The sequence below is a fragment of the Sorex fumeus genome, unplaced genomic scaffold, assembly GCF_029834395.1.
Source record: "Sorex fumeus unplaced genomic scaffold, SorFum_2.1 ptg000018l, whole genome shotgun sequence".
NCBI lineage: Eukaryota > Metazoa > Chordata > Mammalia > Eulipotyphla > Soricidae > Sorex > Sorex fumeus.
In genome coordinates, this window is record NW_026606075.1 from 4,484,830 (window position 1) to 4,629,008 (window position 144,179).

Here is a 144,179-nt window from a genome sequence, read left to right on the forward strand (position 1 = left end):
AAGGTGGCTTAATATCCTCAGGCAGTCGATAATTGAAAACAGAGGACTGGATGAGAAGGTTGGATTCAGAAGAAACTTTATTTAAGAATAAAAAGGGAGGAAAACGAGCAATAGAACAGTTGGTAGGGTGCTTGCTTTGCAAACATCCAACCTGAGTTCTGTCTTTGGCATCCCATATGGTACCCTGAGCACCATCAGTATTAATTCCTGATCACAGAACCAGGAATTACCTCCCTGTGATTCTCCAGGTGTGGTCCAAAAACTAGAGAGAGAGAGAAAGGGAAAGAGAGAGAGAGAGAGAGAGAAAGAGAGGGAGAGAGAGAGAGAGAGAGAGAGAGAGAGAGAGAGAGAGAGAGAAAAGAGTAGGAAATCTGCCTATGGGGCATCCTTAAGTAGGAAGCCCAGAGAAAGGTAGAAAACCTCTTTTCCCATGCTCTTTACTGGGGAAGATGGGTGAGCTCTCTACTTTGGGTTCAAGACATACAAAATGGAAGGGTTGGGAAAGAGTAGGGTCTTTTATCTATACCATAGGCCCATTCTCAGAAATTTTTCTCAGGGGCCTTTCCTTCTAATTCTAATCTCTCCCTGCTTATTTTCCTCTTGTCCATATGTCTCTAGATTTTAGATTTAGTCTCTTTGCTAAACTGACTTACTAAGTTAACTCCCAGATTCTTGAGGATATTTAAATCACATGCCTAACACATAACAGTAGTTTCACAGAAGGTAATCTCTAGGAAAGGCCTAGAAAATAAATACCTGAAACCAGTATTATTCTACTATTGAGGAATCTATATGAACAGGAGAACTAGAACATTCCTTCTGCCTTTGAACTGCAGATATTCATGCACATGGCACAGTAGGACTCTCTCTCACCTCTGTCGTATCAGACCAGGAGCCTCTCCATGGCTAGGATAGTATCTCCACAGCAAGGAAGCTGTTTCCAGGGTCCTTGAAATCCTACTGAGTCCCCCAGTGTTATCTTTGTTGCATCGAAGGTTCAGAGCTGCACTCCAGAAGATTCAGAATGCACACTTGTTAATGGGTAAGTCCCACATATAAGTCAACAGATAAAGGAAATAATAATAACTGCAGAGTGTAACTGAGTACTTGCTCAATACTAAATGTTGATTCATTAACATACTACAACTTACAGCTCAACTAAACCCTTAAGGTACGTCTTAGCCTTCTCCTGTTTAAAGCATTAGACCACTTCACCACTGTGCTTGTGGGTTGTTTAAACAGTAAAACTGCCAACAAAATGCACATAATTGCCAAAAGTGTGGAAATAAATAGACCACAGAAAAGACTCTTGTTTACAGCATAAGAGCTGAAACAAGAAGACAGAGCATGGCCAAGTTCAAGCTCCACTAGGAATCTGGGCTTTTTTTTTTTTTTTTTTTTTTTTTTGCTGCTCTGCACATGTCTGCAAATGGTTTCCCGTATCTCAAACACTGAATATTGATTTGAGAAAAAAGTAAACAAATTTTAGTAACAGAGAGATTTTCAAATACAGAATCTGTGAATAAGGATTGTCAACCAGACATGACAAAAGAACCAATTGTAAGGAATGTAAGGAAAAAAACAACCCAATATAAAACCTAAAGGACATGGCATACTTCAGCTGTTTCTGTTAGCTCAACCTTCCCACCGAGAACACTCACATGTTTTAAGTGATAATCAAAGTAGAATTAAATTTTATAAAAATGATTAAATGGTACTAGAAAATAAAATATATGTTGAATGTTTATTTTGCAGCAAAATAATTAGGGGAGGGTGGTCTGTTTGTTTCCTGGCCCATTTGCCTTTCCCTCTAACAGCAAATATTCACCATTCGCCTGGATTTGATTCTCCTCCACTCCTAGACCCATGGAAGGCTCATTTGTCCCAGATGTGCTATGGCATGACCATGCATGTTTCTGGGTCATAAATTATAAATAAGGACCATTGTCTTTTCCATTTGTAGGCATTTGACTCTATACTTAATCAAACCACTGCCCTCTCTGCCACAAAAAGTTTCTATATCTTTCCTTCAATGTGCACGAATTTAGGAATAGCATTAACTTCGATTATCACATCTACATCTTCCCCTTCCTCCACCTCTTCCTCCTCCTCGTCGTCCTCCTCCTCCTCATCATCATCATCAATACATGACTAAACAGCCTCATCTTCAAAACAGCAGCCAGTAATATCATAGAGTCCAGCCAAATTTTCAACCCATAAAAACAAGTGCCTCTGAATAAGAGTCTACTTAACTCAGAGAAACAAGAATTGCAGAGATAGTCTAAGGAAATAATCTGCTTTATGAGGATTCTACGATTTATTTTCCTTTAATGTACCTCCTGCATAAAGAGTTATTCTTTAAATTTAAATTTTAATAGCTTACACTTTATATGTTATGTGAGAAAGTAAAGTATTTTTTCCAATATGAACATTTTTATTGAATAATGACTGTTATTATTCATTTACTGAATAATTAATGTTACATACCTAATAACTAATTTTATTCCTTAATTTGGGCTGGAGTGATAGCACAGCAGGTAGGGCGTTTGCCTTGCACACAGCCAACATGGCTGACCCGAGTTCAATTCCTCCACCGCTTTTGTAGAGCTCGGCAAGTTACCGAGAGTATCTCACCCCCACAGCAAAGCCTGGCAAGCTACCCGTGGCATATTCGATATGCCAAACACAGTAACAAGTCTCACAATGTTACTGGGCCCGCTCCAGCAAATCGATGAACAACAGGACAGTGATCAGTGATCAGTGATTCCTTAATTTATTAAGTTCCTATTTACATGAGTTTTAATGAACTATATTGTATTTCATCAATATTATCCTAACATTATATTATCCTATCCAAAACAATATAGCTTTACAATAATTATTATTTTCTGATTTTCCTTTGTTTTTCAAAAACATTTGAGAATGCCTGATTTTTTTTCTGATTCCTAATCAATTTTACCATCAGCACTCTATATCTGCTTTCACTGTACGTATTGGTTAACACATGCACTATTATATATATTTTTATATATTTGAGCATCACTTTTAATCAGTTTTCTGTGAACCTCCACTGTGAGTGAAAACTTGCCATTTCTCTTCGTAAACTATATTTTCTGGTTTTCTTCACAAGTCTAAAGTACTGAGCCTAACTGAAGAGAATTTTTTTAAATTTTCAAATATTATGGTATAAGTTATTTATCTTTTCTGTTTTAATGATCAGTGCTGCACTGGTTCTGTGTTTCATTATGCTTTCACATTGCATTTTTATCACACGTATCCTGGAAATAAAATTTCTCAATCATAAGTTATTCCTATAGTCAAGACGAGTAAACACTTTCATGCAATTTTCCATAGTAATTATGCTAACAGGTGTTACCAGCAAAGCTGGCATATGAGAATTTCAGTTGTTTCATTTCCTAGTCATGGTCAACTTCTTAAATTTAAAATATTCTGTGGATATTTTATGGTTTTAACATATGTATTTCTAAAATTGAGGCAGAGTATAAATTATATCTTCATTACATACTTGAGCATTATCTTTGGGTAGGAGAATCAAACCCCTTGCCCATTTTATTGCTGGAAAATCTATACTTTTAAAACCTGTTTTGTTTTGCAATCTTTTTCTATATCATATATACAAATAGACTTAGTTATGTATGTTGTGAAATATCTTTCCCCTTTATGTCTTGCCTTTATGAAGTCCTCTGATTATTTTTTTAAAAAAGCAAAGAAGCAACAACAACAATAATAAAACCCTTCAATCCTATATGCAGTTCAACATGTCTTACTTTCTCACTCTGTGACAGCGTATGTATAGCTATCTACATCAATTTTTCTCTCTAGCATTTTGTATCCATATTTTTCATAATCTGATCTGCCAAACAGTCAGAAACAATAGCCCCTTTTCTTAATTTCTTTTTTTAAAAATTGTGATCAAAATTAAGAAGTCATAATTTATTTCACAATAGTAGAAGTTTCAGGTTGTAATCTGACTGAGAAGGTGATCCTGGATTCAACTCTGTCCTGTCTCACTTGGCTCGCAGACCCTTGGCCACTTGTTTTATTTGAGGAATTGCCCCTGTACCAGCTCCACCCATTTCCACTCATAGCCAACACACAGTTGCTAGATTTCTTGTTTATATAAAACACTGGCTTCCTGCCCCAGAGTTTCTCTGCTGCTGTGGAAAGACAAGGGAATTATACCAAGGGTGACATTTTTTTACCAGCTGGAGGCAAAAGACTGTAGTAAAAGACAGGTCTTTTTCTACCTCTGGGAAAAAAAATGTTTCGAGAAACATTTATTCAAATATCCCCTCAGAATATAGTCCTGCAAAAATCAAGCAGTCTGTTTAACTGAGTACCAAGACATGACACATTCGGTACCATCGTCCCTCCTCTGTCCTTCTCTGACATTTCGCTTCTCTGATATCTCACCCCCCACCAAAAAAGTGGTATTTCATAAACTTGTGTTTCAGGCCCCATGCTTTGGAAGGTAGCTAGACGCTTAAGTACCCCATAAAAGAGAATCTGTTTTCAAACATGACCAACCAAACAGAAGGGTTTGTTCCTTTTCCTTCCAGGTTCAACAATTCTTTCTTTTGGAAAACAAAACTCTAGCGGTTCCACCCCTCGTGTGCTATACCAAACAGACTTTGGAAGCCACTGAAAGAGAGAGCATAGCAAAAAGGGAAAGGGGTTTTAGAGACATAGAAGATGGTGAATTGGAGCCGATTCTCCAATCACCAATAGTTCTTAAATATAATCCCTCTTATGTCAACATTTTGACGTATTAACTAGAATAGTTATCTTGACTAAGAGGTAACAGTCATACCGACAGAACAAGCATGTATATGTTAAGACTATATATCGTCTATGTTCCCTGCCTTGTGATCTCAGTTTTGGAAAAAATCACAGACACTCATATTCTGCTTTTTGGTTCACATCCGGTAAAGCACAGGGTTGCTCCTAGCTCATGAACTCAGGAATTACTCCTGGCAGTGCTTGGGAGACCATATGGAATGCTGGGAATCGAACCTAGGTCGGCCGCATGCTCTCACTCATATTCTAAACCAAAGATATGGTTCACCGAGCTGAGCACAAGCTTTATGTGGTAGGTTTGGATTCTATCTCAGCACTAGGTGATATCCTAAGCACCACTAGGAGCAGTCCCTGAGCACAAATTTTGGAGTAATCCCTGAGCATCTCTGCATGTGGCCAAAAGAAAGGATTTTTTTTTAATTACATTACTACTTTTTTTCTTAATAAAGGCATAGCTTTAACTGCTTGCCTGGTTAATCTTGATTAGAATAATTGCAGTAGAAATTCGCTAAGAATTTTCTACATTCCCAGTGCTGCTTCTGGGATAACCAACTTGATCACCTGGGCTGCTTGTCTTAATTTAGCCCCTAGTCCTCATGAATCAATAGTTTGGAGTTGGTGCTTAAAACTATGCACGAAAGAAAAGCCTGATGTCAATTTTTTTATGGAGTTGAGAACTTGCTATCCCCAAATAGGTACCTTAACATATTAAATACTTTACACTGAAGGAATTTCAGGAAATGGAGGGGGGAGAAAAGATTCTGATATTTTCCTGAAGTGGCCAGAGAAGTGTCATCTCTATATTCTGAGCAAAGAAATGCCCTAATCTGAACAGATCTTGCAGTTTCCTGAAGTTCATTTCACATATCTCCGACTCATCATGTGATTATATCTCTCCAAGAAATGATCACAGCTAACATAAAATAATATAATTAACCTTTTTTAATGTAGAGGCCATATAAAGACATATCATGTCGCATTATGATTTGCTCCTGTAAGTCTAGCTCTGTCAATTCACATTTCAGAACCAGCCAGGGACCTTCGTAGGATCAAGGAAAATGTTTCATACCTCCCTATACTCTCACACATTAACGTTTCTGTTTATTGAAACCTTCCTTCCAGCATACAGGTTTTTATAATCTTCAAACAGCCACAAGTCAAAAGTTTGGTTCCTCTTATCAGACAGTCATCTTCCTGAGCTGGTATTTCGGGCATGGTATGAAGAGGTATTTGTTAGACTGGCAACAATTACAGTGAATCCCCAAAAGGCTTGGAAGCTTGCATCAAAGAAACGCAGCACCGGGCATTTTTGGATTCACTTCACAGGATTTTTTACTAAACCAAAAACAAAGAGAATGTATTTTATTCCAAAATAAGTGAACTTTGCTAGAAGAATAAGTGTTTTCAAAGAAAACAGGTCTTGTATTAGTCATATTAATTTATTAACTGTTTCCTTGAGATTTTTCTTTCAAAATAAACTTTTACTATCTTGTCGCATATTTTCTATATAAAATTTAGTTAAATCACTAAGATTTCTAATCATATAAAGAGAGAGAAACACACACAAATATAAAATGGGGTAGAAGAAAGTTTCAAAGGTCATTTTCTCCTGATTAAAATGCATAATAAAATTATAACAGCTATGGTTTTCATCAAGGAAGTATTTAAGCAACTAATTTTTATATAAATACATCCCATGCTAGTTCAATAAATTAGAAAAAGGGCCATAATCTTGTTAAGATTCAATTCAGAGGGAACAATGGGTGGATAGCTATTAGCATGTGAAAGCAATGAATAAACGTACTGAATAAATAAACTATAAATTACTCACAGCTCACCCAAGAAAGAATTTAAATGTATTTTTTTTCATAAGTAAGACGAAAAGTAAAAATATTTTTCACATGACAGGCAAGTCTCTTTATTGCCTACTCAATGACAGTTGAGTTTCACAGTAGCTTGGGAATGAGAGCAAAGACCACAGACCAATTAGGAGCCTGTGACAGTCCCAAGCATCGGATCTGTTCTCAATGCTTGTGTGGAAACACCACACAAAACACTACAGTTCCTCCAATGATTCCACACAAACATGAAGGCAGAGCATTTCCCCCGATTTTTCCTTTAAGTATTATTTTCCTGCATTTCTGCCCCCACCCTTGATCCCGGTGGCCCTTAATAGCTATTCAATTTAATTTTTATGAGTTTTTAAATTTTTTATAACAAAATACCCCATTTATTTTATCGCTTTCTTAAAAACTCCTGTCAACCACAAAATGCCCGTTTTTCCATTTGGATTTGGACTTGCCGTCATCATTAACAACAAAGGATGCCTGTGTCTCATTTCTTAGCTATAAGATGTGTCTTGAGCAACTTGGACTAACAAAGTTATGTAATTTCATCTTTCACATGTAATATCAAGACCTTATTGAGTTCAGCCTAACTGGATGAAATTACAATAGCAGCACTCACTGTCAAAGGAAGCATCATCAGAGAGAGTCCCCAGAGATAGTCTGGTCTTCACGCTTTTCATGCCATGCTCAACCCTCCAGTGACTAAAGGAGACAACTGCTGTCTTCTCAGCCTGATATCCCAGCATCGGTTTTCATTTCAATGCCCTAAACAAGAATACTCTTACAAGACAGCTATTTTTAATCTATTTTATTTATAATTCTGAAAAATATGTATTTGTAAGATGTGTGAGTGAGAAGGAGATGGGGGAGGGGTTTACTTTGGGAAGATAAGCTCAATGTATTCATTGCTGACAACCATAGAAATGTTTCAGTAAATGATTTTGATTTAATAAGCTGTGAGAAATGGGAATATTCTTAAAAGTTTTGCAGAAAAAAAATAATTTGACAATCACAAAGATGTTGTTTGTCCCCAGGTAACCAAAGTAAAGTAAAAGTAAAGTAAAGGCCCTCCCGTTGATCATCGATTTGCTCGAGCGGGCCCAGTAACGTCTCCATTGGAGACTGCACGCAGCCAACATGGCCGACCCAAGTTCGATTCCTCCGCCCCTCTCAGAGAGCCAGGCAAGCTACCGAGAGTATTCGATATGCCAGAACCAAAGTAGTTTAGGATTTTATTTTTTTCACACATACCTGCCAGTGAAGACATATCTTCCTTTGTTTTGTCTTGTTTTGTTCTCTTAATTAGCTTACAGAAGACTGGCACAGCTAACACGCATAGTAACTAGAACCTCATAATAGCAAAATAACTCTGAAGGAGAAGGACAAATACTAGACTCCTTTGATCTGTGGTATATCGAGACAGAACAATGCTACGGATAGTTAAGGTATTTGCCTTGCACCCAGCCAACCTGTGTTTGGTCCCTGGCACCCAGTTTAGTCTACAGAGCTCATCAGGAGTGATCCCTAAGCAGAGTCCAGAGTAAGCCCTGAGCACTGCTGGATGGAGCACTGCTGGATGTGGGCCAAAAACCAGAAAGAGAGAGAGAATAAGGGAACAAAGAGCATGGAATGATAATTAACACTTGACCCTGAATTATAGAACTGAGAATACCAAGCAAGGGGGACGTATAAATGAGGGAATGAAGAAGTGGACTGAAAGGAGTAAGGGTATTAGTGGATAGTCTTGAGCACTTTGGTGTAGAGAGTAACTGTGCACATAAAAAACTGTAAATGCTAATGCTATAGTAAATACATGAGCTGAATTTAATAATAAAAGGTAAAGGCCCTCCCGTTGTTCATCAATTTGCTCGAGCGGGCCCAGTAACGTCTCCATTGGAGACTTTGTTGTTACTGTGTTTGGCATATCGAATACGTGACAGGGAGCTTGCCAGGCTCTGCCGTGCGGGCGAGATACTCTCGGTAGCTTGCCGGGCTCTCCGAGAGGGGCGGAGGAATCGAACTCGGGTCGGCCATGTTGGCTGCTTTTTAAAAAATAAAATAAGGGGGGCTGGAGACATAGTACGGAAAATAGAGTGTTTGCCTTGCATGCAGATGTTTCATTCCAGGCAACCCATACCATCCCCAGGACTGCCAGGAGTGATTCCTGAGTACAAAGCCAGGAGTAACTCTGAGTAAAATTGCCAGGTGTAACCCCAAAGCAAACAAAACAAACAAAAAATTAAATTAAAAGTTGATAGCTCAAGTAACCTTTCAAATAGAGAACACTTTGTGATTTTCTATAGATCCTTTTGGGGTGGTGGGGAGGGGGTCAGAGAAGAAGGGGTGTTGGGCCACACTCTGCAGTGCTCAAGGATTACACTTGGCTCTGAGCTCAGAAATTACTCTTGGTGGTGCTCGAGGGGGCCATATGGGATGGAGAGGATTGAACCCTGGGTGGGTAGTGTGCAAGGCAAATGCCTTATCAGCTCTGATAGCATGGTGCGCTGTATTGATTGTTGCATTTAACAATAAGTTTCACGGGGACACACAGCAATAAGTACACTGTTGCTCTTGACTTTCTTGGAAGTCCAGACAAGGCGCTAACAATGACCTAAGCCCGTCGTTGACCATGTTTCTCTAGGCCTTAGCAGTGGAAGGTGAGGAAGTAGGACAGGCCTAATTTGGTTCCTGCTCACAATTTACAACTATCTGCCAGCTTTTCTCTTTTAAATTACAAAAAAACTATTCTCTGAGATGTTTAGAAACATAGAACCTCATTCAAAGTCCTTGTCCAAGTATTAAAACAAAGTGTTCAGTAGACAAAATAATTATGTCCAAAAGTAAGTGCCTCTTAAGGTTCTCAGGACTTAATTCTTCAGAATTACTTGATCACTTGATCACTTCACATCCCATTATTCATCAATTTGTTCGAGCGGGCATCAGTAACGTCTGCATTCATCCCTGTGGCGGTCTACTGTAGCCCAGTAGCATCTGCTCACTCCAGGAACATGAAAGAATCAAACTATCTGTTCAGGGTCTTGACTAAGAGTCTGACCATCTTGTAAGTGGGTGACCATGTGATCTTTTGAATTCCCGTGGAATCCAGTCAGTAATGGCTCTAGTCCAACGGTCGTCTCCAAATCGCAATAAGTGTCCAGCCCATCTGACTTTCAATCCCTTGATTCGACAGAGTTCCTGATTCTTGACTATCAATGGAGTTCAGAACTCCAGATTCCTTCTCACTTGAGTGAAGCATGATACTACAAGCATAGGAATCTTTTGATTCCTCTTTGAGAGACGCTAATAGCATTCTCATCCTGTTTTCGCAGGGACCAGGTCTCTGAGGCGTATGTTAATGCAGAAAGAATGGTGGAGTCGAAGAGATGTGCCCAGAGCTGGAGGTTCTTTGTCCTCTTAGCTATTTCTTCCATGCTCTTTGAAGACATTCAATGTTGATCTCTTCCTCCTGCACAACTCAAGTGCCAGGTCTTTCGTCATGTTGACATCTGAACCTAGGTACACATAACTGCTGCATTTGGAGAAGTTCGTTCATTGAGTGAGAATAAAATGTCAGGAAAGAGTTTAACATTGTCTTTGTGAGATTCAGCTGCAGTCTGATCTTTCCACACTAACGATAGAAATCAGCCAGTATTTGTGCTGCTTGGTTAATATTTGGTGTTATTAGAACGATGTCATCAGCAAAGCAGAGGTGATATAGTTGCCAACCATCTATTTTCACTTTCATTCCTTCCCATTCCGGTCATTGCATGATGTTCTCGAGGGTAGCACTGAAGAGTTTCGGTGAAATGGTATCACCCTGCCGAACCCCTCTCTTTATGTCGATGATCACCTCCTTGTAGAATGGTAACATCCTGGTAGTGAATCTGTAATACAGCTCATGGAGGAGCCTAATGTATTGAGTTTGAATGCTCTGTTTGGCTAGGGCTTCAATGACTGCTTCAGTCTCAACAGAATCAAAGGTCTTCTTTAAATCAATGAACGTTAGACAGAATGGCATCTTGAACTCCCGAGATACCTCATTGAGCTTGTTTACTGTGTGGATATGCTCGATCGTGCTATATCCTTTTCAGAACCTAGCTTGCTCGCATGGTTGTTCTTTATCTAGTGTCCTGCCAATCCTATTCAGGATTACTCGAGTGAACAGATTGTAGACGATGAACAACAGGCAGATCAGGCGATAGTTGTGGATGTCTCCCTTCGTGTACAGTAGAACAGTCCTGCTGGTTTTCCATTGGGACAGAACCTTGCATTCAGACAGGTAGCATGCGAAGAGCTGAGCCAATGTATTGAGGAGTACTCATGGCAGATTCTTGAGGTGTTCAGGTCTGACCTTGTCTGGGCCAGGTGCAGTTTGCTTCTTTACCACTGAAATCGCATGTCGGATTTCAAAAGGGAGAACTTTGGGAATGACACATCCATCCTGCGGAATTTGGTATGTGGGCAGATGGATGTGGCTGTAGAAGAGATCCTAGATTCGTGGATAATCTTCTCCATTGCCCTTCCTGGAGATATGATAGATCCATCAGGATGTCAGAGCACAGTCATCTTGGTCTTGCAGTTGGTGAAGGACAGGCAGGCATGGCTAATGCTTTTCCCGGCTTCTGCCACATCAGCCAGAACTGCTCCTCTTCTCTCTTTAAGGTCTTCCTTTATTGCTTCTCTGCACTGCTTTGAGAGCTCAGATGTTAGCTTGTGGTTGCCTGAGGCTTGTGCCCAGCCACATTGGCGAATGAGCTAGAGAGTTTTCGACAGGCATCTTTTTGTGGCTATTTCTCCCTAGGCGTTCCTCACACAATCGTGGAGGTGCTGAACCAGTTGATCGTATTCTTCGTCAATGTCATCAATGACAGCATCTTCCCATGCTGCTGCAATAGTTCCAAAGAGCTCCCAGTTGGTGGTCATTCAGGGACTTCTCTTCTTTAACTTTGCAGCTCTTTCTCCCTGCTCCAAGCAGTGACGGTGGCCGATCCTGTTTGGAATTTTGGGACAACAGCCAAATCAGTCAGGCAAAACTGTTGATTGAATATTCATGCTAGGGGGAAAGGGAGCTCAGATAGAGAAGGGAGCACCAAATAAAGGGTGTTGGGAGGATCCTCCCAGGATGGAAGAAGCATGCTGAAAGTAAACTCTAGACCGAACATGATTGCCACTCAATGCCTCTTTTGAAAACCACAGCACCCAAAGGAGAGAGAGAACAAAAGGGAATGATCTGCCACAGAGGCAGGGTGGGATGGGAGGATGGGGGGGTGGGAGGGATACTGGGATCCGTGGTGGTGGGAAATGGGCACTGGTGGAGGGATGGGTATTTGATCATTGTATAATTGAAACCCAAGCACAAAAATTTGTAAGCCTACGACTGTACCTTATGGTGTCTCACAGTTATGATCACGGACCTCCAGTTGTTCACCAATATGCTTGAGCGGGCCCAGTAACGTCTCCATTTTGAGACTTGTTGTTACTGTGTTTGGCATATCAAATACGTCACGGGTAGCTTGCCAGGCTTTGCAGTGCAGGTGAGATACTCTCGGGAGCTTGCTGGACTCTCTGAGAGGGGTGGAGGAATTGAATCCGGCTCAGCTGGGCCAGTCACGTGCAAGGCAAACGCCCTACCACTGTGCTATCACTCCAGCCCAGACCAAAAAAATAAAAAAATAAAAAAGAAGAAGAAAAGAAAAAAGTCACTTAAAAAATGTAATGATCTTTCGATTCTTTTCTCTTTTTTAATTGTTTTGTTTTTTGTTTGGGGGCCACACCCAGCTGTGCTCAAGGCATATTCCTGGCCTTTCAGGGATCATTCCTGGCAGGTCTTGGTCACCATATAGGGTGCCCTCCCTCTTCCACTATGGCGGATAGAACACTGGTCAGGGTATGTGCATGCCATACTATTGCTCTGGCCCCTTTGATTTTTAGTTTCTACTGAGATTGTTTTTTATGGTGTCAAAGATAGTATGGGGCTAAGGTGCTTGCCTTGCCTGTGGCCAATCCCCTGTGGTCGCCACAGATGAGCTCCCAATCACTACCGAGGTTGATCTCTGAGCACAGAGCCAGGAGTAATCCCTGAGATCCACCATGTGCGAACTTTCCCCCCCACCACCACCACCACAACAGCCAGAAAAATGAAATCACTGTCCTGAAAAATCAGAGAAAAGTGGACATTGTAGAGTAGGAAAGTAGGCTATACTATCAATTTAGTTAAGCTCTAAGATGGAAAATTGGTGGGGTTTGACTACAATTTTAATTAGATAGGTTAGTAATGGAATCAAATTCTTACTTGTTATATATACTTGAAGCTTAAATAAGCTGTCTTTTACTATTGTTCTGTGTTTCCGCATCATCTTTACAATCATCATTTTGTCTTTTTTTTTTTAATTGAATCACCATGAGATACAGTTATAAAACTTTCATGTGTGAGCTTCAGCCATACAATGATCAAACCCCCATCCCTCCACCAGGGCATATTTTCTACCACCAATGTCCCCAGTATCACTCCCCTCCCCCATTCCAGCCCTCCCCCTTCCTCTATGGCAGATAATTTCCCCCATACTCTCCCTCTATGTTGGGGCTTTATAGTTTGCTCAAATTTTCCCACCACCATTCAAGTCTGCCTGCCAGGGGTAGACACTGGATAATTTATTTTGTATTGCTCACTTTGACTATCATGAAAGTTTTCATGGCCACCAAAGCGGTTCTGGAATTCTAAAATTGTAAATGGTTGGTTCCAGAGACATCTCTGTAGGGCCCTAATCTACTTTGGGATTCATTTGGGAGTCAATGCTGTTTCTCTGGACAAGGCCCATTGGTGCGCTGAGATGGGGCCTGGAGGCAGATTGTGGGTGTGACACCCAGGACCCCCAAGCAGGGATATGGGGAGGGTCAGCCTGACTCCTCTACCACCCCCAAGAGGCCTGGAGTCTTAGTTCTGGAACCGACATACCTGGGCCTCGCTTCTGGGAGCTCTTGGTCACGGGGGTTTCATCTGGAGCAGAAGGAAAGGGCACACCTGCTCCATCTGAGGTGTCTTGGTGAAATTGGCTGGGTGCGGGGTCCACAGAGATCTCAGGTGCTCTGCTCTCTCCTGGGACTCACTGCTGCTTCTCTGTGAAATCATCATTTTAAAATGGCTTTTACAAATTGGTTATGCCAAATTTAGTTAAGATCTACTTAAATTAAATAATGACAATACTGCCTCCTTCAAGAGTATAAATAACACTAAAATGAACATCTTATAACACACTTTCTCTTTTTTTCTGTTTTTTTTTTTGTTTAGAGACACAACTGCACATGCATGCACACACGCACACACAGACACATGCACACACACCCCACTTTCTTTTCTTCTTTCTATCTTTTAAATTTTATTTTTACCTTATATTTTATAGAAACACTGTGGTTCACAAAGTTGTTCCTGATGCTTTGTTACAGACATTCAATATTCCAACACCAACCCTCCCACCACTATTACTTCTAATTTTCTCAGTCACCCCTTAAGCCTGCCCCCATAGCAGGCCTTCAAGAATTTATTTTATATTGCTTGTTATAAATAATTTGCTAAGAAGAGTATTTAAAAAAATATTTCCTTAGGAAAAAGTGAGTGAAGATTATTGCATCCCACCATGGAGGTCGGTTGCCTTCTACGTTACATCCCATCCAATCTGGCATAGTACTCATGGTTTTTCAGTGTTGTAGAGTTTGAGATGTCACATCAGAAAGTCCAAACTTTCACCGGGTGATATAGCTGAAGTGAAATTTTTAACTGGGTGGTGGCTTTGGGGTGACACACCACACTTTCACTTTTTAAATCTATTGTCCGTCCTAAGGCAAGTTCACTGTTTCTATATTGTGACCATTTTAAACAACACTGCAGTGAACACAGGTGGTATATATCTTTAAAAATTAGTGGTTTTATGTTATTTTGATTGATATTTACATGTGTAATTGCTAGATCTTATAGACTATCTTTAATGTTTTGAGAAATTATTGTAAGATTTTTCAATGGTTGATTTCCCTTTTTATTCTATGGTGATACAAAAAGATACTTGATTTATTTTGTATTTATGAATATATTAACATAATTTTTGTATCTCAATTTGTATTCTAACCTCCAAACTATTTCTCATAAAAGGCTGTTGCTTCTTTGTTGATTTTCTGTCTGCATAATCTCTCTATTGTTTAGAGGCAGCCGTGCTCTGTTTCACCATCATATGCACACTTCTGAGTTAAAGTCTCCTGCTACAGTGTTTCCACTGTATTAATTAACACAGGTCAACTAATAGTTGCTCTCCTTCATTTGGATTGTGTGTGTGTATGCGTGTGTATTAATGAATATTATGTCCTCTTGAATCATTATGTAGTGCCCAGGCCTCTCTCTTTTTTTACTTTAAGTATATTTTTATCTGTTCTAAGCATGGCTGTCTCTGCCTTTTGGTAGGTCCATTTCCCTGTATGACTGTTTTCCGGTCTTTTACTTCTCCCCTGTGTTTATCTTTTGTAGACAGTGGAGATTGGTCTTTGCTATCTGATAAATTCCATCACTCTGTGACTTTTGATTGAGTTCAGGCACTGGACTCCAAGTGAAAATGCTAATGATGCCCTTTATCTGTTATCTGTCTTATTTATGAAATGTAACCTTAATTGTTTTGTACTCTCTTACTCTTGTCTCTTCTATTTTGATAATTGTTTTTCCATTTAGTGGTCAGGGTTTTGCTTCTTCCTGTTTGTTTCTTGTAAGTATCTTTATATTGAGGTTATCAGAAGTTTTATGTCTAAGTTCTCAAGCTTATATATTGCCTATGCTCAATTAAGTTTGCCAAACTTGAATTTGATAGGAAAGTCCCACTCCTCACTTTAAGTTTTGCACATGTTTAAGACAAGTGGAGGCAACCAAAGACCTAACTCAAGACTGGCAGAAAATTGAGCCTGGATGGCCATGTGAGAAGAGAGCCCAGTGGTTCAGGGATGGAGAAGGCCCAGAGCAGAGGAGAGGCTGCCGTAGCATGTGTCTGGAGACCCCTGCGTGTTAGCTTGGCATGGCCAAGGCCTCAAGTTCAAAGAGGTCTGGATGAAACTGAGGGGGTTCTAGTTTGGGAGTGTCCAAAAGACAGCAGATGGCCGAGGGTGTAAAGTTGTGAGCGATGCCTCCTGCACTCACACAGGAGTAAGGAGCAGCTTCACAAGTGCCATTGGCACCTGTGCTGAGGCCAGTGCTAGGGGATTTTAAGGTTGTGGGTTCCAGAACTCACAGAAATCCTGCTGACACCTTTGTATAGAGGCTGAAGCCTCGGTCCCAGTAAGCAACAGAGCATGAATAATAGAGTTGATAGAAAGCCAACTGACTGACTTAGGGCCAGCAGTGGACAGAAGTAGGCCCAGCACCCCCCTCGCTAACTCTCAACATTTTCAGAAGCCCACTGGAGACTTTCTGTTCATAGGGTGTAGTCATATATGATCTGGCAATTTGTCTGTCCAAAGTAAGCTGTATTGATAACTGTCATTCAGCTCCCAGCTAGTAACTTCAGAGGGTCAGCTCCAAACTGGTGTCTACCAACACTGTTATCAGTTCAGCAATGAGAATCACCAAGATGGCACACACAGAGACTTCCAGCTCCTGTGGTAGCCCTTGTTGTAGTCTCCACTCGCCAGGGATGTTTAGAGAATCTGGTGCCTGGGGTCAGGCCTCTGGCACAAGCCACTGCTCTCAGGTTAGTTTTATACATAACTGCAGCTCATGACCCTGTGATGGAACTTCTCTTCTTATTCAGTGATGTGGGTCTCTCTCTCCCATCCACCTGAGTGCTAGCATTTGGTTGCTATTGAAGTCAGTTTATTCATGCAGGTTTAGTGGACTGACTTCTGGGTGGATTGATCCAAATTTTGGAGTTGAAGTGCTGGTAGGAAGTAAAGACAAGTTCTCCCTGTTGGACCATCTAGGCCTCGCTACTGCAAGAATTATTCTTGCACGTTTTGCATGTCTTCCTCAACACAGGTATATATCGAGGAAATAATGGACAAGACAGAGTCTAAATATTTTCATCTTGATGCCTGCCATAAACATGGACACTGATATTTTATTACTTGTTTGATCCTGACTTAAAAACTCTGACTTTGTTTGAACTATATTTCTCAGATATTGGTAAAGTTATATAGTTCCCATATATTCTACCTCATCTGTTTACTAGATGTCTAAAATGCTTTATCATGCCCTTGGACCTTTCATGTTGAGCTCTAAGGCCCTTTATTATGTATGCTGAGATTTTGGCATCTCTTCCTCAGTACCACCAGTCTCATTGCTCAGTGAAGAAGACCTACATCTGCCCTTTAAATCACCATGTTTCTTGAATTGTAATGATTACTGTATGTAATTATTTCATCAAGTAACAATTTCTATGATCTCTTTCCATAATCACAATTTTATCTCCATGAAAAAGAAATCATATCTTGGTGTGCTACAAATACTCAGCTACTTTTTCTATTACCTGAATAAAATCTATTTTCTTTGTAACATTTGCAGTGGTGGTTGGGGGGGGGGGGGAATTCTCTTAAATATCATTTCATCAAACCATACACATCTCCCCAGAAGTCATTTTTCCAAGCTTTTGTCTTGTTTTTCTGATTTTTTTCATGATCACTACTGAAATCAAATAGATCTGTCCAATTTCACCAATAGATAAGATGATGAAAACTTGTGTCTTCTTGAAAGAGAAACAAGCAAACAAACAAAAACATGAATACATTGAAGGGAACCTTCTATGAACCAAGAGGCAGTCCTCATAAGACACTGAGTCCCAGCCTCAGTTTTTCAGAACTGCCAAAAATAAAATTTTATCTTTTAAATGTCACCCAATCTGTGATCCTTTTTATAATGCCTGAATGTATTAGGAGACGGAATTTGGGTGGGATATTTTTAATGAATAAAATAAAGCATCTATACCTTTGTTTTGAAATGTAAACAGCTATGGCAGTTAAGGAACTTTTACTTTTGACTAAAAACTTTTAATTACTATTATTAAAGTTCTACTTTTGTCTAGTAGCAGTACTTCAAATAAGACTAGAACATAACCTAATTTTAAGACTAGTCATGCATTGATGTTCCCCAAGGACTAAAACTATTTTGTGAGAATTTTGTATGCATTGCCATATTTGAAATGTAGGTTTTTCCCCCTCATATAATTTTTTCATTGGACTAAAGTATTAGATGTTTATTTGTATAAAATAAATGCAGTATTTCATGGCTATGAATCAATCTAAGATTTCCATCCAGTGGAAAAACATTCTATGTAATCAATTTACTATGGGTTATTTATTGTCATAAAAATTCTTGGGAACCACAGTTACTAAATCTCCAATATACCCTGATATTTTTCAGAGTTATGAAATGAGGCCATGTAAAACCCAAAATATACATTTTTAGTCAGTGTGACAAATGACAAATTACAGGATGCCAATGATTTCTCTCTCTCTCACTGAATTATTTCTGTGTGTGTGTGTGGTGGAGGGCGGAGTGGTGGATTGGGAAGGGAAAGTTGAAGGCATTTACAGAGAGTTACAGACATGCCAATTTCCATATTTTTTTGGACATTGAAAGAATAATTACTGGCCCTCTTAATAAGATAAATTCCAATGCTACCATAAGAGGAATAGTTGGAGATTGTAGCTTAAGCTTTAATGCTGAGATTGAACAATTCCAACCCAAATGATTTATTTATTCAGAATAAAATGATTCTGAATATTTTATTCAGAATATCCCTTGTTTATGATGGCACAGTAGGATACTTCCTGGGGAGAATCTGTTTCAGGTACTCCAAGCCAAAGGTAATTAAAGCAAATAATAAAACCATAATGACTGGTTGTATATATATATTGATGTTATTGTCTTAGAATTTTGATGATTTTAAAATATTCCCCAGTTAAATATTCCAGCTACCCTTTCTGGATGGAGACTTGCACTGCAGTAGCAATGGGTCTCGCTGGCATCCATTCAGCTAACTCAGCGGGGAGCTGACCCTCACCAATTTGGACTGTTGGACTAAGTGAAGAAAATTCTACAGGCCTTCTGGGCTCAAGAGAAGTTACTCTCACCTCATTGTAGACAAACAGACTCAACGGCCATTGGGACTCAGCAGGCAGATTTAAGGTGAGGAATTCACACTAACATGAAATTAACATTGATGAGACAAAAACAAGTTTCACCTGGATACTCAAATCAATATACTTTTAACTTCTAATTGCATTCCTAAAGCATTCTCAAATTATGGACGTCCAGTTAAATGAGGGTAGGGGGAGTCCCTAACTTTAACCATTTAAGAGTAGCAGCTTTTACTACTTTCAACCTCAAATTATAAATGGAATACTAGTTATAGAAGACATTGTAGACATGATCATTTCTTACAGACTAAATAGAAATGGATTCATTATTGTATCCCCTAATTCACCTTCAGTGATATTCAGCATAACTCTGAGGTGAGCAAACCCTGAACTAACAAAACCAAAGGAAGTTTTCTGTGAAGTTTAATTACATTGAACTTTATACTTAACCCATAGGTTCAGCAACCTAATTTTTAAATGGGGGTCTAGTTGATATTAAGAGAAAACAGAACTTGTTATTCTAAGCAAATGTTTAGCTCTGGTGGTGCCAGTGGATTAGAGACCCATGTGGGCAAATAAGCCACCTTCATGCACCAGGGCCAGGCTGCTGAATGACTCAATTGCTCCTAGCTAAAATATCAAAGGGGAAGCAACAGAAAAAGGTCTTTAATCATGTGTATGTGTGTGTTTTATTTTAATGTCAATCAAGCAAAAAGTACAACATTGCACAGATGGGGAGGGAGGGTGGGAAACAGGAAACAAGACGGTCTCTGATATTCAGATATTATTGTTCTCTCTTTTAGAAAAGCTTCAGTGTTGGGAAGGAAATATTCAGCTCAGAAACACAGTGACCCTTTACAAGTAGCTGGAAAGAGCACAAAGAAAGAAGACTCAGAAACAATTTTGGCACCGTGGTTTAAAAAACATGTTTAGCTAAAGTTTTATGTCATAACCTAACTCAATAACTCCCTTGAAAAACTGTGATGAATATGTAACATAAACTATAACTGATGGAACCCATTTTAAATGACTAAACTGTTTTTATAATTCCTAATTGTTGAAATAATAAGGAATAACTCTGAGTGCTTTATCATTAAGAGAAGGCATTTTTATCAAAAATATGACAAATATACATAAAAATATAACATGTACCTGTACAAGATTTTATGCATGTTCCAAGGAACAATTCTTTTCCAATGTCTTGCTGATGACATTGTTTTAATAACACCAAACATCAGCCAAGCGGCACAAATGCTGGCTGACTTTGACCGTGAGTGTGGAAAGGTCGGACTACAGCTGAATCTTACGAAGACAATGTTTATGAGAAACAGCCTCGTTCCTGACGCCCCATTCGCTCTCAATGGAACGACCATCTCCGAATGCAACAGCTATGTGTACCTAGGTCGAGAGTTCAACATGACAAATGACCTGGCACCAGAGCTGCGCTGGAGGAAGAGAGCGGCTTGGAACGTCTTCAGGAACGTCGAAGAAATAGCTAAGAGGACGAAGAACCTCCGGCTCCGGGCACATCTCTTTGATTCCACTGTTCTTCCTGCATTAACATATGCCTCAGAGACCTGGGCCCTATGCAAACAGGATGAGAACGCTATTCATGTCTCCCAAAGAACAATAGAAAGAGCTATGCTTGGAATATCACGTTTCACTCAAATGAGAGAAAGAATTCGGAGTTCCGACATCCATTGACGATCAAGAATCAGGGACACTGTCTCGTTTGCCAAGGCATCAAAAATCAGATGGGCTGGTCACGTAATGAGATTTAAAGACGACCGCTGGACTAGAGCTGTTACCGACTGGATTCCACGGGATGTCAAAAGACCGCGTGACCGCCCACCTTCCAGATGGTCAGACTTCTTCGTCAAGATCATGAATGATCAGTTTGAGGCTCTTCATGTTCCTAGAGCGAACAAACACCTTTGGGCTACACTAGCACGAGACAGGGACAAATGGAGATGTTACTGGCACCCGCTCCAGCAAATAGATGATTAACGGGAAGTTAAGTGATCAAGTGATCAAATGACCTATGCAAGTTTGTTATTTCTATATCAAATGAGAGAAAACTGTTTTCCATCTTAAGAATATTATGATGCATCATTCTAATCAGGGAGCTCAGAGGAGTTTTGTAGTTTTCTTACTCCTTTGAACTATTTTTGGGCTGGAGCGATAGCACAGAGGGTAGGGCGTTTGCCTTACAAGCGGCCAACATGGCCGACCCGAGTTCGATTCCTCCGCCCCTCTCGGAGAACCCGGCAAGCTACTGAGAGTATTCGATATGCCAGACACAGTAACAACAAAGTCTCCAATGGAGATGTTACTGGGCCCGCTCGAGCAAATCGACGATCAACGGGAGGGCCTTTACCTTTACCTTACCTTGAACTATTTTAAGATTCAGGCACTGAGTTGGCAACAAGCTTCTACTATGTTCCATTACTCAACAGCAGCCCATCTTCAGAATGAACAAAATCCTGGAGCCTTAGGAAAGGAAAGAGAATGATATTTAAAGGTAACAGAGGACAGTATTGAATAATGAAAGCCCCTGGTGTTTGAATAAAGAAGCAAGTTTTGGGGCTGGAGTGATAGCACAGCAGGTAGGGCGTTTGCCTTGCATGAGGCCAACCTGGGTTCAATTCCCAGCATCCCATATGGTCCCCTGAGCACCGCCAAGAGTAATTAATTCCTGCGTGCATGAGCCAGGACTAACCCCTGTGCAACACTGGGTGTGACCCAAAAAGAAAAAAAAAAGAAGCAACTACTACATTTGATGTGGGGGGAGGGAATAAAAAAGACCAAAGGAGAAGGGAGATGTAGGGGCAATGGTAGAGAGTCATGTATTCTTTATGGTGGGGACTTATAGTAATTTTGTGCATGAATATTATCAATTTTAACACATTTGTAACTTCCTCAACTATTAGATGTTTTGAAGAGGGACCCCGTTGTTCTCAGAAATTATCACTGGCTCTGTGCTGAAGAATCCACCCCTAGTGGGGTTGTGGGGGCACATTTTTTGAGCACTATCAACCTGGCTTGACTGCATGAAAGCCAAGCCCTTACTCTGTACTATCTCTCCACCCCACTCCAACTAGTTAAAAAAATCATAAAATTGAAATTAAAAAGGTTTTATCCTAATAAACATCAAATAAATAAAATATAAAGGTTACAAAGGTAACTGCAGAAGTAACTGAAAGGTTAAGTAATGAAAATGTGAATTTCATAACATTTTTTCATGAGCTTCAGCTTTGCCATCATTTGGGACCCATGTTTTTTCTTTCCATTGAGGGGAAAGGATAATAAAGCAATAGTTCTGTGACTGACTTCCTACTGCAAAACTTTAAAAGTAATTTCTAGCAGCAAAGAAAATTTGTAGAGTCCTAAACCTTCAGTGTGTTAAATGAAAACAAGTTCGTACCTCATCTGACAGCTACTTCCTGTTCACAGACTCACAGTGGAGCTGGGAAGGTGATTTTTCGTGTTGCAACATCTCAAATTGAGCAGCTGAAACAGGTACCTTGTGCTGTTGATTTTCTGATGGAGTCAAAGCGTCAGGTGAATCTTGTATATGTGCAGCATTGATTTCTAAAACTCTAACAATGTTCTTAAAGGTACTTTATGGAGCTTCCCCTTTCGGGTTTACAAAGGAGCAAAGAACAACTGCAGAATGTAGAGAAAGCATTTATTCTCTGCAGAATAAGTTTATTATTGACACCTGAAAGCTACCAAGATAGTTAGCATTAGGGTAATAAGTCTTTCTTAGAGTGTTTAATAAAAATTAAGTTTGTAAATATCTGTGTAGATGTGTAATGAAGCATTGTTTTATCTGATTTGATAGTTTTGCCTTAAAACTGAAATGAGACATCATTTAGCTGAGAAAAATATTGTTTTCTAAAATAATAAATTGTATTTGATTTGACATTTTAATATCTTCATTTGACAACCTGAGCACAAAGTCTGGCATACGATAGGACCTCAAGTTTGCAAAATCAAGGAAATTATGTTATTATCAATATTTCAACTCCATGGATTCTATTTCTTTTCTTTCATTATAAGTAGCACTGTAGCACTGTCCTCCCATCATTCATCAATTTGCTCTAGTGGGCCCAGTAACATCTCCATTGTGAGATTTGTTTCTGTGTTTGGCATATCGAATACGTCATGGGTAGCTTGTCAGGCTTTGCCATGCAGGTGAGATACTCTCGGTAACTTCCCAGGCTCTCCGAGAGGGGCAGAGGAATTGAATTTGAGTCAGCCAGGTCGGTCATGTGCAAGGCAAATACCCTACCTGCTGTGCTATCACTCCAGTCCTATAAGTAAAGTCCTTATATCATGATCACAACCATCCTGTTGTTCGTCGATTGCCTCGAGCAGGCCCCAGTAACGTCTCCTTCGTTCTAGCCCTGAGATTTTTAAAAAGTGCCATATTCAAGGCTCTTTCAGGAGAATAAGGAGAATAAGAATAGGAGAATAAGACCCATCATTGTTACTGGTATTTGGCATACTGGGTACACCACGGGGAGTTTGCCAGACTCTGCCCTGTGGGCAGGTTACATTCGGACAAACCTGCCAGTTTGTCCAAAGTCCTTATATATGATGTATTTTTCAAAGGAAATATTAATGACTCAGCTTTGACTGTGTTTTGAACTTCTGATCATTATAGGGAAGCTAGAAATAAGAAGTGAAACCTAGAAATCACCAAGATTAGATATTTTTCAAAGATCCTAAACTGATATGCTAAACTGATATGCTAAACTGATTCTAAACTGATATGTTCTTGAGGTAAAGCTAACATACAACACTGCCATGTTACAAGATAGAATAAAGATGTGTGTAAAAAAAAGAAATGGAGGAATTTGTTACCTGCTATCTAGTTACTTTTTGCGTACTAACATCTTGTATGAGGAATAGGGAAGAACAGAGCAGTCAGAGGCTAGCAAACTTGACAACAGTGCCATGAATTTTCAGGTGAAAAATTCTCTTTTATTTTTGAAAACACAAATGAAAAAAAGATCCTATGACTTCTGTCCCTTGTGCCACTAGTTAAATATTTCTCTTCATTTTATTTATTTATTTTTTTATTTTTGGGTCACACCCAGTGATGCACAGGGGTTACTCCTGGCTCTGCACTCAGGAATTACTCCTGGCGTTGTTCAGGCGACCATACGGGATGCTGGGGATCGAACCTGGGTCCGCCACATGCAAGACAGAGGCCCTACCCCCTGTACTATAGTTCCAACCCCTCTTCTTTATTTTAAACTTCATAAAAACCCTTTAACCTCCATCGGCTTTCTCTTTGCCTCTCTCACCATTCATTTACTGCATCAATCAGGCTTATACCTGAAAATTTATTTTAATGTCCCAAACATCTCCCTCTGACAATACTAGAGAATGCTTTCTCCACTCCTCTGCTGTTGAAAATAGTACAGATGCTACTCTTTCTATTATTTTTCTTAAATTCTTCCTCTAATATTTTTCCTTAAAGTAATGTGTATTTTTACATTTGTGTTATATATATATATATATATACATATATTAAATTTTATACAAGCTTTCATGTTTGGGTTACAATCACACAACGATCAAACCCCCATCCCTCCACCAGTGCACAATTCCCACCACCAATATCCCCGGTATGCCACCCCCTTTCCCACCTCCCCCTGCCTCCATGGCAGACATGATTCCCCATAATCGCTCTCTACTTTGGGGCATTATGGTTTTCAATATAGACACTGAGAGGTCATCATGTTTGGTCTTTTATCCGCTTTCTTCACACATCTCGCTTCCCGACCAATTCCTCCAGCCATCTTTTGAAACGGTAATAAAGTCTCCCCAAGCACAAAAGTCCTGGCCCAGATAGATTCACTAGTGAATTCTTCCAAATCTTTAAATAGGACTTACTCCCAATCCTCTTTAAGCTTTTCCATGAAATTGAAGTGTCAAAAACGCTTCCAAACAGTTTCTATGAAACAAATATCACCCTGATACCAAAAGCAGACAGAGATACCACAAAGAAAGAGAATTGCAGGCTGATATCCCTGCTAAACAGATGCAAAGATCCTCAATAAACTATTAGCAAATAGAATCCAACGACTCATCAAATTCTTCCTCTAATAATATCCCTTCCTAAACATTAATCCTATTTACTAGCAACTTGGAGTAAGTAAATATTACCAAATACAGGCTACAAAGTACAAGAGCAAACTATCACTATCATTATTACCCCGTTGTTCATCGATTTGCTCAAATGGGCACCAGTAATGTCTCCATTCATCCCTGTCACGTGCTAGCGTAGCCTGGTGGCATATTGGGGGCTCTTTCAGGGTCAGGGGAATGAGGACCATCATTGTTACTGTTTTTGGCATATCGAGTACCCCACGTGTAGCTAGCCAGGCTCTGTAGTGTGGCGGGATACACTTGGTATCTTGCCAGGTTCTATAAGAGGGATGGAGGCTTTTGGGGCAGCCTCTAATCACCTTTACTGGTGTTCCCAGTTAGGCAAACTAATAGTACAAATTTCATCTCATCCTGATCCTCAATCTGTTGATAAACTGCAAATGAAAGGATAGATTAATCTCATATACCACCCAAATGTGCCCAGTCATTTAGTACCGCTTCCAAGAGTTCCCAAACCCACCTATGAGTTGCTGGAATCTGAGAAGTAAAGTGCACACCCCTCTTACTCCACTTCTGAATTGACAAATTCTATGAGAGGAAGATTCTGTAGTAGGCAGGTGACCAAATATATCGATCCTTAGTAACACTGATTCTGCAGGCATGGCTCAGCTCAACAGGACCAGCAGGCATGTCGCCTTGAACTAGTTCTACCCAGTAGCAGAGGATGATAACCTCAGTCCATACTCTAAGCCCCTGTAGACCTACATCTCCCTTCCAGAGAAGGAAATAGAATGTATCCTTCCTCATCAACAAATTGAGGGAGGAGGAAAAGGTGACTGACACAAACTCTGACCCTTCTATTAATCAATCAATTATGCATTTCTTCTTTCAGGGAATATATTAAATGAGAATGTATAAAAATAAATGATTATGGCACCTGAAGCCTTACCTTAGCATAACACACCAAGAGCCTGGGCTCCGAAATAGCATCCACTGGAGTTGTATCCCAGCGATATCAATTAGCAGTTCTATTAGTTGAAAACTGTTCCCTAAATTCCCTGGGGCTCAGCTTTCTCATTTCTGAAATGGGGAATTAATAGGACCAACCTCGTAAGAGAGAAAAGAGCACTGAAGGAGACATCTTTATGAAATATTCAGAACAGTGTCCCTAATGAAATGCAATGTAAAAAAATATTAATCTGGGACAACTTTTAGAACAGTTCCAAAGAAAACTATAGCATATGCCACACATCTATGGAAAAACACAGTAAAGGAATAGATAGTATCAAATAATGTCAAACCCTTGGACTTTGATGATAAAACTGAGGTTACCAAGCAATGAGAGAAGGCTGGAGGAAGAAAGACCTGGGTTAGAAGTTATACAAGGACAATGCTGAAGAGTCTTAGACACTTGGATGGTGGTGAAGGTACAATAATTTGTACATCAAAACTTTAAACATTAGCATTATTATAATCATGTCAACTAGAGTGAAAATAAAGTAAAATAATGCATATTTGTATGCTTTTATTCCAGTATAAATTGGTCATTCAAATTAAATTATAAGTACTTTTAATTTGATGCTAGATTTTCATTTTTTGTCTCTGTAACTCCTGATTCACAGTGTATATTCAGCTATTTATTTAATTAATAAATGCATTAATTTTAAAGTGTCTTATCTTTTTTTTTCTTTTTGGGTCACACCCGGTGATGCACAGGGGTTACTCCTGGCTCATGCACACAGGAATTATGCCTGGTGGTGCTCGGATGACCATATGGGATGCTGGAAATCGAACCCAGGTCAGTCTCATGCAAGGCAAACACCCCACCTGCTGTGCCAGCCCCTTAAGTGTCTTATCATTAAGCCATGTTTTTTTAGAAGATTTGCATACTTGAATAATGCCTTCAATAAGTAGTTCAATTACATCAAATCTGTAAGTATCAATGCTTTAATGAAAATTAAATTCCATTAACTGAACATTCAACAGAATTATATTTTAAAACAGAATCACAGTAAAAAGTATAAATCAAAGTTATAATGGCAGTGTAATAAATTAGAACAGTTGAAGGAGAGTTTTTTTTAACCTATTCACTAGAAGAATGAAGGCAGAAGTTAAAAACTACAACAACTAAGTTGTTGTCATCAGGAAAAAATGAGCACAAGGGAGACAATGGCATGTTGGGAAAGAAGGAGCCACTTTCAGGTGCATGACAGCAAACACTTGGCAACTTCCCCAGGGAAGTCATGGCAAAGAATATTCCAACCTCATTCTTGTGCCACAACATCTCCGTGACCAAACACAATGGAAAACAACAAAGCAAGGAGATCCTATTGATGTCACCATACAACTCAACACGTAAGAGCAAAAGTAAATTAGGAAAGGGTAGGGAGTGGTTCTATGGGTGGGAGATGGAAGGTGGGCACAATAACTAGTACAGTGTTAGAAAGGAGAAATGAGCAAAATAGCACACTTGGGGCTGAGGAGATAGTTTAAAAGTCTGGAGTATGTGCCTTTGCATAGAGAGAACCAAGTTAGATCCCAGGACCTCAGAGCCCTGTGAGCAAAGCTGGAAGCAGCCCCAAACACAGCAGGTGGGGCCCAAATGTGTTTTAAAGGGAAAAAAGTCAAATACTTTATTTTTCCGAATACATATACTTCAACAAGTAACTCATCATCCATCCAAATTAATGTCACTCATCAACAATTTCTTGAGATTTAATCACGATCACAGTCACGACCATCCTGTTGTTCATCGATTACCTCGAGCAGGCCCCCCCAGAAAAGTCTCCTTTGCCCTAACCCTGAGATTTTCAAAAGTGCTATATTCAAGGCTCTTTCAAGATTAGGAGAATGAGACCCATCATTGTTACTGGTATTTGGCATATTGGGTACACTACGGGGAGTTTGCCAGACTCTGCCGTGTGGGCAGGTTACATTTGCAGCCTGCTAGGTTGTCCAAAGTAAGAATGAGATAGTAAGATGTCATGGCCCAAATGCGGCCATGCGCTTTTGAGAGCTGGGTTTTATAGTCTCTGGGTCTTGGCCGTTGATGGGATTACACAGCGCCGGGGGGCAGTTGGTGGGTGTGATCCCTGCCTACTGGAAGATGGAGGATCTGGGTGGAGGATGGTCAGCCCCGATCCAAGCAGGTTTGGAGATCTCAGCCCCGGGACCCGCATGCCTTTATTCCTCTGCCGGTATCTTCATGCATGTGGAGAGTGGTCTCAGCATGGTTGTGGCTGGTTCTGGAGGTCTTCTGCTGCCGGGGTTCTATTCAAGGTGGGGAGCAAAGTTCAACCAGCCCCCCTCCAAGGGGCCCCGGAGAGGACAGCCAGGCACGGGGTGTAATGTAAAAAGAGAAAATATATTACTGAAACAAAATTAAATGAACTGAATTTTCTCCACCCAATCAATATGGTACCATGCAGTAATGTTAAAACAAATGCAATGGATAAAGCTTTTCAGTTTTAATTTAATTTTATTTTTTGACTTTTTTGGAGTCATACTCTGCCATACTCAGGGGTTACTCCTGGCATTAATTTCAGGAATTACTCCTGGCACTGCTCCAGGGACCATATGGGTTGCCAGGGATAGAACCTGGGCCAGCCACATGAAAGGCAATTTTCCTCTCCACTGTGCTATCGCTCCTGTCCCATCAGTTTTAATTTTTAATGCAATTAAATGTACTATCATTTTTACAGAAAGTATTTAGCACACAAATGTCCTTCTTGATAAGGTAATACCGCAATATGGGGCTGAAGAGATAGTACAATGGGGAGGGCATTTGCCTTACACACAAGTGTGATCCTCAGTTTCCCATATATCCTCTGAGCACTGCCAGGAGTTATTCCTGAGCATCACTGGGTATGGCCCAAAACAAAATTTTTTCTTAAAAGTAGTGCCCTACTATAGAAACTAATTTTAAAAATATCAAAAGTGGGGGTATGGTGCCACCAGCAGATCAATCTGTACCTGTGAGGCGAGTGCATCAGCAGCCTCATGGCGCCTTCAGACTTCCAGATACCCCAAAATTGCTTCTATGCCTTTGGCCAGACCCTAAAAACTTGGGGCAAAGTTTACCAAGAAAGTAAACGGCCAAAAGTTAGATATGTGGGAAACACACCCACAAACCACCTCCGGCTCAGCTATATAATTGGAGGCATGGCCTCTCTGGTTCCTGATTGAACAGCTTAATAGCCATGATCCCAGAGACTCAGAAACAAATCTCAAAACCCAGCGGCTTTTGGCAGAAATGCACCCAGTCTCTGCAGTAGGTTACTGGGACTGGGCCAACCCAGGTGGGAATAGGTTTCGTGCCTTGACCTGTTCCCCCTGGCGGCCCAGTGGCCGCCATTCGTCTGAGGCCACTGGATAGTCACATTTGGGCCCCCAGTGACGAGACACACAGGGCCTCGCAGGATGGGGGTGGAGCCGGGCTTGTCCTCCCCACCCCAACGAGACCCCAAGTCATCGCCCATGATTGGCCTCTCTGGTTCCTAACCAAGCTGTTTAACGGTCATGTTCCCTGAGACTCAGAAACAAATCTCAAAACCGAGTGGCTTTTGGCAGAAATGCATCCGGACTCCACAGTACATTACTGTCGCCGGGCCACCCCAGGGAGGAAAGGGTGTTGTCCCTCCTCCTGCTCCTTCTTGGCGACTTGGTGGCTGTCATCCTCCAGAGGCCATTGGACAGTCAGGCTTGGGCCCGCAGTGATGAAACTTGTTGGGCCTCACGGGATGGGGGCGGGGGGAGCCTGGCCTGTCCTCTCCACCCCAACGAAACCCCAAGTCATCGCCCACGAACGGCCTCTCTGGCTCCTCATCAAGCTGCTCAACGGCCATGATCCCAGTAGAGATCAGGAGCAGATCTCTAAACCCAGTGGCTTTTGGCAGAAATCCCTCCAGATTTAAATGTTAAAATTTCGGAATTTCAAAATCGCATGGCCCTACTGCAGCCACACGACATCATATGTTATTCATAACCAGCAATAGAACACAAATTGTCTATTGTTGCCTTTTCAGCAGATCTGAGTGTTGGGGTAAAATCTCAAATAATGGTGGGTCTGGTGTCGAAATAGTGAATGTGATCAAAGTAGAGAGAGAGTAATGTGGAAATCATCTGCCCCACAGGTAGGGGGAGGGTGTGGGATGGGAGTATACTGGGATTGTTGGGGGTGGAGAATGGGCACTGGTGAAGGTACGGGTGTTTCATTGTATGACCAAGCCTTAGACCCAAAAGCTTTGTAACTGCTCTCACGGTGATTCAATAAATAAAATGATAAAAAATGGAAAAAAAAAGTAAGGTGGAGTTCATGCACAATTCAATCAGCTAATCAGTGGCTGAATAAATAGCAGTACTCCTACAAAAAAAAATAAATAAAAAAAATAAAAATATCAAAAGTAATGATTTAGTGCTGGAAATATAGTACTTAATCACTTAATCACTTAACTTCCCGTTAGTCGTCGATTTGCTCGAGCGGGCGCCAGTAACGTCTCCATTTGTCCCTGTCGCGTGCTAGTGTAGCCCAATGGCATCTCTTCGCTCCGAGAACATGGAGGGCCTCAAACCGATCGTTCATGATCTTGACAAAGAAGTCTGACCATCTGGTAGGTGGGCGGCCACGCGGTCTCTTGACATCCCGTGGAATCCAATCAGTAACAGCTCTAGTCCAACGGTCGTCTTTAAATCTCATTACGTGACCAGCCCATCTGATTTTTGACACCTTGGCAAATGAGACAGCGTCCCTGATCCTTGATCGTCGAAGGATGTTCGAGCTCCGGATTCGTTCTCTCATTTGAGTGAAACGTGATATTCCAAGCATAGCTCTTTCTATTCTTCTTTGGGAGACCTGAATAGCGTTCTCATCTTGTTTGCGTAGGGCCCAGGTCTCTGAGGCATATGTTAATGCAGGAAGAACAGTGGAATCAAAGAGATGTGCCCGGAGCTGGAGGTTCTTCGTCCTCTTAGCTATTTCTTTGACGTTCTTGAAGGCGTTCCAAGCCGCTCTCTTCCTCCTGCGCAGCTCGGGTGCCAGGTCATTTGTCATGTTGACCTCTCGACCTAGGTACACATAGCTGTTGCATTCGGAGATGGTCGTTCCATTGAGAGCGAATGGGGCGTCAGGAACAAGGCTGTTTCTCATAAACATTGTCTTCGTAAGATTCAGCTGTAGTCCTACCTTTCCACACTCACGGTCAAAGTCGGCCAGCATTTGTGCCGCTTGGCTGATGTTTGGTGTTATTAAAACAATGTCATCAGCAAAGCGGAGGTGGTGTAGTTGCCGACCATCTATCTTCACTCCCATTCCTTCCCATTCCAGTCGTCGCATGATGTTCTCGAGGGTGGCACTGAAGAGTTTCGGTGAAATGGTATCACCCTGCCGCACCCCTCTCTTGACATCAACGATCACTTCTTTGTAGAATGGTGAGATCCTGGTAGTGAATCCGCAATACAGCTCACGGAGGATCCTGATGTATTGGGCTTGAATGCCCTGATTGGCTAGGGCGAAATATAGTACAAGAACACATAATACTTGTACATTGCTATTGCAACATCATAAATAAAAATTTATGAGACAGGCCGACTTACATCAAGAACTGCTCTGCTTTCAATTAACAGCATTTGTTTCTGTCCAACAAAATAAAACTTTGGCTTTATTCTAGAAATAGATTAGTCATATTAATATAATATTTCCTAAATAACAAAACTAATTGTCAATCAAAAATTGGCCAAAAAATGAGAGAGAAAACAATCAATTATCTAGCACAAACTGAATTTGCTGGTCAGAAGATACAAAGAAAAAATTAAAGTTTATTTATTTATTTGCTTTTTTGTCACACCTGAAGAGATGCACAGGGGTTACTCCTGGCTCTGCACTCAGGGGTTACTCCTGGACATGCTCAGGGGACCATATGGGATGCTGGGATCGAACCTGGATCAGCCAAGTACAAGACAAATGCCCTATCTGCGGTGCTATCACTCCAGCCCCATAAAAGTAAAGTTTTATATTTCCATAAACATCACATACATATAAAGAAAAATTAAAAGAATAAAATTTATGCAAGCATCTGATGGTATATATTTAGTTAATAAACATAAAATGGCAAGAAAATTAGAAATTATTCATTTAAAATTTTTTCACATATGTGTTTTGTTATATTCTATAACAAAATATTTACAGAAAGATTAACTTGATGTTAATAAGACAGAAAAACCTCTACATAAAACCTTAAAACATATTCTGTACTTTATATGCTAAAATAATGTAACTAATAATGTGTTCCATTTTCCAAAAGTGCAACTAATATAGGAGGAACACGTTTTTTCAGAAATACAATATGAATCATACTCATTATTCTACTGTCAAGATGTAATTTTATCTAAATGCTTCAGTTCCAAAGAGAGGCAAAAGAGCAACAAAGTAGATCGATCTTAACAACTACATAAATGTAAGGTTTAGAAAGTTTAGAACTTATACTAGTCTTAATTTTGACTATTTCCTCTACTTTTTATATAACTTGCAGAAAACTGTGCTTTCGATGACAGGGCCTCCTCATGTGTAAAATAACAGCATAATTTTTATATCAATCATCATAGAAATCTTCACAGCATTGCAACTGAAGAATGAAAGTGCTCAAATATATGTATTTGCACAGTACAGGAACTCAATTACAACAAAAATAAACATTCAATATTACTTATCATGCAGAAGTAGCATAAATACAATATTTGTGTGATTCTGGAAAGAGGAAGCCATAATATGCTACAACTGAAACAATGCATTACGAAGGCCTAACTGTACAGAGCACATTATGGGCGATTCTAGTGGCCTTTGTCAATTTCCTCTGTGGTTTGCTTTCTACGGATTTTTTTTTCATTTTCTGCCACTTAAGGTGCAATTTGTTCTTTCATTTCTAAAGTTAGAAATGTAAACCACTGTAAATATAAAGTTAACCTTTATGATTAACTTAAATTTTTAACCTTTATTAGAATAAAGCTTTTTGTTTGCTTTTTAATTTAGGTACCATAATTTACAAAGCTATATTAATACTAGAGGCTCCAACTCAAATCCTTCCAATAGTCTCAGCTCCTCTCCACGATGTCCCATGTTCCCTCCTACCTTCCAGTCTGTCTCCTTAAACACATTTTGAAGTTTAATAAATAAAGTTTGGGTCCTATGAATATAGTACCAGCATTGGCTGTAAGCATTTAGATATGCAGATACCTCATTTTTATACCACAGATAAGTCCAAAGCATCTCACCCTTGCCCTATGCCACCTGCAGGTCACCTGTTATTATTTCCCCTTCCTTTTATCCATTTATCTCCTTTCCTGGCCTTTTCATTTTTAGAATCCAGGGTCAAAGTTTTTCTCACCTTAGCTACCTTCCACCTTTGTCTTATTATTCTATAAAATCCAGCTCCCGGACGAGACCAGTGCAGTCTCCTGCCCCTGCGCCTGGCTGTTCCTCGCCGGGGTCCCTTGGAGGGGAGCGGGTTGAGCTTTCCTCCCCGCCCTGACCAGGGCTCTGGCAGCCGAAGACCTCCAGTACCAGCCACCACCATGCTGAGACCACTCTCCGCACACATGAAGGTACTGGCAGAGGGACAAAGCCACGCGGGTTCCGGGGCCGAGACCTCCAAGCCTACTCGGATTGGAGTCGAGCATCCTCCACCCAGATCCTCCAAATTCCAGTAGGCGGGGGTCACACCCACCACCTGGCCCCCTGGCGCCGTGTAATCCCATCAGCGGCCAAGACTCAGAGACTATAAAATCCAGATCCCGGACGAGAACTGTGCAGTCTTCTGCCCCGTGCCTGGGTGTTCCTTCCCGGAGCCCCTTGGAGGGGAGCGGGTTGAGCTTTCCTCCCCGCCCCGACCGGGGCTCCGGCAGCCGAAGACCTCCAGGACCAGCCACCACCATGCTGAGACCACTCTCCGCACACATGAAGGTACTGGCAGAGGGACAAAGCCACGCGGGTTCCGGGGCCGAGATCTCCAAGCCTACTCGAATTGGAGTCGAGCATCCTCCACCCAGATCCTCCAAATTCCAGTAGGCGGGGGTCACACCCACCACCTGGCCCCCTGGCGCCGTGTAATCCCATCAGCGGCCAAGACTCAGAGACTATAAAATCCAGCTTCCGGAACCGCTTGGCCTCATTCGCGGCCGCGCGACATCTTATCAGGACATCTTTTTATGACATCTTATTATCTCATTCCTACTTTGGACAAACTTGCAGGCTATCGAATGTAGCCTGCCCACAGGGCAGAGTCTGGCAAACTCCCCGTGGCGTACCAAATATGCCAGATACCAGTAACAATGATGGGTCTCATTCTCCTAAAGAGCCTTGAATATAATCTCAGGGCTAGGATGAAAGAGACGTTACTGGGGCCTGCTCGAGGCAATCGACGAATAACAGGATGATGAATGAATGAATGTTATTCTATATATAGAATATATGTATGTGTATATATATATACATATATATATATACACACACATACCACAAAAAATGACATCATCTGGTATTTGTACTTCTGGTTTACACTTAACTTGACATTCTGCAGTTCCATCAAGTTGCAACAAGTTTCACTATCTGCTCATATGTCCTTGGGTGCCTTGGTTGGGTCCTCATCTTAGCAATTCTGTGAACTTCTACAATGAACAATCATGCACACTTAGATTCTCAAAGGAACATATTTTGCATCTTGGAGGTAGGTTATAAGAAACAGAATCTGGGCCATAGGAAATCTCCATTCTTACTTTTGGAGAAAACTCTGTAGGAGAACTAAAAACATTCTCACCAACAGTGAATACGTTTTACTTTTTTAAATCAAATACTCCCTGTCCCAATACAAATTGTTTCTAGCCTTATTTTATATTTGTCATTCCCACTGGTTTGGGGTGATACCTCATTGTCATCTTAATTTGGATTTCCCTGATCATAAGTGATGATGAACACTTTGTCATACACCGACTGGTAATTTGTCTTTTTCAACAAAGAGTCTATATATCTCCTTTCTCCTGTTTTGAGTACAGTTATTAGATATTTTGTTGTTGATTTTTATGAGTGCTTTATATGTCTTGCCTAGTCACTATCTGATGTCTTGAATATAAATATTTTCTCCCATTCAGTAAGGTACATTTCCATTTTAACCTGCATTTCTTCTGCCATGCAGAAACTTTTTTTTTTTATTATTGAATCACTGTGGGAAAAGTTACAAAGCTTTCAGGTTTAGGTCTCAGTCATGCACATATCAAACACCTTTCCCTTTCCCAATACTTATTTTTTACCACGAAGAACCCCAATAAAACCCCGCCCCCCAACCCCTCCCAATGCCTGCGAGGCAGATGAATTCTAGTTGACACTCTATCTGCTTTGATTAGATTCATTGTTTCAATAAAAGATGCACCACTATTATTTAGAGTTTACCCCCCCCCAAATCAGACATGCTGAAAAAGCATTGCGAAATGATTCGCTTTCTACAGCTGGGTTCAAGAATTAAATGTTGGTTTTGGATTTCCGCTATTTTGCTAATTAACCCTGGAAGTATTTCTACTGAGAGTCAGATAATTAAGAGATTGGTTTCTGTGCTCTGGAGTCGTGGCCATGCTGGAGAGCCGCTTGTGGGGGGCAACTGGCGGCCTCGGTAGGGTGTGAAGGACGACTGGAATGGCCCCCTTCCCATGAGGTTTTTGTCGCCCCCACACCCCTGATTCACACCTGCTCTCCACAAGGCACCCATGTGGCTGCCATCTTCTTTCCAGAGAGGAGAGGGCGAATGGGGCAACACCCTTTCCCCTCCGGGCAGACATGATGGCCTGGATTAACGCATAGTCCATTCACTTTTCTGCTCCAAGCTGCTGGGTTCTGCATTAAGTCCTTGTGCTTCTGAGGCCGTGGTCGTGCTGGAGAGCCGCTCGTGGGGGGCAACTGGTGACCTCGGTAGGGCGTGAAGGATGGACCGGAACGCCCCCCTTCCCATGAGGATTTTGTCGCCCCCACACCCCCGGCTCACACCTGCTCTCCACAAGGTGCCCATGTGGCCGCCATCTTCTTTCCAGAGAGAAGAGGGCGAATGGGGCAACACCCTTTCCCCTCCGGGCAGACATGATGGCCTGGATTAACGCATAGTCCGTTCACTTTTCGCCATGCAGAAACTTTTACATTTAATGTAGTCCTATATGTTTATTATTTTTTACATTGTCTTTGCCAGTAGAACCATATCATTCAAAACACCTTTGAGATTCAAAAATTGAAGTGTTCTGCCTGTTTTTTCTCAAATTTATTTTATAGATTCTGGTGAAACCTCTAGGTCTTTGACAAATTTTGTATCAACTCTTATGATCACTGTCTTCTCTGATCTTTTTTTTCTTCAGTTAGATTAAATCAATCATTCTTTAATAGAATGGTATTAGCAACTTTTTTTCAATTTAATGTTAATTTTAGCACAGCGGTAGGGCAGCTTGCATGCAGCTGGCCCGGCTGAGCCGGGTTCAATTCCTCCACCCCTCTCAGAGAACCCTGCAAGCTCCCTAGAGTATCTCACCCGCATAGCAAAGCCTGGCAAGCTCCCCATGATGTATTCGATATGCCAAACACAGTACAAACAAGTCTCACGATTGAGGTGTTACTGGGCCCGCTTGAGCAAATCAATCAACAACGGGAGGACAGTGCTACAATGCATGGTGGGGGAAGGAGCCCAAACAGTGTTTAGGGGCCAGGAACCACTTAATCAACTGGGTCAGACAATTCAATAGTAGACTGTGAGGATGAGCAGCTGCTCTGGGTCTGAGGTATCAGGAACCAGTGAGGCCACCCTTGCAGTTCTCAGAACTGCAGGAGTCATACCCAGAAGTACTCAGGAAAGTTTAATTTTTGATAAAATTATATGTGCACACAGGTTAATAGAAGATTGAAATCACCCCTACAGTGAATAAGGGGAATGTCAAAAACCTTTGCTCTTCCCTCATTTGAGTCCTGTCTTCATCAATTAGCAAATTTTTATTTGTTTATTTATTTCAGATAACTCCTGAGTGTTTACTTCTCCATCCACATGCACACATAAATATTTTGCCATCAGAAGATGTCTTACAGTTTGCAGGCCAGAAGCAAAAATCAGTCTCTCTGGGTAAAGTGAAGGTGTGAACAAGGCTGATTGTTCCCAAGAGGTTCTGGTCCTAATCTATATCTTTGTGTTATCCGATTTGGAGGCACCAGAGTTCCTTCCTCTTCCTTTCTCCTCCTGCACAGCACAGTGCAATATCAGAGCCCGACTTGGGCCTTTGCTGAGGCTTAGCTGCATTCCTGACGTGAACACTTCCACCCCTCTCCTCTATAGAAATCTTGCAGTAGGGTCTAGAGAGCGTGCCACGAATAAGGCACTTGCCTTGCACACAGCCAACTTGGTTTGATCCCCAGCACCACCAGGAATGATCCCTGAACACAGAGCCAGAAGCAAGTCCTGTGCACAGCTGGCTGAGCGCCCCCTCCCACCACCAGCACCAAAAATAAGTGCTATGTGATTACATTGACTCCCAAGGCTAATTGTGTATCTCCGGAGGCTTAACTTAATCACACCTGCAAGTCCCTTTGCCAAGTCTATGAAGACTATTACAGGTTCCAGGGACCATTATGTGGCCATGGGTGGTGGAGGAGGCAGGACAGCAGGCATCATTTCACCTACCACACTAGGGTTATGTAAATATTTTCTATAGATGTGTATCCACACATGGTATATGCTATGAATGCATTCTCATTTGTTAAATATTTTCGGTAGTCTTGATCTTACTTTGTTCTCTATTAATTTGTTTCTTGTGGGAAGCCAAGAGCCCTCTCATAGACCCTGGCCATGGTTCCCATGTTAGGAACTGCTTGGGAGAGACATTGGTGACAGTCTCCCAGGACTTCCTGATCTCAGCGGATACCTGATCTATAGCCACACATCAGGCTGACAGCTTATCTGGCCTTATCTATAGTAACCTCCAGGATGCATCTACTCCTTAAGACCCTTTGATATACAAATGTAAAGCTCAGGATGCACCTACTGCCACAAGACCCTTTGATGTACAAATGTCTACCTTGAATGTTAGGTAAAGCTCTTGTTGCTGACCTTACCATAGGTAAAGGTAAAGGTAAAGGCCCTCCCGTTGATCGTCGATTTGCTCGAGCGGGCCCAGTAACATCTCCATTGGAGACTTTGTTGTTACTGTGTCTGGCATATCCAATACTCTCGGTAGCTTGCCGGGCTCTCCGAGAGGGGCGGAGGAATCGAACTCGGGTCGGCCATGTTGGTCGCTTGTAAGGCGAACGCCCTACCCGCTGTGCTATATGGTTATATTGCTTCTGCTCCTGACTGAGCTGCCCGGACCCTATATAAACAGCCTGTATCCCTCAATAAAGCCTGTCCCTTTTTCTCTCTGTTTCTAAACTGTACTCTGTCTCTTGTGTCTCGTGTTCATTCCGTTGGTCCCTCCTTGCACCATCGGATCAATCCTCCGGCCACCTCCGCGGGCCGGAGAGTGGTTACCGGGGACCCCTGCAGTTTCTATACACCTTCACCTTTCCTACGTCTGTTAGAATAATAAAACTTTTAACATGTCAAAAATTCTGTGTGGACTATTAGCTTCTGTGATACTTCATTTAATATTACCTTGGTTAGGTCATACTACCTATGACCTTGGTCAAAATTTCTGTGAAAATTAACACAGATTTCCCTCCTAGTATAAGAGGGTGGGTGGGTTCCATCTAATTTACTGAAAGAATTAGAAAAGTCTGTTTTTCTTGGCGGTGTGGAAATTTTCCCTGAAGATTGTTTTTGAGTTCACATCACACCTCTTGGGCAGAGTCTGGCAAACTCCCCGTGGCCTACCAAATATGCCAAATACCAGTAACAATGATGGGTCTCATTCTCCTAAAGAGCCGTGAATATAATCTCAGGGCTAGGATGAAAGAGACGTTACTGGGGCCTGCTTGAGGCAATCGACGATTAACAGGATGATGAAATGAAATGAAATGAATCACACCTCTTCCCTGAACACCAGCCTGAAAATTTACCTTACCTTGAAGATGGTTCCAAGAATTCGCTAACTTGGGGAGCTATTACTTTAAAATTGCTTCTGCCAAACACAGTAGTAACAAGTCTCACGATGTATACGTTACTGGGCCCGCTCAAGCAAATCAATGAACAACGGGAGGACCATGACCATGACCTCCCTCACCACCACCAAACATGCTCCAAATTTAGTTGCATTTATATATTTTAAAAATTAGGTAAAATTGCTAAAAAAAAGTCATATAATTTTACATTTAATATTTCTCATCTGTGACTTGCACACATTCAAAAGAACAAAAGCAACCAGTGCTGGTATGGATGTGGGGGAAAAGGAACGCTCTTTCATTGTTGGTTGGAATGCCCACTATTCCAGCCTTTCTGGAAAACAATATGGACAGTCCTTCAAAAACTAGAAATTGAGCTTCCATATGACCCTGCAATACCACTTCTGGGAATATATCCCGAAGATGCAAAAAAGCACAGTAGAAATGACATCCATACCTATATATCCATTGCAGCACTGCTCACAATAGCCAAAATCTGGAAACAACCCAAGTGCCTTAGAACAGATGACTGGTTAAGGAAACTTTGGTATATCTACACAATAGAATACTATGCAGCTGTTAGGAGAGATGAAGGCATGAAATTCACTTATAAATGGATAGACATGGAGAGTATCATGCTGAGTAAAATAAGTCAGAAAGAGAGGGACAGATATAGAAGAACTGCACTCATTTATGGAGTATAAAATAACATAACATGAGGCTCACACCTAAGGACAGTAGATACACGGGCCAGGAAGATTGCTCCATAGCTGGACGCCTGTATCATGAGCAGAGGGGAGAAGGCAGCTGGACTAGAGAAGGGATCACTAAGAAAATGATGGCTGGAGGAATCGGTCAGGATGGGAGATGTGTACTAAAAGTAGATAATAGACCAAATATAATAACATCTCAGGATCTGTATATGATAACATCTCAGGATCTGTATTGCAAACCATAAAGCCCAAAAGTAGAGAGAGAGAGAGAGAGTATGGGGAATCATCTCTGCCATGGAAGCAGGGGATGGTGGGAAATGGGGGGTACACTGGGGATATTGGTGGTGGGGAATGTACACTGGTGGAGGGATGGGTGTTTGATCGTTGTGTGATTGTAACCCAAACGTGAAAGCTTGTAACTATCTCATGGTGATTCAATAAAATTTTTAAAAAAAGAAGAATAAGAATGAGATCTACCTCTGCTCAGTGTAAGCATTGAGGAAGACCCATATCAATAGGATTGTGCCCAGAGCATGTGCCTCTCACATCTTCATCAGCATTCCTGGGATGGAGCAGATTTTATCATGGAAACACTTTGGCTTTAATCTTCATACTTCTTCTTGTTTGATGAGGGTTTTGGAAAATGTATTTTCTTATGAACCTCAATAATATACATTGGCATTTGGAAAAAAATAAAATAAAATTCCTCATGTGTGTGATGGCAGATGAAGAAACTTGGCTTTAAAAATCTGTTTGGGGACTTACTTCTCTTTCTGGGAAAATTGTTTAATTTCCCATATTGATTCCTCTTTTAATTAGCACATTAGGTTTTAGAGTTCTCCACTCCATTTTAAGTGGCGACCAAAGAATATATTTTCCCACCATATGCTTGGTCCTCTGGAAAAATACACCTTATGGAAAAAGGTATCAAATTTCATCTGGCAGTGCCAGAAGACAGTTAACACGCTTATGTAGCTGCTTAGAACTCATTCTGAAAGACAGAATGTGTTACTTCAAAATACTAGCTTGAAAAAGCCAAAGCATTTTCAATTAAGTTCTGAAAACAACATTTTATATAATTGTTTCAGCAGTTTTTCCCCCAAAAGCTAAAATAAACTTAACAATCACGGTCCTCCTGTTGTTCATCGATTTGCTCGAGCGTGCCCAGTAACGTCTCCATTGGAGACTTTGTTGTTACTGTGTTTGGCATATCGAATACGGCACAGGGAGCTTGCCAGGCTCTTGCGGGCGAGATACTCTTGGTAGCTTGCCGGGCTCTTCGAGAGGGGTGGAGGAATCGAACTCGGGTCGGCCATGTTGGCCACTTGTAAGGCAAACACCCTATTGCTGTGCTATCGCTCCAGCCCAAACTTAACAATATTCTAATCAGACGGTGGTAGCAAGGCATAAGTTAAATGCAGTCTGAATACTTGTCACAAAACCACCATGAAATTAGACTAAAAATTGGGTAATCTAAAACTTGTGAAACCCCTAAGTTGACAAATAATGAGTGTTTAATTAATACCATATCCCTCTGACATTAGGTTAAAGAGAAATGGCTATTGGGCATCCTGATAGGCTTCAGATCTGAAAAGATACTAATGTTCAACATTAATAAAACTTTTCAAAAATCTCTCTTTCAATGGAAACTTATAATCCATGTCTAAATTGTTAAATTTAAGTTTGGGGGGGTCAATACTAGTATGCTTAACATTCTTGGATGATTTACACCGCTTTTTGTGTATTGCTCATACATTGGTCTGAGAGATCATCTAAGGGTAAGGCATTTTCCTTGCATGTGGTCACCCCAGTGGGATCCCCAGCACCACTTACAATCCTTTTGACATTGCCTGGAATAAACCTTGAGCACCTCTGGGTGTGGTCCAAACACAAAACGAAGCAGAAATTTAACTTGAACAAATTTACATCAGATTTTATACTATGATTGAAATAACAAAAAAACAACAACAAAACAACAACAAACTAAAAATGTTTGATAATTCTAATATAATGTTCCTTAATAAGTTTCTACTATAGAAAGATACTATTATTGTAGTGCATCATTTGTTTGAGTATTGTACTCACAAATAAAATTAACAAATTTCATTTTTGCTTTAACAACTCAGAGAAATTAATATAGGTCTTATCCCATCCCTAGTTATTAAATTGTATGCTACATGATGACTCATCTGTATTTTTTGTAAAGGTTATTTATATTAAATAATTTATATTTTGGTATTTTAATATCCAAATGCAAGCACTGCACTGCTTGAAATAAGAAAGATCATAAATAGTACAGTAGGTAAGGTGACCCGAATTCTGTCTCCAGCTGCACATATGACCACCGACCTCCTCCAAGAGTGACCCAGAAACACAGAGTAAAGAGTACACCCTGGGCACCGCCCGGTGTGACCCCAAAACAAACAATCAAAAAGACCACAAAATACCGTCTAGAAGAATTTGGTAAAAACATAATACCCATGTGGTTTCCTTTCAGATTTAAGAATAGATGAGTTTACAGGTATTGTTACGTGTGCAAGTAGGACTTTATTCTTACTGAAAGAAAACAAAATTTACATGGGCTTTTTGTTTACTTTTTGGTTTGGGTTTTGGGGCCATACTTCTGGCTCTGTGCTCAGAGACCACTCCTGGCAAGGTATGAGAGAGAGAACCTTATGGGGTACTGGGATTCCAACCCAAGTCAGCAGCATGTAAGACAGGTGCCATACATCCTATGATATCTCTCTGGACCCATACTTAGACTTTATGAGCCAGAATATGCAAAGAGTCATAATAATTGGAATCCAAGTTGTCTTTATATTTTACAAATAACTTTTATTTAATTGCAATAGGTCATATATTATACGGATGACAGTTGTTTTTGAATTTCTACAAAAGCCACGATAGCATTGTTATTTAATTTTGTGATTTTTATTGCATCATATTTTTTCATTTTAGCCATATTTTATCAATAAAACTTATCTTTTTGTCTTACATAGTCTGAATTCAACACATATATGATGATTGATTAAATAAGAATAGAGAAATGACTTTCTGTCCGACAATTTTTTAAAAAGATGTCCACATCTTAGAAGTAAAATGTTCTTCACCTTCAAATAGCTATTCCACCTTCAAATAGTCATTTCACAAACTCCCTGAAGAAGTGGACACTCGAAGTGTCTGTCTAAGCTTTGCTGATAGTCTCTGCTAACTGATTTATTCCACTTTCAGAATCATCAGCTACAACACCAGGTCATTCAGGATAATGGCCCATCACCAGAATAACCCAGTTTCATTGACTATGAATATGAATTTCACTTTTTCTCATGAAACTTATAGAAAGTGAGATTGGTTAGAGACTTGTGCCTCCTGTTTTACTTAAATCTATATAAGATTAGATTATTGGGAAAGCGTCTTGATTATAATGCTATGTGGAATGCATTATCATTCTAATTGTCATGCTTCAGATAAAATAATGAGGATAGAGAGCTAGTTAAGGTCACACAGTTGAAATATAAATCAATGGAAGATGTGTATGTAAAGCTTGAAAAATTGCGGTGAAAAGTATCTCTTATCTAGAAAGCATGTTTATTTGCTGTTTACAATAATTGAAAAGACTTGGCAATCCATTAAGTGATGAAGGTAAATTACTGCAGTTAAACACTGCTACTGTTAAGGAACTTATCAAGAGGATTCTGATTATCCTTTCTCTCCACAATTCACTCACACCTTCAGCACTGGGCTGAACTTAGTAGGAAAATCTTAAGTGTACTTTTTATAATAAAGTGAGTGCTAAAATATTGGAAAACTCTGAAACAGCTAACGTTCAGCTTTCTTGACATATATAATGTATCTGTACATTTTTCACATGTGTACCATATGGCAAGCACTACTTTAAGTTTTTGCTCACTAGTGTTACTCAAAGGGTAGAAATTAACATTTTTCTGTGAAGCACAAAAATTAATATTTAGAAGACATAATTGAGACTAGTATGCTTTGGTTTTCTAATTCATTGCACTATGTTCTATAAAAATATTAGTAACATATTGAAAATTTTTAAATATATAGATCGAGGGCTAGTGATAAAGGTCAGCAATAAAAGTCTGTAGCTGTTAGAAAAGATGAAGTCATGAAATTTACATACAAGTGGTACTACATGGAAAGTATCATGCTAAGCAAAATGAGTCAGAAAGAGAGGGATAGACACAGAAAGATTGCATTCATCTGGGGAACATAAAGTAACAAAATAGGAGACTAACAACCAAGAAATGGCCAAGATTCACTTATCACTTAATCACTAAATCCCCGTTATTCATCGATTTATTCGAGCGGGTGCCAGTAACGTCTCCATTCATCCCGGTTGCGTGCTAGCGTAGCTCAATGGAATCTGTTCGTTCTAGGAACATGCAGAGCCTCAAACCGATCATTTAGGGTCTTGATGAAGAAGTCTGCCCATCTTATACGTGGGCGTCCATGTGATCTTTTGATGTCCCATGGAATCCAATCAGTAATGGCTCTAGTCCAGCGGTTGTCTGTAAACCTCATTACGTGTCCGGCCCATCTGATTTTTGATGTCTTGGCAAATGAGACAGCGTCCCTGATTCTTGAGCGTTGACGAAGATCAGAACTCCGGATTCTATCTCTCATTTGAGTGAATCGTGATATTCCAAGCATAGTTCTTTCGATTCCTCTTTGAGAGACCCGAATAGCGTTCTCATCCTGTTTTCGTAGGGTCCAGGTCTCTGAGGCATATGTTAATGCAGGAAGAATAGTGGAATCAAAGAGATGTGCTCGTAGCTGGAGGTTCTTTGTCCTTTTAGTTATTTCTTCAATGCTCTTGAAGGCATTCCAAGCCGCTCTCTTCCTCCTGTGTATCTCATGCTTATATTTATCTCAGATTCTTTTCTGCCCTCCCCAGGAATCTCCTCCAGTTTTTTTTTAATTGAATCACCCTGAGATACAGTTACAAAGATTTCATGTTTGAGTTTCAGTCATACAATGATCGAACATATCATCTCTCCACCAGTGCACATTTTCCACCACCAATATTCCCAGTATCCCCCTCCGTGCCCTGTTGTCCTACCACTCCCACTGCCTCTATGGCAGACAGTTTCCCATACTCTCTCTCTACTTTTGGATATCATGATTTGCAATATAGATACTGAGAGGCTATCCAGTTTGGTCCTTTATCTACTTTAACACACATCTCCCATCCTGAATGATAGCACAGCGGGTAGGGCGTTCGCCTTACAAGCGGCCAACATGGCCGACCCAAGTTCGATTCCTCCGCCCCTCTCGGAGAGCCCGGCAAGCTACCGAGAGTATTCGATATGCCAGACACAGTAACAACAAAGTCTCCAATGGAGACGTTACTCGGCCCGCTCGAGCAAATCGACGATCAACGGGAGGGCCTTTACCTTACCTTTACCTCCCATCCTGAATGATCACTCCAGCAATCATTGACTTAGTGATCCCTTCTCACTTCCAGCTGCCTTCTCCCAGCTCATGAGGCAGGCTTCCAACTGTGGAGCAATATTCCTGGCCCTTGTGTCTACTGTCCTTGGGCATCAGTCTCATATTCTGTTATTTTATATTCCACAAATGAGTGCAGTCATTTTATGTCTGTCCCTCTCTTTCTGACTCATTTCACATAGCATGATACTCTCCATGACCATCCACTTATAAGCAAATTTCTTGACTTCATCTTTCCTAACAACTGCATAGTATTCCATTGTTCAGATGTACCAAAGTTTCTTCAACCAGTCGCCTGTTCTTGGTCACTCAGGTTGTTTCCAGATTCTGGCTATTGTGAACAGTGCTGCAATGAACATACAGTTGCAGATGTTGTTTCTACTGTGCATCTTTGTACCTCAGGATATATTCCCAGAAGTGATATTGCTGGGTCATATGAAAGCTCCATTTCTAGTTTTTGAGGGAATGCCCACATTGTTTTTCAAAAAGACTTGACCAGTCCGCATTCCCACCAACAATGAAAGAGAATCCCTTTCTCCCCACATCCATGTCCAAAGTGATGGCTCTTGTTCTTTTTAATGTATGCCAGTCTCTGTGGTGTGAAATGATATCTCATTGTTGTTTTGATTTGCATCTCCCTGATGATTGGCAATGTAGAGCATTTTTTGTATGTGCCTTTTGGCCATTTGAATTTTTTTTGAGAAAGCTTCTATTCATTTCTCCAGGTCTAATTCTCTAGAGAGAACTAAAATCCAGGTGCTTCACCGTTAATCATTGAAAGAACTGTGAAATCATTTATATAATAGAAACTTTAAAGGAGCAAAAAGAGGTGGATACACTCAAAAGGAGAGAGATAACAAAAGGGAATGCCCTGCCACAGTGGTAGGGTGGGATGTGGGATGGGGGGAAGGGGGGTGGGAGGGATACTGGAACTGGTGGTGGTGGAGAATGGGCACTGGTGGAGGGATGGGTATTCGATCATTGTATAACTGAAACCCAAGCACAAAAATTTGTAAGTCTACAACTGTACCTCATGGTGTTTCACTAATAAAAATTTAAGGAAAAAAAAGGAAAAAAAATAAAATAGAAATTATCATGAAAAAAGAAGAGGTGGATAAGTGAAAAAAATCTAAAAGTAAAAATTTCTAGTGAATATTTCAATAATTAGTCAATTTTAATTCACTATCAAGTACCACTTTATTTTTAATTTTTTTGGAAGAAAAGTCAAAATCAGGGATAACACCTGGCCTATACTAAGTTTTGAACATGAGGGAAAAAAGAGATCCACAGAAAAGTGCAAATATTTTATGCAATTATTTAAAAACTGCATTTCAAAATCAGTGAGCCAGACCAAAGCTCACATGCCAAGGATTATATCCTCCTAATACTTAGCTTACATATTCAAGGGATTTTAGCTAATGACTTTCTCACACGCTCTGGCTGAAACATCAATAACCTAAACATTCCAGATTAAGCAGTTCAGACCCTGAATCACTTTAAGACGTAGAAAGCAATAAACCATCAAGATAAAAGACAAATAAAATGACAGAGTTTGCGAAAAAGCCATGTGCAGACCATGTTTATGTGTGATTTATTGAGCAAAGGGTACATGCTAAAAGTCCCTTTTGTTACCTTCTTTTGTAATATTAATACAGAATTAGTAAGTCCATACACTGTTTGGTGTGAAGAAATAATATTACCTATTTCCCTGACAATGCAGAATGTAGGGAAAACTCAATTTAGGGTATATCAGTAAAAGCTAACAATCACAAAAGGAATAAAATGACATCACAATGTAATACAAATGTGCTTTATTACCTTACATATGTAAGCATGCTGGAAGCTCGTAATGATATAATATTTAATGCTTAATTTTGTTTTCTGTGCTATTCCTATGAGCCATCAGTTTTGAAAAATATTAAAGAGCACACATTTTAGTAGCAAGTAATTAAAATAAATGTTGGTCTCTGTGTTTTGCTTACTTTGCATTTGTGATTTATGTAGGTTTCTGAAAACATAGTTAATGCAATATATGCTCAGGAGGAGAAGCAATATCACCCCTGAGTGCCACACAAATCATGTGCCAAAGGGTTACATGTTTCACCATTTGCTGAGAGCAAATGACTGTTTCTATATAAACACGTTATTTATGAGAGGATCAGATGCAATCTGCATACTAATAAAGCCCTGTATTTGATAGAATTTCTCACATGGCTTAAATGGTCTCTTTGCCAATTCCTCCATCCCGACTTTTATCTCTATCACCCAAGTATCTATAAAAAAATTATTGAAAAAATGACACAGAGAAATAATTTAAATGACAAAAAAATTCTAAATTCTAACAATTCCAATCTTTAGTCCATTAACTTAGCCCCACAGACTATTGTCACCCAAGCAACTTTAAAGGCTCCAGAATAGATCTATGAAAAGAAAACTGCTACCAAAACTACACAAAGTAGGCTGCGAAATCCATGTATACTAAATTCAAATCATTGATACTTACATTCCAATAAAACAGCTCAAATCGAAAAACAGAACTTAGATTACCTCCAAATACCAGGATAGTCCATTGTTTTATTTATCAGTCTTTATAAGATTATTTTTAAAAAGGTAAAGGTAAAGGCCCTCCCGTTGATCGTCGATTTGCTCGAGCGGGCCCAGTAACGTCTCCACTGGAGACTTTGTTGTTACTGTGTCTGGCATATCGAATACTCTCGGTAGCTTGCCGAGCTCTCCGAGAGGGGCGGAGGAATCGAACTCGGGTCGGCCATGTTGGTCGCTTATAAGGCGAACGCCCTACCCGCTGTGCTATCGCTCCAGCCCATAAGATTATTATGCATCAAATAATCATGGGTCAGTTGTAGCTTTACCCAGAGACACACAACTTGACCCAGAGACATACAACTTGAGAGCTTAACTTGTCTTATGTGTCTTAGATTTGATGTTGAGAAAACGGATATGCATTGCAGAGGCTGGTAAAGACACAACTCAGTGACTTGTTGCTTCAGACCGTGACACTGCCGAGCAATCTCTCCATATCACAAAGAACACAGTAAGAATACAACAATGCAATGCTGACTTGAGGAAAGGAAAAAAATCACATAAAATAGTGCTGGAGAGATAGTACACGAGATAAGGTACTTGCCTCGCCTATGACGGACCCCTGTTCCACCTCTGGCACCGCAGAAGGGCTCCCAAGCAGAGAGCCAGATGGAAGCCCCGAGCACTGCAATGTGTGGCCCAACAGCCTCCCCAATTAGTGAAAAATGAATAAATTTAAAATGATGAAATATTCAGCCACTTAATAAGCTAAAGTCCACTAAAAATTTTATAAGCCAATAAAAACTTGAATTCTGAAGACTAGAAAGTCATTCCATGTCTGATACCTGACCTTTATCATTAGTGTGTATGTGTGTGTGTGTGTGTGTGTGTGTGTGTGTGTGTGTGTTTGTGTCTTGGCTCTGAATGCAATGCATGTGCTCTACCCACTGTACTATTGCTCTGGTCTCCAATTTTTATTTTTAGTGTCTTTTTAAAGATATGTATGTTTGCCTTGCACGCAGCCAACATGGCCGACCCGAGTTCGATTCCTCCGCCCCTCTCGGAGAGCCCGGCAAGCTACCGAGAGTATCTCACCCACACGGCAGAGCCTGGCAAGCTCCCCGTGATGTATTCGATATGCCAAACACAGTAACACAAAGTCTCCAGTGGAGACGTTACTGGGCACGCTCGAGCAAATCGATGAACAGTGGGAGGGCCTTTACCTTTACCTTTACCTTATGGCATCCTTGTATTTTATTCTGTAAAAACTGTGATTTCCCCCAATATATTTATACAATAACATTAAAATATACTATAAGAGATAAATTTTGGTAGTCCAGAGAGATAGTACAGTTGGTAGGGGTCTTTTTTTGCCTTGCATGTAGCTGATCTGGATTTGATACCTACCACCCCATATGTTCCTCCAAGACCACGAGGAGTTGTCCCTGAGCATAGAACCAGTAGGAAGTCCTGAACAATGCTGGCTGGGGTCCAAAAATCAAAAACAAAAACAAAACATTTTAGCAACTAAACAGACAAGAGACCCCTAAGCAATTAATTAACTCAGCTGAACTAAGAAATCATTGATTTCTTCTGGTTTGTGTGGTTCCAGAAAATCTATTAGGAACTATACTGTTTACCCTCTAAATTCATATGTTGGGGGGGGGGGGGGTATGGTGCTGCCAGCAGGTCAATCTGTACCTGTGAGGCGAGTGCATCCGCAGCCTGATGGCACCGTCAGACTTTCAGATACCCAACATTGCTGCTGTGCCTTTGGCCAGACCCCAAAAACTTGGGGCAAAGTTTACCAAGAAAGTAAACGGCCAAAAATTAGGTATGTGGGAGACACACCCACAAACCACCTACGGCTCAGCTATATAATTGGAGGCATGGCCTCTCTGGTTCCTAATCGAAATGCTTAATGGCCATAATCCCAGCAACTCAAAAACAAATCTCGGAACCCAAAGGCTTTTGGCAGAAATGCATCCTGTTCCTGCAGTAGGTTACTGGCGCTGGGCCACTCCAGGTGGGAATAGTTTTCGTGCCTTGGCCTGTTCCCCTTGGCAACCCGGTGACCACCATCCTCCAGAGGCCACTGGACAGTCAGGTTTGGGCCTGCAGTGACGAGACACCCAGGGCCTCACCAGATGGGGGTGGAACCAGCCTTTTTCTCCCCATCCCAGCGAGACCCATGAACAGCCTCTCTGGCTCTTGATCAAGCTGATTAATGGCCATGATCCCAGAGACTCAGAAACAAATCTCGAAACCCAGCGGTTTTTGGCAGAAATGCATCTGGACCGCATACAAGGTGGCAGCCGCCTCAGAGCTTATTGGAAAACCAGGTATGAGCCGGCAGTGACGGGACAACTGCAGTCTCTCACGGGAAGGGGGGCAGTACCGGCTCTTCCTTCACTCCCTACTGAGGTCACGAGTTGCACCCCACAATTGGCTCTCCAGCACGGCCATGGCTCCAGAGGCAAAAGGACTTAATCCAGAGCCTGGCAGCTTGTGGCAGAAAAGTGAATGGACCATGCGTTAAACTACACCACCATGCCCCCTGGCAGGGAAAGGGTCTTGCTCCCTTCCACCTTTTTCCTCCCTGGTAGCAAGGTGGTCATCGCCTCAGAGCTTATAGGAAAGCCCGGTATGAGCCAGTGGTGATGGGGCAACTGCCATCTCATGGGAAGGGGGGCGGTACTGGCTCATCCTTCACACCCTACCGAGGTCTCGAGTTGCCCCCCACGAGCGGCTCTCCAGCACAGCCATAATACCAGATGTACAGAAACCAATCTCGTAATTATCTGGCTTTTTGCAGAAATCCAAAATTGCACGGCCGCTATTGTGACAGAGCGACATTATATGATTCTCATAACCAGCTATAGAAAAAAAAGTATTTCACAATGCCTTTTCAGCAATTCTGATTGTTGGGGGACAAATTCTAAACAATAATGGTGCATCTTTTGTCGAAATAATGAATGTAATCAATGTAGAGAAGAGTTAAGTGGAAATCATCTGCCTCCCAGGCATTGGGAGGGGTGGGAGGAGGGTATATTGGGGTTCTTGGTGGTGAAAAATGAGTACTGGTGAAGGGAGAGGTGTTTGATCGTTGTATCACTGAGACTTAAACCTGAAAGCTTAGTAACTTTTCCCACAGTGATTCAATAAATATAAGAAGAAAAATAAATAAATAAATAAATAAATAAATAAATAAAACTATGAAAAAAAAAGTAAGGTGGAGTTCATGCCCAAATCAGTCAGCTAATCAGTGGCTGAATAAATAGCAGTACTCCTACATAAAAAAAAATAAAAAAGAGTGAATTCATATGTTGAAGAATAGCACTGTAGCACTGTCCTGTACCACTCTCCTCCCATTGTTCATCAATTTGCTCAAGTGGGCATCGGTAATGTCTCCATTGTGAGATTTGTTGTTACTGTTTTTGGCATATCTAATACTTCATGGTAGCTTGCCAGGCTTTGCTTTGCGGGCAGGATCCTCCCAGTAGCTTGCCAGATGGAGGAATCGAACCTGGGTTGGCCACATGCAAGGCAAACACCCTATCCACTGTGCTATACACCCAATAAATTTATACATAAGAATATACTCTAAAAGTGCCTTGGTAGAAATCATCAGACCTTGTAGAATGAATAACCATCCTAGTTTACCTGGAAATTCCCTGGGGTTATAAAACTCAAAAGTTCCAAATCCTTAAAACATTGAAGTTCAGGATAAATTAGGACAGGTTGTCACTTAACCAGTATTTTGTGTTATTTTTGCCTATGAACTATCTATGGCTCAAATTCACTATGGACTTAGAGAACATAGATATTTTTACATAGTTCTAGATCTGAGTAAAGATGATAGAAGATTGATTGATAGATAAATGTATAGATAGATATACTGCTAAGTAATGAAGTATCTTTTATTTAATTTACTGTGTCCAGAGAAAATAGAGTTTTTATACAGTTCTTTATCTGCATGTAGATTATAAATAGATAAATAAAATATTGTAACTAGCCCCTTTTCTAATAAATGTAAGAACCTTAAGAGAGAGAAAGAAAGAGAGAGAGGGAAATTATTTTTCCCGGTACTTAGAATGTAACAGACTACAGTTTAAAAATGATTTTCTGGGCCGAAGGGATAGTGTAGCTGGTAGGGCATTTGCCTTGCACACGGCTGACCTGGTTTTGATCCACGACATCCCATACAGTCCCCCAAGCATTGCTAGGAGTAATTCCTGAGTGCAGAGCCATGAGTAACCCATGGGCATCGCTGAGTGTGACCCCCAAAAATAAGCCAAAAAAGAAAAAGAAAGAAACGATTTTCTGGATCAAATTCTGCTCACGTTGGAGTCAGTTTTCAAGGAACTTATTGCAAGTAGACAAATAAAAACTAAGCTTGGGAAAATACCTGATAGATTCAAGATGAGGAGAAAATTTATGGTCCTGCACTTCAAAATTTAATTTTAATGCAATTAATTGTATATAAACAAGAATTTTCTTTAACTTCTATAGATCATATGCACAACATGTCCATATTGAATCTAAATGGTGGGGAAGGAATTTTTTATAAGATACAGAGCAGATATGAAGTCAATTTTATGTCATTTAATTACTATTACAAATTAGGAAAATGTGTTCAGGGGAATAATAGTATTTGAGTATGTGAAAAGTAAGAAATTTTAAAAATTGATAACGTAACAGGTGTGGGATACAAAACTTATCTCATTTTAAGGAGCATAATGGGTCAGAGAGATAGTATAACAGTTAAACCACTTGTCTTACACAAAGCTGATGCTAGCTCAGTCCCCAGCACTATAAATGCCACCCCAAGTACCACCAGGGTGGAACCCTAAACAGAGTCTGAAGTAAAACCAAAATCCATGCCCAAAATTAAAATAATAAAAATATAGAGATTGCATATTAACTTTATTTTCTTTTTATTATAGGCTTTTCAAACACATAGCCCTAAAGATATATTTGTTCCAAAATGAAAAATTAATGAATACATTTTTATTTATCTTAACAGTTCCTGAGGAAGAATGTAAGCCATCCAAAAGTCTGAATATTCTCTTACTCAAATTTTCCTACTTTATTTTTCAAACACATTGAACAAATACTTCTAAAATTTGTATGGAACCATAAAACTCCCAGAATAGCCAAAGCAATTCCAGTAAAAAAATAATATGGCATGTTTACCATTTCTACAGACTTTAATCTTTGCTGGATTAAAACATAGTATTAAGACTGAATGATACTGGAATAAAAACAAACCCTCAAATCAATGGATAAGAATTTAGAGTCCAGAGATAAAGTCTCATATGTTTGACATTTAATATATGTCAAGAGAACTAGGTGAGTGAAGTGGAGAAAGGTGAATCTCTTCAAAAACTGGTGCTGGGAAAAGTCAGTGACCACATGTAATAAAATAAAATTAGACCCCTCTCTCATACCATACACAAAGTTCAATTCAAAATGGATTAAATACCTTTTTATCAAACCTGTTCCTTTAAATTATACTGAAGAAGACATGAGTAGGACTCTTTAATATCTTGAATTGAGATGTCAGAAATGAGACCTAAAATAAAAAGACACTCTATTGATTGGGGGCTGGAGCGATAGCACAGTGGTAGGGCATTTGCCTTACAAGCAGCCAACATGGCCGACCCGAGTTCGATTCCTCCACCCCTCTCGGAGAGCCCGGCAAGCTACCGAGAGTATCTCGCCCGCATGGCAGAGCCTGGCATGCTACCCATGATGTATTCGATATGCCAAACACAGTAATAACAAGTCTCACGATGGAGACATTACTGGGCCCACTCGAGCAAATCAATGAACAACGGGAGGATCGTGATTGATTGGGAGAAAATATCCACACATCACACAGATAAGACTATCAAACTCTCTCAAAGCTCAACATCAACAAAATACCCCATCAAAAATGAGAAGAGGAAATGTGCAGATAATTTCACAAAACTGACATAAAGCTAGCTAATAGGTATATAAAAATGGCTGTATCCTGCCCAACTTCAAACTGTACTACAAAGCAATAGTAATTAAGACAGCATGGTACTGGGCTAGAAGCAGACCTGCAGACCAAAGGAACAGAGTTGAATATTCTGTCACAGACCCCCAAATATATGAGCACTTAACCTTTGACAAAGGAGCAAGAAATGTGAAGTGGAACAAGGAAAGCCTTTAAAACAAGTGGTTCTGGGAAAACCGGATAGCTACCTTCAAAAAAAAAGAACTCTGACCTCTGTCTAATGCCAGGCACAAAAGTCAGATCAAAGTGGGTTAAAGACCTCAATATCAGACATAAATTCACAAGGTACATAGAGGAAAATGTAGGCAGAACTCTGCATGACATCAAAGCTAAAAGCATCATTAAGGATAAAACAACACTGACCATGCAAGTGGAAGCAAACATAAACAAATGGGATTGTATCAAACTAAGAAGCTTCTGTGAACACGCCCCAGGTGTCCTCTGGAACCCTGGGCCGTCCACCATCCCTGAGCCCCTTCCTGTTTATCCCAAATGTTGCGCCCTGTTTTCTCCTGTACTCAGGTCAGGCAAAATTTGAACCCAGGACTCCGCCTTCCCTGTGCACACGTCCCAGGCATCCTTTGGGACCCTGGGTCATCCACCATCCCTGAGCCCCTTTCAGTTTGTCTCCAGTGCCGTGCCCGATTTTCTCTTGCTCCCAGGTAACCGTAATGGCCATGGCCTCTACAGTAGTGGGCATGGCCTATCTTTGGGCCGGCGGATGCTCACATGGCCACAGGTAAATTACCCCTACCCAGTAATCTCATGTAATATCTCGGTCTCCATACCAACACAATAACATGAAGAAACAATGCAAATCCCCACCACGAGGAGAAGACGATAAAAAGAGTCCAGAAGCCTCAATATGTGTTACTCACATAAAGGAGCTCTCTGATAAAGAATTCAGATATGAAGTAATGAATATGTTCAATGAACTCAAAGAAAGCATGATACAGATATTCAGTAAATTAAAGGAGGACAAGAAAGAAACAATCGAGAAAATACAGGAAGAAATGAGAGCAGAAATTAGAAAGCTACGCACAGAAATGTCACGAATAAAGGATTCGGTAGATGAAGTAAAAAAAAAAAACTCAGTGTGTGCCCCAAAAGTAGAATGGCTACAGCCAAGGACAGAATCAGTGAGCTGAAAGGTAAGCTGCAGGAAGCCTATAGGCAACAACAAACCAGGGGAAGAGACCTCAAAATAGCTCTAGAGTGAATCAGAGTCCTACGGGATGATTTCAAGAGGAAAAACATTAGAATCATTGGAGTACCAGAAAGTCAGGGAAACATTCCCAATAAAAAAAAGCCACAGTTAAAGAAATTATTGCTGAAGTTCCCAGAGCTGGACAATGCAGGCATCCAGATTCAAGGAGTCTGAAGGATACCCGCTATGAGAGATCCTAACAAAAACACTCCAAGACATATCATAGTTAGAATACTGGATGCCACAAATAGAGACATAATACTGCAAGCAGCGAGGTCAAAGAAGGAATCCACATACAAAGGAGCACCCCTTAGACTTACAAAAGACCTATCGGAGGAAACCCTCCAGCCCAAAAGGCAATGGTGGGATTTAGTGAAAAAACTCAATGAAATGAACTCTTCACCAAGAATACTTTATCTAGCTATACTCTCGCTCAAACTCGAAGGAACAGTGCACTTTTTTGAGGATAGACAACAGCTCAGGAACTTCATAGACTCTAAACCAAACCTAAAAGAAGAGCTAAAGGGGCTACTGTAAGACAGGACAAACCCCTACAAGCACAACAAACCAAACAAAAGATGATATAAAACCCCATGACAATAATCTCTCTGAATTTCAACGGTCTAAATTCACCAATTGCGAGACACAGAGTGGCAAATCAAGGAAATTGAAACTGTAATCTAAAGTCTTCCAAAAACCAAAGGCAAGGTTCAGATGGATTCACTAGCAAATTTTTCCAAACATTTAAAGAGGACCCATTGCCAGTTCTTCTCAAGCTTTTCCAGGAAAATGGAGAAACAGAAACTCTCCCAAACGGTTCCTATGAGTCTCCTATCTTTCTAATACCAAAAGGAAACAAAAGCATCACAATAAAAGAAATCTACAGGCCGATATCCCTAATGAACATGGATGTGAAGATTCTCAACAAAATACTAGCAAATAGAATTCAACAACTCTTCAGAAAGATAATACACCACACACAACCAAGTGGGATTCACCCGGGGATGCAAGGATAATTTAACATTCAGAAATCAATCAACATAATCCATCATATCAACAAAAGAAAAGATAAAAACCATATGATAATATCAATAGATGCAGAGAAAGCATTGGACAAGATCCAGCACCCGTTTATGATGAAAACCCTCGACAAAATGCGTATAGAAGGGACTTTCCTCAATACAGTTAAAGCCATATACCAGAAGCCTATGGCAAGCATCATCCTCAATGGGAAAAAACTGAGAGCCTTCCCTCTAAGATCAGGGACGAGAAAGGGATGCCCCCAGCCTGTCTCTATGATAGGCACTCTATGACAGGTACTCTATGACAGGCACTTCTCTCTATCTCCCTCTGTCTGTCTGTCTGTCTCTCTCTGTCTTTGTCTCTGTCTCTGTCTGTCTCTGTCTCGCCCCTTTGGGTAATTATGGTTTGCAATACAAGACCCTGAACGATCGGTTTGAGGCTCTTCCTGTTCCTAGAATGAGCAGACACCATTGGACTACATGAGCATGTGACAGGGAATGGAGATGTTACTGGCGCCCGGTCCAGCAAATTGATGAGTTGAGTGAGAATCATTAATGTCACAGAAAGTTGTTTATCATACACTATGAAGTGAAAAGCAGGTTGCAAACATACAAACATGCATATATTTTTGTATTCATCCATATATATTTTGGACACATTTGTACAAGTATTTCTGAATGCACACATTTGGAATGTCGAAACTATTAATTATAGTTTTATTTTATTTTAAAATTAAAAATGTTAATATAGTATGCTACTTTTTAAACTCAGAAGAATGTTATTTTATTTTTTTTCTAAATTCGGATATTCCAGGATTGTGTTTTAAAATACTACTGACATCAATTCTATTTCAAATATCAGTCCAGGAGCTGGAGAGATTGTACAGTGGGTAGTGTACTTACCTAGACCCTTCTGATCTGATTTTGATCCCAGACGCCTCATATAGTTTTCTGAGTCCAGATAGAAATGATTCTTGAGCACAGAGCTAAGAGTAATCCCTAATCACCACCACGTGTGGCCCACCAAATCAAGTATCAGTATATAAGACTAAGGTAAAGGTAAAGGTAAAGGCCCTCCCGTTGTTCATCGATTTGCTCGAGCGGGCCCAGTAACGTCTCCATTGGAGACTTCGTTGTTACTGTGTTTGGCATATCGAATATGTCACGGGGAGCTTGCCAGGCTCTGCCGTGCGGGCGAGATACTCTCGGTAGCTTGCCTGGCTCTCCGAGAGGGGCGGAGGAATCGAACTCGGGTCAGCCATGTTGGCTACGAGCAAAGCAAACGCCCTACCACTGTGCTATCGCTCCAGTCCTGAGTATATAAGACTATTATAATCAAACTCGGGTCAGCCGCTTGCAAGGCAAACACCCTACCCGCTGTGCTATCTCTCCAGCCACAACAAGATTTCTTCTTAATAGCAACAGAATGCAGCTCCAATTTATATATGTGTAATATAAAAAATACAGGGATTTGGTTTTAAAAGGAGAGATGAGAGCATTCAATGATCAATAACACACTTATTTAGAGCCAAGTATGAAGGGCCAGGCGTGGCTGACCAGATCACTGCCAAAAGTATCAGGAATATAGAGGACACCGAAATTTCCTACCTCAAGATGATGTTTCTAAAGTGAAATATTTATGATCACTTCCTCACTTTCTGAAGACTCAAAGTCTCTAGAGAGAATAATTTAAAAGAGCAAAGTTTAGACCCTATAATTGTGTCCTTTCATGTTCAGGTTAAATACAACAAATAACTGGGCAGCATGGACACCCATGTAGCACTGTCTGTCATAGTACTGTCCTCCTGCTGTTCATCAATTTGCTCAAGCGGGCATCAGTAACGTCTCCATTGTGAGACCTTGTTGTTACTGTTTTTGGCATATCAAATATGTCCCGGGGGCTTGCCAGGCTCTGCCATGTGGGCAGAATACTCTTGGTAGGGTAGCTTGCTGGGCTCTCCGAGTGGGATGGAAGAATCGAACCCAGGTCAGCTGCATGCAAGGCAAAGGCCCTAGCTGCTGTGTTATCGCTCCAGGGCTGGTAGGGAGCTCGCCTTGCACATGGCCGACCCGGGTTCAATTCCTCCATCCCTTCTGAGAGCCTGACAAGCTATTGAGAGTATCTCGCCCACATGGCAGAGCTTGGCAAGCTCCCTGTGGTGTATTCGATACGCCAAAACCAGTAACAACAAGTCTCACAATGGAGATGTTACTGGCGCCTGCTCGAGCAAGTTGATGAACAATGGGAGGACAGTGCTACGGTGCTACAGTGAAGATGGACACCCACAGCCAAAAGAATATCAGGGTACAATTAGGAATGAGAAAACCTGCTGAGTAGCCAGCAATGACTTCTTCAGAGATTCATATGTGACCTCCCTTGACTTATTAGATACTTATTTTAGTCCTTTACAAGCTGAAACGACAACAAATCAGTGAGTCATAAGATCAGCTTAGTAAATCATGTTTGGGCTGGAGCGATAGCACAGCAGTAGGGCGTTCGCCTTGCAAGCGACCAACATGGCCGACCCAAGCTCGATTCCTCTGCCCCTCTCGGAGAGCCCGGCAAGCTACCAAGAGTATCTCACCCACACAGCAAAGCCTGGCAAGCTACCCATGACATATTCGATATGCCAAATATAATAACAAGTGTCACAATGGAGACGTTACTGGGCCCACTCGAGCAAGTCGATGAAGAACATGAACAAAGGGAGGATAGTGACAGTGACAGTGACAGTGAATCATGTTTATTTGTTTAAAAGCAGAATTGAGAGTCAGGGAGAGAACAGATATTCAGGCATTTGCCTTGTACCCTGCCCACCCTGCTTTGAATCCCTGGTACCCCAAAGAGCCCTCTGAACACCACGAGGAGAGATCCCCAAGCACAGAGCCAGGACTAAGTCCTGAGCACAGTCAGAAATTATCCCTGAGCACCACTGCAAATGCTTCCCCAACATATGCCTACTTAATTAATTAATTAAAATAATAAAACTCTGGGGCTGGAGCAATAGCACAGCGAGTAGGGCATTTGCCTTGCACGCGACTGACCCGGGTTTGATACCCAGCATCCCATATGGTTCCCTGAGCATCGCCAGGGGTAGTTCCTGAGCGCAGAGCCAGGAGTAACCCCTGTGCATTGCCGGGTGTGACCCAAAAAGCAAAATAAATTAATTACTAATAGTAATAAAACGCTTTAAAGAAAAGCAGGATTAAATTAGCACAAAATATAAGATCATAACATATATAGGGGTTGGAGCGATAGCACAGCGGGTAGGGTGTTTGCCTTGCATGCGGATGACCTGGCCAACCCAGGTTCGACTCCTCCGCCCCTCTCAGAGAGCCCAGCAAGATACCTAGAGTATCTCACCCACACAGCAAATGCTGGCAAGCTACCCGTGATGTATTCAATAATGCCAAACATAATAACAAGTGTCACAATGGAGACGTTACTGGGCTGGCTTGAGCAACTCGATTAATAACGGGAGGACAGTGACAGTGACAAGGACAGCATATATAGGAAATTTGTATAAGTTCTGTTTATATATGTATGTGTCTATAAGGTACAAACCTTGTCTTTGTGCTTCTGTGTGACTATAGGTTGTAGTCAAAGGCATTTTTAAAAGGTCTGAAGAGGGAGGTTGGAGTGATAGCACAGCGGGTAGGGCGTTTGCCTTGCACACAGCCAACACAGGTTCGATTCCCAGCATCCCATAGGGTCCCCTGAGCACCGCCAAAAGTAATTCCTGAATGCAAAGCCAGGAGTAACCCCTGAGCATCACAGGGTGACCCAAAAAGCCGAAAAAAAAAAGGTTCAAAAGAGGTAGATCAGGTAAGGCAATTGTTTTGCGTGACCTCAACCTCCTAGTTTCATTCCCTGCATGGCAGAGGGTCATCTGAGCCCCACCAGAGTGACCCCTGAGTAGGGAGACAGGAATAAGCTCTGATTACCACTGCGTATGGCCTCAATTTTTTTAATTTAAAATATCGAAAGAACTATAAGGAATGGTAACCACTCCTTATCATCACTCTGAAGAAACAATTATATGTACTCCCTAACCTAGACTGAAAACCCTAAAAAGAGCAAATTCAATGCATTAAAGTATAATTATGAAATCTCCATGAAGAAACACTGCACAGTAAGCAGCTTATGTTATAAAGTACTTTAATCACTTATAAAATCACATATGGCCATTAAATTTTATTTAATTAGGGTCATTTGCTTGATCACACGTATTTACCATCTTGTCTGAAGTCTCAGTGGTGCTGCGAATGAGAACAATCCCAGTGTTAACATTTTTCATCATGAATATTTTTATATCAGAGTGATTGCATTAGCTCCTGTTGAGTCAATAAACTTTATCTTCTCCCATGAGATTTTTTTCCAATTACCATAATCCACACTGATTACTCTCCTTTTATCAAATTCCATTGATACTTAATCCATCGTATAACTGTAATGCTTTACTCAAATAAACATACTTCAAAACTAAGGATGGGTTAAAACTTGAGTGGACCAAGGAGAAATCACAAATCCCATAGAATAAGCAATGCATTTAATTCATAAGAAAACCTTATCAACATCATTTCTGAAGCTCATTTTTCTTGCTTTATTCTAATAAGCAAGCGATAGCACAGTGGATAGGGTGTTTGCCTTGCATGCAGCCGACCTGGGTTCAATCCCTCCATCCCTCTCCCATAACCTGGCAAGCTACTGAGAGTATCCCGCTCGCAAGGCAGAGCCTGGCAAACTACCCGTGTCATATTCCATATGCCAAAACACAGTAACAACAAGTCTCACAATGGAGGTGTTACTGTTGCCTGCTAGAGCAAATCAATGAGCAATGGGACAATAGCACAGCGCTACAGTGCTATTCTAATAAGTATAGTACCTAATATATGTGAAAAAAATAAATAATTGCCAACTAAGTGAAATAATGAGGGAGACCGAAAAAGAGACAGAGACAAAAAGGAGACAGGGGTGGGGAGGTAAGGGGTAGGACGCCATGGAGATAGATTTTTACATCAGAAGCAAAATCCCAAAGTGGGAAATAGGAGTGAGGTAAGTAGGGGCTGAGTGGGAACTGAGCATCAATGATCAGTTTATACTCAGACACACAAGAGCACTTGCACCGAAGATCACAAAATATCATAATACTCTAGGGTTTTTATAAGGATGAGCAGCCAGAGCAAAAACTTTCAACAGCGCCATGTTACATTTACCAATGAACAAATGCTCACATTAAGACCTTGGACCTTCAAGGAGATTAATGTGTGTTTCAAATATTCTATTTAAAGCAAGAAATGGTTGAAAGTATTCTAGAAACGTTAACATCCATGGTTAAAAGTAAAATATTTTGTTTCCTTTGACTGAAAATTTTAGTGCCCCAAAGTGCTCTTTCCCCAAACAGTTCTTTATAGCTAAAATTTACTGCTATTATCTCCTAAAATACCATTTTATTTCTGAGGCCTGGTTGTAAACAATGTGATGGCAACAATAACCCCTTAAACTTATTAACTATGGTGCTTCACAAAAGTCAAAAAAGGGAGAGTGTGAGTAAAAACTATGAAAGGAAAAGGGGATAAAGCGAGAGGGGTGAGAGGAATGCGTAGAACTGAGGAGTTGGTGGTAGATGTGGTGAGTCTTATAGAAATACAAAGATGCAAATCTATACCCCTGAAATTCTATATTATTGAAAAATAATAAAGGTAAAGGTAAAGGTAAAGGCCCTCCCGTTGATCATCGATTTGCTCGAGCGGGCCCAGTAACGTCTCCATTGGAGACTTGGTTGTTACTGTGTCTGGCATATCGAATACGTCACGGGGAGCTTGCCAGGCTCTGCCGTGCGGGCAGGATACTCTTGGTAGCTTGCCAGGCTCTTCAAGAGGGACAGAAGAAATAGTAATAGAAATAATTATTATTAAAGGTAAAGGCCCTCCCGTTGTTCATCGATTTCCTCGAGCGGGCCCAGTAACGTCTCCATTGGAGACTTTTGTTGTTACTGTGTCTGGCATATCGAATACGTCACGGGTGGCTTGCCAGGCTCTGCCATGCGGGCGAGATACTTTCGGTGGCTTGCTGGGCTCCCCGAGAGGGGCGGAGGAATCGAACTCGGGTTGGCCATGTTGGCTGCGTGCAAGGCAAACGCCCTACCGCTGTGCTATCGCTCTAGCCCCAAAGGTAAAGGCCCTCCCATTGATCATCGATTTGCTCGAGCGGGCCCAGTAACGTCTCCATTGGGGACTTTGTTGTTACTGTGTCTGGCATACGAATACTCTCGGTAGTTTGCCGGGCTCTCCGAGAGGGGCGGAGGAATCGAACTCGGGTCGGCCATGTTGGCTGCTTGTAAGGCAAACGCCCTACCCGCTGTGCTATCAATCCTCACATTGAAATATAATGATAAATTAAAATATGTTACAAACAAAAAGAAAAATGGGAATCCCATACATTAGCAATCTATTTATTGATAGCAAACATATTTCATGAAATGACTCCACAGTTTATGAGCATTAGCCTTCGAATTTATTTGAATTACAATATCAACAGCAAGGCCGGTACAATGCTGACATGGCGTTTGCCTTGCCTGCACCCGACCATGCTCCTGTGTGTGCTGCTCAGGTGCCTGAATCATGTAACTCAAGACTCATGTTAGCCACCACACACAATCTCTCTGCCCCAGTATGTGCATTTTTTAACTTGGCAATCAGGGAAGAGAATCTCTGTAAACCGAAGAAACTTTTTCTTCATTTCACAATAAATTTATGTTAACTAACAATGGTGGTTTCTAGTGTTTGACTACAAGTATTAATCCCAGAAGCTCTTTTTACACACTGTCAATCTCTTTCTAGAAATAGTGATGGAAGACCAATGGGTTTTAAAAAAGACAATATTGAAAAATTAACGTTTCGTTGAAAATAAAAAGACATGAATTTTTTTAATATGCAAAACAGTCATCACTGTCATCACTGTCATCCTGTTGTTCTTTGATTTACTTGAGCCGGCGCCAGTATCATCTCTATTCCTCCCAGCCCTGAGATTTTGGCAGCCTCTCCTTACTAGTCTTTCCCAACGATTGGAGGCTCTTTCAAGGTCGGGGAATGAAACCTGTTATCATTACAACTTTTCGTGTATTGAATACGCCACAAAGAGCTTGCCAGGCTCTTCCATGCAGGTGGGATACTCTCGAAGCTTGCCAGACTCTCCGAGATATATATATATATATATATATATATATATATATATAGAGAGAGAGAGAGAGAGAGAGAGAGAGCCTGGCAAGCTCCCTGTGACGTATTCGATATGCCAAACACAGTAACAACAAGTCTCACAATGGAGAGGTTACTGGGCCTACTCGGGAAAATCCATGGACAACGGGAGGACCATGAAATATATATATATATATATATATGTTTCTCTTTATGATTTGTTGCCTACTGTCTGAACCCCATCAAATATGGTGTGGTAGTTATGGAAAATAGGTAGGAAATGTCTTATGATGTGTCCGGAAAGTGGCCTGGAGTGTGGCAGAGGTTGGGTAGTGGAGGTTGGCTGCCTGAGCTGGGTCCCTCGGGGTGGGAATGACTCTCACCTGACCCCCTCTGGGGTTCCCTGAGTGAAAACAGCCTGGCGTGGAATCCGTTGGCATGGTCATGGGAGCCTCATTTTATGCTTCCTTCCAGGAGAAGCAGCTGCAAATTCTGGAGGATGACTGATGAGGAGATTATCTGGGTTCTGATAGTACAGTACATAGACAGTACAATTTTCTATTCAAAATAGTTTTAGATGTGTACCATTGTAACAACTAAAATATAACCAAAAACATATATTTATATAGAAATATATAATTTTTCTATTATTATACTCAGAAACATTACCAGCATGTTTTCCAGAAGATCTCTTTATTGAGAATTGAATCATTCAAGGTATTTTATTAGAAGAATAAGGAAATGCCGAATGTAGCCTGCCCACACGGCAGAGTCTGACAAACTCCCCGTGGCATACCCAATATGCCAAATACCAGTAACAACGATGGGTCTCATTCTCCTAAAGAGCCTTGAACATAATCTCAGGGCTAGGATGAAGGAGACGTTACAGGGGCCTGCTCGAGGCAATCGACGAATAACAGGATGATTTGTGATTTGTGAAGGAAATGCTAGTCTAGTTACAACTAAAATTCCCAAAGGGACAAGTAGTCAAAATATGTGTAAAAGAAACTGTGGGAGAGGTCTGGAATTGATGTGTTTGAAAGCAAAATTATAACCTCTATTAGACCAACTCTACTGTACCTAAAAATTGCAGAAGGAAATACTAATTAGCAGTTGAATTATTATAAACTGTGCATATCTGAGTACCACCATCTACCACTTGTCAATCCTTGTAGCAAGGTGGTACATAAAGTGTTGCTACTTGTACAGTTACAGGCAATAACCCAATGAGATCAGTGATTTGACCCTAGTCAAGGGCTACCTGAGGACTAGAGAGACAAGTACCTTTCTCTATCGACAAAGAACTCTCAAATATGAAGAAACCTTTGCCTGTACTAACTGAAAATAGAGATTGGTTCTTTAACAACATCCTAAATATCTTCATCGATTTTTGCTCGAGCGCGCCCAGTAACGTCTCCATTGTGAGACTTCTTGTTACTGTGTTTGGCATATTGAATATTCTCGGTAGCTTGCCAGGCTCTTCGAGAGGGGCGGAGGAATCGAACCCTGCTCTGCCGGGCTGGCTGCGTGCAAGGCAAACGCCCTACCGCTGTGCTAAATATCTTAGTTGATATAAATTAATTTCCTTTTGCCAAACAAAATTAATATGTATTGAATGTCTATTCTATGCAAGGCTCTATGATCAACTATATTTAAAAATAGAGCTGAAAGAAATTATTAAACCAGCAGGCAAATTTAAACACCAAGCTAGGGGCGGGAGAGATAGTATTGTGGGTTGGGTGCTTGCTTGCATGTAGATGACTCAAGTTTGATCGCAGGCACCACATACAGTCTCTCAAGACTTGCCATGAATGATCCCTGAGTATCAAACCAATGAGTAAGACCTGAGCATTTCTGACTGAGGCCCCAAAAACCAAACAAATAAGCAAATACCAGGCTAAGTTCTGACAACGTCCTATAAGAATAAAGTGCAAGGCAGGATTTGAGTACAGGACATTAGCGAAAAACAAACACATGTGAGTTTAGAACATTTAGTCACATTAAAAATGCTATTAGGAAGACGGCCCAGTCCCCATTTTATTTTCTCTTTGCATGAGGTGGTAACGGAATTGATCAAAAGTTGGGCTTCTTAAACTTTTTCCACCTAAAATCCCTTTAGCTGAGAAATATAACACAGTAATTGCTGCCAGAAACACCTCCAGTTCATCACACAGTTGACTTTGAATTCATTTTTGATCATTATATGTCCAGAAGCCTTTTCCTTTTGCTAATGTTTTGCAACTTCCACATTTAGTAGTGGGATCCCACATGGAGTTGTGATCCACAGTTTAAGAAGCCATGATCTAAGAAATTATTGAGTGGGGTAGGCCAAGATGGCCAAATCTGCAACTCTCTTTACTTCCTCCTGTGATTGCTACAAAATCTACACCAAAAAATGGACTAATCACAGGAGCCAGAGAGGTAATACAGAGATTAAGGCACTTGCCTTGCAGTACAGCAGACCTTCACTAGATCCCCAACGAAGCCTTCGGTCCTTCTAGCACCATCATGGGTCACTCCTAAGCAAAGAACCCCTGAGCACCTCTATGTGTGACCCCAAACCCCAAATAAACCCGTCTACCCAAACCCTGATTAGCAAACCGAGAACAAGAACTAAGTGCCGGCACAGAAGGGCTGATAGGATGCCTTCTTTAAGTACTAAGCTGCAAATGTGATATGTCAATGGCCACTGAGTCACAAGAACTTAGCTAAGTCAACAGGTCCTGAGCCAAACCAAAGAACCAACAGCTACCTGCAGAGAAAGGTCCCTGAAAATGTATGACCAAGGGGCAGAAGGCAAACTCTCAGGCCTACTGGAGAAAGAGAAGTGCCTACCCAAGAAAGAAATCCCACCACAAAAAAATCAAGATGCAATAAGGAGAGAACTCTAAGCCATAATTGCAGGGAAAACAAAGCGTTGCCTTTCTTGATGGATCATAGCAAAATTTCAGGCAGAAACCCAAAAGATATTATAGTAGATAGGGTATTGGCCTTGCATGCAACTGACTAGGGTTTGATCCTTGGCACCCCATATGGTTCCCCAAGCCCCACCATGTGTGCTCTATGAGCACACAGCCAGGATCAATAACTGAGCACAGCTAGATAAAGGTAAAAGGTAAAGGCCCTCCCGTTGATCATCGATTTGCTCGGGCGGGCCCAGTAACGTCTCCATTGGAGACTTTGGTGTTACTGTGTCTGGCATATCGAATACTCTCGGTAGCTTGCCGGGCTCTCCGAGAGGGGCGGAGGAATCGAACTCGGGTCGGCCATGTTGGCCGCTTGTAAGGCGAACGCCCTACCCGCTGTGCTATCGCTCCAGCATGTGGCACAAAAAAACAAAATAAAATGAGCATGATATAGAGATTCTACACAGGGGCTGGGGAGATAGTACAGTGGGTAGGGCATTTGTCATGCTCATGGATCACCCAGGTTCAATCCCCAGCATCTAATATGGTCCTCTGAGTAATTGGCCAGGAGAAATTACTGAGTGTAGAGCCAGGAGTAACCCCTCAGCATCAGGGTGTGGCCCCAATCCCCCCAATAAAAATTTTACATAATTCCTACCAAAATTGCAGTGGTAATCTTCAAGAGCATAGAACAAAGTATTACTAAACTTTGGACAGAACTAAAAAATTGCCAAATAAACCTGAATAAGAAGATAAGAGGCATGTTTACTAAATTCAAGCTATATTCTAAGGAGTAGTAACAAAAACAGTATTGTATAGAATAAAAGTAGATACTCAGAACAAGGACCGAAAGCACCGCGGGTAGGGCATTTGCCTTGCATGCAAACATGATCAGGATTCCATTCCACCGTCCCTCTCGGAGAGCCTGGCCAGCTACCGAGAGTATCTCACCCACACAGCAAAGCCTGGCAAGCTACCCGTGACGTATTCAACACGCCAAACACAGTAACAACAAGTCTCACAATAGAGACGTTACTGGGCAAATCGATGAACAACAGAGGAGGACAGTCCAGTGCTATATTCCATCACGCACAAAGATTTACACTTTAAGCCATTTAATTTAAAATGTACTATAGACTTAGAGGTTAGACCTAATTCTATAAAACTCATAGGAGAAAATATAGAGTATTTCATGAATTGGATTCAGTGGTGTCTTTAGCAATTGAAATTCAATGGCAAGGAAAATAAAAGCAAAGACAAAGAGCTATGATTATATCAAAAAGACACTACCATTATTATATGAAGACATGCTACTAAATGGGAGGGAATCTTTGCACACTATATACTAACAATGGGATAATATTCAAGATACCTAAGAGCACTAAAAAAATCTCAACAAAAATAAATAAAAAACCCTAACAAATCTCTAAACCTAGGTAGAAGAGTTGAATATTTTCTTCTCCAAAGATGACATTTAAATAGCCAAAAGTCACATGAAAAAAAGTGCTCATGATCACTGACTATCAGATAAATGCAAACCAAACAGCCATTCTCACACCCATGAGAATGACCTATATTTTTTTAAAGGGGAGGGGGTAAATTAAAAAAAAAAAAACTATATTTAACCTATCCTTAAAAAAATATCATTGCCAGCATAAAACCTATGCTGTGAATTACAGTTTAAAATACCATGAGTTATTCATATTGTCAGATTATATACTTGCTAAGTAGTAAATTCATGTTCTGAACATGAATAGCCTAGGAATTGAGATATGTGACTATGCAGTAGTACAGTGGGTAAGGCACTTACCTTGAACATAGCCAATCCCAATTGACCCCCAGCACTACACATGGTCCCCTGAGCACCATCAGGAGTGATCCCTGAGCACAGAGCCAGGGGGCCCAAAAGTAAACACTGCATGTGTGGAGGATGGGGAGTGAAGAAATAAAAAAAACACTCATTCGCTTGGTGCAAATGTAACAGAACCAGGAAGAAATTCCGATCCTAGATATGTATCAGACAGAAGAACACAAAAGTATTAACTTGAAAGGAGAGATGCAGGCTGTGTCTACTGTAGCACCATCATTAGCCATTGCCTGGGAATAAGCCAGTGTCCAACAACGGACAAATTGATCAAGCACCATGCACACACCATGCACGCAGCATGGAAAACAGTTCAGCTGTAAGAAAAAATGAAATATTGCTTTTAATTACATCCTCAAATGAACTGGATGGTGTCATGCTAAGTGAAATAAATCAGAAGGGAAAATACAAATTCAGGATATTCTCACTCTGATGAAGCATATTTATAAAAAATAAAACAATAAGCTGCCGAGAGTATTCGATATGCCAGACACAATAACAAGAGATCAACAGTTAATGAAAATAAACACTTGAACTCAAAGGACAGAACTATGCTTATCAAAGAATCTGGATCAAGTGATCTGCAAGAGGAATATGGACTATATTGGAGGGATATCTGCATTTTGATCAAAACTAGTGTTATAGTATTGCATCTTTAAAGCATCACTGTCACTGTTACTGTTCTCCCGTTGTTTATCCATTTGCTCGAGCGGGCCCAGTAACGTCTCCATTGTAGCACTTGTTATTGTGTTTGGCATATTGAATATTGCCATGCTGGCAAGATACTCTCAGTAGCTTGCCGGGCTCTCCGAGAGGGATGGAGGAACTGAACTCAGGTAGGCCATGTCAGCCGCATGCAAGGCAAGTGTCCTACCCGCTGTGCTATAAATATTTATACTTTCTTAAATCAATTTTATGTAAATTAAAAAAACAAAACAAAAATAAGAAAGAAGTTACTGAAGGACGCCTGTATCTATTTTCTAAAGGAAAGAGAAGAAGCAGGAAATTGGTTGATTGCCCTTGAGGAAGTTTAATCTAGCAGCAAAACATTCAGATGTTGGGAAAAGAGAGAAAGGGAAGTGAAGGAAAGCCAGAGTGTAATGGGTTAAGGCATAGAGCATACAGAAAGAACATTATAACCTCATGGGCAAGGAACGGTGTTATGGACAAGCATTGAGAGCAGAAAGAACAACTTAACATGTTTCTGACTCAGAGCATATAAAATGCATGACATCATTATAGAATAAGTTTGAAAAAAATGCAAGAGTTAACAAAATATGGTAATCTGAAGCTTGAGAGAGAGTTGATATTTGCAATTCAGAATATGAATAAGAGTTCAAGAGAGACTAAATAATATTTAGTGTGAGATTATGCAAAACCCAAATGATTACAACATTGAAATGGAAAAGTATGTATAGGTTCAACGTGCCATATTAAATGTTTATCACACAAATATTTTCCAACTGTCCACATATTTTTTATTCAAATAGCAGTCAGCAAATATGTAAAAGTCTACTGTAGCAAGACTGGGATTTACTGAGGAAAACAAGATTAACATGGTTTTTAGAGTTTACAGCCTAGTGGGAGAAATTGGCAGTAAACACAATCACATGCAAATAAAAATATCATTGCCAACATAGAACCTATGCTATGAATTACAATTTAAAATACCATGAGTTATTCGTATTGTCAGGTTATATACTTGCTAAGTACTAAATTCATGTTCTTAACCTGAATAGCATAGGAATTAGGAATTAGGACATGCAACTAAAGCAGTAATACAGTGGGTAAGGCACTTATCTTGCACATGGCCAATCCCAATTGACCCCCTGAGCACAGAAACAGGAGTAAGTCCTGGGTGTGGCCCCAAGACAAAATTAAACAAAAAAGAAATAGTCCTATAAGCTCTCGTATATGTATAGTACTCAGTGTCAATGTTAAAAAAACAAGTCTACATTCAAAATTTTAATTGTGGAAACTACTATAGTTAAATAGTTGTAATGGGGGGGTGCCAATTTTGTATTTTAAAGTGCCAATTTTGTATTTTAAAGAAACATAAATATAGTGCTTGCTCTTTCAGAGCTTATAACACAGACATACCAATCACATAGCACCTTATGGCTCGTAAACTGCATTCAAAGGCAGCATCTCATTTCATCCACAGAACAATCTCGTGAGGGAAATGGGGTGATGGGGACTCCATCACTCATTAGAAAACTAAGGTCCGCAAAAGCCTTGTCCACAAAAGCCTTGCCCAAAGTCAATAAAAAAACAAAAATACTAAATTCAATTAGGCGAAAGTCTAATTTAGTCTGGGTTAAAGTAGTACTGGAAAATAAGACTTTGCGGGATCCGTGAGATAATACACTTAGATTTCGGCACTTAATTAAGGCACTTTGGTTAGACCTGGTTCAATCCCAGAAACTACATATGGTCCAAAGTATCTCAGGGGTGATCCCTGAGCACAGAGCCAAGAGTAAGCCCTAAGCACACCTGGTATGGCCCCAAATGAAAACAAAAACATAAGCCATTGTAAGTAAAGTATTCTTTAAATGTCAAGTAAGGTATTCAGTGTACAATTTAACATTAATTTAGCCTCAAATCTCTTAACTTAAAGATTAAAATACTTATGCACAAAATATAAATTGAATCAGCACTAGTAATGTAATACAGTTAATCTCATGTTTAATAACACAATTTTAAATGGCTTCCAAAAATCTCTGAAGGGTGTATACTTTCAGAGTCAAGACAGCTGTTTATATGCACATTCTTTTGAAGAGTCAATTTGAAAATGTCCATTGCCTATGAATGAAAATTATGTTTTTAATGAGTAGTAGTGACAGATAATAACTCCTAGTAAAGCAGCTGTCAATTTTACTTCATGTCTGTGCTTCATGAAATATGAAGGATGGCATCTTCATGTTGATTTCATGCCTTGTATTAGCTCTGTTTTACGCCAGCAGTCCATTTTTTTTCTGGGTAACACCCTTGTCTTCCCTTTCTTCCTGCAGTCTTATTTCTCAGCACAATCTTTTAGAAGGGGCTGTTTTGACAAGGGTAGGATTACTGATGCAAGCAGCTCAATCATGTTTTCCCTGAAGCAACTGGACCAAAGGATACACAACAATCTGGGTGGCACCATCAATAGTAGCACAAAAGGAAGTTTGACTGACCTCCTGAGAATGTGAGAGATATTTACCTCACAGTCTTGAAGGCATTTATTTCACGCGGTGTTTCATATCCTCTAAATGTGTTTTTAGAGATAAACAATTTTGTAGGATAACACTGTTTTGTCCCTCCTGCCTAGACTCAGGTAGTTTAGGGTTATTGGGTTGCTCCCATCACAGTGCTCCTGTTCCTCTGTGTTTATTTGTAACTTCTTTCTTTATGCTCTGTTGACTTGCAAATATTGTTTTTTTTCTTCTCCCTAAGTCCCTTGCATAGTTTATTCAGAGAAATGTCCTTTTTGCATGGACACAAGAAGACAGTGTATGCTATGATTTTTTAACATGACTCTCAGTGATATTTTCCTCCTGGACATCTGTTCTCTTGACCTAAGCCTCAGCTGTCCTTACTTCCTAGCATCCCCAAAAGCAGGGTCCCGAAGAGGGACTGGATGGAACCAGGGCAAGTGGTAAGTTATGTGCTACCCAGATGGGCCTGGCCAAAGTGCCTAATACTTAACTGTAAGTTAAGAGCTTGGTCATGAACAATTGCTGTCATGATCCAAAAAGTAATAACCAGATTCGGACCCTGCTAGAATTAGGAATGATTAATCCTGCCCAAGCCTGAGTGCTATAGTCTGAGTCTGTGGCAAGATGTTCCCAGGAGAGCTTCCCTACAAGCCTCAATGTTATCGCTTACTGTGTCCATACAAAAATAACTAGTATTAAGATATTGATAGAGTTATTGGACTGAGGAAAGGAGCAAAACACCTTAAGAGGTATTTTGCCTGAGGCAGTCAGGAAGGGTTTTGGAATATCTTTTAGGTGGTGTTCCCTTTGAACTTGCTGGGCCCTCAGGAAGGGCTTTCTTGTGTTGATTTGGCTACCTGATTGGGTGCAGTGTCAGCCCAGAGTGCTGGGGAGTTGGAGAGACAAGAGAGCTGGGGAGAGAGGAGAGAGAGCAGGGCGGCAAGATGGACCGCAGAGAGGCTAGCAAGGAGGACAGACGGAGAAGAATGTAGAAGAATACAGGAGCAAGCACATGGAGAGAGAGAGCCCAGGGTGCGAGATGGAGCACGGAGAGATAAGCAGGAGAGGAGCAGTGTGAGACTAGAATGGGAGTCTCAGAGAGATTAGAGCAGGCGCGTGGGAAGATTGGAATAAATGGCATCTGATCAATCAACCAGCTTGGCCCTCGCCTCCTCCACTATCTGCCCCATGGCCCAGGCCGCCTTGGCCGGGGGAGTGGCCTGGGCCCACTCAGAAAGCCATGGCTAGGGGAAGAGTTGCCCCCCTGCCCCCAGTCGCCCCCTTGAGGTTTTATACACAATTTGATACATAAAATAAGTAACTCACAAACATATAATTTTTTCAAGTCAAAGCAAAATGATCACCTTTTCAAAATAGGTTAATTAATTTTTACAAAAAAGGAAAAAGACCATCCTAATGTTTTAGTATTGAAGCCCTTTTATTATCCCGGAAATAATTAGTTTGAATTAAAATGATACAAAAATAAAAGTTAAAAAATTCTAAAATCGCTGTGGTAATTTAGAATGTTAGGTTTGATATAAAGATCAGTTATTTTAAGTAAAATAATTGTATATATCTTTAAACATTAAATTGGGTCTTTTAAATTATAGTACTATAAGATTTAACTCGTCATTTTTACTCCAAACATCATGTTTTATATCTCAAAATAAAATCACTTTGTATTCACAACTCATCAATCATTTTCACGCAATATATATTGTCATTTATTCAGCTTTAGCATAAAGAGCAGTAAAAAGTACTGTCTGGGAAAATAACCATTGTCTGGGAAAAACGTACAAGTTCAGTCCATGATTGAATTTGTATTAGTCTTTAATCACAATTTAGACTCTCTGGCCCCTTGCAATTTGAATTTCAGAAGATAAGATTTAAAAAATCTATCACTGGCTTCAAAAACAAAAACCATCACAATCACTCATATTTATATTTTTAAACAACGTAACATCTCAGATCTCATTTTAAACAACTGTCCAAAGAAATTAAATATGATATTAACAATCCTGAAACTATTTATCTATATTGAAGACTTTTCCTCAGATCTCATTTAAGAAAAATGCCCAAAGAAATTAAATATGATATTAATAATCCTGGAACTATTTATCTATATTGCAGACTTTCCCATTATAGTTAAGTTGTGGTAGCATTTTTTATAATGCACCAAGAAGACTAGTTAGGTAGAATGAATGATCTGGTCTGTCAAAGGGAAAAAATTATGTAGGTGATTCGAATGTGAGCAGAAAAGCCCACATTTTCTCCTCCCAGCTCAACTCCACCAGTGTCATGAAAGTTATCTAAGAATAACAAGACAATGAAGATCATATTTTTCCTTTTTTATTAAATTTACCTTCAAATTCCTTGAAGTAACTTGTTGGTTGGGTCGAGTTGGGGTTGGGTTGCTTTTTATGAAAAAAATCTGCCAGAGTGAAAGAGCCATACTATTTTATTGGGGGTGGGGTGGTGAGGGAAGAGGGGAGAAGTAGCAAGTAGTAGCTTCACTGAAACTAGGGTACCTACATTCTCCCCATCACACTGTCGCTAGCATTACTCTGAAGAAAGCCACAGTTACAAACGAGACAAAGGTACTGTGAACAGAGGAGAAAGTCTGCTAGTGCATCTCACAGCCCTCAAAAACCGTAATTCGATTAGAATTTATTCCCAATTCCATCTCCAAAAACACAAAACAAAAGCAAAAGAAAAAAAAATTAGCCTGAGAGATAGTACAAGGAAAAGGCATCTGCCTTGCACGCTCCATCTCTGGGTTCCATCCCTGGCACCACATATGAACCCCTGAGTACTGCCAGAAGTGATCTCTGAGTACCACCAGGTATGTCCCAAAATGAAACAAACAACAACGAAAGTGGTAAAAAAAAGGAATAAGAGAGAGAGAGAGAGAGAGAGAGAGAGAGAGAGAGAGAGAGAGAGAGAGAGAGCCTTAATTGCAAGCATAATTTAAAACTTTTTTTTCTCGTCCGGGAGCTGGATTTTATAGTCTCTGAGTCTTGGCCGCTGATGGGATTACACGGCGCCAGGGGGCCAGGTGGTGGGTGTGACCCCCGCCTACTGGAATTTGGAGGATCTGGGTGGAGGATGCTCGACTCCAATCCGAGTAGGCTTGGAGGTCTCGGTCCCGGAACCCGCGTGGCTTTGTCCCTCTGCCAGTACCTTCAGGTGTGCGGAGAGTGGTCTCAGCATGGTGGTGGCTGGTCCTGGAGGTCTTTGACTGCCGGAGTCCTGGTCGGGGCGGGGAGAAAAGCTCAACCCGCTCCCCTCCAAGGGACTCCGGGAAGGAACACCGAGGCGCGGGGGCAGAGACTGCACTTTTCTCATCCGGGATCTGGATTTTATAGTCTCTGAGTCGGGTATCCTAGAGGAAAGGGCTGTTCAGATAGAGAAGGGAGCACCAAATAAAGGATGTTTGGAGGATCCTCCCAGGAGGGGAGTTACATGTCGAAAGTAGACTATGGACTGAACATGTTTGCCACTCAATGCCTCTTTTGCAGACCACAACACCCAAAAGGAGAGAGAGAACACAGGGGATTGCCCTGCCACAGAGACAGGGGGGATGGGGGGATGGGGGTGGGAGGGATATTATCCATGGTGGTGGAAAATGGGCACTGGTGGAGGGATGGGTATCTGATCATTGTATAATTGAAACCAAAGCACAAAAAATTGTAAATCTACAACTTTAAAAAAAATAAAATAAAATAAAGGGAAAAAAAATAAATTAAAAAAAAAAAACTTAAATAAGTTATCTTTACTTCCCAAACAAAAAGAAGTCTTTCTAAGATACAAAAAATATTAAAAGAACAGAAGAATATTTTTAATTGAAAAAATTCATTTAGACTTGATTATGACTAGAACCCATCATAATTTTCAGGACAGCAATAAAAATCAATCTAAACAATTTTAGACTTAAATATTTTTGAAAAAACAACTAAGCATATACTCATGCTAACATAATTAGCTCCAGTAAGAACATTACAGATCTAATATATTAGATCTAACACTGGGATCATAAAAACATATTTTTTAAATAATAATCAGGCTTATCCAATTCACAAATGGTATCGTCTTGCCGAATCCCTCTCTTTACGTCAATGATCACTTCCTTGTAGAATGGTGAGATCCTGGTGGTGAATCCTTAATACAGCTTACGAAGGATCCTGATGTACTGAGTTTCAAAGCCCTGTTTGGTTAGGGTTTCGATGACTTCTTCAGTCTCAAAAGAGGCATACCATTTAACCTAAACTCTTCAGTGCCACCCTCGAGAACATCATGCGACAACTGGAATGGGAAGGAATGGGAGTGAAGATAGATGGTCGGCAACTACACCACCTCCACTTCACTGATGACATCGTTCTAATAACACCAAACATTAGCCAAGTGGCACAAATGCTGGCCGACTTCGACTGTGAGTGTGGAAAGGTTGGACTGCAGCTGAATCTCACAAAGACAATGTTCATGAGAAACGAACGGACTAGTCTCTGACATTCCATTTGCTTTCAATGAAACGAACATCTCCGAATGCAGCAGTTATGTGTACCTAGGTTGAAAATCCAACATGACAAATGACTGGGCACATGAGCTGCTCGGGAGAAAGAGAGCAGCCGGTGTGGAATGCCTCAAGAGCATCAAAGAAGTTGTTAAGAAGACGAAGAACCTCTGGCTCCAACTCACATCTTTTCAACTTCACCGTTCTTCCTGCATTAACATATGCCTCAGAGACCTGGATCCTACAAAAACAGGATAAGAACACTATTCGGGTCTCCCAAAGAAGAATCAAAAGAGTTCTGCTTGGAATATCACATTTCACCCAAGTGAGAGAAGGAATCCGGAGATCTGACCTCCATTGCAGTCGAAAGTCAGGGATGCTATCTCGTTTGCCAAGGCTTCGAAAATCAGATGGGCCGGACATGTAATACAATTCAGAGATGACCACTGGACTAGAGCTGCTACTGACTGGATTCCATGGGAAGTCAAAAGACCTCCTGGCGACCCACCTTCTTCGTTAAGACCCTGAACGAATGGTTTGAGGCTCTTCATGTTCCTGGGAGCGAGCAGATGCCATTGGGCTGCACTAGCACATGACCGGGACAATGGGAGACCTTACTGGCACCCATTCGAGCAAATCGATGAGCAACAGGAGGACAAGTGGTACAAGTGATGCAAGTGATCCAACTAACATGCTTGCAATGCCTAGAATTCTAAGTAACAATACTGCTACAGACTGTAAATAGTGTGCACCATGAATGTATGTCTTCTACTCATTTTGTACTACTTAAAATCTTAATTCTGCCTTGTTTTTTTATGTATAAAATGCATTGAGAAAACTGAACATCTCTTGGATCTCACATTGCCTTTCAGAAATGGTCATTTTAAAGCTGTAAATAAATAATAATGTAAAAATAATTAGGGGCCAAAGTTTGCCTGGCACGTGGTCAACCTGGGTTGGATCCTTGGCATTCTACATGGTTCCCAGAGCCTCACCAGGAATGATCCCTGAGCACAGAGTTAGGAGTAAGGCCTGAGTACCACCAGCTGTGCCCCACCCCCAAACAAACAAAAGAAGAATTGCCCTACCTGCTGTGTGATTACAGGTTGCATCTCCTGCACTCACCAAGCATGATCCTGAGCACAGAGCAGGAAGTAAACCGTGAGCACTTCCAGGAGTAGAGGAGTGGCCAAGAATTACGTTTTTTCTTTGTTTTTTGTTATGTGGGCCACATAAAAAGTGTTAGGGATTTCAAGTGTCTGCTCACAAACAGGCAGATGAGAACTGAAAACTGTCTGAACTGTAAGCTCCAGGACATTCCTTCCAAAAATAATTAGTCTTGAAATGCCCCTGTCCTTGGAATGCCTTCATGTAGGGAAGGTTCTGGGAGACCACAGCCTTCAGAGAGCCCTCAGAGCTCACTGTCACTCTGGATTCTGAGCCCACTCTGAAACCTAGGCATCCTGGGGATGGAGGCTTACCCTGCCTACACTTAGCCCGGACCAGTGTGAGATAATGAGGGAATCTTGGTGAGTTGGCTGCTTGTCTAAGAGATGGAGATGAAGTTGAGGTTTCTTGTCTCAGGGACTGGGATGGAGGTGAGGCCACTTGTCCAGGACATAGAGTTAAGCTGTATCAGTTACTCATTGCATCCTGGTAGGAGCTCTACAAGGACAGGGCCTGGGATCTCAGCCAGGAGTGATCAGGGTCTTTCCAGTCTGTGTTACAGGTGTAGAAGCCTGGAAGACCATCATAGTCTGTTAGGGCACATAATGCTGCCTAAAGCATGACTGAGAAGGCACTCAGGCAAGCCAGACTCCAGCAACTTTGAGAGACTTGTAGAACACAAGACGTCATTCACAGAAATCATGAAGATGAGGCCAAAGCGATAGTCATGGGGGCTAGGGTGCTTGCCTTGCATGCTGTCGGCCTGGCTTCTTATATATGGCCCAGAGAACCACTGAGAATGATCTCTGAGCACAGAGCCAGGGGTAAGCCCTGAATATCACTGGGTGTAAACCCCCAACACAAACACACACACAAACACACACACACACACACACACACACATAATGAAGAAAGAAACCTGAGCACAGCAGGGAGAATGCTTGTCCTGAATGCAGCCTACAAGGGTTCAGTCCACAGCACCACATATGGTCCCTTGAGCTCACCAGGCATGATTCCTAGATGCAAAGCCAGAAGTGAATCCTGAGCACTGCCAGGAGTGTGAAGAAAACGCAAGAAAGCAAGCAAGGGAGAAAAAGGAAGAGAAAAAGAGAGAGAAAGAGAAAGAGGAAGGCAGGAAGGCAGGAAGGCAGGAAGGCAGGAAGGCAGGAAGGCAGGAAGGCAGGAAGGCAGGAAGGCAGGAAGGAAGGAAGGAAGGAAGGAAGGGAGGGAGGGAGATAGGGAGGGAAAGTGGGAGAGAGGGAGGAAAGGAAGGAAGGAAGGAAGGAAGGAAGGAAGGAAGGAAGGAAGGAGGGAGGGAGGGAGGGAGGGAGGGAGGGAGGGAGGGAGGGAGGGAGGGAGGGAAGGAAGGAAGGAAGGAAGGAAGGAAGGAAGGAAGGAAGGAAGGGGAAGAAGGGAAGGAAGGAAGGAAGGAAGGAAGGAAGGAAGGAAGGAAGGAAAGAAGGAAGGAAGGAAGGAAGGAAGGAAGGAAGGAAGGGGAAGAGGGAAGGAAGGAAGGAAGGAAGGAAGGAAGGAAGGAAGGAAGGAAGGAAGGAAGGAAGGGAGGGAGGGAGGGAGGGAGATAGGGAGGGAAAGTGGGAGAGAGGGAGGAAAGGAAGGAAGGAAGGAAGGAAGGAAGGAAAGAAGGAAGGAAGGAAGGAAGGAAGGAAGGAGGGAGGGAGGGAGGGAGGGAGGGGAAGAAGGGAAGGAAGGAAGGAAGGAAGGAAGGAAGGAAGGAAGGGAGGGAGGGAGGGAGGGAGGGAGGGAGGAAAGGAAAGAAGGAAGGAAGGAAGGAAGGAAGGAAGGGTAAGAAGGGAAGGAAGGAAGGAAGGAAGGAAGGAAGGAAGGAAGGAAGGAAGGAAGGGAGGGAGGGAGGGAAGGAGATAGGGAGGGAAAGTGGGAGAGAGGGAGGAAAGGAAGGAAGGAAGGAAGGAAGGAGGGAGGGAGGGAGGAAAGGAAGGAAGGAAGGAAGGAAGGAAGGAAGGAAGGAAGGAAGGAAGGGAGGGAAGGAGATAGGGAGGGAAAGTGGGAGAGAGGGAGGAAAGGAAGGAAGGAAGGAAGGAAGGAAGGAAGGAGGGAGGGAGGGAGGGAGGGAGGGAGGAAAGGAAGGAAGGAAGGAAGGAAGGAAGGAAGGAAGGAAGGAAGGAAGGAAGGAAGGGGAAGAAGGGAAGGAAGGAAGGAAGGAAGGAAGGAAGGAAGGAAGGAAGGAAGGAAGGAAGGAAGGAGGGAGGGGAAGAAGGAAAGGAAGGAAGGAAGGAAGGAAGGAAGGAAGGAAGGAAGGAAGAGAAAGAGGAAAAAAATCATGAAGCCAGGCAACATCACATCTCCTTACCCACTGGAATTATTTACCTAAACTGTTTTATTTTGTGTCACGATCCTCCCATTATTCATCGATTTGCTCGAGCGGGCCCAGTAACATCTCCATCATGACACTTGTTGCTACTGTGTTTGGCATATCAAATACATCACGGGGAGCTTGCCAGGCTCTGCCGCGCGGGCGAGATACTCTCGGTAGCTTGCCGGGCTCTCTGAGAGGGGCGGAGGAATCGAACTCGGGTCGGCCTTGTTGGCTGCGTGCAAGGCAAACGCCTTACCCTCTGTGCTATCACTCCAGCCCGTATTTTGTGTAATGTCGACAAATTCATAGAATAGCTTGATTCCACTCCTTTTCTGTATGCATATAAATCACCCTATTTAATGGGATATAATCTGATTGAACCGGATGAGAAAAAGTATCATTTCTTGACATATGCTGATATAAACAGGAAGTAAACCTATGAAACTGATGATATGCCACTATGAACTTTCTAAGAATTCGCCTGTCTATAGTTATAGCAGAAATCTTTCTATAGTGAAATATCAGTTGCAAGTGACTGGTACTTATTATTGCTCCAAATAAGTCATTAGGCTCTAAAGTCCTCACTGATTTTAGAAATAGGTTATTATTTAAGCGTGCCACTCTGCTCTAGGTTCCACAGAACTCAGAAAGATGAACATATTTTAGGTGAAGCTCAGAGAAAGCAAAGGCCCTGTAGCAGTTCTTGTCATCCGTAGAAGCTCTTCTTCTTCGTAGGTCCTACGACCTTGAGGATTCAATGTCCTTAATGTGACAAATAAAATGTTCCAGAGACATTATGTAAAGTATAAAAATAAGAATTACAGCTCTTTTTCTCTTTTGAATTGGACTTCCTGACTGCTATCCAGAGGTGGATCATGTGATGGGTAGGAATCTTTAGGAGAAAGGATGTAAGAGTCTCACCCTTTCTTAATACCTTCTGTGTTACTCTGACTATAACTCTACAAATTACATTTCCCAGATTTCTTTGCCAGCAGGTTTTCTCTTAGATAGTCAAAATAGGAGGCTATGTAGAAAAATACTATATATCACATAGTATTTGCAATGGCTATTTTGAAATATAACTTCATTGCAAAGGTTGGGTTTACAGCATTTACTCTTTTGTCAATGGACCAAGGACAAACAATGAATACAATGGGCATTTTATTGTGGAAAGAAGACCTTAAATTTTAAATACATATTAAGAATTGTAAATCTTGATATTTTGTGCTGTGGTGCTGAACATAAGTATGTACTCAAGAAATATAACCCAGTATCATAGAAGTGCATGCTTTACACATAAATAGTATTTGTCTCCCCACTATAAAACTTCAAAGATTTGTAAGGCTAGCAATTCATTTTGGCCCACATAAGAGCTGGAGCGATAGCACGGTGGTAGGGCGTTCGCCTTACAAGTGGCCAACATGGCCGACCTGAGTTCAATTCCTCCGCCCCTCTCGGAGAGCCCGGCAAGCTACCGAGAGTATCTCGCCCGCACTGCAGAGCCTGGCAAGCTCCCCATGACGTATTCGATATGCCAGACACAGTAACAACAAAGTCTCCAATGGAGACGTTACTGGGCCCGCTCGAGCAAATCGATGATCAACAGGAGGGCCTTTACCTTTACCTTTTACTATTAAGGAGGTACTAGATTCCAGAGACTGCTAGAATATGTGCCTGGTAGTAACACACACACACACACACACACACACACACACACGCACGCACGCACGCACACACATGCACATGCACATGCACATGCACACATATGCATATACACACAAGTACACACACCCGGGTCCACATGCCCACACATGCACATACTGGAGCACATGCAAACCCATGCATATATGCACACACGCACATACATACACATACACACACAAATACACACACACACACACACAGATTTGCCGAGTGTTTCATAACTAAATTTAAAAAGCTTAAGTTTACATTTTTAAGTGACCCAAGGTACAAATGTTTCCGTGAATGTCAAAATTTGTAAATCACTGCTGCATTACTTTGGAGACTGATTGCATACCCATGCATGATTTATTACTCTGACGTCGGGGCATTTGGAGGACCTGCAGAGTCGGCTTGTAGGGCCTTTCTTTGTCTTGGGGTTAGAATGAGGTTTGATGTCTGCCTTGTGGTGTGCAGGTGTCTCTGCAACATAGTTTGGTCTCAAGGGTCCTCTTCTGGGAAAACAAAGGTTAAGAAAAGATTGTAAACACTGTGAAATAAGAGGAAGCCAATTATGCCAGGTGAAAGGCCACAGAATTCTATAACACCTAATTTTTTAGCACCTGCAAAAGTATGCCAATATTTATACAACAATCTCCCAGGATTTACAAGCAATGTCAATTTCTAAGACACTCTAACTCTCCTAAATTTTATCTTTTTTTTCTTCCTTCCAGCCATCTGTTCAGAAGGGGGATGATCTGACAAAGTATGAAACACAACAAACTGTAAGACTTTGAGCCTGTATAACAAAATACAAAAACAAAGATCAAAGCCACAAAGCACACTGGATGATTGTTTGGTTTCTTAAAAGAACAGCCCAAAGCAAGGAAAAAAATTCCCCAACTTCTAAACAACCAGAGTATCAGCAAAACATAAACAAGAGCATGTTTATCTTCTACCTACCACAGAATTTCCTCGGTCCCTTTCCTGTTTAAGCCTTTAGCCAGCTGGACACACTGCTAGCTGGGCAGCCTGCTTTAATTTACTCAAAAGGAGAGATTATTTTGAAGATCTCCTGGTACTTTTTGTGAAGTCAAATCCAAGAAAACAAACTCACATGTGTAAATGTGTAAATCTACAAAAAACTAGATGTGAAATATGAAGAAAATGAATTCCATGAAACACCAAAGAACATTTCCAAAGCAATGTGGATCCTCATGCTGATAAGTGACTTTCTGTCTTTGAAGAGAAACTCTACTCTGTTTAAAGACACTTTGATGGTATGCTGGACTTTTCCATTCCATGAAATAATGTGTACCAGGGATGATGAATTTTTATTTTTTTAATAGGATTGCAGGGCCTCTGCTGTGGCTTAACCAGACATGAAAATAATTTTACAGGTTTTCCCTACTATCCTCAAAAGACAAATGAAGGAAATTTCTTTTCCTATATCCTTTGATCAAATTTATGACTCTTGCTTCACAAGACTTCATTACTATCAATTCTATAACATTCTATAAAGGTCGTTTCTGCATACACATAAATGAGCCCAGAGTGAGTAATACAGTATCTCTATCATGTTAACCTTAGTGTTCAGTACTGCCCCACACTGATTGATACAAAGAAATCTGAAAGAGATTGCAAAAAATATGTAACTTAAAAAAGTTAATAGTAAATGAAATTGAATGTATTGCTTTAAAAGTCTGTGTCCATTGCCTTTTTTGCTGGTCATGAACAAAGGATACTTCCAAAGTTCAACTTTATTTTTCAATAAAATATGAAATGAACTTCTCAAATTATTTTCCTTCTCACTTCAAGTGCTATACTCCAGCCTAAGTTTATATTACTATATACATTTTTTTACTTCATTTGGTCTGTCCTTAACATTTTGGGACTTGATTCAAGAATACCATCAGACACACATGGTCCCCTGAACCCATCAGGAGTGACCCCTGAGTGCAGAACCAGGAGTAAACCCTGAGACCACTGAATGAGAGCCCCCAGACAAAAAGGTAATGAATATTCCTCATCTGATACATGTAAAGCACCTCAGGAGATTAAAAGGAGATAGAGAAAAGGTCCTTGTCCAGAAATACAAGGTACAAGTCACTTTGGTGCCAACATATAACATATATAAAGTTTGTTTCTTTTATGAAGATAAAGTTTTATTGTGACTTAATAGGCATAAATATGCTATGTTCTTGAACAACCCAGCAATACCACTTCTGGGACTATACCCCATGGGACCAAAAACACACAAAAGAGATGCTATCTGCACATCTATGTTCACCACAGCACTGTTCACAATAGCCAGAATCTGGAAACAATTCAAGTGCCTAAAGACAGATGACTGGTTAAAGAAACTACAGTACATCTACACAATGGAGTACTATGCAGCTCTTAGGAAAAATAATCACTTGTCATCTCTTGTCATCCCAGTTCTCTTCGACTTCCTCAAGCGGGCACCAGTCACGTCTCCATTTGTCCCTGTCACGTGCTAGTGTAGCCCAATGGTGTCTGCTTACTCTAGAAACACTAAGGGCATCAAACCGTTCATTCAGGGTCTTGACAAAGAAGTCTGACCATCTTGTAGGTGGGCTGCCAGGCGTTCTTTTGACGTCCCATGGAATCCAGTCAGATTTTGGAGGTGACTGCTGTACTAGAGCCGTTAGTGACTGAATTCCATGACAGAAAAAATAACGTTATGGAATTTGCTTATAAATGGATGGACATGGAGAATATCATGCTAAGTGAAATGAGTCAGAAGGAGAAAGATAGACATGAAATGATTGGACTCATTCATGGCCTGGAGTGATAGCACAGTGGTAGGGCGTTTGCCTTGTGCACAGCCAGCCCGGCCGGGCCGGGTTCGATTCCTCCGCCCCTCTCGGAGAGCCTGGCAAGCTACTGAGAGTATTCAATATGCCACACACAGTAACAAGAAGTCTCACAATGGAGACATTACTGGGCCCGCTTGAGCAAATCAGTGAACAATGGAAGGACAGACAGACAGACAGACAGACAGCCATGGGATACAAAAAACATAACATGAGACTGATACCCAAGGACAGTAAAAACAAGGGCCAGGAGGATTGATCCACAGTCGGAAACCTACCTCAAATGCTGGAAGCGAAGGCAGTTGGGGTAGAATCGGGAGGACCATAATAAAGATAGTTGGAAATGATCACTCTGCTGAGAACTGAGTACTAAAAAGCAGATAAAGTACAAACATGATAACCTCTCAGTACCTGGATTGCAAACCATAATGCCCCAAAGGCAAAGGCAGAGACAGACAGACAGAGAGAGAGAGAGAGAGAGAGAGAGAGAGAGAGAAATAAAGTGCCTGCCATAAAGACAGGTTGAGAGCAGGGTGGCTGGAGGGAAACTGGGGACATTAGTGATGGAAAAGGCACACTGGTGGAGGGATGGGGTGGGGATGGGTGTTGGAACACTGTATGACTGAAACCCGACCATGGTCAACTTTGTAACTCTGTATCTCATGGTGACTCAATAAAAAAATAAATAAATAAAATAAAAAGATATGCTATGTTTTTTGAGATTCTTATGATTGGATTCCTACACCCATCTCTCCACTAGTCTACATTTCCCATTTACTTTTCTTCTCTCTCTCTCTATCTCTCTCTCTCTCTCTCTCTCTCTCTCTCTTGCTCTCTCTCCTCTCCTCTCCTCTCCTCTCCTCTCCTCTCCTCTCCTCTCCTCCTCTCCTCTCCTCTCCTCTCCTCTCCTCTCCTCTCCTCTCCTCTCCTCTCCTCTCCTCTCCTCTCCTTTCCTCTCCTCTCCTCTCCTCTCCTCTCCCCTCCCCTCCTCTCCCCTCCCCTCCCCTCCCCTCCTCTCCCCTCCCCTTCCTTCCCCTCCCCTCCCCTCCCCTCCCCTCTCCTCTCCTCTCCTCTCCTCTCCTCTCTCAAGCAGAGAAATTTTTTGCCTTCCATGGTGGTAATACATTTCTCTGAAAATTCCGCCACCTGTAATTCACAAGTTGAAAGTCCCTCCCTCTTGACAGACCTCACTGAGCCCCAGACAAAATTAACAATTCTTCCCTCATCTATGTCCTGATTGAATAACAACTTTCTTGCAGCAGTTATCAAATTAACATAATTCACATAGCTTAGCTGGGTTGCATTTAAAAATAATATATTGTTCAGTTTACATTATTTTGCACTTAGTTTGAATTTTCTCCCAGAAACAAGGATTTGTTTCAAAAAGGTGTGCAAAATGTCCATCGGAAGAGATCAGAAATCACTGATACTGAATGGACAAGTAAACTGAAAAAAACAACCAAGAAATTTTATCTCATGAAGTCTGATAACACTGTGGGGTGGAGATTAAGTTTGGGATAGATTTTTTTTTCTCAAAGGCTGAGGCAGCTAAAGTAGAGAATACTAGGTAAAGAGAGGTAAAGAGCTTTAAAGCAAAAGCAAAATTTGAGAAGCAACTTCAGAACCCTGAAGTAGCCCAAAGGCATGAGGACCACATTCCTTTGAGATGCAAATCCTGAGCTCTTTAAAGAAAGAGAAACTGAGGCTGCATCCAGAAAAGAGCAGACCTCAGAAAAGTGGATATTACTGGAGAAGTTAAAATCAGAGAAGTTAAGGTACTAGAAGTTAAGATCATGATGAGATCTGGAAGTGCTTTCCCAGTGACACGTGACACCGTCTGGCTTAATTTTTCTGTATGCTGAAAACTCCAAGCACAGACAGGTTAGAGGAATTGTATAAACCTACCAAAAGTTATTGGAGGCTGGATTGCTTATTTGCTTTTTCAAGTCCGTGCTCAATCTCTCTTGAACTTCTCTCCCCTCATATCTTTCCACATAAATTCCTTTCAACAAAAACTATTCTGTTTCACTTTTTCACCTCCGCCTGAAATTCTTTTCTGAGAGCAAAGGCGTGGACCCAGAATGTCTGTGCCAAGGTCAGGACTGACTTTTCTTTCCTGCACAGAGCCGCTCTTCGCTCTATCCTGAGACCAGTGCTCCTGGAGAAGTCAGGTGGCAGAGGTCACCTCCCACACTGGCAGAACAAGCAAACTTTTGACAGCTGCCTCATGGGACTGGTGGGACTTGAGCTGCGTATAGGTGCACACAGCAGATTTGCCAAGCTAGGCACTTCCTGGGGTGTCAAGTGAGTTAAGTAGTGAGGAGGAAACTCTCTGCAATATAATGATGTTCATTTAGCAAAGTACAAAATTCATACTCAGGGGAGTTAAGTCCCCAGTACTTCCATCCAGTTTTAGATATAGAGATGCTTTTACTTTTTCAGGAAAAAAGCTCAGGCACAGAAATATAGGCATTAGTAGTCAGTTGATAAGATTGCGTTGAGTCCCTTGTCCAATACTTGGAAAGTTCAAGACTAAAATCCTACATTCTCTGTAGAATGAAATATACAATAACTGATGATTCCTCCCATTACAATGACTTCCGTTACTTCCGTGACTGTTCCTTAATCATTAGTTACATTAACACTGTCAGAAGTTCAATGACGCAGTGATGACTAAAATTTCTGCTTTCTTTCTTTCTTTCTTTCTTTCTTTCTTTCTTTCTTTCTTTCTTTACTTAGATATGCTAAAAAGAGTAACAACAAGTCTCACAATAGAGAAGTTACTGGTGCCCGCTCGAGCAAATTCATGAACAAGGAAAAACAGTGCTACAGTGTGCTACAGTGCTACTTACTTATTTTATTCACTTTCTTTAAATTTCAGGACACTATAAAAAAGCTATTGGCATAGTCATTTCACACCTTCAGAGACTTTAATTCACATAATTTAAGTCAGAGTACTTGAGTCATAGATCAATCAAGGAGATTCGAATAATGGTATTTGAACCCAGATTTTTCCAAAGAGAATTTGAATACTTAACAAAAAACATCTTAGAAAAACAAAATTGATTTTTCTAGCCATGTAATGTCATCTATTCTAATTTAATTTTAGAGGCAAAATGTTCAATGAAATGAATGCGTCACGTTTTGGCAAATAATTTTTAAAAGAAACTTTACAATTTATCCAAATTTGAAAAATTAAAGTTTTAGTTACTCATTTTTTTTCTCTTGATCTTAAGGGGGCATCTAACAATGCTCAGAGTTTACTCCTGGCTCTGTGCTCAGGGATAACCCACATATGTGGTGCCAGTGATGGAACCAGCATCTGTGACAATAAGGAAAGTGCCTTAACCCCTGACTTATCTCTCCAGCCCTATTCGTACATTTTCAACCATCAGCAAAATTAGCAATAGCAATGCATTGCTCTTTATTTTCATTTAAAAAAGAATTATGGTTTCAAGCTAGTTAACATAGGTAGTGAATTTCATTGCCAAATGCTGGAATTTATATTGATGCCTAAATGTAAGTAATATTAGAAATATTACTGTATCTTTAATACTAAAAGTATAACTGGATTTAATATTTTCAAAGCACTCATTAAAGAAACATATATTTTGTTATGCCTATATATGAAAATTGTACAAACAATGAGTTTATCTTGTAACCAAAATTCTGGTCTTTGATATTCCACTCCTTCAAGTTCTACAACTTGCTTCTACAGCTGTTAATCCCATATCACATCCCAAAATAATTCTTATTCCATAAATCCCCAAAATGGGGTCAGAACCACACAAAACTGGAGTTTTAGAGGAGTTTTCTTTTTACCACACCAGGTGGTGCTTAGGAATGATTCCAATCTCTGTGCTCTAGGTTATTCCAGTTGGCGTGTAGGAGACTGTGATGCTGTGGATCAAAAATGGGTCTCTAGTAGGTAAGACACATGCTCCGGTCTGTTGATCTATTATTGCCTGGTCCTTACTAAGTATTTTGATATGGTCCTGTTTGTTATTAACCAAAACAGTCTATAGGCCTTATAGAGTTGATAAATGTAGGGAATAAATGGAAAATCATATAATAATATACAGGAATATTGACTACTCTAAAGCATTCTATATAAATTAATGCCAACTTGTTTTTTATTTAAAATAGTAAGGGAAAGTGAATATTGTATTTCTTTTTATAATCTCTGAGTAAAGGTTTTCATATAATAATTTTTAAATTATATATGTATAATTTAAGATGTTCCCCAAATTCTCTTAGTTAAACATTTACTCAAAGTATATGTTATTTAATGTATAGAGTTACTCTTTCCTCAGCAATTTCTAAGGAGATCTTGGACAGGATTTTTAAAATACTACCTAGGAAAAATTCAATGATGTTATATTTTGCTAGAAAAAATAACCATTCTTTGTAATATTTTGATCTTGAAATTTAACCATTAAAGCTCTGACATATTTAATAATATATGTTGAAAAGAATAATATTTTTAATTGAGCAAGAAGGGTAGAAAAGAAATAAAGGAGGAAAGAAAGGAGAAAAGAAAGCATTATTATATATTTGAGATTAAATTATATTTTAAACTTTTCCCATTCCATAGACAAATAAACTGTGGCTCGTTCTAAAACATCCATAAAATTCCTTCTATCTCATTTGTATTCTGCATTTGTAAATTCTGTCTTGAGTAAAATAAACAACTGGGTGCAACATTTGCAAACTTTTATAAATACTGTTTTAATTACTCTACACTCCTGATTCCTTCTGTTTGGATTCAATGCAGTGATGTCAAACATTATGAGAGTGTTTATTGCTTTGGAGTAGAGTGAGACATTTACATGGCACATCTGTGTATCTTAGAAGATTGAGCTCCATAACTCAAACACCCAGAGGATTTTAAGTAATTTTATCTTTATATCAGATTAACACAAAATGATAATCAGTTGCAGTAAGTCTAAGAGTTTTCAACTTTCAGCTTAAATAAAAACTATTATTTTGCAGTTTCTAATCACTTCTGCATTCATGATATTTCTAAGCATAACAGCAAGCCAATAAAAAAATGTTAGTGATGTAATTCAGCCTTTTAAGATGGAGAATTCTTACAAGGTCATAAGTTGGCATCAATCAAATGTAGTTCCAGTCTTTTTTTAAATTCACTAATGTGTAAATTCAACAAATGCTTCTAAAGTTTCCCACTGGAAGTCCTTGAATTTTGCACAAATAACACAATATACAGTAAGTGCTTCCCCTCAAGAATTACCAGCTAGTGAATGTACCCCCTTTTCCTTAGAGGCTAGTACTCTATATCGTTTATAATATAAAAAGACTTCAAATATAGAGCAATATCTTGCAAGTAACTTCTCCTTTAACTCTCATGGGACTCCTCTAATTTGAAACCAAAATGATAGCTAACTTATAGAACTTTGATTTATTCCACTTCAGCAGTCCTACCCACATTAACACGCCAAGAACAACTCCATGTCATAAACTTAAGTGTCTTTTTTTTGTCCATATATCCTGTCATTTTACTCTCTCAGTTCCTTTAGTTCCTTTTCTTCATTACAAGTCTCATTCAAGCACACTGCAATCCTCCAGCCCCTTAATTCATTTTTTTCAAACTAGCAATCTACTTTTCACATTTTCTTGCTGAAGCCTGTAGCCCATGATCCATTATTACCCACTAACCCTGAGCAAATTTAGGACTCATGCTTCTACTACTATAATCAGGGCCCTGAGTGTTCAAGACAAAAATCACACAGCCCTGGTGATTTGTTTCAGTACAAAGTTGGGATTCTCAAAGTCAGATGAACCATCTACAAGAAACGACATTTATTTAGACATTTTAATGCCCCTGTGATTAAAATATTTATGAGTGTAGAGCTAGGAGATATTGCAGCTGTCAGATTCCCAGTGGCATATCGTGTACAAGCACCTGTGAGTGTGAGACCCTTAGCACAGGGTGGCCTGGGACATCCCTACACCACAGAGCCAGCAACACTGCATCCTGGGGCCTGCATATTGACTGGTGATCAGACTGGCTGGCCAGTAGATCACTTGGGAGGCCTGATGAGATGAGGTGAGGTGAGATAAGATAAAATGAAATGCAATGAAATATTTATGAATACAAAATATAAAAATAGGATTCCCACATCATCCAGAAATTCCACTTATAGGTATTTTTCTGAAGACCATGAAAACACTAATTCAAAAATCTACATTCATTTTCATGTTCAGTGGAGCAATATTCACAATAAACAAGATGGAAACAATCTAAATAGTTATGGATAGACAACTAGATAAAGAAGATATGGTGTAAAATGGAATATAACTCAGGTATGGAAAAATGAAATCTTGCCATTTATGGTGATGTTATGTCACAAGAAGTGTGTTTCTCTTGCACATTGACGGACTAGACACGAGAATTCAAATTCAAGGCACTCTTTATTGCTAGCTTGAGCTAGAATCTGATGCAGTGAAGTCTTGACAAGGACCCCGACCCAAGTTCCAGGGAACATTATATGGCATATTGTTACATAAGCAACACTGGCATTTTCCCCAAGAACTTTGACAAAGCAGTCACAAGTCTGTGAGCTAATTGGTCATGCCCACCTGCTGTGCCCAGAGATATCCTACTTAACATAGGACTAGGTAGAGGTGTCCAGGGGATTTCCAGCTTCGGCCAAGAACAGTCTCAGGGAATTCTTGGGGGGAAACAGAAATTTGGGCCTACTGCTTGTTTTGACCTTAAAATGAAGCCTGTTATGGCCCCTCTCCAACCTCACAACAAGAAGGAGAGAACTTGAGGTTATCATGATAAGAAAAATGAATCAGAAAGAAAGACACGTATTATTTTGCTCTTGTGAATTATAAAGAAATAAAGCAAACACACAAACATATAATAAAATTAAACCTTAGACTCTGGATAAAGGAAGTTACCACAGGCAAAGCTGTAAGAGAGTGTCATTGAAGGAGAAAATAAATGAGGCCATTCTGCTAGTAGAGACTAGTACTAGAATTCTGGCGAATGGTGTGGTATGCGCCATACATTGATTAAGTTCTGGGGCAATACTCTGAAACTTTAATAGGGTTGTAAAATAAAAAGATGCTTTTTTATATGCAAAACTAATAAAAACTTTACCATAATAAAAATGAAGAATTGAATAATAAAATAAATGTATTGTGTTGTACCCCCACAACACAAAAACATTCATTTGAAAAGACATCTGCACACCTTTGTTTATTGCAACGCTTAGAACAACAGATCAAAGTTGGAATCATCTCAGGTATGCAAAGAAAGTGGGTAATGAAGGTGTAGTCGTATATATATACACAATGGAATATTATGCAGCTGCAAGAAATTTTGAAATCATGGAATTCACTGCAAGTTGAATGGAATTGGAAATTATCGTGTTAAGTCAAATAACCCTGAAGAAGGTGATGTACAGGATGATCTCGCTGGATGTTACCTGTGGTGTACAGAATAAAGAGACAAGGGGATGGAGGGACGGAAAGTAAAAAAAACCCTTGGCCCTAGATTATAGAAATGAAAAGGTCAAGGAAGGAGAGAAGCGGAGGGGGTGAGGACAGGAAGAGGGCACTAGAGGTAGTGTAGGGACAAAGGTCAAGGGCCTTGGACGCACTGGTGGTGTAGAGGCAAGGTCTTTGTGTATATCCAAACACCTAGAGCCAACATTACTATAATCATAAGACCCAAACTACAATAAATAAAATTCAAATGTGCCTGTTGAAGTGTGGGCTAGGGGTTGGCAGGAAACAGGGCACAAAGGTGGAGGGAGTCTATGCTGTAATAGACGTGGTGTTAGAACACTGTACCCTGAAACTCCGTGACTGACTTAATCACTTAATCACTTAACTTCCCGTTAGTCGTCGATTTGCTCGAGCGGGCGCCAGTAACGTCTCCATTTGTCCCTGTTGCGTGCTAGTGTAGCCCAATGGCATCTGTTCGCTCCGGGAACATGAAGGGCCTCAAACCGATCGTTCATGATCTTGATGAAGAAGTCTGACCATCTGGAAGGTGGGCGGCCACGCGGTCTTTTGACATCCCGTGGAATCCAGTCGGTAACAGCTCTAGTCCAGCGGTCGTCTTAAATCTCATTATGTGACCAGCCCATCTGATTTTCGACACCTTGGCAAATGAGACAGCGTCCCTGATTCTTGATCGTCGACGGATGTCGGAACTCCAGATTCTTTCTCTCATTTGAGTGAAACGTGATATTCCAAGCATAGCTATTTCTATTCTTCTTTGGGAGACCCGAATAGCGTTCTCATCCTGTTTGCGTAGGGCCCAGGTCTCTGAGGCATATGTTAATGCATTCCGTGACTGACAAGTTTGGAAATCACAAAGTGCATGTGCATGTGCGTGCGTGTGTGCGTACGTGTGTGTGTGTGTAAATTCCAGAATGCAGGGTCCTTTACACACACACACACACACACACACACACACACACACACACAAAGAAGTATTAGGCACTGCTATTTACAATGCTGTTTTTTGTTTTGGGGTTGTTTTTTTTTTTTCGCTTTTTGGGTCACACCAGGTGATGCACAGGAGTTACTCCTGGTTCATGCACTCAGGAATTACTCCTGGCAGTGCTCAGGGGACCATATGGGATGCTGGGGCTCGAACCTAGGTCAGCTGCGTGCAAGGCTGTGCTATTGCTCCAGCCCCCACAATACTGTTAATAATAAAAAGGCTTCAGACATACAATGTTCCAATTCCACACCTGCCACCAGAGTGCAAAAGCTCCCACCCTGCCCCCAATGTATCATGGTCCCCTGAGACCTCCCCATTCCATTCTATTACCTTGGCTGACTCTATACTGAAGGCCAGCTCTCAGGGTCTATTGTGATCGGTCATTTATTATTCCTTTACTTTGTTTTATTATACTCCACACATCCATTCTGTGTCCATCCCTATCCTGACTGACTTTGCAAACTCTCTTTCTATCCATGCAACGACAAATTGCATGATTTAATAGTACTCTGCTGTGTATATATATCTGAGTTGTTTTCAACTTTTGTCTGTTGTGAATAGTGGAGCGATAGCACAGCGGTAGGGTGTTTGCCTTGCGCAGCTGGCCGGGCCAAGCCGGGTTCGATTCCTTCACCCATCTCGGAGAGGCTGGCAAGCTACTGGGAGTATCTCACCCGCACGGCAAAGCCTGGCAAGCTGCCTGTGCCGTGTTCAATATGCCAAACACAGTAACAACAAGTCTCAAAATAGAGACGTTACTGGGCCCGCTCGAGCAAATCGATGAACAATGGGGGGACCATGACCATGACCGTGAATAGTGTTACAATGAACAAAGGAGTGCAAATGTATTTACAAAACTCTATTTTTGGAGGAAAGATCAAGAAGTGGAGTCTCTGGGTTATATAGAAACTCAATTCTTAATCGTTTTCAGACTCTCCGGACTGTTTTCCACAGAATCTGAAACGTCGATATTCCCACAAGCTGCCGGTCCAGGTTCTGTTTTTACCGTTTTGCTCACCAGCACAAGTTGCTTCCACTCGTTGTGCAGTTTCCACTGGTTGTACCAGACCCAGTAGTGTAAGATGATATCTCAATGTTCTTTTCATCTGCATTCCTCTGATAGCACTGTAGCACTGTCCTCCCATTGTTCATCGATTGGTCTCAAGCGGGCACCAGTAATGTCTCCATTGCGAGAGTTGTTGTTACTGTTTTTGGCATATCAACTATGTCACGAGTAGCTTGACAGACTTTGCCAAACAGGCGAAATACTCTCGGTAGCTTGCCAGGCTCTCTGAGAGAAATCGAACCCAGGTCGGCCACATGCAAGGCAAAATACAATTTAACATCATATTAAATTCATTCCATCCCATGTTGAAAACCTTAACTTCCCAGAGCACTGTACCAGGAGTCCAGTGTACAGTTTAACATGTCTAATTCCTTTAATCCCATGTTGAAAGACTCTTGATTTCCTGCAACTTTTTAAGAATTCCATTATCTAAGAGCACTGTAACAGGAGTCCGGATAATCCATCCAATATCTTTTCCATAGAGCTCACCAAAAAGGTGCTAGAACAATTCTGCGGATGTAATTTTTGAGACTTTCTTACAACAGTTTGATCAGTTCCTTTCCATGCAACACAACTTCACATCCTCTACACATCCCTTTATATTCATTCTGTCCTTTCCTTCCACCTATTTCAAAATCAACTTCACTTTAACAGGATTCCCTTCCTTTTCCCCACTGATACCTGCATCCATTATCTTTCTGACTTAAGACATAGATCTATACACCTATAGTCCTTATAGTCATCTCACAAGTTTAGATTCTTATTTTACCGAATTTAATACAACATGTGATCTCCCAAGCTTAGACACAGAGAAAGTTTAGACACAGAGAAAGCAAAAATTCTTCATCTAAATTTCTTATTGGAATAACATTAATGGTTATTAACAGTTGAAAATCTTTTGAACATAAGAATCTGTGTAATCTAGGAAGAGCTGTGGGGCTAGAGCCTAAAACTAAAATGAAATAAGAGTTTAGAGAATACAAGGCTTTATCTTACAAGCCTCAGCAATTTTAATGAAAAATCAGGCCATTTTGCAAAAAACAGAGGTACAGAAGGCATTAAAATAGTTTCCTCGTGGGCCTGGAGCAATAGCACAGTGGGTAGGGCGTTTGCCTTGCACGCCACTGACCCGGGTTTGATTCCCAGCATCCCATATGGTCCCCCAAACACCGCGAGGAGTGATTCCTGGGTGCAGAACCAGGAGTAACCCCTGAGCATTGGCTGGGTGTGACCCAAAAAGCAAAAAAAAAAAAAAGGAGTTTCCTCATGTTGTCATAAACAGCTGCAATTCAAGTATTTTCTTATGCTAATACCAAAGTTTGGTTAAAAAAAAGGGGGGCTTTTTCTTTGTCTGAAATTATGTTTGTATTCTTGTGGAATTGTTAAAAATATCTGGTGTAGAAATCTCAGGATTTGAAATAATTAAGGTACAAGAATTATTGAAATTAAGTCAAAGAAGGTTTTATCATGTTTCGTAAGAATTGTTGGTTCAAATGTCTTATGCTGTTATATCAATGTACATACTTGTATCCACATTGGATTATTAGAATATTTGGCCTAGAAAATCTTGTGAGTTGAAATAATTGTGGTACATAAAAATAGGTTCAAAGAGTAATGGTTTAGTTAAAACACGAGTTTCTAGAGTTATAAAATTGATTGCAAAACTTACCATGCCAGTTTTTTATTTGATCTCTGAGACTTTTGGTAACTAAAATTTCTAGAGCTACGTAGCAAAAAGTTGTAATGAATTAATCTCAGATGTTAGCCTGATACTCTGAAACCATAGCATTGTGCCTTTGTAAAAGTTTGAGATAGGAATGGAGAATTTCATGGAAACTGTGGGAACTTTTACTGACTATTGTTAATCAGTCTGTCCAGCACATGAAAATGCATGCTATTATTATGATAACTTTATTTCATGCAAAGCCATGTCCAAGGTATCAAATTAGTCCTTATCTTCAGAGAGCTTTGTACACAAATGTGAAATCCTTAATGTTAATCTATGAGTGTCTTAATCTTTGTATCTTTGTATCTTTATTATATATTTTTATATCTTTATATCTGTGTTTTCCTGGAGATCAAAATTCTAAAGATGTCTCCTGGTTAATTTCTAATGTGAAGTGAACTTTTGCCCAGTGAATATATGTTGTAAGAACTTCGGTTGTGAGCACCTTTGTCCAAGATTAACTATCTATATGCCTGAAAGTCTGTGACTGAGCTTTCAATTATATTCCAGTACCTCATACTCTAGCTTTATTTATAATTAAAATTGGGGGGGGGGGAAGCCTCCCATCTTCCTTTTCCTAGTATTATTCTGGCTATGTAGCAAGTTTCATTACTTCGTGTATTTTAACAATGCTTAATTCAATTCCTTAAAAAATGCCAAAATATTTTTTATGGGAACTGCATTCAATCTGTATAGTTCTATGGACAGTCATTTTTCACAATAGCTCTCATCTTCTTTTTCTCCTTTAGATAAGCCCTTAGGAAATAGTGGAGGCTCTGTGTGTGTGTGTGTGTGTGTGTGTGTGTGTGTGTGTGTGTGTGTGTGTTTGGGATGGCCATGGCTTGAATTTTACCTTCCATTAATTGATTACAACTACTATTGATATGCCAAGTTAAAAAACATTCTAACATTGTTATATTTCAGGGAAAACGTATAGGGAACAGTAAAGGTAAAGGAACAGTAGTAAAAGTATATTTCTTATACAATAAGTATTATACTATTTGGCTTTTGGTGGGTTTTGTGCATTGCTCAGGGATGATTTCTGTCTCTGCAATCAAGAATCATTCCTGGCAGACTCAGGAGATCATATGGGGTGCCAGGGATCAAACCCAGGTCAGCCACATGCAAGGCAGGCCCCTTCCTGCTGTACTTTTATTTGTACTTTTGACAAGAAACATATATAACTTTTATTTTGAGTTTTGTGAAGACCTTCTTATCAAAAAATAAGGTGTTAGGGATATAGCCCCCAGAACTTAACATGTGTGAAGTAAGCACTTTATTTCTGAGCTACATTCCTGGTCCCATAAAAAGGAAAGTTTTTTGAAAAGCAGGACATCTCTTTATAAAAAAGGAAAAAAAAACAGTATTTTATAGTAGAATCTCACCATATCATTTTGAGCATGAGAGTTTCTTTTAAATAAAAATTAAGCTCCAAACACACACACACACACACACACACACACACACACACACATACACACACACACACTCACACTATGTCAAACTGTACAAAATACTAGAGGCTGTAAATGTATTTATTAAATTTCTAAAGAGGTTACTTCTTTTGACCTATGGCTCAAGTACACTAACACTCGAACAATAGCTTCAAACTAACATATGATAACGGCTGTTTCTGGTTCATTTAAGAGTTGCCAGTGAAAGGCCTCCCAGGAGAATTCCCTTCCCAGCAATTTCCAAAACTCTTATTTTTTAAGTCAAAACAATGGGTTAGGATTCCAAATTGGTAACAATGTGTGTTTAGACTGAAAAATTAAAAAACTTTTTAAACTAAATATTTCCAAATCAATTTCTTTCATGTTTACTCATCAATCCTTCAGTTCCGGGCTCAGTGTTTTTCCTGAAAGACTTGTCAGCTTTGCTTTTGGTATCAGGTAACACAGTGCCGAAGGGAGCATCTGTTGATGCCCTGTCATATGTCAGGGCAGGTCTGAGGGCGCCAGAACTGCATCCTGTGGGTTGAGGAGCAGAGGACGTTCTCTGCCGTGCTCCCAGACCTCAGAAATGTCCATATTCCAAATAAATTAACATAAAGCTGAGACCTGTGTCAGGCAGGACAGGATGTTTTGGTTTCTTTACAACTATCACTATGTTGTTTTAACAGATGGGACAGGATGTTTTCTGTTGTTTGTTTTGCTTTTTCCACACATTGTACTGCACATTAAGGAACACTAAGATGATTTCTTTGTTTTATTTTGTGAGTGACTGTTTATATTCTTCATCAAACTAGAAGCAAACTCAAAGTATCTTTTATTATATTTTACATAATTTTATACAATTAAAATTAATTAAATTCTTTTATTTATTTTTTTAATGTAGAAGTATTGCTATTTATTCAGCCATTGATTAGGCTGATTGAATTGGGCATGAACTCCACAATTAAATTCTATTAAATGACAGAGTAAGACTGTCTTCTCCCTCTGCTTAAAAATTTCTTCACCATTTGCGATACATAGAGAGTATCATGCTGAGTGAAATGAGTCAGAAGAAGGATAGACACAGAATGATCTCATTCATTTACAAGATATAAAGAAACAGAGAAGGAGAATAAAGCCCAAAGACAAAAGAAATGATGGCCAGGAGGACAAGTCCTTAGTAGAAAGCTTGCCACAATGAAAGGAGGGCAATTAGTTCAGAGAAGGGACCACTATGACTAAGATACTGGGAAGTGATCACTCTGGACAAGAACTGGGCGCTGAAAGGATGTAAAGTGATATGCATGACACCCTTTTAAATCACAGTGCATGAAAGGAAAAAAGAAAAGTATCTGCCACGCAGGCAGGCTTAGGGGCAAGAGTGAAATGGGGACAGTGGTGGAGGGAAGTGGTCACTGGGGAAGGGCTGGGTGCTGAAACACTGTTTGGCTGAAACTCAGTCTTGAACAACTGTGTAACTTTACATCTCATAGTGATTCAATAAATTTTTTAAGTGAACTAAAATATTATTCACACTGTCTTTAATAGCTTAATATCACATGAATTACATACAATAAAGACTTTACAGATCAAATCTATACAAAGTGGGAAACTTAAGGAGACCTCTCTAACAGACAAGAGTCTGGTACTAAAGTGAAAAGAACTTTGTGGTAAATATGGCACAAAGGAATATGCGACAACACCCAAAAGGAGAGAGAGAACAAAAGGAAATGCCCTGCCACAGAGGCAGGGTGGGATGGGGGGATTGGTGTGGGAGGGATACTGGGATCCATGGTGGTGGAAAATGGGCACTGGTGGAGGGATGGGTATTTGATAATTGTATAATTGAAACCCAAGCCCAAAAATTTGTAAATCTACAATTGCACCTCATGGTGTTTCACTAATAAAAAATAAAAAAGAAATGTGCAAAAGCTATCCATAGGTCAAAAGTAGAATTCCTTCTATTTGAAGAAAAATCACATAAAGAGAGCTTAAATACTAGTATAAAGTTAGTATCTGAAATGATTTATCTCTATAGAAAACTACTATTTTTTAAAACTTAGAATAGCTAATAGTATTTTACTTATCAGACTTTAAGCACCCATGGTGTGTGATATGCGCTCATAGCATGCAAGACTTCCAAGCTGTCTACAAATCAGCAATTCAGTCTCTCTCAGCTTCCACTGAAGCCAATTGACTAATTAAAAGAGAAAATTAATCAGCTACTGATTTTTCTCTAAAATTAGTTTGATTCCTCCGCCCCTCTTGGAGAGCCTGGCAAGCTACCGAGAGTATCTTGCCCGCACGGCAGAGCCTGGCAAGCTACCCATGATGTATTCTATATGCCAAACACAGTAACAGCAAAGTCTCCAATGGAGATGTTACTGGGTCCGCTTGAGCAAATCGATGAACAACGGGAGGACAGTGACAGTGACAGTGACAGTTGAGTAGAAATGTCGAATACACACACACACACAAGCAGAGAGACAACCTGTTTTCCTGGTCCATATAGAGCTGCTTCTGGTCAAGAGTCTATTTAGCTATGAGATGGCCATACTGTACACCAGAGTAAATCACTTCTTCAAACTTTATGGCAGATGAAACAAAATATAGCCATTCTTGCTAAAAACAGTCACAAACACTTTTCTCCAATTTTATTCACTTCTTCGAAAAATTTCAGAGGAAATTTGTCATAATTTCTTTCATATCTAAAAGATACTAATAAATAATATAAAATGAAGAACATAATGATTACCTAGGACAAATTAGTGTTATCCCTACATCTTCCAAAACTTTCTCTGATAAATCTAGATGATATGACTTGCTAATGGCCATGGTAAACTAAGCATTACAACCTGACTTGTTGAACTTGAAAATCTAACATCATGCAAGAGAACCCAAAAGGCCTGCCTCCACCAGGAGCTGTGTGTCTCTGTCATCCTTTAATGACACCATGCTTCTAAAAGTCATTAGTATCATGGTCTGTTCCTAGGGAGCCAGAATCTAATAGAGGAGTTAGGTGTGTATAAATTAATCATAGTTTAAGAATGATTAGCCTCTCACACATACTCAAGCACCATGAAAGCAAAATGAGAAGAGAACTTTGAGTGCTGGAATAAGTCTTATAAACTATTCAAAAATATTTTTTATATACTGTGGCATTGATCTGGGATTGACTATTAAGGAAGTGAAAGGCAAAGAAATGCTAAGAAAAAAAGGCACGATATGACTGAAGCACAGCACATGTTTAGATTATTTCATGATGCTAATTTGACTGTTACTAAGAGACATAATAGAAGAGTCTAGAAAGAGAAACTGTGTTTCAATCATCATTTTCTTTGCATACCAGACAAAGGAATATGAACTTGATTTTATTTAAGATTTATATTCCTATACAAAGTTATATAAGAACAATTGCATGAGAACCTGGACTGGGAGGGATGTTTCTGAGCAGAGATACCTTATTCTGGGTCTTCTCTATTATCAAGTCAGAGTAGCAGTCAGCAGGAAAGACAAATTTTGTGTGGAACAAAAGAAGACAATAGGCAGTGATTCAACAGAAAAGCTATTGTGATGTTTGGAATAAGAGGTAAAATGGGCCAAGACTAGCAATAAAATAAAAAGAAGGCAAGAGATGTGTCATTATTAAGAAATGGACCACCTAGAAATTGATTGACATGTTAAAGTCTTCTGTACCCAAATTGTCAGTTAATTGCAGTGTTGAAGACTTCAATAACAATGAATTAGAAAATAATACCAAAGATAAACTGATGATAGTGTCACTTGTCATCCTGTTGATCATTGATTTGCTCAAGTGGGCACCAGTAATGACTTCATTCCCGCCTGCCACGTGCTAGTGTAGCCCAATGGCATATTGTGATCTCTTTCAAGGTCAGGGGAAAGAGGCCCTCGATTGTTACTGTTTTTGGCATATTGAATACGCCACATATTCAATACGTAGCTTGCCAGGCTCTGCTGTGGATGATAGTGTATTTAACTAAATTCATTTACTGTGAATCTTAGAAATAGAAGAAAAACTTGACTACGTGTGTGAAATTAAGTAATGAAACAGTGATATTAACTGCTTTCTAGAGATTTAATTTTAAACAAATTGTTCTATTTCAATTAACAAAGTTACTGACAAAATTGGTTCCTAGTCATCCAGAACTAAAGACTAGAAAGAGCGGGGGTATGGTGCCACCAGCAGGTCAATCTGTACCTGGGAGGCGAGTGCATCAGTGGCCTGATGGCGCCTTCAGACTTTCAGATACCCCAAAATTGCTGTTGTGCCTTTGGCCAGACCCCAAAAACTTGGGGCAAAGTTTACCAAGAAAGTAAATGGCCAAAAGTTAGATATGTGGGAGACACACCCACAAACCACCTCCGGCTTAGCTATATAATTGGAGGCATGACTCTCTGGTTCTTGATTGAACTGCTTAATGGCCGTGATCCCAGAGACTCAGAAAAAAATCTTGAAACCCAGCAGCTTTTGGCAGAAATGCGCCCAGTCTCTGCAGTAGGTTACTGGTGCTGGGCCAACCCAGGTGGGAATAGGTTTCGTGCCCTGGCCTGTTCCCCCTGGCGGCCCAGTGGCCGCCATCCTTCAGAGGCCACTGGACAGTCAGGTTTGGGCCCCTAGTGATGAGACACACAGGGCCTCATGGTATGGGGGTGGAGCCGGTCCTGTCCTCCCCACCCCAATGAGACCACAAGTCATCACCCACGAACAGCTTCTCTGGCTCCTGATCAAGCTGCTTTATGGCCATGATCCAAGAGACTCAGAAACAAATCTCAAAACCCAGCGGCTTTTGGTAGAAATGCGTCCGGACCCTGCAGTAGTTTACTGTTACTGGACAACCCCAGTGGGAAAAGGGTGTTGTACCTCCGCCTGCTTCCCCCTGGTGCCTCAGTGGCCATCATCCTCCAGAGGCCATTGGACAGTAAGGCTTGGGTCTGCAGTGACGAAACTTGTTGGGCCTCGTGGGATGGGGGTGGAGCCGGTCCTGTCCTCCTCACCCCAACGAGACCCCAAGTCATCGCCCATGAATGGCCTCTCTGGCTCCTGATCAAGCTGCTTTACGGCCATGATCCAAGAGATTAAAAAACAGATCTAGAAACCCAGAGGTTTTTGGCAGAAATGCGCCCGGACCCTGCAGTAGGTTACTGTCACTGGGCCACCCCAGGGGGGAAAAATCTCGGAACCCAGCAGGTTTTGGCAAAAATCCCTCCAGATTTAAGGGTTAAAATTTCGGAATTTCAAAATCGTTCGGCCAGTACTGCAGCCACGCAACATCATATGTTATTCATAACCAGCAATAGAAAACAAATTTTCTACTGTTGCCTTTTCAGCAGATCTGAGTGTTGGGGTAAAATCTCAATAATGGTGGGTCTGGTGTCAAAATATTGAATGTGATCAAAGTAGAGAGAGAGTAATGTGGAAATCATCTACCCCACAGGTAGGGGGAGGGTGTGGGATGGGGGCATACTGGAGTTGTTGGGGGTGGAGAATGGGCACTCGTGAAGGTACGGGTGTTTCATTGTATGACCCAAAAGCTTTGTAACTGCTCTCACGGTGATTCAATAAATAAAATTATAAAAAATGGAAAAAAAAAGTAAGGTGGAGTTCATGCACAATTCAATCAGCTAATCAGTGGCTGAATAAGTAGCAGTACTCCTACATAAAACAAAAAGAAAAAAAAGAATAGAAAGAGCAAATGTGATAAGAGAGATGGAGCTATCGCTCCCTTTCATCATTATCCTGAACAACCTTTAAGGATTGTTGAAGAATATTTTTTTGCTAAAGGAGTTGAAATGAGAATGCATATACCAAATCTTCTTAGAAAAATTTATTCCCAAAAGGATAAACTTATTTATATGATTACTGCACCAATATTACTGGCATAATGTATAGCAGATAATATATTAAGTTCATGTAACTTCATGAACCTCACACTGGAGTAAGAGCAGAGGTGAGGAAGGCACAATTGAACCAGTGCTATATTATAATAGGATTTAGGTTACACTGGGGCTGGAGCGATAGCACAGCGGGTAGGGCGTTTGCCTTACACGCGGCCAACATGGCCGACCCGAGTTCGATTCCTCCGCCCCTCTCGGAGAGCCCGGCAAGCTACCGAGAGTATTTGATATGCCAGACACAGTAACAACAAAGTCTCCAATGGAGACGTTACTGGGCCCGCTCGAGCAAATCGATGATCAACGGGAGGGCCTTTACTTTACTTTTACTTTACTAGGTTACACTGAACTAGTGAACGTGGTTATCAAGAAAGAATGATTATAGTCATTTTTTCCTTAAAAATAAGTCTAAGTGCTGAAGAATAAAGTTTAAAAACTAAAGAATCACAAATGCAACCATTGAAAAATGAGAATTTATGTTTATTCTACTAATATTCTGAGCTAATTTATCTAAAATTTTAATGCAAATTTATAGCCAAAGATATAAAATTTTTGTTTAATGTTGTAGAAAGAAATAAATTACTAAATTTCATTCTTTAAAATGTGGTCAACTTAGTGTATCAATATATTAGGGTCACTGGGTCACTGTCCTCCAGTTGTTCATCGATTTGCTCGAGCGGGCCCAGTAACGTCTCCATTGGAGACTTTGTTGCTACTGTGTTTGGCATATCGAATGCAACACGGGGAGCTTGCCAGGCTCTGCCGTGCGGGCAAGATACTCTCGGTAGCTTGCCGGGCTCTCCAAGAGGGGCGGAGGAATCGAACTCGGGTCGGCCATGTTGGCTGCATGCAAGGCAAACGCCCTACCGTTGTGCTATCGCTCCAGCCCATCAATATATTACTGATGTGTAAGGATAAAAAATTATCATCTTTTTAAAAAATGTATTAGGAAGCTTAAAATTGGCTTGAAATGGGTTTTAATGAAGGTTCCCCATAGGACTGGCACAATAGCTTAGAACACCTGCCCATAAACGTTATCATCACAAGTTCAAATTCTGGGTGATGCTGCCGCTCCTCACTGTATCCAGGTAGCTGGGCTGTCTTGAGTCCCAGCACTGCAAACAATTTTCAGCTGTAGTGCAATTAGCTGTGTGTAAGCACCACAGAGAAGAGCAACCCCAGCAGCACCACAATTAAAAATATGTGAGGGCCCCGTGACCAGAGTGCAAACCCTGGTGGGCATGTGAGCAACACAACCCCTAGCAAGCACACAACCATAATGTGTGTGGCTCAGCTGAAGAGCACAATGCCCAGCAAGCATGTGTGAGATACTGCAGCTAAGAAGTGCAGAGCTCCAAGAACTCCGGGGCTGAGTGTGTGAGCACCACAATCTGATCAGTGGCCCCTGGCAATGTCACAGCTAAAAACGTGCAAGCCCCACAGCTAGATGTGCCTGTGACCAACTCCTAATCATCAGAACAATGAAAAAAATGGGTGAGTAGGAAATAAAATTCTCTTCTCCAACCTCTTATTTGCTCTCGGAGATATATACGTATGTGTGTTTGTGTGTATGTCTGTATTTATATTATATATAATATATACATATGTATAGCGATAGCACAGCGGTAGGGCGTTTGCCTCACGCACAGCCGGCCCAGCCAAGCCAGGTTCGATTCCTCCACCCCTCTCGGAAAGCCCAGCAAGCTCCCGAGAGTATCTCGCCCGCACGGCAAAGCCTGGCAAGCTACCCATGATGTATTCGATATGCCAAACACAGTAACAAGTCTCACAATGTTACTGGGCCCGCTCGAGCAAATCGATGAACCACGGGAGGACCGTGACCATATTTATATGTATATATACACAGAGATATACAGACATAAGTTTATATATACATATATAAGCATATATATGTGTATGTGTGTATTATCAATTAGGTAGCAAAGATACAAGAGTGTTAACATTTATGGTTTTGTAGTATGAGACTAATACCCCAGGGCAGTTGAAAAGAGGGCCAGGAGGACTAGTCCACGGTTGAAAGCTTGCCATAAGTGGGTGGGGAGTGATACTTAGGACAGAGAAAAGTTCACTATGACGATGATAGTTGGAAATGATCACTCTGGACAAGAACTGAGTGCTGGAAGGAGTTAAAGGAACATACATTAAAAAATTTTAAATAAATAAAGGAATATACATGGTAGCCTTTCAGTGCCTATATTGCAAACCATAAATCCCAAAAGGAGGGGAGGGAGAGAGAGAGAATGAGAGAGAGTGAGAGAGAAAGGTGCCTCCTATAGTGGCAGGCAGGGGGTGGGGGTGATGGGAAGAAAACTGAAGACATATACACTAGCGGGAAATGGACAGCGGTGAAGGGAGTGCTGTTGGGACACTGTAGACAGAAACCCAATCTTGAACAACTTTGTAACTGTATCTCATGGTGATTCAATTTTTAAAAAAGAGGAAAAAATATATAGTTTTGATGTACAAAGCTACTCACTTCATTACCAAGTCCCTCTACCACTGTCCTTGAGTGACTTCTTGTCCCTCTCGTCATTCCCTACCCCTTAATTCCCCCCCACACACACACACTCCCACCACCACCAACACCACCACCCTTGCTATGGCTGGGTAATCCCAGTTTTTATTAATTCAGGGTAAAGGGGCTGCCATCATTCTATACTATCCACTCCCTTGTTTTTCTAGTACAAAACTTTAAGACTGCAATTCTGATTCTCACCTTCCAGTTTCCAGTCCTCCAGTGACTGCCCACTGCTTAAGGACAAGAGTTGAGTTCCAGGTGCTGTCATCTGGCCATTGATCCTATCTCCCACTGTAACCCTATTTGCACCTGGGGAGCAGTTTCATGAACAAGACATGCTGTTTCTTGCCTCTGTGCATCTCGTCATCTCTCTTTAGAATATTCTCCCCTCTTATCTTGTAGCTTATTCTTGCCTTCCAAGATTCCAAGTACAACTTTCTCCAGAGAGTCTTTTCCTGGCATTCATCCAACACCTGGAGGTATTAGGTGCCTCGTTTTTAAGTTCCCAAAGCACTTTGGACACAAATCAATCATACCACTTACCCAGCTTCTCAGATAACTATTCCTTTGCTGGTCTATCTCTTCCAGTCATCAACTTTTTCAAGGTAGGAGTCCACTTTCATCTCTCTACAACCAGAACCCAGCAAAATAGCTCAAGCATAATTTAAACACAATAACTATTTGTTGAATAAATTATTAAAATGAATAATAAAAGAAAATGAGAAAAAAAGTGAATGTCTCTGAAGCACATAAAACAGAAATCCACATATAAAAAATAACTATTATGCAGACAGGCACCAAATAAATAGTTTTATTACAACAATCCAATAGGTTCTCAGTTTATATGTCACCCCACTGAAATGAAAGTGATTCAATGAATGAGAATTTTATTTTTTTCAGAAATATGTTTTATAGGAGAACTTTACCTGTGTTTTAACAGATAAAATCTTTGGAGGGATGGAGGGGGTGGGCCATAGTCAGCTGAGCTCAGGAGTGGTGCTCACCAGACCAGGTGTGGTGCTAGTATTTGAGCCTCGGTCGTAGCTGACACATATACCTGCAAGGTAAGTCTTACCCTGCTATACTATATCTCTGGCCCCAGGCAAATTAATTTTTTTAATTAAAAGAATTGTGAAGGTACTTGAGTCCTCAACATAAAATTGTTGAGGTTAGGGGCTCAAGATATGATAAAGGGATGAATGCACTTGTTTTGCCTAAGATCTACCCCGAAATGCATAGGACCATCGCCCCCAGCACCAGCAGGAGTGACTCCGAGCACAGAGCCAAAATTAAACCCTAATCACAGCCAGGTATGAACCCCGAACTCAATAGCTTAATTAACCAAAATTGTTGATTTGACACTCTTGACCACAACACCTCACTACTTTTGATCACCAGGTCAACTATACACTAGAGGAGATAGTTCATGAATCGACAGTCTGTGGGAGTCTGTGCTTACTGACTGCTGTGGCAGGCTAGCGCTGTCCAATCCAGGGTGCAGTGGTACGAACTAATTCTAAGTACTAAGCAAACCAATGCAAAGGACAGGAGTATGAATCAGAAGGGAAAGGTGCATCCCACATCATCTTAACCTCTAAAAGGCCACAGTAAGTCTCCCTCTGATCTTTTCTGTGACCTTTCTAAGTGCTAATTATTTTTAAATGTCCTATGAATACAAAAACATGCTTGTCGTTGCCATTCCTAGGGCATATTATAAGGCATTAGCAAAGCAAAATGAGTTCAATAGTGAAGGTTTAATTGCAGTTTTTTGCATACACACTAACAGAAAATGCAAAGCCTAAGCAGGTGCACTACAAGATGAAGTGATTCTCTTTCATGAATAATTCATTATTTTTTAAGAATGTGCTTCTTCTGAGATACATTTTGCAATAATGTTTTTCAAGAGAGACCAGTGAGAATCCAAAGCTGTCACTGTCAATTTGTTTTAGTTCCTTTTCTAAAGGTCACCCACTTGGCACAATGGAAACTAGAAATGCCCTTTTCTTTTTTGATGTCAACATGTGATGCTTCATATTTTCTTCTAAAATATTTTACCTGAAAAGAAATTGTATGTGACTAGTAAAAAAACTCTTAAAATAGAATTTTGTTTTTAAAATTCCCTATAAATTGTATTCAGTAGAATTCATCAAGAAGGTGAAAAATCATCCCATGATCTCCTGCTATAAATACACAGGAGTACTTACATGAAATTGCCATTGACTCTACCACAGACACAGAAGTCTGTGACTCACGTCAAGGCCTCATACAGACTATATTAAAAGCTGCCATGTTCCGTTTCTCTGAGAAAGATAGCAAAGCCTCCGATATAAGCTCTTGATCATATATAGAGAATATGTCAACTTATGCCTAAAGTTACTGAGTAAGAGAGAAACTGAGACCTGAATCCATAAGGTACTATCACTATCATTATCACCCCATTGTTCATCGATTCACTCGAGCGGGCCCAGTAATGTTTCCATTCGTCCCTATCACGTGCTAGTGTAGTCTATGACATATCAGAGGCTCCTTCAGGATCAGGGGAATGAGGACCATTCATTGTTACTGTTTTTGACATATCGAGTACACCGCGGTTAGCTTGTCAGGCTCTGCCATGCGAGTGGGATACTCTCGGTAGCTTTCTGGGCTCTCCGAGAGGGATGAAAGCTTTTGGGACAGCCTCTAATCACCTTTACAGGTGTTCCCAGTAAGGCATATAGGCGGATATGACACTCTCAGTAGCCTGCTGAGTTCTCTGAGAGTGAGCACTAGAGAATAAGAGGTCGCGCGTCCGCAAATGCGGCTGTGAGCTTCCAGGAGCTTGGTTTTAGAGTCTCTGCATCCTGGCCATTGATGGGGTTACATGGCAGTTGGTGGGTGTTACTGTCTAGCTACTGGAAGGTGGGGGAGCTGGGTGGAGGAGGCCCAGTCCCAAACCGAGCAGGCTTGGAGATCTCAGCCCTGGGTCCTGCACACCTCCTGGGTTCCTCTGCCAGTTCCTCATCCAAGCATGTGGAAAGTGGTCTCAGCATGGCTTTGGCTGGGTCCTGGAGGTCTTCAGCTGTCAGGGCTCTGCTCAGGGAAGAGAGGGAAACTCAATCCGCCCCCTCCAAGGGACCCCAGTGAGGACAGCCAGGCGTGGGGACAGGAGACTGTGCCTTGTTCTCTTCCGGGAGCTTGGTTTTAGAGTCTCTGGATCCTGGCCGTTGATGGGGTTACACATAGGCAACCTCCCTGTAACACTGAAGTTCAAGGCATCTTCAAAGATGAAACACCACTGACCAAGCTAGTGGAAGCAAAGATAAACAAATTGGTCTACATGAAACTAAGAAGCTTCTGCGCCTCAAAATAAACCGTATCTAAGATACAAAGAAAGCCCACAGAATGGGAAAATTATTTACCCAATACCCATCTGATAAAAGATTAATATCAAAGTTATATAGGACACTGGTAGAACTTTACAAGAAAAGAACATCCAACCCCATCAAAAAATGGGGAGAGGAATTGAACAGAAGTTTTCTCAAAGAGTAAATTTGAAGGGTCCAAAGGCACAAGAACAATTACTCTACATCACTAATCATCAGGGAGATGCAAATCAAGACAACAATGAGATATCATCTCTCACCACAGAGACTGGCACACATCCAAAAGAACAAGAGCAACCAGTGCTGGTGGGGATGCAGAAAGAAAGGTACTCTCCTTAATAGTTGGTGGGAATGCCAACTTGACCAGCCTTTTTGGAAAACAATATGTATATTCCTCAAAAAACTAGAAATTGAGCTCCCATTTGAACCAGCAACACCACTTTTGCTACAGTGCTATAAAAGAGAGGCTTATGGGAGTGACCCCTGGGTCACCAGAGACTGGGGAAAGCAGGCAGAGGATCTCTGATTCCGGGTCCCATTGAGCCCAGAGTCCAAGGTCACAAAATTCTGCATTACCTGGGTTCTGTGGGACTTCTCTCATGTGTGAGGCTCAGCCTGAGTGTGTGGAACGCAGCCTGGAGCTTGGCAGTGGTTGGATAGTGGAGGTCAGCAGCCAGGGCTGGGTCCCTTGGGGCGGGGAGGGCTCTCACCAGCCCCCCTCTTGGGCGCTCCAAGTGAAAACAGCCTGGTGCAGAGTCCGGTGGCATGGTTATGGGGGGGATCACTTTATGTTCCCTTCCGGGAGAAGCAGCCATGAGTTCTGGAGGATGGCCAGTGAGGAGATTTGTGAGTTCTGGAGGGTGGCTGATGAGGAGGCCAGATAATCTAAGCTCCCAGCCGCTTTCCACACACTCAGACTGAGCCTCACATTTGAGTGAACATATTCCAGAACTGCATAGCCACCACAAAAGTGGCTGCGCAACACATCATAAGACACTCCCTATCCATTTTCCATAATTACCACATCATATTTGAGAGATATAGAGATCCCAGGAAGCTACCAAAAGTATACTGCCTGCATGGCAGAGCCCATGACATATTCTGTATGCCAAAAATAGTAAAAATAACGGTTCTCGTTCCCCTGACCCTGAAATACAGCAGTATTGGGAAGGACGAGTAAGGAGAGACTGCCAAAATCTCAGGGCTGGGACAAATGGAGACATTTCTGGCACCCACTTGAGTAAATAAATGAACCACGTGATGACAGTGATACAATGATGAAAGAGAGGAACTGAGTAAGAGAGGAAGGTATATCATTACTTGCTCTGGTAGTAATGAGATGATAAAATTAAAACCAAGCTAAAGCATACCAAAAATAAACAATCCTTACCACAGGCAACAGTTTCTCAGAGTACCCAGATTACTCTTTTTATGGGGACATTTTCTTCCTGACTTACAGGTAATAGGCAACATGTAATATCCAAGCTCGCAAACCAGTGCAGAGAAGTGATAAAGGAAGACTTCAAAGAGAGAAGAGCAGCAGTGCTGGCAGATGCAGCAGAAGCCAGGAAAAGCATTCGCAATGCCTGCCTGTTCTTCGCCAACTACAAGACAAAGATGACTGCCCTCCGACGTCCTGATGGATCTATCACATCTTCCAGAAGGGCAATGGAGAAGATTATCCATGACTTCTACTTAGATCTCTTCGTTAGCCATGTCCACCTGCCCACATACCAAATTCCGCAGGATGGATATGTCATTCCTAACATTCTCCCTTCCAAAATCCGACACACCATTTCATAAGTAAAGAAGTGAATATCACCAGGCCCAGACAAGGTCAGACTTGATCAACTGAAGAACCTGCCGTCAGTTCTCATCAGTACACTGGCTCCACTCTTCACATGCTACCTGTCTGAATGCAAGGTTCCATTCCAATGGAAAACCAGCAGGACTATACATACTACTGTACAAGAAGGAAGACATCCACGACATTGGCAACTATCGCCTGATAAGCCTGTTGTCTGTCGTCTACAAGCTGTTCACTCGAGTCATCTTCAATAGAATTGGCAGAACACTAGATGAAGGACAACCAGGTGAGCAAGCCGGGTTCCGAAAAGGATTCAGCACCATCGACCATATCCACATGATAACCAAGCTCATTGAAGTTTCTCAGGAGTTCAAGATGGCACTGTGTCTAATGTTCATTGATTTAAAGAAGGCCTTTTATTCTGTTGAGAGGGAAGTTGTCATCAAAGCCCTAGCCAAACAGGGCCTTCAAACTCAAGACACCAGGATCCTCCGTGAGCTGTATTGAGGATTCACTACCAGGATCTCACCATTCTACAAAGAAGTGGTCGTTGATGTCAGGAGAGAGGTTCGGCACGGTGATACCATTTCACCGAAATTCTTCAGTGCCACCCTCGAGAACGTCATGAGACAACTGTAATGGGAAGGAATGGGAGTGAATATAGACGGTCGGCAACTACACCACCTCAGCTTTGCTGATGACATCGTTCTAATAACACCAAACACTAGCCAAGCGGCACAAACACTGGCTGTCTTCAACCATGAGTGTGGAAAGGTCAGACTACAGCTGAATCTCACAAAGACAATGTTTATGAGAAATGGTCTTGTCCCTGACATTCCATTCACTCTCAACAGGATGACCATCTCTGAATGCAACAGTTATGTGTACCTAGGTAGAGAAGTCAACACGACAAATGACCTGGCACCTGAGTTGCACAGGAAGAAGAGAGCGGCTTGGACACCTTCAAGAGCATCAAAGAAATAGCTAAGATGATGAAGAACCTCCATCTCCAGGCACACCTCTTCGATTCCACTCTTCTTCCTGCATTAACATATGCCTCAGAGAAATGGGCCCTACAAAAACAGGATGAGAACACTATTCGGGTCTCCCAAAGAGGAATCGAAAGAGCTATGCTTGGAATATCACGATTCACTCAAATGAGAGAAAGAATCCTGAGTTCCAACTTCCATCGACGTTCAGGAATCGGGGACACTGTCTCGTTTGCCAAGGCATAGAAAATCAGATGGGCTGGACATGTAATGAGATTTGGAGATGACCGCTGGACTAGATCCATTATCAACTGGCTTCCACTGGATGTCAAAAGATCGCGTGGCCGCTCACCTAAGAGATGGTCAGACTTCTTCTTCAAGACCCTGAATGATCGGTTTGAGGCTCTTCGTGTTCCTAGAATAAGCAGACGTCTTTGGGCTACACTGGTGCACGAGAGGGACAAATGGAGACATTACTGGCACCCGCTCGAGCATGTCGATGTGTAACAGGATGTCAAGTGATCAAGTGATCACACTGTGTAAAGGGCTAAGAGACTGAAGGCTCTGTGGCACTGACCCTCATGGAAACAGCAAAGATGGAACCTGGATTTTGTAACTCATGATCTGAATTATTTTCCTGTGACAGCAGCTTCAGATGATGGCACTTTCCATTCTCCTCCAGAGAGCTCTAGAGCCTTCTTAGCTGCCTTCACCTACAGGTTCTCTGCTAATTTTGCTCCCATATCTCAAACTTCCCTTGCAATCTCAGAATGACAAACTACAATCCATCCTGTGCACTTCAAGGACATGATAAGGGACGTCCAACATGAAGTGTGACTTAAGTATTTGTTTTCTAATATTTTAAACTTCTGCTACTGAGAAACTTCTCTTGAGCTTGACTTTAAGAAAGTCACAAGCAAACCAATCCAGTAACTCCATTAACTACATCAGCTCCTTAACTTCCTGTTCATTCACTTCACTTTTGACCCTTTCTGTGCTCTGGCTTCATGTTCAGCAATCTTTACAACTGAACCAGAGATTTTAAAGAATTTCCATCTGTGGGACCCTATGTAACTCAGATAAGACTCTGTTATAGGAGACCAGGAGATCACACAACAGTCAGAGAGGCATGTGAATTGCATATGCTAGACCATACTTTGAATCCCAGTACTACGTATATGCCAAGTACTGCAGAATGCATCCTGGAGGCTCTGAGCATCGCCAACGTGCATGCAGTCCCTGACCCTAGGGCCTGAGCAACACTGCATCCTCAGGTCCAAACACTAAATTACCTGTTCTGGCCAGCCAAGTATCTTTGGAAGTGACCCATACTTCCCCTCAAACTACTTTGGAGTGTCCCCAAAAGAATGTGGAGGGTGGGGAGGAAGTTTACAACACACACACACACACACACACACACACACACTCTCTCTCGTGATGCAGCTCTTTCAAAAGAACAAAGGAACCATCTTAAAGAGTTTCCAATGACCAAGAAAGAAAGAAATCTGGGATTGGGGACAAGGAGAGGGAGAAGGGAACAGGAAAATATGGGAACACTGAGACATTAACACAGGCACTGAAATTGGTATAAAAATATTATATACCTAAAACTCAACTATCAATAACTTTGTAATCACAGTTCTTTAATTAATTTTTTAAATAAAAATAAATAGTTTCTTATGGCTAAAACTATAATGGCTATTTTTTATTAAATCACCATGAGATACAGTTACAAAGCTTTCATGATTGAGGTTCAGTCATAAAATGATAGAACACCCATTCCTCCACCAGTGTACATTTTCCACCACCAATGCCCCCAGTATCCCACCTACCATCTCACCCTGACCAAACCATAATGCCAAAACGGAGAGAGAGATAGAGAGAGAAAGAAGGAAATTGTCTGCTATAGGGGGCCCCTGCCTCTATAGCAGACAATTTCCTTCTTTCTCTCTCTCTCTCTCTCTCTCTCTCTCTATATATATATATATATATATATATATATATATATATATCCTTTTTGGCATTCACTTAATCAATATAGATACTGAGAGGTCATCATGTGTGGTCCTCAATCTACTTTAAGCACACATCTCCCATCCTAAGTATCCCTTCAACCATCATTGACTTAGTGGTCCCTTCTCCATCCGAAATGACTCTTCCCCCAGTACATGAGGCAGACTTTCAAACCGTGAAGCAATCTTCCTGGCCCTTGTCTCTCCTGTCCTTAGGTGCTAGTCTCTTATTATGTTATTTTATATTCCATAAATAAGTACAGTCATTCTATGTCTGTTCCTCCCTTTCTGATTCATTTCACTTAGCATGATATTCTCCATGTCCATCCACTTATAAGCAAATTTTATGACTTCATCTTTCCCAACAGCTGCACAATATTTCGTTGTTCAGATGCACCAAAGTTTCTTTAACCAGTCATCTGTTCTCGGGTACTTGGGTTGTTCCCAGATTCCGGCTATTGTAAACAGTGCTGCAATGAACATATAGATGCAGATGTCATTTTTGTGGTTTTTTGCACCCCCAGGATATATTTCCAAAAATGGTGTTGCGGGGTCATATGGAAGCTTAATTTCTGGTTTTATGAGGAATGCCCATACTGTTTTCCAGGAAGGCTGGTCAAGTCAACATTCTCATCAACAATGAAAGAGTGTCCCTTTTTCCCCACATCTGCACCATTGGTCGTTCTTGTTCTTTTGGATGTGTGTCCATATCTGTGGTGTGAGATTATACCTCATAGTTGTTTTGATTTGCTTTGCCCTGATTATTAGAGGTGTAGAGCATTTTTCATGTGCTTTTTGGCCATTTGTATATCTTTTTTGAGGAAGCTTCTGTTCATTTCTTCTTCCCATTTTTTGATGTGGTTGGAGTTTTTTTCTTGTACAGTTCTACTAAAGTCTTGTATATCCTGGATATTAACCACTTATCTGCTGGATATTGGATAAATAATTTTTCCCATTCAGTCTGTCCTCTGTATTTTGGTCAGTGTTTCTTCTCAGGTGCAGAAACTTCTTAGTTTAATGTAGTCACATTTGTTTATGTTTGTTTCCACATGCTTGGTCAGTGATGCTTCATCCTTAAAGATGCTTTTAGTTTCAATGTCATGGAGGGTTCTGTCTACTTTTTCCTCCATGTACCTTATGGATTCAGGTCTGATATTGAGATCTTTAATCCACTTTGATCCAACTTTTGTGTCTGGTGTTAGACAGAGGTCTGAGTTCATTTTTTTTTTTCACAAGCAGCTGTCCAGTTTTCCCAGCACCACTTGTTGAAGAGGCTTTCCTTGCTCCACTCCACATTTCTTGCTCCTTTATCAAAGATTCACTGTCACTACCACTATCCTCCCGTTCTTCATCGATTTACTCGAGCGGGCCCAGTAACATTGTGAGACTTGTTACTGTGTTTGGCATTTTGAATACGTCACAGGGAACTTGCCAGGCTTTACCGTGCGGGCAAGGTACTCTCGGTAGCTTGCCAGGCTTTCCGAGAGGGATGGAGGAATCGAACTCAGTATGACCCAATCGCCCTTGTGCAAGGAAAATGCCCTACCCACTGTGCTATCGCTCCAGCCTATTTGAGAATCTGTGACAGAACATTCAACCATGTTTCATTGGCCTGTGGGTCTGTTTCTATTCCAATACCATGATGTTTTAATTACTACTGCTTTGTGGTACATTTGGAAAGTTGGGGAAGGTGATGGCTCCCGTCTTCTAGGGGGTCCCAAGCAATGCTCAATTATCCCTGAGGCCAAAAGTTTAATACTTGGGCCCAGCAATACAATGTGATATGATGTGATGCTTCCTGAGCTCAGAAGTTCTGGAGTCCACCAGGACTAGCCCAGCAATGCTTTGGAGCCAGGAGGGTCATACCCAGTGGTGCTCTGGAGAAAATTTGGTCCCCAGGATCAAACTCTGAGATTTTCACATCAAAGCATGCACTCAAGTCCTCTGAACTCTTTACCTGTACCTAAAGCTAGAATTATTTTGACAGCAAAATGAAATAGTATTGCAATCAATGCAAACAAATCAGGTCCTAGCACTGAATCATGAATATGACTATCAATGTTTTTAATATAAATGTGGGCTGGAGCGATAGCACAGCGGGTAGGGCGTCTGCCTTGCACGCAGCCAACATGGCCGACCCGAGTTCGATTCCTCTGCCCCTCTCGGAGAGCCCGGCAAGCTACCGAGAGTATTTGATATGCCAGACACAGTAACAACAACGTCTCCAATGGAGACGTTACTGGGCCCGCTCGAGCAAATCGATGGTCAACGGGAGGGCCTTTACTTTACTTTACTAATATAAATGTGAAATGTTTATATCTTGATATAAATATCAGTGATTTCCTGCTCGCCCCAGTAAATGAGAAAATAAATTAATGAGTGAGGAAGAACAGACAAATCATTCACCATGAAAAATTCCAAGTGGGTAAGTTAGGTATTGACCTACAGGTGGTGAAGCCTCCACTCTTTTCACATGTAGACCTCACAGAGTGACTTTCTACCAAGGAACACGGTGTGAAAAATAGGAGAAAAGACCAACTTCATAGTAAAGAAGCATGGTGAACATTAATTCGGCAGGATGATGCAACCCACTGACAATGGGCATGGGTTTGTCTACCAGTCTCATCATTGGTACCTGAGCATGATTTGATGAAATGACACCTTTACCTCTATGATCCTCCTCTCAAAAAGACATAATCTTGGTCAGATACAAGAAAAACATGTCTATAAATACCAGCTGTGAACATCCTCGAAATACTTAACCAGACCATTGAAAAATCTTCAATGACAATGAAAAGAAGTAAAGTCTTTGAAACTGTCCCAGCTGAGGATTCTAAGAAGACATCACAATCAAATGTAATATGTTATCTTAAATGCAATCCTGAACAGGATGAAACAAAAGGAAGTATGACTAACACATGGACTAGAATAATTATCAATATTAACTCACTAGGTATAATAACAGTACCATGGCCATTTAAAATGTTAATAAAAAAGGGAAAGTGGGTACAGGGCATATGGAAAAACTCTGTAATGCTTTCACAGTTCTGTGAATCTAAAACTATTCTAAAATTAAAAGTTAATTGAAAGCACACATATTACACTCAGAGGATAACAAGGAAACAATTCTTTCTCTTTAAAACTAGAAAAGGAAAAGTCTTGCATTCACCCTGCCATTTTTAAGTGATATCTTGAGTAATTTCATCACATTGTTTGCCAATATAACCCAAACAAGTAGTAAAGTACATTTTACCTGTTAAATATTACCAAAAGTCAATATTTAAACAAAACAGGAGCCAGGTTTTTTGTAATCTAAGTGATAGTCCATGTATTTTGCTATCTTCTATTATTCACAAGAAAGTTGGAGGGTCCAGCCTATACTCAAAAGGGATTATAGAAAGTGGACATTGGGAACCCTTCTAAAACTGCCTACATGAGTTTTCCTTCTGGCCACAAGTAATTCACATCATCCCATATGGAAAACATACGTATCCCTTCCCAGAGTCAACCAAACTCATCCCATCACACATCAACTCAAAGTCAAAAATCTCAGCGTCTATCTATGCCACCTGTGTTTATTCTATCACTAAGTAAATAGGTCAGAATACAAAAACAACCCAAATATCCAATAACATATGAATGGATAAGGAAGTTATGTGAAATACTGTGCACATATAAGAAAAGGTAAAATCTTCAAGGTCCCTGTAAAATTGTACAGCAGGAAAGGTACTTGCTATGCAATGAGCCAGACAGAATTTGATATCCTGTACCCTATATGGTCCCCCAAATGCTTCCAGGAGTAATCCCTGAGCACTGTTGGATGTGACCTAACCTTCACCAAATAAATAAAATCTTTTTTAAAATGATAAAAAAAATTCTTTGGGTTCATTGCAACTTGCATGCGACTGAAGGTGGAATAAGGTGGAATAAAGTCAGAAGGACAAATCCTGTAGTATATAAGGAAGCAGAAGAACTGAATGGAAAGTAGGCCCTGGGCCTTGGATTGCAAAACTGAGATTATCAGATGGCTGTGTGTGTGTGTGTGGGGGGGGGGGGGGGGTACAATTGAGGAAACTGGCAGAAGTAGCATTAGCACAGTGGTAGAGGGTCTTGACACTTTGGCTGTGTGCATCAAGGCCATACCAATAACAATGTTGTAAACATGTGACCTAAACTACAATAAGTATGAAGAGAAAATAAAAGAAAAAAATTTTTTAAATTTTTTTAATTTAATCCTGGCTCTGTGCTCAGGGATAACTTCTGATGGGGCTCGAGGGACCATATGAGGTGCTAGGGATTGAATTCAGGTCAGCCACATGCAAAGTAAATGCCCTACTTTCAGTAATATCACTCATCACCTCTAGACCAGAGAAATAATACAGGGGTTAAAGAACTTGTTTTACACATAGCCAAACCTTGTCTAGATACCCAGCACCCCCACAGGATCTCCTGAGTCTCTCCAGGAGTGACTTCTGAGCACAGAATTAGGAGGACGTCCTTAACACCACTGGGCATAGCCCAAAAACAAACAAACACATAAAATTCTCATTATCTAAATCAGTTTCATGTGAGGATGGGAATTTAAGGGGCTGTGATTCTTTTTTCCTTTCTAAGAATTAAAAATGCTTAATTTCCAAATTTAAAATTAAAAAGAAATTAATAGCTTCAAAGTAAACACCTTCATTCTGTCATTCTGTCATTAGCAAACCTTACAACACCCATCAGAGAGAGAGCGGGGAATTTTCAAGTGAATATTTGAGAAATGCTAAACAAGATACATTTTAAGAGAGCTTAATTAACAATCACCAGGGTCATTTTGACAAACATCTTTATTAAATGTTAATGAGAACACAGAAGACTGACAGGATTGTCTGATAGATTGGCTGATAGATCAGAATTCAGATGCTTGTTTTTTCTAACTCTTTCCTTCCCTGTCTTTTTTTGGGGGGCGGAGGGGTAGTGTAAAGTGATATTTGAGACATTTTTCAACTAAGGATGAGGAATTTGAAAGTAGAAATGCTATCCTGCTCCCCTAAGTAATAGGAGCTCTTTAATTCACAAATAACCAAAGCTCCTTCAAACCAGCTCTCTGCCAAAAAGGAATAGGAATTTACTGGTTTCGGTCACCCAGCAATGCCAGGTAAATGGCAAAACGAAATGGCACATGAATGTCATTATTAGGCCCCTGATTTCCTCTCTGCAGATCTCTAAGCAATGTTCTGGAATGTTCAGGAACTCTCCTCCCTTGGTACACATCAACCCACCAAATAGCCACAGAGCAGAGTACTACTGCCTCCCTGTAGAGTCAGCAAACCAAATTCCAAGTTCAGAGAAAATTTCAAGTGGTCAAGCATGTGCCTGGCATGTTTGAGACTGTGACTTACATTTCCAACACAAGAGAAGGAGGATTTAGTCGAGTTTACCTAGGCCAGGATTTCCCAGGTCTTAAAACTTAATATTCTTTGAAGATTCAAATTGATTGTATGTTTAAACTTTCAGTTTCTTGATATTTAATGCTTTATGCCTCATTGGAGGTATAGAAAAATAGATGTGCTTGTTTCTCATCAAAACTAGTATTCTTCGACCTTTTTATACTTGTGGACTGCAGAAAACAGAAGAAATATTTTGCACACCAGTTAACAGCTAAGACAGAAACCAAAAACAATGTAGACAGCATTTTAGTTACTGCATTTAATGCTATAAAGTCACAAATTTTAGCTACTGCAACATCCGTAGCTGTAAACCACCAAAAAATTTCCATAGCCTGGCAGTAGTCTGTTCCATGGAACACAGGTTGAAGGACAGTATCTAAACAACAAAAAAATTTTTAAGTGAACTCTAAAGGTAAAGGTAAAGGCCCTCCCGTTGATCGTCGATTTGCTCGAGCGGGCCCAGTAACGTCTCCATTGGAGACTTTGTTGTTACTGTGTCTGGCATATCAAATACTCTCGGTAGCTTGCCGGGCTCTCCGAGAAGGGCGGAGGAATCGAACTCGGGTCGGCCATGTTGGCCGCTTGTAAGGCGAACGCCCTACCCGCTGTGCTATCGCTCCAGCCCAAGTGAACTCTAACTAAAAACGATTTGTTTAGGGTATCTGTTTTTTTCTGTTTCTCAAGAGACTTAATGTCCAAGTATTGTCAAATTAAATTAGGAAGCATTAGACTAAGGTGATTCCAAGGTCATCACAGACAACCTGCATATGCAAATCAAAATTAAGTCAGCAAATTCCTCAAAGAAAGAAAATTGAAACCTCACAATAACCCATCAGGGACATCCAACTTGCCTCTAAGCTGTAGCGGGCGGATAATGGTCTTGTAGGAGAAAGGCCGACACTGAAGGATTTCATTCCAGTGTGCAGTGAAAAGAAACAAAGGCAAAGACATAACCAAATCAAAACAACCCCTTTCCTTGGGCCTGCTGGACTGAGGTCCTGACAGGGGAGGAGCCAGAGACAGGGAACAAAGGGTGGAGCTAGACCAGCACATAAAATGTGCTGGAGAGTTATTGGCACTTTGGTGGTGTGATGTGATAAAACACATTTGAAGAGGTGTGAACCCCTACTCATGAAATATATACAATGTTGTAAACCCAGGTTACTGGGAGGAAAACAAATAAATAATACAGTTCGTTAAGTAACTGGGGAGAAAAAGCTATGCAATTTACCAAACCAAAAATGTATGACTTTATTGGTACGTGATAAGGATACACGTGGGTAGATATGCAAAACCATATACATTTGTCTGTCTGTAGTTATACTGTATATTTGTCTGTATATATGCATATCATACCTGATTATTCCTAGAAAGTTCTGACTTAACATTTTAAAATAACAACCCCCCCCCCAAAAAAAACCAAGCCAGATACTAGGAATTGCAGAGCCACGATGGGGGTGGGAGCGGGAGCAGAGAGCGAGACGCACAATCCCCCTTGCAGGCAGAGGTGCCAGACGGCTGCTGGCAATGACCAAGGGCTGGAACAGCAACCACTAAGAGTCCTGGTGCATTAGGTAGTGGCAGCTGGACTGGCTCGAGCAGAATCACTTCCTCCCTTCATTAGGAAATCCTGGAGCCAGCCAGCCACTGCCCAGATGTGGACTTTGAGACCAACTCTTCCTTCCAAGGATAGGAAAGCCAAGTGGCTGCAGAGACCCAGGGACCTGATGGAGTTCTCCCTCCGGGCAGCTCACCTCCTACACACCCGCTTCCCCGCAGCCACAGGGCCCTAGGAAGTGAGCCTTTCTTTCATGTCTCCCTCATCCTAATTCTCCCTCCCAGACACCGCCTTAGAAACAAAGTCTCTTAGAAACAAAGTCTCTTAGAAACAAAGTAGCAACTAAAGTCACAGCACCACCTGCAGGAAAACAAAAGAAACTCACCCAGACACCCTAGAAAAATTCTACAGGCAAAACAGATGCAAGAGTGAAAGATGGGATTTCTTAAGGAAAATGAAAGGTCTAGATACAGAAACCAACCGCACTGAGGACAGGAGATCCAAACTATACCAGCACAATTTGAAAATGTGCTTGTGGAGGAGGCAGACTGTGAGGTGAGAAGGAAATGGGGGGACAAACACTGCTTGGGGGAAGGTTGACAAGTCTTGAGAGGGAAGAAGCAAGACAGATGGAGGAGGAATGCAGAATGGAGCAGACACCTCGAATCTGAACTGAGAAAACTTAGAGTGCCCGAACCAAAGACGAGTAAGTTCTAGATATCGAAAATATTGTTCAAGAACACAGAGAAATGCTTCACCAAATGGAGATAACATTATAGATGCAGGTTTTGGGTATGGAGAGCATATTGAAAGAACTATCATTGTTCAATTAACAGAAATCCATGAGACATAAGAAGAGTGAGGGGCTGGAGCAATAGCACAGACGGTAGGGCGTTTGCCTTGCATGTGGTAGACCTGGATTCGATTTGCAGCATCCCATATGGTCCCCTGAGATCCTCCAGGGGTAATTCCTGAGTGCAGAGCAAAGAGTAACCCCTGTGTATAGCCGGGTGTGATCCAAAAAGAAGGAAAAAAAAAGAAGAGTGAGGTTTTTTTTTGGTATCTTTGCGGTTGTGAAGGAGCACTAATTTTATACACTAAAAGCAGAACTATTAACACTATTATCATCATGTTATTTCAATTGCAATGCAAAATATAGTCAACTAGTAAGATCAAATATTGAAGCTTTCTAGGGAAAACAAGAAGTAAAATGCAAAGAAACCTTTATGAGATTCCTCAATAGACACACTTAAGCTAGAAGGACATACTCTAAAAGAAAAGAATTGCCATCTGAGAACGCTTTGCCTGGAAAATTTATCATTAATGTGTGATGGAGAAATCAGAGCCTTTTTGACAAATGAAAAGCTGTTAGTTTACCAGCACTTCAAGAAATGTTGAAAAGAGTTATGTGTGAAGAAGAAATGAAAGATCACAAAATCTTGAGCAAGAAGATAAATCGTAAGATAGCGAAAGATTCCAAAGTAATAATGATCTGGAGAAAAACAACAAAAATATAAATGTGGAGGAAGAAATAGATAGGTCTGCATAGTCAAATGACAAGCCAAAACCAGAACACCCAAAAAAGTTTTCGCGAAACACATGATACTCTCCCTGGTAATCACAGAACAGAAATGTGGAACTGAGACATTTAGGAGAAATAAGTGGGGGAAATGGCATCATCTGGCGTCTGAGGGCCAAAGCAATAGTACTACAACTGGTAGAACATTTGCCTTGCATATGGCTGATCTAGCTTTGACCCCTGGTACCCCAAATGGTCACCTGAGCCCATCAGAATAATTCCTGGCTCTGAGTACACAGCAGGGAGGAATCCTTGAGTCTTGCCATATGTGGCCCCAAAACAAAACGAAGTATCATTAGGGTGAACAATCCACATAAAAAGACAGAAACAGATGAGACAAAAAAAACGTAAAACAATGAAAATCACTCTATGTGTGACTTGACTAAACTTACAAAATCAAGAGATGTCCAGTGACTCAACGCATTATTTAAGCAGCAACAATTGGTTGTGGGCTGGGGAGATGGTTCCAAAGCCTGGAGTACATGTTCAATCCCCAGCCCAACAAGATCTTCAGGAACCACCTAAAGTGACACAGAAAGTAAACTCTGAGCACCACCTGCACCACCTGGACACTCCTCTCCCCTGCGAAAACAAACAAAAAAAAAACACCTCAGGGTCTTCCTACACCATGTATGCAGGTTCACTTTACATAAAGTCTAACAGCTCAGAGTGAAAGCCTTGAGCCAGATATATGAAGCCATCACAAAAGAGAAAAAGGAACCACAACTCCCATATCTGATAAAAATGACTTTCGACTAACAAAGGAATGAGACAAAGAGGGATTTTACATACTGATGAGAAGGTCAATCCATCAAGAAGATGTGAAGGGCATCAATATATATTCACGCAAAATGGGGAACCCAAGATAGAAAACAATGACATAAATCAATGAAACACCATAATTGTAGGAGTTCTCAGCACACCACTTCCAGAAATAGATCATCCAGACAAAAATGACTATGGAAGTAGTGATATTAAATTAAGTCATCAAGGAGATAAACTTCACAGCTAACTAAAGAAACTTTTGCTACAAAAAAAAAATACAAGATAAACATTCTTCTCAAGTACAAGTGGGGGATGTCAATTAGTATTAATTAGAATTGTAGCACCCATCTTTTTCTGACCACAGTGGTAGGCCCACACATCAACAATAAAAAGAAGAAAAAACCTCAAACCTAGAACTGCCTGGCGGGACCAGAGAAATAACCAAGGGGTTCTGGGGTTATATGCTTAGAACCCCAGTTGTATCTCTAGGGTCTCATTCCCCTGAGCATTACCAGGACTAGTCCTGAAGGCCATCTGAGCATCACTGGGGCTACTGTAGATTGCCCAGCACTGGGGGCTCTAAGCAGCAAAGCATCCTCAGCCCAACCATTGAAGCTGAGTGCCGTTGGCTGCAGCCCCAGAAAAGGCTGAGTGCCACTTAGAAAACCTCCTCCCAAAAGAATTAATTAATTACCTGGATAACAATAAAAAAATATGGTATCAGTCAATGGGAACTTATGGGATATACTAAAAGCAGAGTTAATAAGAAAGTTTATCACTATACACAGGTTCACAACAATAAATTAAAAAACAATAAAATAAAAATGATCTAAATTTTCATGTGAAGGAACTAAAAAAGAAGAGTGGTTCTAGAAAATAGAAACAATAAGAAATAATTTTTAAGATACAGTATATAGACATGTAATAGAAATAAGAGATAATAAGAAAGATCAATGTACAATGAATAAATAAAAACTTATTGGTACTAAAAAAATCAGTGAAACCAAAAGCTTATTATTTGGAAGCATCCACAAAATGAATGAGTCCTTTTCTAGGCCCATCAAAAAATCTACCCATTGGTAGCAAGACATGCTATAGTCTAAACATCGTAAATAATGCTGCAGTGAACATAGGGTTATGTAGATTTTTTTTAAAAAAAATTTATGTTCCTCGGATAAATACAGAAGTGGAGAGTTGGGCCATGCGTCATATCTAATTTTAGTTGGATTGTTTTGGTTTTGTTTTTGCTTTTTTTGAGAAATCTCTGTGGGTTCATAAATAGGGATTAGATCAGTTCACATGTAGCTCCAGCAGCATACAGGAATTCTGCTCTCGACATTCATACCAACAATTGTTATTGCCTTTCTTATATGGACTGTTCTCATGGTTGTGAAAACAGTTGATTCAAATCTCATTTGATTTAATTAGATAATTATATTTGATTCATCTGAGCTGGAGCGATAGCACAGCGGTAGGGCGTTTGCCTTGCACACAGTCAATATGGCCAACTCGAGTTTGATTCTCCTGCCCCTCTCGGAGAGCCCGGCAAGCTACCGAGAGTATCTGGCCCGCACGGCAGAGCCTGGCAAGCAACCCGTGATGTACTCGACATGCCAAACACAGTAACAACAAGTCTCATGATGGAGACGTTAACTGGGCCCGCTCGAGCAAATCAATGAACAATGGGAGGACCGTGTGATTTGATTCATCTAAGAGATTAGAAACATCTTTCCAGGTGCCTGAAAAGATACAGTTGGGAGATACTGTTGGCCATCAGTATCTTCCTAGGAGAAATTTCAATATCTAACTATTTTTTAATCAGGTTGTTTGTACTGTTTTTGTTATTGCTGAGTTGTATGAATTGTTTCTATATTTTGGCTATCAACCCCTTGACAGTTCAAAGTCCCATGAATATCTTTTCAGAGCCATTAGACTGTATTTCCATTCTGACACTGTAGAGGTTTTTGAGTTTATTTGTACTCCTTTTTGCTTCTATTGACTTTGAAAATACGACAATACATTTAGAGTCTGTGTCAAAAAACCTATCATTGATGATATTTTCTCTCTTTCTTCAATCTAACCACTGTAATATAAAGTTTCAAAGTCAAAGTTTTTCATAATTGGGTTTCATCATACAGTGCTCCAACAACCATCCCTTCACCAGTATACATTCCCCACCACCACCAATGTCCCCAGTTCCCTCTCCCAACTTGCCTCTACGGCTGACACTTCTCTCTCTCTCTGTCTCTGTCTCTGTCTCTCTTTCTCTCTCCCCCCCCCCCCCCCCGTTAAGGCACTGTGGTTTGCAATACTGTTACTGAAACGTCATCATTGTCAAAGGTCCTTTCTCTGTCCTAACTGCACCCCCACACATACAGCTTCTGGCAAGCTTCCTACTATGTACCAGTCCCCCAGCACTCATTTCTACTATCTTTGGCATCATTTACATACTATGTTTTTTAATATCTCACAAATGAGTGCACTCAACCTACGTTTGTTACTGTCATTCTGAGTCACATCTCACTCAGCATGATACCCTCCACGTCCATCAATTTATAAGCAAAGTCCATGACTTCATTTTTCCAAATGGTTGTGTAGTGTTCCATTGTACAGATTACCATATTTTTTTGTCCACTCATCTATTCAAACACATTTTGGTTGTTTCCAGATTCTGACTATTGTGTGTGATAATGAATGGAGGAGAGTAGATGGCCTTTTGTATTGTGTATTTGGGTCCCCAGTGCCAAGATTTTCTTTTATGAACCTTTTGGTTTCCTAACTTACATTCAAATCCTGAATCCATTTTGAATAACTTTTGTATATAACATGAGGCAGTGATCTAGTTCCTTTGTTGCATGTGGCTGAAGGACAACTTTCATTTTTTTTTTCGGGTCACACTGTGATGCACAGGGGTTACTCCTGGCTCTGCACTCAGGAGTTACTCCTGGCGGTGCTCAGGGGACCATACGGGATGCTGAGAATCGAACCCGGGTTGGCCGCGTGCAAGGCAAACGCCCTACCCGCTGTGCTATCACTCCAGCCCCTCTTTTTTTTTTAAGGTAAGAGTATTGCTATTTATTCAGCCATTGATTAGGCTGATTGCTTTAGGCATGAACTCCACCTTGCTTTTTTTTCCCTTTTTTATAATTTTATTTATTGAATCACCATGAGGGCAGTTACAAAGCTTTCGGGTTTAAGTCTTGGTCATTCAATGAAACATCCGTCTATTCACCAGTACCCATTTTCCACCACCAAAAACCCCAGTATCCCCCCATCCAACGCCCTCCCCCTACTTGTGGGGCAAATGATTTCCAAATTATTCTCTCTCTACTTTGATTACATTCAATATTTCGACACTAGACTCACCATTATTATTTGGGATTTTATCCCAACACTCAAGTCTGCCAAAAAGGCAACCGTAGTCAATTTGTTTTCTATTGCTGGTTTTGAATAACATATGACGTCACACGGCCGAAGTAGTGGTTGCACGATTTTGGAATTTTGAAATTTTAACGCTTAAATCTGGAGGGATTTCTGCCAAAACCTGCTGGGCTCCGAGATTTGTTCCTGAGTCTCTTGGATCATGGCCGTGAAGCAGCTTGATCAGGAGCCAGAAAGGCCGTTCATGGGCGGCAACTCAAGGGTCTCATTGGGACGGGGAGGAAAGGGCCGACTCCACCCCCATTCTGTGAGGCCCCGCATGTCTCGTAACTGTGGGCCCAATCCTGACTGCCCAATGAGCTCTGGAGGATGGCAGCCACTGAGCCGCCAAGGGGGACCAGGAGGAGGTACAACACTCTTTCCCCTCTGGGGTGGCCTGGCAACAATTACCCACTTCAGGATCCGGATGCATTTCTGCCAAAAGTTGCTGAGTTTCAAGATTTGTTTCTGAACAAATGGAGTTAAGCAACTTGATCAGGACCCAGAGAAGCTGTTTGTGGGCGGCGACTTGGGGGTCTTATTGGGGTGCACAGGAAAGGGCCGGCTCCACCCCCATCCCATGAGGCCACACGTGTCTCCTCAATGCAGGCCCAAACCTGACTGTCCAGTGTCCTCTGAAAGATGGTGGCCACTGAGCTGCCAAGGGGAAAGCAGGCGGAGGGACAGCACCTTTTCCGCCTGGGGTGTTCTGGTGCCGGTAACCCATTGCAGGGACCGGATGCATCTCTGCCATAAGCCACTGGGTTCTGAGATTTGTTTCTGAGTCTCTGGGATCATGGCTATTAAGCAGTTCGATCAGGAACCAGAGAGGCCATGCCTCCAATTATATAGCTGAGCCAGAGGTGGTTTGTGGGTGTGTCTCCCACATACCTAACTTTTGGCCGTTTACTTTCTTGGTAAACTTTGCCCCAAGTTTTTGGGTTCTGGCCAAAGGCACAACAGCTATTTTGGAGTATCTGGAAGTCTGAAGGTGCCATCAGGCTACTGATACACTCACCACACAGCACCACACAGGTATAGATTGAACTGCTGGCGGCACCATACCCCCAACTTTCTTTTTTTTTAATTGAATCACCATGAGATACAGTTACAAAGCTTTCATGATTGAGTTTTCATCATAAAGTGATTGAATATCCATCCCTCAACCAGTGAACATTTTCCACCACCAGTGCCCCCAGTATCCCTCTAGCCAGCCCCCCATGCCCCACACCCCCTGCCTCTATGGCAGACAATTTCCTTCTTACTCTCCCTCTACTTTTGTGCATTATGGTTTGCAATACAGATACTAAGGAACCATCATGTTTGGCACTTCATCCTTCATCTGCTTTCAACACACCCTCCCAAGTGATCCCTCCAACCATCACTGACTTGGTGACCCCGTCTCTATCCCAGCTGCCTTCTCCCCAAGCTCATGAGCCAGGCTTCCAACCATGGAGCAATCTTCCTGGCCCTTGTCTCTCCTGTGAAGAACAACATTCTGACAAACTTTTTGTTTAAGATTGCCAACGTGAAATAAATTTTGGTTTTCTTCTATTTTCTATTTTAGAAATTATCTTCAAGTGATTTTAGAAATCATTTTAGATGATTTTAGAAATGATTAATGATTTTAGAAATCATCAAAGCCAAATTTGTGAAGGTGAATTTTGTTTACATTTAGCTATATTTACATTGAGCGTAATGCCAGTCTTACTTGTCACAATGCAGAAGTCTTTCTCGCATATTCTATCACCTTATGCTTCATGATGAAATAGAGCAACAAACTTCTTGATCTGAAGGCATGTCACTTAAAAACCTGTTGTCATGTTCATGGTACCACATCACAAAGGAAAGGAGAGAGGAAGGAGGAGAGCAGGAGGGAGGGAAGGAGAGTGGAAGGAAAGAAGAAGCTTAAAACATCAATAAAGCAGTTTCCCTGCACACTTAGCACCACGAGGTGTAGCCCCCATTCCTCTGCAGAGTGTGCTCCTGGCAGCCCTCCTGTCTGTGACCCCAGCACCATAAATAATTTCTGCCACACTGCAGTTAGGTGAGTGAGCATGACTAATGAATAAGACCTCCAGCAAACACAACTAAGTAGGAATGAGTGAGCCCTGCAGGAGCGTGACCTCGGCAGAAACCTGTGAGCACACAGAGATGCCAATAAGCACTAGAGCAGAATCTTAGCAAGCACTCAACTAAAGAGTGTCAACTGAGAGCACTTGAGAAAAAAAAAACCCTACCAGCACCACCTGTCTACCAAGTGTGACAACATCACGGAGAAACGGAAGAGAGTTGACAACATCCAAGACTACCTCATCCTGCCCAGTCTCCTTCGAAAAGCTTCGGAACAACCCTCATTCCTCTCATTTCCATCAACATTGGCTTTCTTAATACATCATCTAGGATCTAGAAGCGCCAGTGAAGTCAAAGAATATGGAAAAGTAAGTTATGATGATAAAAAAATGTGGAGAAATAGCACAGCAGGTAAGGCACTAGTCTTGCAGCCACCAACCCAGGTTCAGTCCCTGGCACCACAGATGGTATCTTAAGTACACCAGGAGTAACCTCTGAGTGGGGCTCCAGGAGTAAGCCCTGAGCACTCCCAGGTGTGGTCCCCAAAACTAAAACAAAACACAAAAAGAATGATGGCTCTCCTCGATGAGAAGGACTGACTGGCAGGGAGGATGGGAAAATACTAAAATCATGTCTCAGCACTTTCTCTGAGTGCGGTGAGAGAATTAAACCTGACATAAAATAATTTAAGTGGCTATTTTTCTAATTCTCCTAACAATGATGCATAGCAAGTACTATTCTAGATGCACGGAAGCGAATTCATTATAGTACTTGTCATCGGGCATTAATTTCATCTCCCCTAGGACCCAGCCTGAGAACTATCTCAGGTCAATCTACACCATACTGTAGCCACAGCCATAAGTGATTCAATTCTCCACAAAGATCCCACTTGAGAAGAGCTAAATAGAGCTGCACTGTCCCTTACTATAGCCGCTGGTACACATGGCCCTGTGAATTAAAGTTAAACAATTTACAATGAAATAAACTTTTAAAAGCCACCTCTTAAATCATACTCGCCACATTAAAAATGTTCAAAAATTACTTGTGAGTAGTAGCTACTGCATTTGGCAACAGACATGGAACATTACCACCAGCCCCCAAAAGTTGTACTGGACAGTGTTTGTTCATGGTTTTCTAATGGTTTGTTAGGTCTTGTAATTGTCTAATTGTCTCATTGAACAGCACAATTACTATTAATACATTGAACGATATGTCAATTTTACCTCCATTAAAAAATTTAAACTAGTACAAATAACTTTTAATTATGCATGAATAGGTTTAAAGTTCAATTATAGTAATGTGTTATGGCTCATGAAAAATTCAAAACAAAAATCCATTTTCTTATTTTATTTTGTCAGTTTCCATAATGTAACAAATCTAATAAACTATAACAGTCTTATGATTACCAATCTGGAATAATCACTCTCCATGAAATGGTAATTTGAAAACGTATAACTGGCCTGGAATTCATTTTGAAATATAATTAATACCCTCAGGGCTGGTCAGATTTGTACTACATTTGTTTCACCCAATTTGTCTTTCAAGAATTACAGTACCAATGTATAGTGCAGCAATACATGGAATAAATTCATGATAAGATTTAACATAGCACAGTTGGGGAAAAAATCATCACCACCATCCATAAGAAAATATCTTCTATTAAATTGAACATATCAGCATTTTTCAGTGTCAAGAAATTAAGTTATATATTGTAAAACCACAAAACTCTGCTCACTGAATTTTTAAGATGAGCTTAATAAATTAATGTTTCAATAAATTAAAAATGAAAGAAAGTATACACATTTTCAAGTGCTACTGGTTTAGACCAAAATATCACAGCAGTGAAGTTATTAACAGTGGTCCTTAGTCAATGAACAAAGTAAGTTTATTCCAAATGCCAAATGAAAGACTAAAAAAGTGCCTCTAAGGGCAGAGATATGACTATATGGTTATGCACATGCTGAGCCCTGATTGATGTCCCCAGAACTCCATGGCCCCCATCATCTCCAGAGATAACCCTCATGGTCCCTTGGCATAAGCATAAGTAGCCCCTATAACTTTTAAAAACTGTACAATTCAGACTACCTTACAGTGAATTTCTGATCAAAATGGCATTTACCATATGTAAAGTCCAAGTCACACAAATGTAAGCAGAGTTCCAATTTAAAGTCTAACATTTATAGACATAAGGTCTGTCGCGTTTATAGCTAGCCTTCTGTAAAGCTCAGGAGGGCCACAAATTTTCCATCATTATTGCAAAAATCAGTTCTTATTTACCTAGCTCGGAGGCAACGTGCTAAAGGCTATTCAAACTCTTCCCTAGAGCTTCTTACCCGTGATGACTCTTCCCAGCTTCACTTTCCGTGACAGCATTCACATTGCTGGTTGAATGACATTCATGCTTGGACCCATCCTAATGGCGAAATAACATAAATAACAGTATGTTTAGAAAGCCTAATAGCAAGGCTGGAAGACTCTTACCTTGCATCCTGCCAACCCTCATTTGAACCCCTGGAACCCCATCTGGTTCCCGGGGCATCTGGTTCCCTCAGCATCAAAGCATCATCAGGAGCAGCCACTGTGGACAGAGCCAGGAGTGACACCCTACGTTATCTGGGCGTGACCCATACCTTCACCCTCTCCCCCAAAAGATAATAATACAAAGGAAATTGTCTAATCATAAATGTGGTTTGTGATTTATCTTCATGTTGTCCGTAATTACTGCTCCCATCTACAATATTACCTTATAGAATAATATTTCCAACCTTCTGGGTACTCAGACCGGGATGCCTCATGACCCTTGACCACTTCTTGGAAAAATGCTTACTTCACAGCTAACAAGCTTTCTCAGAGTCCATGGAGTGCTCTTGGCTGGCTCTGAGATCTGAGTTTAAGCCCAACTACCACATGACCCTAGACCCCTGGATATAGTCCTGCAGGTTGCTAAGTACAACAGTTGTTCCCTAGAGGTCCCGAAGCATCATACCAGTGGCTCTGGGGCTTCTAAGCAACTTTACAAGCTCAGATCCAGCACTAAGCTGCCCCACCCACTGGGCCAAATTTCTCCGGGGCTGGCCTACTAAACACATCCTGGAGACCTTCCAAACCCACAGGCGAGGCTATTTTACAAATATACTCCAAATCAGTTGCTTCCCAGGTTTTCACTGCTGCCTGCTGGACCAAGCCACCAACAGATCTCCTGCCTCTTAACTGTTGCTGGCCCCATGTCTTGGCCCAGAACAGTGGCCCTCACACGTGCTCTCATTCCTTTGGTCAGAATTCATCTGTTCTCACTGAAAGCCTAAATCCATGTGAATGGTTTTGTTCTTTCTCCAAAGACAATTTTAGTAACTTTCCCACTCACCCTTTCTGTTCCAGGCCCTTTGGCCTCTCAGACTAGTCCTTATACATCATGGGAAACTCCCCATTTCAATGCCTTGGCATGAACTACACCAACATTTAGAATGTTCTGCCCTGAAATCTGCATAGCCTTCTCTTTCACTTCCTTCAAGTCTTTGCTCCAGTGTCACCTTCTTAGTAAGCCCAGTCCTGATCAAGTATCCAAAGCACAATGACTCCTATGGCCATCATCTCTTCCCCCTCTCGGCATTCTCCTGTCCTGTTCTCCCCATTATTTTCTATTTCTTTGGGCTGGACCGATAGCACAGCGGTAGGGCGTTTGCCTTACAAGCGGCCAACATGGCCCACCCGAGTTCGATTCCTCCGCCCCTCTCGGAGAGCCCGGCAAGCTACCGAGAGTATTCGATATGCCAGACACAGTAACAACAAAGTCTCCAATGGAGACGTTACTGGGCCCGCTCGAGCAAATCGACGATCAACGGGAGGGCCTTTACCTTTACCTTTACCTTTATAAAATCTTAGCAAAATATGATATGATTTACTCATTTCTATAAACAAGATTAGGTAACAGTTATACTTTCTGAAGGAAGGGACTTTCATCTATTTCATCCACTGATGATGCCAAGTTTCTGCAATAATGCTTGAACCATCATCAGAGGTTGTAAATAAATGTTATCAATGGGAAAAAAATGAAGGTCTTTCCAAACACTGGACAGTCAAGTGACTCAGCATTTTCTCCCTCAATCCTAAGATATTTGACATAATAACAAGCTCTGAAACCTACCTAAATACTTTGTAAGTCTGAAAAATGCTCAAAATTTTCTAATCAGACCTGTAATTCTATCCTGTAAACTAAAATCTATCAGAATTGTAATGCTGTAGTTGTTATGGGGATTTTACGTCTCACTGCAACACGGCCAAGAACGGCCCGTATTATCATCACCTAAGACCAAAAGGTGACAAATATACAAACTGACTCTTCTTGGTTTCTGAAAAGAGCCTATGCAGTATTAGGGGACACACTGGTTTGAGGATAAAAGCTGACACCTATTCAAAAATCAGAAAAACAAATTTTTTTTTTGATTTTTGTGTTTGAAGGCTACATCACTTTCAACTCACACATAGAAATACAATTTGCTCTACTAGAAACCTTCGAGCTGTTCATAAGAGCCCAAATTTTTGAAGTTGAAACTTCCATAATGCTAGAGCACTTTGCATTGCTCCCTGGTGCAGGAGGGGTGAAAGAATTTGCACCTTTAATCAAAACAACAATGAGATATCATCTCATACCACAGAGACTGGCACACATTCAAAAGAACAAAAGCAACCAGTACTGGCGTGGATGTGGGGAAGAAGGGACACTCTTTCACTTTTGGTGGGAATGCCCACTAGTCCAGGCTTTCTGGAAAACAATATGGACAGTCCTTCAAAATCTAGAAATTGGGCTTCCATATGACCCCGCAATACCACTTCTGGGAATATATCCCAAGGATGCAAAAAAGCACAGTAGAAGTGACATCTGTACCTATATGTTCATTGCAGCACTGTTCACAATAGCCAAATATGGAAACAACCCAAGTGCCCTAGAACAGATGACTGGTTAAAGAAACTTTGGTACATCTACACAATGGACTACTACGCAGCTGTCAGGAGAGATGAAGTCATGAACTTTGCTTATAAATGGATAGACATGGAGAGTATCATGCTAAGTGAAATGAGTCAGAAAGAGAGGGACAGACATAGAAGGACTGCACTCATTTGTGGAGTATAAAACAACATAACATGAGGCTGACACCTAAGGATAGTAGATACACAGGACAGATAGATAGCTCCATAGCTGGAAGTCTGCCTCAGGAGAAAAGGGGAGAAGGCAGCTGGAATAGAGAAGGGATCACTAAGAAAAAGATGGCTGGAGGAGTCGGTCAAGATGGGAGATGTGCGCAGAAAGTCGATAAAGGACCAAACATGATAACCTCTCAGGGTCTGTGTTGCAAACCATAATGCCCAAAAGTAGAGAGAGATTATGGGGAATCATGTCTGCCATGGAGGCAGGGGGAGCGTGGTAAAGGGGGGGATATACCGAGGATATTGGTGGTGGGGAATGTGCAATGGTGGAGGGATGAGTGTTTGACCATTGTGTGATTGTAACACAAACATAAAAGCTTGTAACTATCTCATGGTGATTCAATAAAATTTAAGAAAAAAAGAAATAATTTTCACCTTTATGTTTGAACAGTCTCATTCCAAAAATTTATTGAGTGATTGAAAATCATACTTAAATGATTTTGTATAATCCAAAGCAAATTTCAGAAATGGCATTCAAATGGAACTTCTTCATAACCTTTTAGAGGTTTGAATCAATAAATAGTTTACAAATGGTTTAAAATTGTGTTACAATGCTATGTATAATTGGTCAGTGCTTCTCAAATGCATTACTATCAGCAACATGCAGGACTGAATTTGTTAGCATAATTTAAAGGAGAAGAACAGGAAAGAGAGAGAGCATTAAGTTGAGTACATGTTTTGCATACGTGAGGTCATATTTGATCCCTGGCAAGTATGGTCCCCTGAGCAACTCCAGGAGCAACCTCTAAGCAGAGAGCAAGGAGTAGCTCCTGAGAATCACTGGGTGCGGCCCCAAAACAAAACAAAACAAACAAAACCCTAAGAGAATAAAAAATAATTTTTGTTAGTTTTTGGTTTGTTTTTGGTTTTGGTTGGTAGGGATGATGGGGAGTGGGGGTAACCGTTACACCCAGAAGTGCTCAGGGATGACTTTTTTTTTTTTTGCTTTTTGGGTCACACCCGGCGATGCTCAGGGGTTACTCCTGGCTCATGCACTCAGGAATTGCTCCTGGCGGTGCTCAGGGGACCATATGGGGTGCTGGGAATTGAACCTGTGTCGGCCATGTTGGCTGCATGCAAGGCAAACGCCCCGCTGTGCTATCGCTCCAGCCCCAGGGATGACTTTTGATATGCTTAGAGGACCTTAAGTGATGTCAGGGATGGATCCCATGTCATCTGTATACAAGGCAAATCCCTTCCCTGCTATACTAGTTATCTGGTCCTGAAAAAAAAATTTTTTTACACTATCATGCTTCTGTGAATTTTCATGCAGTCTGTAAAGCCTCTGGAAAGTAAAGGGACTGGATTTTTTGGTCATTGTTATTTGATCCGTTTTACTACCATTTAGACAGAAAACTGATAACATACAAACCCTATTTTCCTCGACAGCTTTTAGCAGAGCTATCCAAAGTAAGTAGTGCGAAAAGAAGTTTTGACCATGGCTGTCATGACTGAAATAACCAAAACAATCAGCACCTACTAGAGATATGAGACTCATTCTAGCCACTGAAGTTCACATCTACATATTCATAGTGGACTCTGCTACCCACGGCACAGATGAACAAAGTTCCAAAGGACCACAAGCCTTGATGTGAACCATGGCTGGTTTGCAAGTTCTAGCTGATGCAAGTCAACAAACGACAAAGTAGCAGTCAGCAATAACACATATAAAGGGAATAGTTCTATTGTTGATTAAACTCTCAAGTATTTATTCAATTTTCTTGTTTCTCTCCATTTAGAAAAAATTGAGACTTTACAGGATTCTGAAATCCTTAATTCGCTCTACACAAAATTTAGGACACCATGTGGTAATTTCCCAGATCTGCTATGTCTTTCAATTGGATAACAGCTACTTCGTGTTTGTTGTTATATTGGGAATACAATAATAAGCAAGACAGGTGGTGCCTGAGACCCTCCAAGCTTAGAGAACATGTGTCTCTCAGTCCAGAGCCAGATGGGTCAGTGTGTAAACCTCACTGTGTTCCAGAGCCAAAGAATATTTAAATTAAATATAATTAAAACCAGACATTACTATGAAGACAGAGTTTGGAAAATTAAACCATGCAAGGGTTTGCTATAAAAAATAGAAAAGGGTGAAAAAAAGACGAGAAAAGATACCCATTCCAATTCCATCTACTCATTCCAAGACCATCTTACTGACTCCATCCAGAAGTCAGTGCTTCTGAGTTAAATTTATTTATGTGACAAATTGTAATGCAAATCTCATTTTCCATGGTTTTGTATGCTCCCACCATGTCAAATAACTTAACCCAGGGATTGATTGTTCAAATAAACTGTGTACTTGCAAAAATAGGCCAATACAAATATACCTACTAAAGGCAAATTGTAGTATGAAACTAATATCCAAGGCCAGAGAAAATGGGCCAGGAAGATCAGTCAATGATATGGGAGATGGAGGGTAGTTAAGACAGAGGAGGGTCCATTATGTCAAGACTAATTGAATATGACCACTCTGGACAAGAACTGAGTGCTGAAAGCAGGTAAAAGATAACCTTTCAGCATCTGTATCGCAAACTACAATGCTTAATATGAGAGAGAGAAAGATAAAGAGGGAGAGTGAGAGGGAGAAAGAGAAGGAGAGAGAAAAAGAGAGAGAAGAGGTGTCTGTCATAGACTGTAGTGAGAGGTGGCTTGAAGAGATGGGAGGGAAACTGGGGACACTGGTGCTAGGAAATTACACTGGTGAAGAGATGGGTGTTGGGACAATGTATGATTTAAATGCAATCATGAATAATCTAACAGTAACTCTATAAAAAAAAATTAATAAAAGTAAGGGCTGGAGCGATAGCACAGCGGTAGGGCGTCTGCCTTGCACGCAGCCAACAAGGCCGACCTGAGTTGGATTCCTCCACCCCTCTCGGAGAGCCCGGCAAGCTACCGAGAGTATTCGATATGCCAGACACAGTAACAACAAAGTCTCCAATGGAGACGTTACTGGGCCCGCTCGAGCAAATCGATGATCAACGGGAGGGCCTTTACTTTACTTTACTTTAAGTTGTGATTTTGAAGAGGAAACACTACCTACTGCACGAATGAGGCAGATTTAACTGTAATTTTTTAAGTAGATGTAATGCAAATACCTAAAAAGAGGGTAGGAGATAAAGAACTGCCTTGTATGTAATCTAATGTCATTTAACTCACAAGTTTGCTTGTGTCATCACTAGTGTGCTAATGTAGCACCAGCCCAAGCATCCGCCTCTACCTCAAGTCTATTCAAGAACTTGCCTTTCTTTACTTCTTTAACTAACTCTTTTGCTAATGATTTCAAAGGCTATTTTGAGTCTTTTGGTTCTGTAAAAAGTATTTAAATGGTGCCTAGGAAAAGGTTAGAATCACCCACCAGTTCAAACATTAAATCTCTATATGAACTTACCTAGCAGGTACAACCTAATTTCTATGTACTAGGTGAAATTCTTTATGGATGCTGACAGTTGGACAGATAGAAAAATAAAATAACTGAATAGACCAGTTCACAGAATTTTAACTTGACCCATCTGAATCTGGATATATGGTCATCTTTTTCTTTAATAACAAATTATTGAGATTTTTATTTTTGCTTTCAGAAAACTACAAGGAAAAAGAACAACCAATATTTATCTGATGAGAACAGTTCAGACTCCAGACCAGAATTTAATGCCTAAGCAGTTTGTCTCAATATGGGCAACAAAATGATACCTTTATGAACACAGCTTCCAATTCTGCATGAAAAACCATGGCCAAATTGTTTTTATACATCTGCACCATTATAATTTATTTGACATTTGTATATTTTTAAATATTTATTGAGCAACTATTTAGTGCCAAGGACATTCTAAACAGACAAGGTACCTTTTCTCTCACTTCAGTGCATGTGCTCAGCAAGAGATATATAAATAAACAGTTGTGAACTGGATTCTATAACCTCCCTCCACACTCATGGATTTTGTTCCTCTCCTAGAACCTGTTTTCTTCTCTATCCACTCTCTACCTTTTAGTTTGTTGTGATTCTAATGTTTCTAATAGAGCTCTTTTTAGGCTCCAGGTCAACACACTGAACCACCACCATAATATCTGCCCTTCGCTGTCTATTAAAATGTCTCTAACTAGGCAGCCACAAAATCAAATGTATATGATGCTTTTGTCTCAGACATGAAGCCCCATCTATCCACCAAAAAGCCATTAACATCCTCATGCCTCCTCCACCTAACCCACTCCCCATTTTTTCTCTATCCACCTTCTTTCCTTCCTTGCATCAAGTTCACTCAGAAACCTGTTTTGTTTTTTACCATTATAACACATCCACAGTTTGTAACGTGATCCTTTTGCCAAATCTGTTGCTCTCTCCTCGTTTCAAGCTACCTCTCTCACTGGTCTCTTCTACCATAGATCACTTCGAACCAAGTTACTTCAGATTGTTCCTTCGCACAGTACTTGACTCCACCCCACATTAACATTCTTGGTTCTTTTCAAGTGTGGAAGTTCTGCCTCTACCTTAGCTCTATGCCTTTTGCCCAGAGGACAGTCTTTCCAGGGACAACATGAATCACTCTCATCTTTCAAGTATTTCTCCAATATCAATGTCATCACCGAATCTAGCCTGAGGAACCATTTTTAAAATTGCCATTAAAGTACTTTCTTTATAATCCTGATTTCCTGGCTATTATCTTAAAATGAGGTTTCTCTTCTTTTGTCCCTTTTTTTAATTAGTTCCATTGCTTTTAAAATCTCTACATGATTATGCTGTCTACCTTGCACTACTAGAAAGAAAACTCCATGTGGACAGATATTTTTGTGATTTTCGTTCTTCCAAGAATCAAAGTACCTGACAAGATACTCAAAAATTAATCCTTGAGTAAATGCATTAAGTAGTAAATGACCCTCTCACTCTCCACTAGGATCATTACTCTCCAGATTACTCTAACCACAAATAAAAGTAAAATGAGTTTCATTTTTCTCCTAAATGTGATGCAATATCATTAGCATTTTTACTATGGGCATGACAAGGGATCTAGACTCTGGTCTAGTCTCCGTATTTTATGTAACTGAGATTGGAAGAAGCCTGGGCCAGAAAGAGGTTAATCCCAGGCTCCATTACTGAATATGCAGCAGGATCATATACATGGAACCACAAAAACAATAATTCTGAAAATATAATCTGAAAATAGCATTACATGCCTAGTTGATTTATTAATATTTAATATATTACCATATAGTTTGCCATCTGTAACAATAATGATATTGTAGCATCAGTACTTGCATTTGGCCATTGTTCACTCATGACCATGTGATCTCATCTAGAGCACCAAAAGCAAATTCCAGACAGACACAACTGAAAACAGGACACAAGCTACAATCATAGTTACTGATGACAAAATGTTTTCTCACAGTCATCTTAAGGGCCAGAGAGATAGAACAGTGGATAGGGCACTTTCATTGCATGAGGCCCACCCCAGTGCCATCTCTGCTATCACATATGAGCACTACCAGAAGTGATTCCTGAGCACAGAGCCAGGAGAATGACCTGAGTACCACCAGGATTGATCCCTGAACACAGAACCAGGAGTAAACCCTGAGCACTACCAGGAGTGATCCCTGAGCACAGAGTCAGGGGAAATCCTTGAGCATTGCCAGGCATAAGCCAAAAACAAAGCAAAAGTGCATATGACATGCTCATAGATCTCTTTCAACATAAACAGAAAAATACAATTTAATGAACAAATTTCAGCCTCTAAAATGCTAAAATGTTTGAAAAGGACAACATTCTATATACTCTTTCATGATAGCAATTTGAGAATCTACTCCTCAAAAAGAATATTAGTATTTTATATTTTATCTTAGTGCTATTTTCCAAGTCAGATCTAATACTAAAATGCAGTATTACAGTATGGAGAAGCCACTAAAAATGGAAACTACACCACTTTTTCCAAAAGTCTATCTTGTTTCTAATTTCCAAAGGAGAAGACTAAGAAACCAATTAATACCTATCTTGGTAGCATTTTTTATTTTAGTTCCTGTTCAGTTTGCAGACTTGAAGAAATGTTTCACATGGACTTAAAATGATGAGTTATTCCAGCATCGATTATCGATATTATTTGTTTTACAATAGTCTATTATCAACCGGTAAAAAGAACACTAGGTACACAGGGGCATTCAATTACTAGTCTTTTGTTTTAGTATCAAAAGATTCCAGTCTAGTTTAGAGGTGGGGAGGAGTCACAGCCTTTGTATATCTCGCTATTCATTACTGCAGGAGCTTGCACAAGAGAAACAAAGATTCCCCAAAGCTTGAGCAAGAGGAAACGAAAAAGGAACAGCCTAGTTACATAGGCAGTGTGATACCCAAACCCTGTATGATCTTTAGTTATGTAAGTGACTTTCAAGCTGCAGACACAGAGAGAATAAAGAAACAGTCCCTGTGCAACTGTACTCGTCAGCTAGCAGAGACGTACAGGCCTAATTCACGTGCGCAAAACATCCAAAACTCCTATAAGGAAAGACTGAGGGGGGAGTGAGGTAATGGAAGTACTCCACAGAGAGCCAACTGAGTAAACAAAAAAGAAGGGGAAATGAAAATATTTTAATGTGGTAAGATGAGTCTTTTATTTAAAGTAATAGTCATAGAAATCATATGTAACAAAAATACTAAGTATATGCAAGTCATGTTCAGATATGATTTACACAAATATGTGTGCAAATCACTTAATCACTTAACTTCCCGTTAGTCGGCGATTTGCTCGAGCGGGCGCCAGTAACGTCTCCATTTGTCCCTGTCACGTGCTAGTATAGCCCAATGGCATCTGTTCGCTCCGGGAACATGAAGGGTCTCAAAGGGTCTCAAAGGGTTCATGAAGGGTCTCAAAGGGTCTCAAAGGGTTCATGAAGGGTCTCAAAGGGTTCATGATCTTGACGAAGAAGTCTGACCATCTGGTAGGTGGGCGGCCACGCGGTCTTTTGACATCCCGTGGAATCCAGTCGGTAACAGCTCTAGTCCAGCGGTCGTCTTTAAATCTCATTATGTGACCAGCCCATCTGATTTTCGACACCTTAGCATATGAGACAGCGTCCCTGATTCTTGATCGTCGACGGATGTCAGAACTCCGGATTCATTCTCTCATTTGAGTTAAACGTGATATTCCAAGCATAGCTCTTTCTATTCTTCTTTTTTTTCTATTCTTTTTTTATCATTTTTAAATGAAGCTACTTATAAGAATGCCACCAAATTATACCTTCCTGGCTTTTAACCTGTGAACGTAGAATTTGTTCATGCAATAAAGAACTCCTGTTTACTTTTACAGAGTTAGAAGGGGTTCATCTAAAATCCTGTCAATAAAATTTAGGACTTTGTCCTACATGTAATTTCATCATCTTCTTTTTTGGGCACTTATTTAAAAATGTTGGACTGGAGCGATAGCATAGTGGGTAGGGTGTTTGCCTTGCATGCGGCCGACTCCGGTTTGATTCCTCTGCCCTTCTCAGATTGCCCTGCAAGCTACTGAAAGTATCTCGTCCTCACAGAAAAGCCTGGCAAGCTCCACAGGACGTATTCAAAACAAAAACAGTAACAAGTCTCACAATGGAGACGTTACTGGTGCCCGCTCGAGCAAATTGATGAACAATGGGAGAACAGTCCTATTTAAAAATGTCTTATGCCACTATTTTTCTGGCAAAGGTAAGATGCAGTTTCAAAGAGAGGAAAGAGGAGCGGAGCAATTGTACAGCTAAAAGGGCACTTGTCATACAAGCGGTCATCACAGGTTTGATCACAGGCATTCCTTATGGTTCTCAAGCACTGCCAGGAGCAATTCCTGAGTGCAGGGCCAGGAGCAACCAGTGGGTATCGGGTGTGGGCCACAAACAAACAAAAAAATCAAACAGGGGAAAGAGGGCCCAGAGATGTGACACAGAGGCAGGAGTAAGCCCTGAGCGCCACTGGGTGTGGCCCCAAAATACCAAAACAAAACACCAGGAAGCACATTTCCACAACAAGAATTTTTTTTTTTTGGCAGGGTAATAAGTCTTTAATATGTTCAAAAAATTAAATGAATATGATAAAAAAAAGTTTGTAGTGCTATAAAACAAAGGTTAGCTGGTTATCCTTTTAAACTTGAAAAATATCAATGATGCTGCAGTCTTTTAAAAAGTATACAACAAAAAAGCTAATTTATAGCCAGAGTCAAATTTTTTTTTAAATTGCTTACTTATAGGGTTTATTAGAAAATTGCTCCGTTTTCTTTTTTTTTTTTTATTTTATTTGTAGAGTGTTTATTTATTTATTTTTTTTTTATTAGTGAAGCACCATGAGGTACAGTTGTAGATTTACAAATCTTTGTGCTTGGGTTTCGGTCATACAATGATCAAATACCCATCCCTCCACCAGTGCCCATTTTCCACCACCATGGATAATATCCCCCCACCCCCCATCCCCTTATCCCCCCTTCCCCCCCTGCCTCTGTGGCAGGGCAATCCCCTGTGTTCTCTCTCTCCTTTTGGGTGTTGTGGTCTGCAAAAGAGGCATTGAGTGGCAAACATGTTCAGTCCATAGTCTACTTTCGACATGCATCTCCCCTCCTGGGAGGATCCTCCAAACACCCTTTATTTGGTGCTCCCTTCTCTCTCTGAACTGCCCTTTCCCCTAGAATACCCGGCTGGCCTCTAAGCTATGGAGTAATCCTCCTGGTGCTGATCTCAGCTATTCTTGGGTATTAATCTCATATTTTCACAACAAGAATTTTAACTGGATACATTCCACACTAGAAATAAATGGGGCGTTCCTGTCTTATTTGCCTGGATCATTAAAAAACTATGTTTTACTTATCCAACTGTCTTTGATCACTTATTTTATTGTGATATACGTGATTCTACTATACCAGTCCACATGTGAAAATAAAAATATCTTAAAGCTATGACTCTCTGGTGTTAAACTTGCTGAGCTACGTTCTGAACAGCTTTGGAATGTGATTGTCCTGGAAAGGAAGTCACCACATCGTAGCCAGAGAGAAAATGGACACACAAGAAGAAAACAAGAAACTCTACGAAATGTTTAATGGATACTGAAAATTACTAGACAGTCACGGTCCTCCCGTTGTTCATCGATTTGCTCGAGAGGGCCCAGTAACATCTCTATCATGAGACTTGTTGTTACTGTGTTTGGCATATCGAATACGTCACGGGTAGCTTGCCAGGCTCAGCCCCTGGAGCAATAGCACAGCGGGTAGGGTGTTTGCCTTGCACGCAGCCAGCCTGGCAGAGCCGGGTTCAATTCCTCTGCCCCTCTCGGAGAGTCCGGTAAGCTACCGAGAGTATCTCGCCCACACGGCAGAGCCTGGCAAGCTACCCATGACGTATTCGATATGCCAAACACAGTAACAACAAGTCTCATGATAGAGACGTTACTGGGCCCGCTAGAGCAAATTGATGAACAACGGGAGGACCGTGACTTCGACATGCTTCTGATGGTTTCCATTCATACTGAAAATATATGCAGGTTAAAATTGTATTTCTAAGTAATCATACATTAATACATATCCCCCAATAACATATAACCTATACTCCCAAAGCAAAGCATCACTATTAAGTATTCCCAAAGATTATAAATCTTTCTAAGATTTGCCTTCAATAAAAAGGAAACTTATTGAAAGGTTGTATTATACAAAATCTGTCGCAGCATGGAATTTCTCTAAAATATGAATATTTTATCTTAAGACAGCTTAGTTATATTTATTACAATTATCAAGATATCTTCACAGAATTTTAATTTTTATGATTTGTTTCTAAGACTTGTGCTTTTAACTGATTATTTGATTTCCAAGTATAACGTATGTCTGCCAAGGAATACCCAAAGACCACCTCCTAAACATTCATATTCAAAGAGAGAACTAAATTGACAATGCCATCTTATCGCTCCTTCTAAATGAAATGAAATAATTTAATGTGAATCTTTACCTCTTTAGAATCACAAAGTCATTTCAAAGATAATGTGAAAGATAGAAAATGTGAAACAGAAATTTTCAATTTTTCAATCCTTTTAAATTACTTTTTATAGGCACAGGAGTGTGTTTATAGATTATTTAACTACCAGCCTAGCTGTAAGTTATTCATTTACCAAAAAAGTAGAGGATTCATTTCAAATGAGCTGGCTTCTATGAAATAACATCTGGTTCCAATCATTGCCCATATCCTCAGACTGCTAAGGTGGTAAAACTTCTATGTTTCCTCTTTTTTCATTTACTCTTAAAGTGCCTGCATTCCGTAGTTCTCAGCTATTTTTCAAAAATCTCTCTCCTTTCTAATACTATACCACTGAGGCTTAATAATAGTTGCAGAATACCCTATATCGAACATATTAAACAGATAAACTTTGTCCCCTCAAAACTCATAAGCTATAGGGTCAGAGAGATAGTACAGTGGGTAGAGTACTGACCTCATAAGCAGCAGACCTGGGTTCGATCTCCAGCATTTTTTATGGTTCCCCAAGCCCCAGCAGAAGTGACCCCTAAGACCACTAAGTAAATAATGATTGGCAGGATCACCCAGGATGTGAGACATGTGCTGAAAGTAGATCAAGGACCAAACTGATGGCCTGTTAGTATCTGTATAGCAAATCATAACACCAAAAATTAGAGAGAGAGTAAGAAGGATTGTACCTGCCACAGCGGCAGGGAGTGGGATGGGGTGGGGGTGGCAAGAGGGACACTGGGAACAATGGTGGGGGAAAATGGGTTCTCAAGCATTGTATGACTGAAACGTAATCATGAAAGTTTGTAACTGTATCTCATGGTGATCTAATAAAATCTATTGAAAAAAGTAAGAAGTGACCCCTGAGTCAAACCAGCCCTGAGCATGCTGGTGTGACCCAAGAATAAAGTCTAAATTTCATAACAACTCATATAAATACCTTAGAAAATTTCTCCAACTTTGTTTCCAACCATATGCTCCCTGAATTCCATTAAGAATAGATAATTTGTGGCTGGAGCAATAGCACAGCTGGTAGGGCATTTGCCTTGCACATGGCCGACCCAGGTTCGATTCCCAGCATCCCATCTGGTCCCCTGAACACCGCCAGTGGTAATTCCTGAGTGCAGAGCCAAGAGTATGCCCTGTGCATCGCTGGGTGTGACCCAAAACACACACACA